Source organism: Oncorhynchus clarkii, chromosome 17 (assembly GCF_045791955.1).
Source record: "Oncorhynchus clarkii lewisi isolate Uvic-CL-2024 chromosome 17, UVic_Ocla_1.0, whole genome shotgun sequence".
Taxonomy (NCBI): Eukaryota; Metazoa; Chordata; class Actinopteri; order Salmoniformes; family Salmonidae; genus Oncorhynchus; species Oncorhynchus clarkii.
In genome coordinates this window covers 36,025,195-36,159,815 of record NC_092163.1, presented here as the reverse complement: position 1 = coordinate 36,159,815, position 134,621 = coordinate 36,025,195, and the positions used below count along the sequence as shown (strand labels likewise).

Below are 134,621 nucleotides of genomic sequence, written 5' to 3'. Positions count from 1 at the left end.
AGGTTTCGTTCAGATGTGACTCTTGGCTTTCAGGACAAAGAGTTCAATCTTGGTTTCAACAGACCAGAGAATCTGGTTTCTCATGGTCTGAGAGTCTTTTGGGGCCTTTTGGCAAAACTTCAAGTGGGCTGTCATGTGCCTTTTACTGAGGAGTGACTTCTGTCTGACCACTACAATAAAGTCCTGATTGGTGGAGTGCTGCAGAGATGGTTGTCCTCATGGAAGGTTCTCCCACCTCCACAGAGGAACTCTGGAACTCTGTCATAGTGACCATCGAGTTCTTGGTCACCTCCCTGACCAAGGCCCTTCTCCCCTGATTGCGCCATTTGGCCAGGCGACCAGGTCTAGGAAGGTTCCAAAATTGTTGGTTCCAAACTACTTCCATTTAAGAATCATGGAGGCCACTGTGTTTTTGGGGACCTTTAATGCTGCAGACATGTTTTGGTACCCTTGCCCAGATCTGTGCCTCGACACAATCCTGTCTCGGGAGCTCTACGTAGAATTCCTTCAACCTCATGGTTTGGTTTTTGCTCTGACATGCACTGTCAACTGTGGGACCTTATATAGACAGGTGTGTGCCTTTCCAAATCATGTCCAATCAATTGAATTTACCACAGTTTGACACCAATCAAGTTGTAGAAACATCTCAAGGATGATCATCGAAACAGGATGTAGCTGAGCTCAAAGCAAAGGGTCTGAATACTTACGTAAATAAGGTATTTCTGATTTTATCTGTAATAAATTTGCAAACATTTCTAAAAACCTTGTTTTGCTTTGTTGTTACGGGGTATTGTGTATAGATTGACGAGGACATTTGTTTACTTAAACCGTTCTAGAATAAGGCTGTAACATAACAAAATGTGGAAAAAGTCAAGGGGTCTGAATACTTTCCGAATGCACTGTACATAACATTCTATTGGTTGCAATAACTTTGTACAATCATTTAAACTGAAAAACTGAGTTTTGAATCTGGTGTTGTTTTGTATATCAGTTCATCAACCTGAAAATAGCTGTATGCTCCCCGTCCAACCTGACAGCTCTTGAGAGGATCTGCAGAAACTCCCCAAATACAGGCATTATGGTGTATTGTGTGTAGATTAATGAGGGGAAAAAACTATTTAATACATTTTTAGAATAAAGCTATAACGTAACAAAATGTCAAGGGGTCTGAATACTTTCCAAATGCACTGTATATGGGGGATACAACCATCCCAGCTTTGCAGATTTTACTACGAAGAGAGAGAGAGATTTGTTTTGGTCGCCATTCAGGAATGGCTGAAGAATTGCAACATTTACCTGGAACTGACTCTGCAAATGGCACTGCTGGGTGACTTGAAAAGCCATAGTCAATCGATCAATATTAAACTAATACTCAGTAAAAATGTTCATCTTTAATTTACAATCTGTAGAACTATGAGAATATAAAGGTTCAGAACTTTTGTGAAACATTGCAGCACAGTAGAAAAAAATATATGGCAATTCAAATTCAAAACTGGATGGTTTTCAGAGATAGATGGGAGGAGTTTAGGGTAGCTGAAATGTTGGGAATAAAAACAAATAAAAAATAACTAATGTAAAATATACTGTGTCGGTAAAATGTATATAGTATTTTTAACAGTGGCGGTTGGTGCTGTTTAAGATTAGGGAGGACGCACATTCTTTTTTTAATGAGCATGGCTTTATTTCTATTACAGCATATTGGATGACTGTCAATCATTTTCCATGTACCATTGATAGGTGTAGGCGTCTACATGATACAAACAATTTCCCTTTACCCATTTCATGAGGTTGCTACAACCTGGCCTATATGAATGAAAGTTTACATTGTAGGTGCACAGGTCGAGAGAAATGTAAGTAATCAAGGTGAAAGAAAGTAACACATGCCTGCATCTAGCTGATCTAGGTTGTAATCATCAGTCCAACAGTTGCTAACAAATTCAAGTATGTTTATCTCAGTTTCTTTCAATTTGCCTCCGTTTAATATATTTCAATAGAATCGGCGGAATGAATACACCACTGACAACACTATCCCAACTCAGGATAAGACCCAGATGTAGACAGTTCGAATAACAGACGTGTATTTTACGGGGCAGACCAACGACAGGTCAAGGGTAAGCAGAGGACGGTAGTCCAGGGCAGAGCGGCAGGCAGGCTCAGGGTCAGGGCAGGCAGAGGTCAGTAATCCAGGGCAGTGTCAAAAGGTACAGAATGGCAGGGTAAGGGGGAAGAATGATAAAAACCGGAATAACTAGAAAACAGGGCTCAAGAAAACAGGAGTATGAAAAACACGCTGGTAGGCTTGATGAGACAAGATGAACTGGCAACAGACAAACATAAAACACAGGTATAAATGCACAGGATATAATGGGGAAGATGGGCGACACCTGGAGGGGGGGTGGAGACAAGCACAAGGACAGGTGAAACAATTGTGACGCACAATTGACAGTTGTGACACACACGAACAGTTCACTTTCAAAGCAGCCACATACAAACAACATGATCACTTTGATTAGTCTAGCTATAATTCCTTCTCACATCTACGCACTCCTTGTTCTTCCCGATCATTGACCGACTGGTTAATGAAATGACCAGACACTTTTCCGCAGAAGCAGGTGCAGTTCTCATGGGAACGTCAGCCCTCAACCCCAAGCAAATTAAATCAAATGTATTTGTCACATACACATGGTTAGCAGATGTTAATGCGAGTGTAGCGAAATGCTTGTGCTTCTAGTTCCGACAATGCAGTAATAACCAACGAGTACTCTAACCTAACAATTCCAAAACGACTACCTTATACACACAAGTGTAAAGGAATAAAGAATATGTACATAAAGATATATGAATGAGTGATGGTACAGAACGGCATAGGCAAGATGCAGTAGATGGTATCGAGTACAGTATATACATATACAGTGCCTTGCGAAAGTATTCGGCCCCCTTGAACTTTGCGACCTTTTGCCACATTTCAGGCTTCAAACATAAAGATATAAAACTGTATTTTTTTGTGAAGAATCAACAACAAGTGGGACACAATCATGAAGTGGAACGACATTTATTGGATATTTCAAACTTTTTTAACAAATCAAAAACTGAAAAATTGGGCGTGCAAAATTATTCAGCCCCCTTAAGTTAATACTTTGTAGCGCCACCTTTTGCTGCGATTACAGCTGTAAGTCGCTTGGGGTATGTCTCTATCAGTTTTGCACATCGAGAGACTGAAATTTTTTCCCATTCCTCCTTGCAAAACAGCTCGAGCTCAGTGAGGTTGGATGGAGAGCATTTGTGAACAGCAGTTTTCAGTTCTTTCCACAGATTCTCGATTGGATTCAGGTCTGGACTTTGACTTGGCCATTCTAACAACTGGATATGTTTATTTTTGAACCATTACATTGTAGATTTTGCTTTATGTTTTGGATCATTGTCTTGTTGGAAGACAAATCTCCGTCCCAGTCTCAGGTCTTTTGCAGACTCCATCAGGTTTTCTTCCAGAATGGTCCTGTATTTGGCTTCATCCATCTTCCCATCAATTTTAACCATCTTCCCTGTCCCTGCTGAAGAAAAGCAGGCCCAAACCATGATGCTGCCACCACCATGTTTGACAGTGGGGATGGTGTGTTCAGCTGTGTTGCTTTTACGCCAAACATAACGTTTTGCATTGTTGCCAAAAAGTTCAATTTTGGTTTCATCTGACCAGAGCACCTTCTTCCACATGTTTGGTGTGTCTCCCAGGTGGCTTGTGGCAAACTTTAAACAACACTTTTTATGGATATCTTTAAGAAATGGCTTTCTTCTTGCCACTCTTCCATAAAGGCCAGATTTGTGCAATATACGACTGATTGTTGTCCTATGGACAGAGTCTCCCACCTCAGCTGTAGATCTCTGCAGTTCATCCAGAGTGATCATGGGCCTCTTGGCTGCATCTCTGATCAGTCTTCTCCTTGTATGAGCTGAAAGTTTAGAGGGACGGCCAGGTCTTGGTAGATTTGCAGTGGTCTGATACTCCTTCCATTTCAATATTATCGCTTGCACAGTGCTCCTTGGGATGTTTAAAGCTTGGGAAATCTTTTTGTATCCAAATCCGGCTTTAAACTTCTTCACAACAGTATCTCGGACCTGCCTGGTGTGTTCCTTGTTCTTCATGATGCTCTCTGCGCTTTTAACGGACCTCTGAGACTATCACAGTGCAGGTGCATTTATACGGAGACTTGATTACACACAGGTGGATTGTATTTATCCTCATTAGTCATTTAGGTCAACATTGGATCATTCAGAGATCCTCACTGAACTTCTGGAGAGAGTTTGCTGCACTGAAAGTAAAGGGGCTGAATAATTTTGCACGCCCAATTTTTCAGTTTTTGATTTGTTAAAAAAGTTTGAAATATCCAATAAATGTCGTTCCACTTCATGATTGTGTCCCACTTGTTGTTGATTCTTCACAAAAAAATACAGTTTTATATCTTTATGTTTGAAGCCTGAAATGTGGCAAAAGGTCGCAAAGTTCAAGAAGGCCGAATACTTTTGCAAGGCACTGTATATACACATATATAGAGTAGAGTACAGTATATACATGTATATACATATAAATATCATTGTCACATTTATTCAAAAAGAAAGCCTTGTGCCCATGGCACAGCACTATGGAATCAGAGGACAATCTGCTGACCGAAGTGCAACAAGTTCTTGGAAAGAAAAACATAACAGGGTGAAACAGTTAGCAGCACACTGGACTTCCGGTCGATGCTTAAAACTTCTTAGGGCTAGGCGTCCCGTCAGCAGGACACCTGTTGAAAACATCCAGTGAAATTGGAGGGTGCGCAATTCAAATAAATAATCGTAATATTAAACATTTACGAACATACAAGTATCTTATATCAGTTAAAAGCTTAAATTATTGTTAATCTAACTGCATTGGCCGATTTTCAATAGGCTTTACAGCAAAAGCATACCATGCAATTGTTTGAGGACGGCGCCCCACATTAACATATTTTCAACCAGCACAGGGTTCATAAAATCACAAGTAGCGATTAAAAAAAATCACTTACTTTTAAAAATGTTCCTCTTTTTGCAATCCCAAGGGTCCCAGCTACAGCATACATGGTCGTTTTGTTAGATAAAGTCGCTCTTTATATCCCAAAAAGTCAGTTTAGTTGGCGCCATCGATTTCAGTAATCCACTTTCAACATGCAGACAAAGGAATCCAAAAAGCTACCGCTAAACTTTGTTAAACAAGTCAAACTACGTTTCTATTTAACCCTCAGGTACCCTAAAATGTAAGCAAACTGTAATATTTCATACGGAAAGAAGTATGTTCAATAGAAAAGTAAAATTAGCAAGTGCGCGTCCTTGTCCTCGCGCACCCACAGACTGATTTCCAACTGTGACTCCTGGTACCAAAACTCAAAATTCTCATAAATAAGCCTGAAACCCTGAATAAAGACTGTTGACATCTAGTGGAAGCCATAGGAATTGCAATCTGGGAGCTGGAATTGCATAGGACCCATAGCTTTCCATTAAAAAATGATTTGGATTTTCGGCTACCATATCAATTGTGTTATATTCTCATGCATTATTTTAAAATGTCTACAAACTTCAAAGTGTTTATCAAATGATACCAATTATATGCATGTCCTGGCTTCTGAGCCTGAGTACCAGCAAGTTTACTTTGGGCATGTCAATCAGGTGGAAATTCTGAAAAAAGGACCCTAGCCCAAAGACTCCTTCGTGGGCATCTATAAACTTTTTCGCATATCTGTCACACTGCCAGTAACCTCTGCGTCATGTGAGCACAGTTTTTCCTGCATGCGGCATGTTAAAACCTACCTGAGAAACAGCCTGCCTGTCCATACACATGATTATTGATGCCCCACAGGGTGAGATCTTGCATGGAGCCCCAGACCGAGGGTGATTGACCATCAAATTGAAGTTCTTCCATTTTCTGATAATTGCGCCAACAATTGTTGCCTTCTCACCAAGCTGCTTGCCTATTGTCCGGTAGCCCATCCCAGCCTTGTGCAGGTCTACAATTTTATCCCTGATGTCCTTACACCCTCTGGTCTTGGCCATTGTGGAGAGGTTGGAGTCTGTTTGATTGAGTGTGTGGACAGGTGTCTTGTATACAGGTAACGAGTTCAAACAGGTGCAGTTAATACAGGTAATGAGTGGAGAACAGGAGGACTTCTTAAAGCTAACAAACTAACAGGTCTGTGAGAGCCGGAATTCTTACAGGTTGTTAGGTGATCAAATACTTATGTCATGCAATAAAATGCAAATTAATTACTTAAAAATCATACAATGTGATTTTCTGGATTTTTGTTTTAGATTCCATCTCTCACAGTTGAAGTGTACCTATGATAAAAAGTACAGACCTCTACATGCTTTGTAAGTAGGAAAACCTGCAAAATTGGTAGTGTATCAAATACTTGTTCTCCCCACTGTATATCTTTTTTTTTCTTGGTCCATTACTGTACACTCTCTAAATAAACAATATCAGTGATGAGATAAGAAAGTGTCAAATTAATTTATATGCTGATGACACTGTCATGTAATGTATCGCTTCAACGGCTGACCAAGAATTATCACTATTGGAGACAGATTTTACGATATGACAAAGGTCTTTTATACAGCTGAAACTTGTTTTAAATGAAAAGAAAACACATTTTATGATTTTTTAAATCAGGTTCAAACAGTTGGATGAAAATAGACTTGCATTTATGAGCTTAGATGGTTCTCGAATTAATCAGGCCTCTGCATATAAATACTTAGGGATATGGTTGGATGGTAAACTCTCTTTTAAAATACATATTGATGAACTTTGTAAACGGCTAAAAATCAAGCTAGGCTTCCTCTATAGAAACAGGACAAATAGAAGACAAATTGAAGACAAATTGTGCAAGCTACTTTTATGTCTGTTATAGATTATGGCGATATTATTTACATGCATGCTACGGCATCAACACTGGATGCTACTTATCATTACGCACTTAGGTTTATTATGGGTGCTAGCTACAGAACTCACCAATGTGTTTTATATCAAAATGTGGGTTGGACTTCGGAGTCCGTGAGACGAGAACAACATGCTCTCGTGTTTGTCTATAAAGCACTTCTGAATAAACTACCTTCTTATTTATCATCACTCATCAATATTAGAATTAGAATTCCTAAAACCAGGTCTGAAGCATGGATTACACTTGAGGCCCATGCGATCTCCACAGATTTGGGTCTGGCTGCCTTTTCCTGTTACGCTCCTTGCTTATGGAATAGCCTGCAGACTAAACTTAAACTTGAGACTCTTGTCCCCCTTGCCCATTTTAAACATTTATTGGAGGATTTTTATTGTTGTATTGCTTGCAACTGTTTCGGGTAAATCAAGTTCTTGTGCTCTTAGGGGAATAATCTGTGTGTAAATGTAACAATCTGCTGCCGTATTTTGTTGTGTTATCTGTGATCGTGACGGGGATAATATATATATATATATATTATCCCCGTCACTACAGGAGGCCTTTTGCCTTTTGGTCATCATTGTAAATAAGAATTTGTTCTTAACTGACTTGCCTAGTCAAATAAAAGGTTAAATAATAAATAAACAAATAAAATAAATTAATAAATAAACAAATGCAAATGCAGCTACTTTGCTGTTATTCTGGCTCCACTTTTTGTCACAAGTTAGCCATAGTTGGCTTGCAAGCAAGCAAAGGATAAGAACGTTGCCAGCCAGTATGCCAATGGAACATTTAGAATGAACACCTCGGTTGTGTCCATAGATACAAAACAGAAATACTTAAAGACTGGTGTTTGGTGGATATGTTGGCAAGGTTTGCCTAACAACACCTGTGCCAATATATCCTCCAAACACCAGCATCTCAGGCATTATCACGTAATTAATACTCATACAATGTTTCCATTAACCCTCAAATTACCAACACATTTTATATACATTGATTAACAACGTGGGTCATTTTGACCCCAAGAAGAAATTATTGGATAAAGCAAGAATCACAGCAAAATATCAAATTATTTCTTATCAAAACATCAACCGGTCAGTCACTCCTACATTTTATTCATTAAAGTATGTCCACACATACATGAAAATGTGTGTGTGTGTGTGTGTGTGTGTGTGTGTGTGTGTTTACGTGCGAGCGCACCCTTTCCATGCATGTGAGCGCGCGTATGCGGGGGTTCTAGGGAAGCGCGGTCACTCCCCAACCATTATGCTGTCGCCTTCAGCAATGTTTGGTGCGCTGCTCTTTGGCAAGAGTAACCTACAGTTCCAAGGAATTTCGGTGACGCGCATGACCACTCCAAATAAGACCTTCGTTGAGTCTGAATAGCGCGGCACAGTGTAATAGACACAGTCATTGAGAATAACCTACATCCAATATCCCCTGCCAGCCAGCATACCCCAGACTCTTGTCCGGCTGTAGATCAACGCGAACATGGCTCAAGGTAAGATTTTAATAACTAGACTATTTATAATGTTATATTGAAAATATTGTATATCAGCGAATCTTATTCTGTAGTGCTTGCATCACCCAATTTACTGCTTATTTGAACGTAACTTTGAACTTGATAGCGACTATGAATGACATGTTTCTGTTTCATAAACAGTATGCTAAAACAACAAATACATTTTTTGCAATATCAACAAAAATGTAGACTACACAGTGGCAGACTTTGTTTGTTTCTGACTCATTCTCAAGTAACATATCCTACTAAAGTAGCGCATGTTATTGTTATTGTTATGTTATTGCTTCCAAAAATAAATTAATCCATGCAGGGCTGAGCCACAACTTGGTTCCTAAATATTTGAAGAATTTAGAGCATTTCCATATTGCCTTATTAGGCTATTGGAGAATAATTGCTTTGTTTGGAAAAAACGCTAAAAACTGAAGAGGCAAAGTGAAATCTGACCCACCCCCCACCATAGACGAATTATGACAGCAAATAGTTTTGCTGGTTGTCATTTGATGACCTAGGATATGCTATAATGGTGTGAAAGTCCAGCAACAAATATTTTCCTATGGCCAATGCTTAAACCATAACTACCAACTTAACATGGTGCATACACAGTAGACAGAGCTATGAGAAGATGTTTTGTGAGTTTGGGTGGGGTACATTTTTTCTCTAATAATGCATTCGGTCATCGCATTTGCTAGTGGCAAACAGGATTTACAAACATGTGGATTCTTTTTAGTAGGGTCCAGAAAAATGTGGCCATTTCATGCTATTGTAAGTCATTTAGGCTTACATGACAGGAGACATTATAATAATATTTTTTTCTACTACCCAAATTACCAAAAACGAGTGTCTCTGACACGGTCAGACAGATCAATAGAAACGACCTTGTCTTGACCTGGCCCAGGGTCAATAAAAAGAAGGGAGATACAGAATGTACAATATTAAGAGGACATGCAGTGCCTTGCGAAAGTATTTGGCCCCCTTGAACTTTGCGACCTTTTGCCACATTTCAGGCTTCAAACATAAAGATATAAAACTGTATTTTTTTGTGAAGAATCAACAACAAGTGGGACACAATCATGAAGTGGAACGACATTTATTGGATATTTCAAACTTTTTTAACAAATCAAAAACTGAAAAATTGGGCGTGCAAAATTATTCAGCCCCCTTAAGTTAATACTTTGTAGCGCCACCTTTTGCTGCGATTACAGCTGTAAGTCGCTTGGGGTATGTCTCTATCAGTTTTGCACATCGAGAGACTGAAATTGTTTCCCATTCCTCCTTGCAAAACAGCTCGAGCTCAGTGAGGTTGGATGGAGAGCATTTGTGAACAGCAGTTTTCAGTTCTTTCCACAGATTCTTGATTGGATTCAGGTCTGGACTTTGACTTGGCCATTCTAACACCTGGATATGTTTATTTTTGAACCATTCCATTGTAGATTTTGCTTTATGTTTTGGATCATTGTCTTGTTGGAAGACAAATCTCCGTCCCAGTCTCAGGTCTTTTGCAGACTCCATCAGGTTTTCTTCCAGAATGGTCCTGTATTTGGCTCCATCCATCTTCCCATCAATTTTAACCATCTTCCCTGTCCCTGCTGAAGAAAAGCAGGCCCAAACCATGATGCTGCCACCACCATGTTTGACAGTGGGGATGGTGTGTTCAGTGTGATGAGCTGTGTTGCTTTTACACCAAACATAACGTTTTGCATTGTTGCCAAAAAGTTCAATTTTGGTTTCATCTGACCAGAGCACCTTCTTCCACATGTTTGGTGTGTCTCCCAGGTGGCTTGTGGCAAACTTTAAACGACACTTTTTATGGATATCTTTAAGAAATGGCTTTCTTCTTGCCACTCTTCCATAAAGGCCAGATTTGTGCAATATACGACTGATTGTTGTCCTATGGACATAGTCTCCCACCTCAGCTGTAGATCTCTGCAGTTAATCCAGAGTGATCATGGGCCTCTTGGCTGCATCTCTGATCAGTCTTCTCCTTGTATGAGCTGAAAGTTTAGAGGGACGGCCAGGTCTTGGTAGATTTGCAGTGGTCTGATACTCCTTCCATTTCAATATTATCGCTTGCACAGTGCTCCTTGGGATGTTTAAAGCTTGGGAAATATTTTTGTATCCAAATCTGGCTTTAAACTTCTTCACAACAGTATCTCGGACCTGCCTGGTGTGTTCCTTGTTCTTCATGATGCTCTCTGCGCTTTTAACGGACCTCTGAGACTATCACAGTGCAGGTGCATTTATACGGAGACTTGATTACACACAGGTGGATTGTATTTATCATCATTAGTCATTTAGGTCAACATTGGATCATTCAGAGATCCTCACTGAACTTCTGGAGAGAGTTTACTGCACTGAAAGTAAAGGGGCTGAATAATTTTGCACGCCCAATTTTTCAGTTTTTGATTTGTTAAAAAAGTTTGAAATATCCAATAAATGTCGTTCCACTTCATGATTGTGTCCCACTTGTTGTTGATTCTTCACAAAAAAATACAGTTTTATATCTTTATGTTTGAAGCCTGAAATGTGGCAAAAGGTCGCAAAGTTCAAGGGGGCCGAATACTTTCGCAAGGCACTGTATATATATATATATATATATATATATATATATACACACACACACTGCTCAAAAAAATAAAGGGAACACTTAAACAACACAATGTAACTCCAAGTCAATCACACTTCTGTGACATCAAACTGTCCACTTAGGAAGCAGCACTGGTTGACAATACATTTCGCAGGCTGTTGTGCAAATGGAATAGACAACAGGTGGAAATTATAGGCAATTAGCAAGACACCCCCAATAAAGGAGTGGTTCTGCAGGTGGTGACCACAGACCACTTCTCAGTTCCTATACTTCCTGGCTGATGTTTTGGTCACTTTTGAATGCTGGCGGTGCTTTCACTCTAGTGGTAGCATGAGACGGAGTCTACAACCCACACAAGTGGCTCAGGTAGTGCAGCTCATCCAGGATGGAACATCAATGCGAGCTGTGGCAAGAAGGTTTGCTGTGTCTGTCAGCGTAGTGTCCAGAGCATGGAGGCGCTACCAGGAGACAGGCCAGTACATCAGGAGACGTGGAGGAGGCCGTAGGAGGGCAACAACCCAGCAGCAGGACCGCTACCTCCGCTTTTGTGCAAGGAGGAGCAGGAGGAGCACTGCCAGAGCCCTGCAAAATGACCTCCAGCTGGCCACAAATGTGAATGTGTCTGCTCAAACGGTCAGAAACAGACTCCATGAGGGTGGTATGAGGGCCCGACGTCCACAGGTGGGGGTTGTGCTTACAGCCCAACACCGTGCAGGACGTTTGGCATTTGCCAGAGAACACCAAGATTGGCAAATTCGCCACTGGCGCCCTGTGCTCTTCACAGATGAAAGCAGGTTCAGACTGAGCACATGTGACAGACGTGACAGAGTCTGGAGACGCCGTGGAGAACATTCTGCTGCCTGCAACATCCTTCAGCATGACCGGTTTGGCGGTGGGTCAGTCATGGTGTGGGGTGGCATTTCTTTGGGGCCGCACAACCCTCCATGTGCTCGCCAGAGGTAGCCTGACTGCCATTAGGTACCGAGATGAGATCCTCAGACCCCTTGTGAGACCATATGCTGGTGCGAGACAATGCTAGACCTCATGTGGCTGGAGTGTGTCAACAGTTCCTGCAAGAGGAAGGCATTGATGCTATGGACTGGCCCGCCGGTGCCCCAGACCTGAATCCAATTGAGCACATCTGGGACATCATGTCTCGCTCCATCCACCAACGCCACGTTGCACCACAGACTGTCCAGGAGTTGGCTGATTCTTTAATCCAGGTCTGGGAGGAGATCCCTCAGGAGACCATCCACCACCTCATCAGGAGCATGCCCAGGCATTGTAGGAAGGTCATACAGGCACGTGGAGGCCACACACACTACTGAGCCTCAGTTTGACTTGTTTTAAGGACATTACATCAAAGTTGGGTCAGCCTGTAGTGTGGTTTTCCACTTTAATTTTGAGTGTGACTCCAAATACAGACCTCCATGGGTTGATAAATTTGATTTCCATTGATCATTTTTGTGTGATTTTGTTGTCAGCACATTCAACTATGTAAAGAAAAAAGTATTTAATAAGAATATTTAATTCATTCAGATCTAGGATGTGTTATTTTAGTGTTCCCTTTATTTTTTTGAGCAGTGTATATATATATATATATATATTGGCTACAATAGGCTACTAAATCAACTTTCCAGTGGCACTGACTTACACAATGATGAAGATAGCATGGATATTCATAGCCTAGGCGTCTCACCATACCGGTGATGGTCTCAAGATAGGCTTGAGCTACTTTGAAAAACAGCGGTGTTCGTCTGAGTTGTTGAGAAAAAAAAAATGTTGCGTCTAGTGTACTGACAGATTAGTCTTCTCTTTTTAGCAGCAGGCGTCTGCTTTCCAAACGTATTGCCCACAATTGTATTTTGAAATTTGTGAAAAGCCTATTAGCTATTTACTGACAGTGTGAAGAGAAATAGAATCCATAAAAATGGAACCCAGAGAATGACAGTGCCCATTCAAGTCCGGACTGGCAGCCATTTTGAGCATACCTATGAGTTTACCAGTCAAATTGTCAGGATGTATGCTGCCCAAATTCAGTCCGTGTTTAGACAGGAGTAATTATATCATTATGGCAAAATTATTTCAATTAATCAGGGGATGCTGCAGCACCTTCAGCACCCCTACTTCCCGTCGCTATGCATATAGATCATCATTTGATTATTATAAATATAAAACCAACATTTCGTTTTTCTGAATTACCATTTCTGATGACAATTATGATGTCTCTCGCACCTTGTCAGTTTTGTTTCGTATAGCAAACATCTGAAGAATGTTACACCCTTGTGTTTCAGGGGGAGTTAATTGTTGCTAAGGGACATTTGGGCTTTTATTTATAGCAAATGACAGCAGCTGGAAATGCAACCAGTAACTGTCCCACACCACATTTTGTCCTTGGAATGAGTTTGACCCATGCCTAAGCCTAATATATTGACATATACACTGAGTGTACAAAACATTAAGAACACATGCTCTTTCAATGACTTCGACTGACCAGGTGACTCCAGGTGAAATCTATGACCCCTTATTGTTAAAGCCACTTTAAATCAGTATAGATGAAATGGAGAACATAAGTTGAAGGAGAATTGTTAAGCCTTGAGACATGCATTGTGTATATTATGTGCCATTTGAACAGGGTATGGTAGTAGGTCCCAGGCCCAAGAGTTTGAGTGTGTCAAGAACTGCAAGCCAGTGCATTTGGAAAGTTCAAGCCTCATTCTAAAATTGATTAAATATTTATTTTCTGTCATCAATCTATACACAATACCCCATAATGACAAAGCAAAAACAGTTTTTCAGATAAAAAAAGAAGGAAATATCAAATTTACAAAAGTATTCAGACCCTTTACTCAGTACTTTGTTGAAGCAACTTTGACAATGATTACAGCCTCAAATCATCTTGGGTATGATGCTACAAGCTTGGCACACCTGTATTTGGGGAGTTTCTCCCATTCTTCTCTGCAGATCCTCTTAAGCTCTGTCAGGTTGGATGGGGAGCGTCGCTGCACAGCTATTTTCAGGTGTCTCCAGAGATGTTTGATTGGGTTAAAGTCCGGGCTCTGGCTGGGCCAGTCAATGACATTCAGAGACTTGTCCCGAAGCCACTCATGTGTTGTCTTGGCTGTGTGCTTAGGGTCGTTGTCCTGTTGGAAGGTGAATCTTCGCCCCAGTCTGTGTTCCAGAGGGCTCTGGAGCAGGATTTCATCAAGGATCTCTGTACTTTGTTCCGTTTATCTTTGCCTCGTTCCTGACTAGTCTCCCAGTCCCTGCCGCTGAACAACACCCCCACATCATCGTGCTTCCTTCACCATGCTTCACTGTAGGGATGGTGCCACGTTTCCTCCAGACGTGCCGCTTGGCATTCAGGCCAAAAAGTTCAATCTTTGTTTCTTCAGACCAGAGAATCTTATTTCTCCCCCGATTGCTTTTCGGCCAGGTGGCCAAGAGTTGGTGGTTCCAAAATTCTTCCAGATTGATAGAGTTCACTGCGTTCTTGGGGATCAAGAGTGATCAATGGAAACAGGATGCACCTGAGCTCAATTTCGAGTCTCATTGCAAAGGGTCTGAATATTTATGTGAGTAAAGTATTTCTGTTTTTATTGCCATGATAGTACAAGGAAACATTGTTAAATGCCTCTAAGCTTAAGCTTCATGCTGCATACTACAGCATTCGCTCATCTTTTGGAGCCATGCGGGGCAGTTTGGTTCAATGTGCTTTAAGTAAACAGCTAGGGAACGGGGAATAAGTGTCACCTGTTTACAATGTGTCTCTCTCTACACATGCACAAAGTGCTCGATTATGTTGACTCCCAGGAGTGCACAGTGCTGCCGGTGTGAGGGGAAAAACGAAATACCACATTTCCAACAGAGAGTGGGCCGGCATTTGTGACACAGTGTTGTGCTTTTACAACTGTCAGAGGAGAGAGAGAGAGAGAGACCTGCTTCATTCATGACTAGGCTGGGTAAGTTGCTTATAATAGCTGAGAGAATGGAAGTCATTTTTCCTGGGATTTACTGTACCCGCCTCTGTAAAAAAAATTCTGACTAGGATCCTTCATAGCCCTGGCCTTATTGGATTTATGCTGGCCCAGTAGTTCTGCTAGGCCTGTAGCACAGGCCTTGACGTGGGGGTGGTCAAGGTTAGTCGACTGGAAGCAAAACAAGGGAGGGTAAGCCAAGAGTGATGGCATGATGGAGATGGCGACCTCATAGTAGTACTGTTGCTTCACTCAATGGGGTTATGTGACAAACCAAATGGGAAGACACATTCCCTACACTCATAGCCTGTACTAATCTTTGTCAATTCATTATTTTAGCAGACTATAATACAGTGATATCATTTATTTACAATTAAAACAGTGGAATAATCCAAAACAATAATAACTACACCATACCTACAGAAACCCTTTCAATTCAAATGGCACATTATCTTTCATACCACAATGCAAGAGTGGCTTAGAAAAATGTATTTTGTTTGACACCAATGATGTAATGCGATTATGACACGCAGCAATAAACTGCAGTTTACCATCACATTGATTTAGCCTTTGCCTGTGTTGTCAAAAAACAACATTTTGGTTCACCACCTCTCATCTGCTATTAATCTCCATAATGCTCCCCAGATAACATTGATAGATCCATTTTATAGGCCTGTTGCCTCTATGTGTCACGTTCTGTCCTTAGTTCCTTTGTTTTGTCTTTTGTTTTAGTAGGGTCAGGGCGTGAGTTGGGTGGGTTGTCTATGCTAGTTTGTCTATGATTTTCTATTTCTGTGTTTGGCCTGGTATGGTTCTCAGAGGCAGCTGTCAATCGTTGTCCCTGATTGAGAACCATATTTAGGTAGCCTGTTTTCCATTGTGTTCTGTGGGTGGTTATTTTCTGGTTAGTGTTGTGGTGCACCTTACAGGACTGTTCGTTGGTTGTTTATTGTTTTGTTTTCAGTGTTCATTAAAATATTTAAAATATGAACACTTACCACGCTGCACCTTGGTCCTCCTCTCTATCTCTAGACGACAAGCGTTACATTATGTATGCAAAAGCACAAGCTCCGATATACTTTATGGCTGAGTAAAATAGGGTTATTATGTTTCCCTTTAGGATGAGCTAATAATGCCCCAGAGTTGGACTGACGACTGGAGTTTGTCTCCTTTAAGTCCCACTTTCCCAGTATGAAAAAGTATGAAAATGTACGCACTCACTACTGTAAGTCGCTCAGGAAAAGAGCGACTGCTAAATGACTAAAATATAAACGTAAACTACAAGGTGTGAAACATGCTGTCGGCAAAATGTAGACGATATACTATCCAGATGGTCTTAAACTCCATAAATGTTAGCGCCCTAACATTCTTCAAGAAGTAGCATCCTAAGGAAAGCAACCTTAAAGAAGATATCTCTGATCGTGTAACATGGTCCATGTAACTTCATCTTCTTAGCCGTTTGTGTGAAAAAGAGGCGTTATGTTGTCCTGTAGGCAATTAGGATGCGACCCAATATAGTGTGTTTAGCTTAACACTTGAAATGTTAAACAGGGGTCAGTGTTAAAACACCAAGCTATAATGCACCATGTAAATAAAAACAAACATACAGAAACACTTGTCAGTCAGTGTTTAAATGGGCGTAACCTTTGGCACCGCACGTTCATTTTCCATCAAGTTTTTTCAATGCCCAAGATTGTTTAACAACACACTGTCTTGTCTTGAGGAAGCAGAGGGACTGTAGTTCTTCCTACTGTATAAACAGGCCATTAGAAGGTGGGATTTTAGTCACAACCGAGGCCGGGGGATAAGGACGAGCACAATATTTGCTTGCGCACTTCGCCTAGTAGGCAGTGACAAAAATAATGTACGCAGTCTCATTTTCTCTCATGTAAAACGTACCTTTAAAAAAAATATTTAAAAAATAATAAAAGTGTTGTTGGGGGAGCCAGGAGCAATTGGAAGAGTCAAGTTGGCTGAAGACATTGAAAGCCTGTATAGACCCTACTGTCCTAAAAGCAAGGGGAGGGTTGACCCACCACTGAGGCGCCAAGATAGCCATTCAATATATGTTATTTGTATAGCGCTTTTTACAAACACATTTGTCAGAAAGTCTTAAACCATACTATAATGAAGGTGGGCCTACAGTATACCCTCAAAAGAACAAACATAGGAACTGTCGAGCAGAATTCTGTTCCCTTGTAACTGGCTGGGTAGATGTTAAGAGGTCAATCCACTCACTATGTCCTCTCTCTTTCTCATCCATCTCCCAGCACTGGAAATTGCCAGATGGGACCTGGAATGTGAGTTCAACAACACCGACCACCGTACGGAGCTCAACGGGGTGGAGCAGCTGATCGTTAGAAGGGGCCAGCCGTTCACCATCAACCTGCACCTCCGCTCGGGGGAATACCAGACTGGCGGCAGTGCACTCGACCTCACCGTGGAGACAGGTAACTGTGTTTTCACTGGGTTGTTAGCTGACATCAATTCAGTGTGAAAGGCACTAGCTCAATGTTGTTTAATTTTGATTAAAAATCATAGGTTAAAACAATACAAAAATAGAGCATAGTCTGTTGTTATGGTGTTACACACTAAGGAGCAGCGCATGCATGAGGTATTTTCAAATGAGCAGATTTAGACTTGATCCCCACTCAACTTTGTTTCCACGTCATTTAAAAAATATTGAATCAACACAGAAAACCAACTTTTAACCTAAATCCAATGTCATGGTGACAGGTTTTGTTGATTTCACGTTGAATTCACATTAATTGACAACTCAACCAAATGTAAATAAAAAAATGTTTGTTGAACTGACGTCTGTGCCCAGTGGGGAGACTGCCATGCCCAATTGACTGTTTTAATTTAATCAAATAAAAATTTAAGCAGGTATTCATTGTGGCTATTTAAAAAAGTCCTTACATATTTTGGAATTAAGTTTCTGTTTAGATTTTGAACAGGGAATTGGAATATTTTTTAACTGGGTCTTTTCTGTCAGGAAATGTCAAAGGTACTATGGAAATGCATAATTGTGTGTTTCTATTGGCACTGGGACCTTGTTTATTTTCTACAATGGCAATTGTGATCTAGAAGACAATAGGGAGGAAGAAAATATGATGGTGAAGTCTAATGTTGTTTTAAGTAAAGGGAAACTGTTTTAGCCTGGTCCAATTGTCAGTGATACCAGTATTGAGCAGAATAGTTAGTTGCCTCCTCTACCATTATTTACCCTCAAGGTTGGGTATGTTACTTTCGAAATATAATCTGTTACAATTACTAGTTAATTGCCCCAACTTTTTCTCAGTAACGTAACTTTTGGATTACCCAAACTCAGTAATGTAATCTGATTAGTTTCCATTACTTTTGGATTACTTTCCCCTTTAGAGGCATTAGAAGACAAAAAGGATCCATAAAACGAATTTGGTGTGTCATCATAGTGGTCTCTGGCCAGACTCGCTCAGATGGAACAAACTTAAACTTGCACCTATTTTCAATGCTGAATTGAATGTCAGAGAAAATAGAAAGTTGTCAATGTATTCTTTTTCACAAACATCAGTTGTGTGTTTCAACGGTTCCTATTCCATCCCTGTCCCTTTCTCTCCTCCATGTCTTCTTCCAGGTCCCCAGCCCAGTGATCAGTATGGCACACGGGCCTCCTTTGGTCTGACTGACCAAATCGACACCTCCCGTTGGAGTGCCGCGGTCACCAGTCCCCCCGGGTACATGGTGTCCCTGTCCATCTGTTCCCCCCCGGACGCGCCTATCGGACGCTGGCGCTTGACCCTGGGTCAGGGGGGCTTGGTGGAGTTTGTGCTGCTATATAACCCTTGGTGCACAGGTGGGTAAACATTCCTTGAGTCATGCTCTCTGCGAGTGTATCCATTCAGTGTAGTGGGGCCTATGTACAGTACAGCGAGGGAATGCCTTAGATGTCTCTATTACATAGACAGAGAACATGATCATTGGAGAGATTCGGGCTTATAGCAGTGGAAGGATCACAACGTGCGGAGAACAGTATGGATGGGTGGTAGTTTGGGAGAGGATATGATGATCATGAATGGCATGAATGGGGATGGATTTTTTGCCCTACTATGTGCTATATCTACAATACATGTTTCACTTAGAAATTGTGTCCCAATTGGCAACAAAGTAAATAAACAGCAGGTAGTCTCATTAATTAGAGACAATTCTACCATGCATGTTTGAGCCAGCAGCATACCATTCTGCATCCCACTGCTGGCGGTGTTCTACATTCTCAATCTGGCCCTCATTCCATCATGGCCACCTAATCATCCCCAGCTTCCAATTGGCTCATACTTTCTTCCCTGTAACTATTTCCCAGGTCGTTGCTGTAAATGAAAATGTGTTCAGTCAAGTTACCTGGTTAAATAAATATTGCAAAAAAGGGCATTTTAAAAAGGTACACTCAGCAAATGGCATTGCCACGAGCAGCACCGCAGATATTGAGATGAGCGAGAATCAAGACTTCGCTCTGACACAGTATCTGCACATGTGCATGGTTAGTTTTATGCAGTTCACAGCCTGGTAACCAGCGCACCAAAACAGAGGAGAACTTTAACGCTCTTAGTTTTTGCGGATGTTGACCCACTATTCTGTTTATTTCTTCATCTACATCTGCGGTGCCATAGACTACTTCCTTATTCAAAGAGCATCTTGCATATCCATTCTCCGCAGCTTTAAAACTTTTATCTACCTTCAATAAACCCTGTGCATGTTGAAATAGTGTTTTCTTACTGCAAGCACATAATGAGGCATCCTTCATTCCATTTACTATTTTGGGAGCTTGTCTTTTTCTATGGAGGACGATACCTTATTACAGTATTATTTGTGTCTCTTGGCAACAGGCGATGTGGTGTACATGGATAGTGAGGAGAAACTGGCGGAGTACGTCTTGGCTCAAGATGGTATCATTTACCGAGGCAGCTGGAAATACCTCATCCCTACACCTTGGAACTTTGGCCAGGTACCAACACCAACACAAGTGGTGTCAGCTCCACTTTGGCCCAAGCTTACCCCCAATAAGGAAAAATAGTCGGTTATCAAAATATGTGCTCTTAACATTCAAAATAGAGATTGTGTTGCCTATATACGTATCAGTGGCCTGACAAGTTTAATAAAGTAAAAAGGTAAAATAGGGTTCAGAGGAACTTGTGATGGGTGGGACATCCTGTCAACTGCTGACTGGAAAAATCAATTTCAGGCTGATCGATTTCCAAATGTAGACACTTCCATTGGTTCAATCAGTGTATGATTGACAGATCATGATAATCCCACTGTGAGATATCGAGACCTAGATTCCGTTGTTGATACAGCTCTGTTTTTAATGGGTGTGTGTCATAGTTGCATACTTCTTTTGCATGTAACTGGTATCCAACTTCACTAAGCATTTGTGCCTGTTATTTTCAGGAGGGAATCAAAGTCAAGAAGCAAACCTCTAATCCTTTGATCATTATTTGACCTTTTGCTCACTCTTGCATGTTTACTTCCATTTAGAAAATATATACAGTAGCAGTCGAAAGTTTGGACACGCCTACTCAATCAAGGGTTTTTCATTATTTTTTTTACTATTTTCTACATTGTAGAATAATAGGGATGACAAACTATAAAATAACACATATGGAATCATGTAGTAACCAAAAAAGTGTTAAACAAAGCAGCCACCCTTTGCCTAGATGACACCTTTGCACACTATTGGCATGCTCTCAACCAGCTTCATGAAGTAGTCACCTGGAATGGATTTCCTGGGCTCTGTTGTATCGGTTTGCATGTTACCGTGTTAGTGTGCACTTGTTTTTACGGGTCTCGTACCTTGTATTTATTAGAGGTTTACACCTCGCTTTTTGTATGGGTTTTGTAACGGTTGTCGTCTGGAGATAGAGAGGACCAAAGCGCAGCGTGGTTAGTGTTCATCTTTTTAATGGAAAACTGAACACTTCAAAAACACAAAACAACAAAGTGACAACCGAAACAGTTCTATCTGGTGCAGACACACAAAGACTGAACATAACCACCCACAAAACACAAAGGAAAACTGGCTACCTAAATATGGTTCTCAATCAGAGACAATGACTAACACCTGCCTCTGATTGAGAACCATAGCAGGCCAAACAAGAAACCCAACCTAGAAACACAAAACATAGAGTACCCACCCAACTCACGTACTGACCAACTAAAACAAAGAAATAACACAAGAACGAAATATAAATAAATAAATAAATATATAGAATATATATAAATAAAAAAATATATATATATAAAAATAAAAATATATATAAAACTAAAAATATATATAAAACTAAAAATATATATAAAAACAAAAATAATAATAATAATATATATATATATATATATATATATATAAAAAAAAAAAAAAAAAAAATGAATATATATTAAAAAAAATATATATATATATATATAAAAAAAAATATATATATATATATATGTATATAGTTGAAGTCGGGAGTTTACATACACCTTAGCCAAATACATTTAAACTCAGTTTTTCATAATTCCTGACATTTAATCCTAGTAAAAATTCCCTGTTTTAGGTCCGTTCACCCCTTTATTTTAAGAATGTGAAATGTCAGATTAATAGTAGAGAGAATGATTTATTTCAGCTTTTATTCATTTCATCACATTCCCAGTGGGTCAGAAGTTTACATACTACTCCATTAGTATTTGGTAGTATTGCCTTTAAATTGTTTAACTTGGGTCAAATGTTTCGGGTAGCCTTCCACAAGCTTCCCACAATAAGTTGGGTCAATTTTGGCCCATTCCTCCTGACAGAGGTGGTGTAACTGAGTCAGGTTTGTAGGCCTCCTTGCTCGCACACACTTTTTCAGTTCTGACCACAAATGTTCTATGGGATTGAGGTCAGGGCTTTGTGATGGCCACTCCAATACCTTGACTTTGTTGTCCTTAAGCCATTTTGCCACAACTTTGGAAGTATGCTTGGGGTCATTGTCCATTTGGAGGACCCATTTGCGACCAAGCTTTAACTTCCTGACTGATGTCTTGAGATGTCGCTTCAATATATTCGCATGTACAGATCTTAAAATTGGACCTACAGTACAGGTATATTGTCATAGCAAAATAATCCTGCAGAAACATAATTTGAACATTTGGTTCATAACGTTGTTTGATTGGTAGTTAGGATATTAGCTGACCAAAAGTAGGCTACATGAAAAGTGCAATACTGTTAACATAACTAACCGCGTGTCAGTATGAATTTGTCATTTTTTGTAAATCACAAAAATAATCTACATTACCTGTTGTGTAGGAAAATTTGAGCAACAAAAGAGTGATCAAATTAAGATGCTACATCTGTAGTCAATCTTTCCTTGTTTGTTTTGTCTGTGTTGTGTAGTTTGAGGATGGGATCCTGGAAGCTTGTCTGAGAATCTTGGAAATGAACCCCAAGTGCCTGCGTAACCCTGGGAAAGACGCTTCAGGGAGGAAGAACCCAATCTATGTGTCCAGAGTTCTCAGTGCCATGGTGAGATCAAATCAAATGGGTTTCCCATCCTGTCATGCACTACATTACACATTACAGTACATACAGCAGTTCAACATAGATGGCAAATGGCACCGCTCAAAATAACAAAGCAAATTTCACGTGAAATGAAGAGCATGACCATTGTTGTCCATGTCCCTCAGGTGAACTGTAATGACGACAAAGGGGTCTTGCTGGGCAGGTGGACCGACGACTATGACGGTGGGGTGAGCCCCCTGTCATGGAAGGGCAGTGTGGAGATCCTGCGGAACTGGGACACAAATGCCTGTCAACCTGTGCGCTTTGGCCAATGCTGGGTGTTTGCAGCAGTGGCCTGTTCAGGTTAGACATGAATGCATAGAAACGCTAACAGCATGTTTACATACTGTATCGTCATGTAGGATAAAAATGTTTCGTTTTGCACAAGACACGTTAAGTAGCACATTCTATGAACTACTTGTTGTACAATGTATTTATAATGCCATATGTTAAATCTGTAGTAGTATAGTTCCTGAGTAGTACTGGCTAACTGTACATTATTTCTCTGCCCTATCAGTTTCACGAGCCCTGGGCATCCCTTGTCGAGTGGTCACCAACTATAATTCAGCCCATGACACCAACAGTAACCTGGTGATAGAGCGCTATGTGGATGAGAACGGACAACTTGTTCAGAAGTCGAGAGACATGATATGGTGAGAACTCAGGACTATCAAATTGACGAGTGACTGAATTTCCACTCAAAAAAATTCAACACAGAGCTAGAGGATGTTGTGCAGTATATAGTCGGAAAATACTGTTTTTCACTGTAAAAAAAATGAATAAATAAAAACACGGTCAAAAGTATGGCAGCACAAGGTGCTAAACATTAACTGAAAAAAAGACATCAAAAGATGTCAATCTTAAAATACAGACATTTACATTAAGAGTCAGAGTGACAAAAACGGTAACAGATATTAACTGCTTTGGCAGGCTAAAATGACAGAAAACAAAAACTAATTTCTGATTAAGATATGTGTTTTAAGATGTAAATGAACTGAAACGTATTGTAGAAATACATTCTAAATAGTATATTTTGGGGGTAAATTATTGTATATTTACAGTTTTCAACGGTTATGCTATATGGGGCGGCACCGTAGCCTAGTGGTTAGAGCATTGGACTAGTAACCGAAAGGTTGCAAGATCAATTCCCAAGGTACCAATCTGTTGTTCTGCCCCTGAACAAGGCAGTTAACCCACTGTTCCTAGGCCGTCATTGAAAATAAGAATTTGTTCTTAACTGACTTGCCTAGTAAAGTAAAATCAAAATAGTCATTTCTGATTTTAAGATGAAAATCATCTTGCCGATTATGTAGAATAGATTAAATTTACTCATGCCTTTTAGCCAACAATCTGGAAATAGTCAAAGCATTCCGGAGGATATATGAGCAAATGTCCTGCTCTTTTGCCAGACAACAATCTGGAAAGGTCTATTATCCTACAAACGGGACATTAAAACTATAATATCTTATGTTTCACTGAGTCGTGGCTGATCGAAACCACGGATAATATAGAGCTGGCTGGGTTTTTTGTCCATCGGCAGGACAGAACAGCTATGTCTGGTAAGAAGTGGGGTGGGGGTGTGTGTCTATTTGTCAATAACAGCTGGTGCGCGATGTCAACACCATAGTGCCCACTAAGCTAAGGACCCTGGGACTAAACACCTCCCTCTGCAACTGGTTCCTGGACTTTTTGACGTGCTGCCCCCAGGTGGTAAGGGTAGGAAACAACACATCTGCCACACTGATCCTCAACACTGGGGCCCCTTAAGGGTGCGTGCTTAGTCCCCTCCTGTACTGCCTGTTCACCCACGACTGCGTGGCCAAGCACGACTCCAACACCATCATTAAGTTTACTGACAACACAACAGTGGTAGACCTGATCACCGACAACGATGAGACAGCCTATAGGGAGGAGGTCAGAGACAACAACCTCTCCCTCAATGTGACAAGACAAAGGAGCTGATTGGGGACTACAGGAAAATGAGGGCCAAATAGGCCCCCATTAACATTGGTGTCCACATCAGGTTCCTTGGTGTACACAACAGCAACAAACTATCATGGTCCAAACACACCAAGAAATGTTCTACAGCTGCACCATCGAGAGCATCCTGACCGGTTGCATCACCGCCTGGTATGGCAACTGCTCGGCATCCGACCGTAAGACGCGACAGAGGGTAGTGCGTACAGCCCTGTACATCACTGGGGCCAAACTTCCTGCCATCCAGGATCTCTATACTAGGCAGTGTCAGAGGAAGGCCCCAAAAATTGTCAAATACTTTTCTCTCTGCTACCGCATGGAAAGCTGTACCGGAGAGCCATGTCTAGGTCCAAAAGGCTCATTAACAGCTTCTACCCCTAAGCAATAAGAGTGCTGAACAATGAATCAAATGGCCACCCGGACTATTTACATTGACAACCCCAAACCCTTTGTTTTTACACTGCTGCTTATGCTGTTTATTATCTATGCATAGTCACTTTACCTCTACCTACATGTACAAATGACCTCAACTAACCTATACCCCTGCACATATAGCCTCGTTAATGTTATTTTATTAAGTTACTTTTTATTTAAAAAATGTACTGTATTTAGTAAATATTTATATTTCTTGAACTGCACTGTTGGTTTGTAAGTAAGCATTTCACAATAAGGTACCTGTTATATTCGGCGCATGTGACAAATACAATTTGGCTGTTGTGTCCTTGTAGGAACTATAAAAAAAGAAAGAAAAATATACACATCCAACTTGTCAGTTGCAGGACAGAAGCAAAAAGGAACATATCAAGCAGAAAGGAATGTCCGCAACTCTGGTGTGCTCCAACTTGGATCGAAAGGTTGTCTTTTTTTGTCCGTCTGATTAATTTACCATGGGAACATACCAGAGTTTTTTCTTTGTAGGAACTACCACTGCTGGGTCGAGAACTGGATGACCAGACCTGACCTTAAACCAGGTTATGATGGCTGGCAGGCCATGGACCCCACACCACAGGAGAAGAGTGAAGGTAAGGCATTGAGAATAACACCAACTATAATAACCCCAACAAATACAGAATAGCCCATAAAAAGGGCCTGACCCCAATTCAAATGTGTATTGATTCCCCTGACACCATTAAAGTTACGTATTGGGATTTGGTGTAGAAACATCTAAATCGCTAATCAACATATTTTACTAGTAGACATAAAGATATGCCTTAAGATAAGACTTAAACACGTGTCATTTTCAGTTCTCTCGCAGATTACATTACTTTTCCACTCACTATCCCTTCCTTTCAGGAGTTTACTGCTGCGGCCCTATCCCACTGAAAGCCATCAAGGAGGGCGAGCTCACCTATAAATATGATGCCCCATTTGTGTTTGCGGAGGTCAACGCTGACGTGCACACCTTTATGAAGCGCAAAGACGGCAGCACAGAGAAAATCATTAGCTCTGTCCAAGTGGGCCTGAAGATCAGTACGAAGAGTGTGGGCAGTGATAGGAGAGAGGACATCACACACCTGTACAAGTACCCTGAGGGTAGGGAGCTTCGCTACAACAAACAATAAGGACCTGCAAAACTTGATAAGCATTTGCAGCGTGGCAATAGGGCCAGGCATGGCTGGCATCCTATTATGTAGGGTGACCAACAGTCAAACAAGTGCTGACCTGAGGTGCATTCAACAAGGGAAATTGTTTTGCGAACGTTAGCTAACGCTAGCTCACATATTCCATTTGTCTTGTGTTAGCTGTGAACGTTCGCCAACATTAGTGAACGGTCTGAGAAGGTCGTGAGCGGCGAATATAAGCGTCTGTTTCGGTCTAAACTGCTACTACAAATAATCAAGTGACCATGTGGGCTTTCTATTACGTGTAGTAGGAATAGCAAAGCCATTTGCTGTTTGAATATTGTCGCTAAAAAGCCACAGTGATACTACAAAAAGTAGCCGTTTGATGTTTCACCAAAACATTTTAGAACGTTAATTGTTCGACTGAAATTGTTACTCCGGCAACATTTTCGCCGCAACAGAAGCCTTGTTGAATTCGCCTCAGGTTGTGAGTGAAAAGGCGGGGATATAATAAGGGGAAGGAGAGGTAGGAAACTGGAAGCTTGGGGGTCGATGATATGATGACACACCACTGCACCACACTGACTGAAAATGGACAAAACTAACAAACACACCACTGTAACATGGCATCAGGACACACTAATGTCACATTACACCACGATATGCCACCCAAGACAGCAGATAGGAAAATCACATATTATGTATCAATATTTGTAATAGTCTGTTCACTATATGTACAATCTGAGAGCGTATGGAGCTATTTGTGGTGAAGGACAATAAGGACTACTCTGGTTTGGAAGCAAGTTCTTATACTTCCCTGAATGTGTCCGGGTTGATCAGAGGCTATACACAGTATGAAAGCATGTGTAACTTTTAGTTTTTCTTGTGCCCCCAGGTTCTGACGAGGAAAGGGAGGCCTTTACAAAAGCCAACCACCAGAACAAACTTCTGCAGCAGCAAACAAATGCTGGCCTGCTTATCGCTATCAAGGTTTCTGCGGAGATGAAGAAGGGCTGCGACTTTGACGTGTTCGCCGTGGTTACGAATAACACACCGAATGGGAAAAAGTGCCGTCTGGTGTTCGGCTCCAGAGCTGTGTCCTACAACGGAATTCTGGGAGAGAACTGTGGGTTCAAAGACCTGCTCAACGTAGAGTTGGCACCTGGAGAAGGTCAGTTGGCTTTGTAGAATGGAGTGATCAGTGTATAAAATGTATGAGTGTGATATACTGTATCTACTTCTGGATTTGATTATCATTTAAACCTAGCTCATTTAGAGTATAAGACTGTGTACTGATGTATCTCTTCATGTTCTTTCACTTTCTAATGCGAACTATGTATCTATGTCAATGAATGCAAAATGTCCAGTGGTTTGCGTCTCTGCCTATGGCAACATGTGAGAAGTTGTGATTTTGTGAGTGTGTCACTTTCTAAGCTAAATGTCTCTCTCCAGAGAAGCGAGTTCCTCTGAGAATGAACTATTCCAAGTATGCCGAGAACCTCACTGAGGACAATTTGATCCGGCTGGGGGCTCTGCTTCTAGACTACGGCACCCAAGAGGCCTACCTTGCTGTGAGGAACGTTGTACTGGAAAATCCTGAGATCAAAGTCAGGGTACGGTCACTACTGTAACACTTAACAAAACAAGAATTAAGCATACAATAAAAATGTGTAAATGCAATCGTTAGCATGAATAGTTTATTAATTAATGCCTGGATACAGCATAACCAGTGGGGTAGTCTGACTTGGGAATCAAAGTTTCAAACATTTGGTCCCAAGCCAAGTAGACTAACCACAGTTCCAAGAAAACAAAGTTGCCTGTGAAAAGAATGGTTCTAGCTGGCATCGCAAGCTTGAGTCGGATTTGTATCGATGGAACGTTTCTCTAGCCGATGAAATGCAACGTCTCAGAGCATTAAGTGATGTCCCTTACGTTGTAGATTCTTGGGGAACCCAAAGAGAACCGTAAGCTGGTGGCTGAGATAACTCTACAGAACCCTCTGCCAGTACCACTGCAGAACTGCTGTTTCACCGTGGAGGGTTCCAACCTCACTGGAGGACAGATCATCACTGAGAAGTAGGACAACCATGGCAGTGTGACATCTACGTTATGTCCAATAAGGACTGATAACAGATCAAGTCCCATGTATACCAAACACTAACAACAGGACATGTGCTTTTGTGTACACAGTACACGTTAGTAGGGGGTCAAAGGGTATAGCCATTTAGTGCAGTTTGTCAGGTATGTCCATAACCATATGTAATTCATACACATATAATCATCTACTCATCTAGTCACCGAGTGGTGTATGGCCATGCTTTGGTAGTTGGAGTCAATGATAAGAGAAATGTCTGTAGAAGACATTAGCGCTTACATGCCAAAAGCAGTGTAACAGCCTTATTAGGGCTAAAGGTGGATACTGAATTGCCAGCCATCTACAAATCAAGCAGACTAAAACTATCCAAGTGTCTTGCCAAGGTCACAATTCATGAAGCTTCTCAAAAAAGTGTTTTGATTTGAAAAGTCACACTTTCACAGCAAAGACTAGGGAGTTGGCTAGGCAAAAAGCAAGCTGTTTCACCAGTTAATTAATGTTTGTCTGGATTTATTCACTATATATAAAATCATTGGGTTTCTGAGAGCATCGCTTTGTCAGAGTTGGATATCCAAGCATTCAGATGGTGGTGATGACAGGGTTTGGTTGACTTGCGATCCATCCCCAGATGTTTGGCTCAATGTGGTGTTACGCAATCGAGACAACTACCTAGAGGCAGAGAATATGAAGGGATTTGATCATAAAGACAGGTTTGAATGAGTTTGAGAAGCTCCGATGACAGATTTACATATCCTATACGGATGTATGAATATGGTTATTTAGCAGATATTTTAATCCAAAGTAACTTCTAGTTCACACATATGGCTGGATGGGAGCATACTGTAGACAGTGAAGCAATACATGCACAGTCCTGGCTGGTCAACTCAGCTAAATTATTACAATCACACTAGCTAAAGACATCCATTGATAGCCAAGGTGTTCATGAAAACAAGATCAATGGTCTCAACAGTTATGCAGAGAATATAGCATGATAGAGTGTTACAGAGTATGTCGATAGAGTAACTTCTAAATGTGTACCTTCCTTAGACTTAACTCCACGGTGGAACCCGGGCAAGATGCCAAGGTCAAAATCTACTTCACGCCCACCCACTCAGGCCAACGGAAACTGGTGGTCGACTTTGACAGCAATAAGCTGTGTCACGTCAAGGGCTACAGGAATGTCATCATCGGCAAATAGAGGACCCACCCTGAGCCTGCACTCCATAAAACCCAGTGAAGACAAAAGACATACAGTTGTTTCACAATCTATGCATATTTCTATACTCCAAGATCTCTTTTATCACCTATAGATAAACAAATTCTCTGTTTGTTAGGATTATACAGTGCCTTCGGAAAGTACTCAGACCCCTTGACATTTTCCAAATTGTTGCGTTACAGCCTTTTTCTCATCAATCTACACACAATACCCCATAAGAACAAAGCGAAAACAGGTTTAGATATTTTTGTCAATGAAAAAATAAAATAAAAAAAAGAAACTTATTTACATAAGTATTCATAACCTTTGCTATGAGACTCTAAATTGAGCTCAGGTGCATCCGGTTTCCATAGAAACATCTCAAGGATGGTCAACACCTTGATTGAAGTCTACCTGTGGAAAATTCAATTGATTGGAGATGATTTGGAAAGGCCCACATCTGTCTATATAACAGTGCATATATGACAGTGCATGTCAGAGCAAAAAGCAAAGCCATGAGGTCGAAGGAATTGTCTGTAGAGCTCCGAAGCAGGATTGCGTCAAGGCACAGATCTGGGGAAGGGTACCAAAACTTTCTGTAGTATTGAACGTACCCAAGAACAGTGGCCTCCATTATTCTTAATTCTTTCTAGAGCTGGCCGACCGGCCAAACTGCACAATCAGTGAAGAAGGGCCTTGGTCAGGGAGGTGACCTAGAACCCGATGGTATCTCTGACAGAGCTCTAGAGTTCCTCTGTGGCGATGAGAGAACTTTCCAGAAGGAAAACCATCTCTGCAGCACTCAACCAATCAGGCCTTTATGGTAGAGTTGCCAGAAGGAAGCAACTGCTCAGTCAAAGGCACCCAAAGTTTGCCAAAAGGCACCTATAGACTTTCAGACCATGAGAAACAAGATTCTCTGGTCTGACGAAACCATTTATTTCAATGGTGGAAAAAGTATCAAAAGTAAAAGTACAAATCATTTCAAATTCCTTATATGAAGCAAACCAGATTGCACCATTTTCTTGTTTTTATTTACTTACGGTAAGCATAGACATAATTTGCAATCATAGCATTTGTGTTTAGTGAGCCGCCAGATCAGAGTCAGCAGGGATGACAAGGGACTTTCTCTCTTGATAATTGTATGAATTCTAACTCTTTGGCCTGAATGCCAAGCGTGGAAAAAACAATTGAATACATTTTAGAATTAGGCTGTAACGTAACAAAATGTGGAAAAAGTCAAGGGGTCTGAATACTTTCAAGTAAAATTCTGAGTATGTGTAAATATACTTGGCAAATAAAGGAGTTTCTGATTATACATTTTTGCATGCAAAGCTTTGAAATATAGGACTTTCGTATTTTTGCATATAAACCTTTCAGCAGTGATTGTACAATGAAGAGCAACATTACCAAATGTGGCTTGCTATCAGTAATCCTTTGGCAAATACTGAGCATTTTGTTAGGGAGGACAAAAGGTTCACTTCCATCTTCTTGACAAAAATGAAATAGTAAGACATTGGCAGAACCTAGAGATTATTGGAAGAAGCCAGAGATACAAATCATTCCACAAAACTGATTCAAGACATGAGAACGCACATTGGCTCCATGTAAAAACTCCCTGTACCTTGAAACTAGTCCAGTCCATAGTAGAATTAATCTTGATGAACACTTAGCACACCATGGAATTATTTATATAACTAGTCCCTTCACATTGAACAATCTACAGGTATACTACCGTTCAAAAGTTTGGGGTCACTTAGAAAATGTCCTTGTTTTCCATGAAAATATACATTAAATTAGTTTCAATATGAATAAGAAATACAGTGAAGACGTTGAGAAGGTTATAAATAATTATTTTTAATTGAAATAATAATTGTGTCCTTCAAACTTTGCTTTCGTCAAAGAATCCTCCATTTGCAGCAATTACAGCCTTGCAGACCTTTGGCATTCTAGTTGTCAATTTGTTGAGGTAATCTGAATAGATTTCACCCCTTGCTTCTTGAAGCACATCCCACAAGTTGGATTGGCTTGATGGACACTTCTTACGGTCAAGCTGCTCCCACAACAGCTCAATAGGGTTGAGATCCGGTGACTGTGCTGGCTACTCCATTATAGACAGAATACCAGCTGACTGCTTCTTCCTTAAATAGTTCTTGCATAGTTTGGAGCTGTGCTTTGGGTCATTGTCCTGTTGGAGGAAATTGGCTCCAATTAAGCGCCATCCACGGGGTATGGCATGGCTATGCAAAATGGAGTGATAGCCTTCCTTCTTCAAGATCCCTTTTACCCTGTACAAATCTCCCACTTTACCACCACCAAAGCACCCCCAGACCATCACATTGCCTCCAGCATGCTTGACAGATGGCGTCAAGCACTCCTCCAGCATTTTTTCATTTCTTCTGCATCTCACGAATGTTCTTTGTGATCCGAACACCTCAAACATAGATTAGTCTGTCCATAACACTTTTTTTTCCTAACCTTCCTCTGTCCAGTGTCTGTGTTATTTTGCCCATCTTAATATTTTATTTTATTGGTCAGTCTAAGATATGGATTTTTCTTTGCAACTCTGCCTAGAAGGCCAGCATCCTGGAGTCGCCTCTTCACTGTTGACATTGAGACTGGTGTTTTGCGGGTACTATTTAATGAAGCTGTCAGTTAAGGACTTGTGAGGCTTCTGTTTCTCAAACTAGACACTAATGTACTTGTCCTCTTGCTCAGTTTTGCACCGGGGCCTCCCACTCCTCTTTCTATTCTGGTTAGAGCCTGTTTGCTCTGTTCTGTGAAGGGAGTAGTACACAGCGTTGTACGAGATTTTCAGTTTCTTGGCAATTTCTCTCATGGAATAGCCTTAATTTCTCAGAATAATAATAGACTGACAAGTTTCAGAAGAAGGTTGTTTGTTTCTGGCCATTTTGATCCTGCAATTGAACCCACAAATGCTGATGCGCCAGATACTCAACTAGTCTAAAGAAGGACAGTTTTCAGCTGTGCTAACATAATTGCAAAAAAGTTTAACGATCAATTAGCCTTTTCAAATGATAAACTTGGATAAGCTAACACAACGTGCCATTGGAACACAGGAGTGCTGGTTGCTGATAATGGGCTTCTGTACGCCTACTGTATGTAGATATTCCATTACAAATCTGTTGTTTCCAGCTATAATAGTCATTTACAACATTAACAATGTCTACATTATTTCTGTTCAATTTGATGTTATTTTAATGGGCAAAAACAATAACATTTCTAAGTGACCACAAACTTTTGAACAGTAGTGTACATCTTATTGTTTTCCACTGAATGATGATGCCATGAAGAATTAGGGTGCCATTCCGCCATACTGCCAATGTGCATTCTGATTAAAAAACAGGCCCCCGGCCTTGGTTCAGTTATTTCAGGGAGGTTTAACCTCATTGAGAAAAGGTAGTAATCCATAATTTGACATACCATGCAAAATGCTAACGTATATCAGATCCAGGGGGAAAATGCAAACAAATGCAATAATTCATTTTGAGCAGGACATCTGGATGTAAGGGTCGGTTCTGGTTAGGATCTGATAGTTGGTTCTTACAAATGGACCTTGTGATATAAATATTATATATTCACCTTATTTGGTGGATATTTGATTTTTATTTACTTAACAAACAGTAAGGTATTTCTGTCCTGCTAATGCTGAGTTTTATGGTGTCAACTCCAGCTTCCTGCAGCTAGTCTGGGTGTCAAGTACATGGGTTTTTACTAGAAATGGCTTGAAGCTGACAACTGATTGATGTCTCGGTGATAAGAAACCAAATATCCACATTCCATTCTATGATTAGTGGTGCATGTGAGACATATGTCTCTGGTCTGATTGAGCCTGCATTCCATAGACAAGATATGGTGTATGTTTAGCTGGGATAGAGAGGAGTAGAACAAAGGCCTCAGTGGTCCTTAGACATCCTGGCCTGAGAAATGAGGCCAGGGTCGGGGGTTAATACAACGCCAGGGGCAGATAAAGACAGGATGAGCCCAAAGTGGCTCATGGTGCGCCCCCAATCTATCTGGGAATGGTGGAGCCAGCCATGGTTGAAGCATTTTAAAGTTTGGTATATAAAGACACAGTATTCTCTGTATGATTCAAGCACTCGGTCCGACAGTCAAGACTCTTGGGCGGACGGTTTCATTATTGCAATAATTAATCAATATTAAATAAAGATGATTATTTGAAGAGATTACTAAGTCTCTCTCAGTACTGAATTTCCACGACAACCTCCATTTCGTTGGGCATAGAAAAGTTAGCCACAGGGACATTCTAAGTCTTTTGCTTGCCCCGTCCCGTGTTTGGGTCAATAAACATTTGTGACTTGCGCTGTCTGCATCTGGGTCTTATCCTGAGTACCAATCCCAAACTGCCCCTTTAAAGCTAGAATCCTTATTTGGTCAAACTGCTACGTCCGTTTGGGATAATGCCACAACTAAGAAGTTACTGCAAATAAAGAACACTGTTTTTTTCCCCCATTGCACACGCAATAAAACAGCATAATATGTACAGATATTTTTTTTACCACACTACCGGACAATCCTCCATTTCATCAACAACAAAAAAATACAAAAAGGTGCTGTGGCACAGTTTCCCCAAATGCGGATTCGATCTTCAAGGTATAGAAGATATTGTACAATTTTACTTCATGTTTTGCTTTTTAAAGGTTTGATTGTTTGAAAACAAGCAACATAAGTGCAAGTATAAGTTGTAAATCAAGTGTGTTAACACAAACAACTTAGTCTGAAAGTAGTTATACCAATGACCTCAGATAACTCTAACCTGCCCTCAGCACATTCACAACATTGCAGCGTTTGTGTCATTTTGGTGCATCTATCACTTAAGGGTTTCCATTCTGGGTGGTGTTTTCATCTAGGCTGGGATTGCTACAGCGTTTCCAGACATGCTTTAGAGCAATGATTCCCAAAATGTGTAGGGGGCACGAGGGGTCGGCAGTGGGGTGCAGGAACTCAGTCCGACTTTAAAATTACTCTTGAGAGTTGTAATAGCAGAATGCACAAGGTGCAATTTTGAAATTGTGTAGTGCATCATCAGTTCCTCTTGTCATGTTAGTAATTGCATACCTTAGAGAGCTATTTATAACTTGTCAGAAATGTCCAGATCAACTAGCCCAGCTAACGTTTTCTTATTTAGGTTTTTTAGTCCAGAGATGTTGTTGTAATATTTTAGTCACTCAAATATCACATGAATAGCTATTAGACATGGCAAAAATTTAGGATTGCAAGACCGAAGAAGCTTTAAACCTGCTGAATTCTCTTCACTAACAAGAGGGGTGTGAACAGTTTGTGTCATGAACAGTGCTTGTGCCCATAGAAATAGACTAAATAGAATAAAATAGAATAAAAACAAGTTTGGGAACCTCTGCTTTAGAGCACCACAGTGAACTAGCTCTGCTGAAATGGAACATGTCTCCCACCATCTGAAGGAACCTGAACTTCCTCATATCTATGTGTAAAATACCTCACACACATAAACAAAGGCAATATGGTTCCCCCTTATCTAAGATACTCTGGCATCAGCATTACCTCAAACCAAAACCTTTTGACTAGGGTTCATGGTGCAACCTGGTTTACATGGTCTGTGAATGTAACATTCACTCCACTGAAAACCACACAAGAGCAGTTATTGAGAAATACATTTTCAAATGGATAAGTAGTCTAAGAAATATGTCTAATGGTTAGAGTTTTTCCTGACCCTATGAGCTTAGCAGGGAAAGCTCAGGACCTGTTCCTGTCAGCAGGGGATAGGCCGGTATAACACTGACCCCTAATGTTTAAACACGGAAGTGTAACTAAGCAGGTTGAAGAGCACCGGTAATTGTAGTTCATCGTTAGCACTGTGTGCGGCAGTAATGCACTGTATCTCAATCTGTATTGATAAGTACGGTGTGAGAACGTCCTATTACTTTGTTGTATCCCCAGACCAACATAGACCAACTCATGAATCATGCATGCGTGCCTTGGTTTGAGGGTTAAATGTACTGTTGCGTAACAATCACATCCTGGAATTGAGAGAACGTTCTAACATCACGTGAATAAAAAAAACTCACGCTGGGGCGAGCGTTAGAGATATTTGGAACTTGCGCATGAAAGGGTTAAACAATGGCTTTTTTTTCTGTCCACTCTTCCGTAAAGCCCGGCTCTGTGGAGTGTACAGCTTAAAGTGGTCCTATGGATAGATACTCTAATCTCCGCTGTGGAGCTTTGCAGCTCCTTCAGGGTTATCTTTGGTCTCTTTATTGCCTCTCTGATTAATGCCCTCCTTGCCTGGTCTGTGAGTTTTGGTGGGCGGCCCTCTCTTGGCAGGTTTGTTGGGGTGCCTTTACACTTCTTAATAATGGATTTAATGGTGTTCAAAGTTTTGGATATTTTTACAACCCAACCCTGATCTGTACTACTCCACAACTTTGTACCAGTCCTGTTTGGATAACTCCTTGGTCTTCATGGCTTGCTTGGTGGTGCCGCCTTGCTTGTTGGTGCCGCCTTGCTTGGTGGTGCCGCCTTTAAATGTACAATAAGAACGAGATGATTACAACATGACATTCATGGTCAGTTCATTATTCAAGCCTTTGTAAGAAGAGACTTATAGGAATCATGTCTGTCACCACCTAAAAATATGGATTTCAACATCATTAGCGTATAAGTTAATAAAGCATTAATATTGGCAAAAATGAAGCATACATCTATATACACTATATTTACAAAGTATGTAAACACCACTTCAAATGAGTGGATTTCAGCCCCACCCATCGCTGACAGGTATATAGAATCGAGCGCACAGCCATGCAATCTCCATAGACAAACAGGCCATTCTACTGCCAAACTGAAGAGATAAGTTACTTTCAACATGGTACCGTCATAGCATACCACCTTTCCAACAAGTTAGTTCATCACATTTCTGCCCTTCTATATCTGCCATTGTCAACTATAAGTGCTGTTATTGTGAAGTGCAAAAGTCTAGGAGCAACAAAGGCTCAGTCGCTAAGTGGTAGGCCACACAAGCTCACAGAACGGGATCGCCGAGTGCTGAAGCATGTAGCACATACAAATCGTCTGTCCTCGGTTGCAACACTCACTACCGAGTTCCAAACTGCTTCTGGAAGCAACGTCAGGACAAGAACTGTTCATCGGGAGCTTCATGAAATGGGTTAACACAGCCGCACACAAGCCTAAGATCATCATGCCAATGTCAAGCATTGGCTGGAGTGGTGTAAAGCTCACCGCCATTGGACTTTGGAGCATTGGAAACACGTTCTCTGGAGTGACGAATCACACTTCACCAACTGGCAGTCCGAAGGACGAATCTGGGTTTGGTGGATGCCAGGAGAATGCTACCTGCCCCAATGCATAGTGCCAACTGTGATGTTGGGAGGAGGAGGAATAATTGCCTGGGGCTGCTTTTCATGGTTCGAGCTAGGTCCCTTAGTTCCAATGAATGGAAATCTTAACGCTAGAGCATGCAATGACATTCTAGATGATTCTGTGCTTCCAACTTTGTGGCAACAGTTTGGGGAAGGCCCTTTCCTGTTTTAGCATGACAATGCCCCCATGCACAAAGCGAGGTCCATACAGAAATGGTTTGTCGAGGTCAGTGTGGCCTGCACAAAGCCCTGACCTCAACCCCATCGAACACCTTTGTGATGAATTGGAACGCCGACTGCAAGCCAGGCCTAATCGCTTACCATCAGTGCCCGACCTCACTAACGCTCTTGTGGATGAATGGAATCAGGTCACTGCAGCAATGTTCCAACATCTAGTGAAAAGACTTCCCAGAAGATTGTAGGCTGTTAGAGCAGCAAAGGGGGACCAACTTAATATTAATGGGCATGATTTTGGAATGAGATGTTCGATGAGCAGGTGTCCATATACTTTTGGTCATGTAGTGTGTTATATAAATATTCATACACATAGCTCATATAAACAAAGACATTCCGTCGTAAGAACACATACACCCAGCCAGAAGACTGACCCCCTCTTCCTTATATAAACACACATCTCATCTCCCTCTAACTGGCCGGTCCCAAGAGCAAAGAACTTTTGCTGTGCACCAATGGGGCCCGCTCTGGCTAGAGCAAGGCCCGCCTCCAACCCTCCGACCAGTCAAGAAGACCGAAACGACAAGACTCCACCTACTTTATTCTATGTATAAAAATGTATGTAACCATTGTATAGGCCTCTTTTTCACCTGGCTCCTTGCCGAGTCATGTGAACTAGGTCCGTGCACGTAAAACTGCGGGACAAGATATCTCTGACTCATTAAAACTGTCTTTCGTTACAACTGAAATCCACTCTGTCCAGCGTCCGTGATTTGGTCTCAACTCTCCAGTATTTGAACACTAACAGAATTGGTAGCAGAGTTTGGTTGTTCTTGAATTCGATCTATTATAAGTTAGTGTGAGAGGACGAGACTGATCACGGCTAAAAAATCAGACGGAAGAGTGACTTCCCCAGCCATTCATCTTGCCTCAGGAAATCTGATCGGAGCGCTCTATATAAAGGTGAGCAGAGCCCGTTATATCGAAATCTGCATATTGTATTATAGTCTAAACCAAATTTTGATCAGAAAGTACTGGGCGTGAGTATGAATCGGTGCCCAAATTTTTTACATAAGAACCTAAGACATTGATTAAAGATATCTTGTTTTGTAAAAAAAAATATATATATATATTCTTATTAATGGGCCTATACTCAGTTATTTTAATAGGAATGTGTGAATTGTGATTGACCAATGTGTTAAATTCCTCCAGGGACCCTATTTGTTCTGAAATCTGCATAGAAAACTGTCCTAATTATATATGTATTGGGTTGTGTATAGAGGTGACGTTAAATAGTGGCTGTGTTTTAACACGTAATGGACACAATTATGGATGTTGGAAATTCAATGAGAATTTCATACGAATGAATGAATTATAGATGAACCGAATCTGCAAGTAAGGTCTTGTGGAGGTGTGGTTATAGATGAACCGAATCTGCAAGTAAGTTCTTGTGGAGGTGTGGTTATAGATGAACCGAATCTGCAAGTAAGGTCTTGTGGAGGTGTGGTTATAGATGAACCGAATCTGCAAGTAAGGTCTTGTGGAGGTGTGGTTATAGTTTAATGATAGATGAACCGAATCTGCAAGTAAAAATTTCCTATTTTGATACGTTCTGTACTATCGAATAAGGTCTTGTGGAGGTGTGGTTATAGTTGAATGATAGATGAACCGGATCTGCAAGTAAAATCTCCTGTTGATACATATAACATCGAATAGGTCTTGTGGAGGTGTGGTTAGATTGAATGAATCTGCATGAAAAATGCCCTATTAAAAAAGCTGTGTATTATTTAATAGGTTTTGTAAGAGGTGTAGTCGAGTAGATACAGGATATGTAAGTTTGGCCTTCCACTAGACAGAGATCGGGAATGATGTGGCTATTGCACATCAAACAATAAACATAAGATGAACCAGAGTTGACATTCCATGATTTGGAGATGGGGGAAATTAAATTGAAAGAAACGTTTGTCGCGGAGTAGGTTGGGATACGTAACTGGGCTATTAGGCACACGTGCTGAAAGACAAAGCCACCTTAGTATCGAATGGCCGTGCAACTTTGACAGCAGCCGGGCTGGAATACTGATTTTCGTTTTTTTTTTCATTCCTGTTGATATTGCCTAAAGTTTAAAATTATTCTGACAATTGCTATAGAATCGCTGGAATTTACTGATATAAGTTCATAAAGGAACTTACTGAATTGTTTCTAGAAAGTATTTAAATAAGTCGCCGAGCTTAGTACAGACTTTGTTTTACAGACGCTAAAAGCTACACACTGATTTTGGGGTTTTTCTATTCTATCCATATTTCCTAAATATATAGAATTATTCTGACAATTGCTATAGAATCGCTCGAATTTACTGATATAAGTTCATAAAGGAATTTACTGAATTGTTTACAGAAAGTATTTAAATAATTCACTGAACAACTCTTAGTTGTCTAGAAATTCTATCTATATTTCCTAAAGAGCTAGAATTACTCTGAAAATTGTTATAGAACCGCATATATTCACTGATATATTGTTCCAAAAGGAAATCGCAGAATCATTTATAGAAAATACCTAAACGAATCGCTGAACAAATTCAAATAAAATACCGGTGAAATACACACGTGGCGGGCGTCACATACTGATAACCCCCTTTGTCTCGACCAGGGACAGGCTAAGCATACAACGATAGAAATAAACACCACATAGTAAGAATTGAATATACCTAAATAACGCATTATACACATTATCAGACGAACTAGATAAAATGTCTGCAGCTACCACGCCCAAACTAAAATTCAATGATTATTTAGATCAGAGTATGATTGATAGAGCGGGAGGTAAAAAACAGTATGGGAAAGTGGAGAAAGTGTGGAAAGGATTACGGATAAGATGGACACAAGCAGGTTATTTTAGCGGAGGACCACCTACAGGGGGGAAACTCCAAGATATGCAGACAGAATTAGAGGACGCAGTAGAGCATGCAAAAGCGAGTGAGGCGGAGAGAAACAACATACACAGGTTCAAAAAAGTAGGTACAAGAGAGAGAGAGAGAGCAGAGGGGGAGCTCAAGATAGGTACATGGGCCATACAGGAGAGTAGGAGGGTGCTGCCCAAAAACACACCAGACATGATGGGCGTGGCTATTGTGGCGTCGGGGGATATTAAAGCTCCGCCTGAGAACTTGCCCACGGCTCCCCCTGTGGCCGTTTCTCCCTCACTATATCCACAATTGACAATGGAGGCAGTTCAGCCCCAGCCATACTCAAAGGGACAAAATCACCGGAGCCCGTCACACAACCCATTCCTACCCAGGGCACCTCCCACAATACAGGCTCCAGTTCTGAGAATAGACCAAGGGGAGTTAAAAGGGGAAATTACCCTGGGGATAACGGCTGGCCATATGGTATGTGAACAGTTCGAAACTGGGATTCCAGGAGCAGGAGACCTCCCCCAGGAACGGAGGCCGCAATGCTCCTCTGTGAACTCTCTCACCTCTGAAACCAGAGGACACTTACAAACAAGATTAGATTCAAACCACTTCTATCAGACGGATAGGGAGGACTGTCATCAGAACATGGATATCGAAAACGAAGAAGAAATTGACATGGTGCTCACCCCAGCTCCGATGGGAGCTCCAAACGTGACTAAGATGCAGGAGCTGCTGAAATCATCAATAGCTCGAGCTAAGGAACTCAGGGAGCTAATAGCTAACCAAGATAACAACAGAGAGGGAGCCTACCGTGTGGAAGGCATAATGAGAGGAACAGTAACCAAAGTTACCGAATCAATGGGGTCCGAAACACTCCGTCGGTCCTCCAGAATTGCTGATAGAAGAGAGCGAGAGCAGGAGATGGCAGGACAGTACCCCCTGCGACCGACACCAGGTGATGCACACACTGTGGAGTACCAGCCCTGGAAAATGACTGATTTAACAACACTGATGGGACAGATGCCTAGCCCACTGATGGAGGAGCTTCAGCGTGGCTACTTCAACTGCAGACACTTACGTCAGGCCTGCAACTCTGCCTAGGAGACATGAAAGCACTTCTAGCAAGAGCCACCGACCACGGAACCATGGAGGCCCTCATGACAGCAGCTGACCTTGGATGGCGGGCCCCAACACTGCCCATAGACCACTTCCGTACCAGATTATGGGAAGTTCTACGGAGAGCATACCCTACAGAAAGAAACCATGCCACCTTATCCTCCTTTACAATCAACCCAGGTGAGCAACCTGCAGCATACCTGGACAGGGCTAAGACCACATGGAGATCGGTCCACGAAGAACCATTCGATCACACTGATACCACACTCAGCATGTGGAAGGAAATGGTGGTCAACGGGTGTCCCGGAGATGTTAAAACCAAACTCAGAGGAACGGTAGGGTTGTTTGCACTTCCTCTGACCCAATTCAACACTCATGTGCACCACCATGTGACCCAGCACAACAAGGAAAGAGGGGGTGCTGAGAGCCAGGTGCAGTCCCTCCAGGTACAACTCCTGAAACTCCAATTGAAGGAAGCACAACAAGGAGAAAAACCTAAGAAACAGATGGTGGCGGAAGAAACGAAGGAGCCGGGAACCAAAACAGACATCTCCCAAATCGTGGCACAGACTGTCTCTCAGATGATCCAACAGCAGGCAGCCCCACCACCCCAATACCCTCCCCCACAGCAGTATATCCTGCAACAACAACACCCAGTATGGGCTCGACGGGGTCCCTACACTGGACAACACAGAGGGGGAAACTACCAGTGTTTTAACTGCGGAATTACCGGTCATTTTGCCAGAGATTGCATGAAACCACTCTCCCCGCAGCAACAGCAATGGAGAGCAAGAGGAAGTGGGGGAAACCCACCTCTGCAACATCAGCAACCAGGACCCACACCCATGCATCAGCAACAGCCAGCATACAACCACCCAGAATCTAGCCACATGCAGCAGGAGCAGCAAGATTACAACCAACCCTCCCACTTCAACACCTGATCACCCAGTAAGAATGATGAGGATGCCACTCCTGCCGATGACCACACTGTCTGAAGCCCAAGAAGTGTACTGGCTAAAATGCCTACCCACAGGGCCTGCCACCCCTCACATCCAGTTTAAGTTCAACCAACTGAAAGCTCAAATCTACACTCTGCACCCATATAAGACTCCCCAAGCTGAGATCCATTGCACACTCAATGCAACAGAAACTGATGACTGCCTCTACACTGCAGACTGGGACGAAGACATGATGCACCTGACCCCACCTATCAGGTGTTGTACCATTGGGTGTGGCCCAGAGGGGGTGGCAGCACCGGTCATCCTACGATCAAGGAACCTCCATGCACCCCTGGCCTGGACGGCTGAAGCATCAACAGCCATAGCACTCCTGAAAACGGATCTATCAGCGGCAGCAGCTCTGACTGCACCTGACTACAAGAACAAGTTCCATTTGGATGTTTCTGGAAGGGAAGGATTCACCTCATCCGTCCTATTCCAGAAACAAGAGGGGGAGAGAAGGGTCTTGATGTACTACTCTTCAAACTTGACCACATTGAGGTAGGACAGTCAACATGCTCCAGATACGTTGCTGCAGTAGCAAAAGCTATTGAAAAAAAACAGCTCACCTCGTGATGTCACCCTTCAATCAGCCATCATCCCTCAACCAGCATCGGCCAAATTAGCTGAAATCATCGGATTGACGCAGGTCCTCATCAGAGGAAAAGGAAAGACTGAATATCTATACAGACTCAGCCCATGCCCATGAAGCAGGCCACACTGATGGACCCAGAACTTTTATGAGAAACACATGGCCCCACACACGAAGGCAAACTAAAGACCCTCCAAAAAGGCCTCGCACATCTGGTGGCACCCTCACATAAAAAATATGACTGACTTATTTTATGACGATGATTTATTTTGTGACGAATGCAATGGTTGTGACAGACACAACCCAAAGAAACCATATCAAACACCAATGGGCTCATACGTAATACCTAATGCATGTTTTCAGGATATTAGTATAGACTACACCGACATGGGCCCCGAAAATTTATCTAAAGGCAAACTCTATCTTCTAGTCATAGTAGATAGGTTCTCCAAATGGGTAGAGGCAATAATAACAAAAGGGGAGGATGCTAGGTCAGTCTTTAAGTGGCTACAAACCAAACTAATACCCAGGTATGGCATCCCAAGACAAATCAAATTTGACAAATGGCTCACATTTAACAAACACCTGAGACAGGTGGAAGAAAGATTTGGCATAACCCACAGATTTGGATCTGTGTACAGGCCCCAATCCCAAAATCTGGTGGAACGTCAAACCAAAAGCTAAGATAGCTTTGGGATAATGACTGGTAGAGTCATGCATGGTCCACCAAGGGAGGGAGGTCATATGCCCGCCCTTGATGTACAACTAATTGTAATGTCTAATTATGTGAAAAAACTGACGGTTCTCTCTGCAGCACTCTCTACCCAGGTTCACAAGGTCCAGGAGGGGGAGCTGCCGGGGGACACGACACTACTGAAGGTAAAGGTTGGTGACGGGGTGAGGGTTACAGTCCACAAGAGAAAGTGGCTGGAACCCAGGTGGACTGGACCGTACGAAGTGAAGGAGGTTACTTCACACTCAGTCCAGGTCAAAGGTAAATCAGGCACACCTTGACACCGCCTTACACATTGCACCCCAGCCCCAATTCCTTCTAGAACACTGACTGAAGTCAGAGCTGATTTGAGCGGCCTAAATTCGATTCCAAATGAAGACACTCCTTCCTCAGGTGATGCGGCATCAAACTCCGCCTCCCCTGAGAAGGGAACCTCGCCCAGTTAGAGGGAAATTTCTCCCTCTCTGGGTGAGGCTGGGGATATCTGGTCCCTTATTTGTGATATTCATACTGATATTTGGAGTAACCCTAGGACTCTCACATGGTTAATTGAACAACTATTTCACCCTGCCACATCACATACACCAACCCCTACACATGTCCCTAACTCCTTTCCTGATATCACTCCCTCCAATCACTCCCGTCCCAAACGTAGCACTACACCTACAGACCCACCATGCAAATCAGACAAGGTTAGGAGCACCACCTTATGTATACCCACGATTGCAACCGCCACCTTTCTGCTATAGTTTTCACGTCTAATAGATGTGAAGAGGGGGATTTGTTATATAAATATTCATACACATAGCTCATATAAACAAAGACATTCCGTCGTAAGAACACATACACCCAGCCAGAAGACTGACCCCCTCTTCCTTATATAAACACACATCTCATCTCCCTCTAACTGGCCGGTCCCAAGAGCAAAGAACTTTTGCTGTGCACCAATGGGGCCCGCTCTGGCTAGAGCAAGGCCCGCCTCCAACCCTCCGACCAGTCAAGAAGACCGAAACGACAAGACTCCACCTACTTTATTCTATGTATAAAAATGTATGTAACCATTGTATAGGCCTCTTTTTCACCTGGCTCCTTGCCGAGTCATGTGAACTAGGTCCGTGCACGTAAAACTGCGGGACAAGATATCTCTGACTCATTAAAACTGTCTTTCGTTACAACTGAAATCCACTCTGTCCAGCGTCCGTGATTTGGTCTCAACTCTCCAGTATTTGAACACTAACAAGTGTAAGTGTACAACAAGCTATTGTAGGCCTACTGTAGCCTTTCCTGGGACTCCAAGAGCTAAAGAGGAATTATTAGGAATAATACTGTGATTAATAGCCTATAGGCCTACCCAATGAATTTGCACAGTAAAATACATATTTTTTTATCAGATATTTATGAAATGACAAGCAGCCTTGGATAAACATATTGCTTGTAAACATAGGAGAACAACTCGTAGGAATAGCCTACAGCAAGGATCATCAACCAGTATTTCTTGATGGTCAGGGGGGCGGAACATAATTACAAATCATTTGTGGACTTCAAATTGACCACAAGAAGTTCTGACACTCCCCCATTTTCCCCGGGTAACAATTATTAATTGAGAGCGTCTGCTAAAAATGTAAATCAATGTATTTAAAAAAATGATCCATATGAGATCTGTATCTAGAGGGAAATACAGTAAGTCCATTCATCTTAAGATAGCTACAGTAGGTGAGACAACCAAATATCACAATCAAATTCCCTTCCATTCTAAACAATGGATAAAGACTGAGTATGCCAAACATTAGGAACAACGTCCTAATATTGAGAAAGCATTCCATAGGGATCCTGGCCCATGTTGACTCCAATGATCATCGCTTTCACCTGGATTCACATGGTCAGTCTGTCATGGATAGAGCAGGTGTTCATAATGTTTTGTATACTCAGTGGATAGCATTTAGAAAAAAATCAATTTTTCAAATAAAAAATATATATAAATAAAAAGTCTGAGAACAGTAATATTTTACACACATGAAGGTACCCATAAGCAATAATTTATGTTGAAAAAACACAAATTAGAAAAATTGGTGGATGTAGCGTTTTGGAAAGAAACACTTATAACACACAATATAATTTATCATTTGATATCTCTTTTTAATCAACTGAGGATTGTGCTGCTGGGAAAAAACAGAGCTGGAAAGAGCAGTGCAGGAAACACCATTCTGGGAAAATACTTTTTATTTAATTGTTTATTTAACCTTTATTTAACCAGGTAAGACGCAATTGAGGTTAAAAAAATATTTTGCAAGGGCAACATGGCAAGAAGGCAAAACAGGGAAATAGCATGTGTGTACATGAAATATTAGAAAGAAAATACAAAACACACACAAAAGACAGTGTCACAAATTACAGATACATTTGAAGATTAGGAACAACTGTGCGCTATCAAAAACTGTTGTCGATCAGAGTCTTAAAAACAAGCAAGGCCACTAACTCCCCTAACTTTAATATATTTTGAAGCATGTTCCAGGATGAAGGGGCATTGTGGGAAAAAGATGGTTTCCCCTTCTCAGTTCTAGCCTTAGGAACAGACAGCAGCAACTGTGAAAAAAGACTGCATTGAGTGACTGATCTGGTCAGTAAGGACAGAGATGCAAAGGGAGTTGTGCTATCAATGCTTTGTATACAAAGGTGTGCCAGTACTTTAGCTTCCTGATGGAGAGAAAGGTCCATTGCACCATGGCAGACAAATCACAGTGATGGGTGAGTGATCTAGCATTTGTGATAAATCTTAAAGCACCATGATACGCTGTGTCCAGAGTTCTTAAAAGGTACTTGCTGAGGCCTGCATAGACTATCACAAGATCCTTTCTGACTGACAGTGAAAAGCAAAATATTTTCCTAAAATAGACACCCAGTTTCAACTTCAGTTTCTTGGTCAATTTATTAATGTGCTGTTTAAAATTCAGCTTTTCATCTAACCAAATGCCAAGATTCTTACAGGAGGTGACCCTATCAATTTGCTGTCCTTTTAGAGGTAAAATCTGCAAGTGACTCCATCTGTCTACTTTCAGAGAAGAGGAAATCATACTTTTAGTTCTCCTTGCATTAAGCACAAGTTTCAATTTGAAAAGTTGCCATTGAACAGCATCAAAAGCCAACTGTAAGTCCTGAAAATACTTCTCAATATTAGATGCGCTAGAATAAACACTTGTGTCATCAGCATACAGATGAAGATTTGCAGAGTCAGTCTCCCTCTGTAATTTACTGTACCATCGTGACCAGAAGTTTTGAGAATGACAGAAATCATTTTCACAAAATCTGCTGCCTCAGTTTGTATGATGGTAATTTGCATATACTCCAGAATGTTATGAAGAGTGATCAGATGAATTGCAATTAATTGCAAAGTCCCTTTTTGCCATGCAAATGAACTGAATCCCATAAAAACATTTCCACTGCATTTCAGTCCTGCCACAAAAGGACCGGCTGACATCATGTCAGTGACTCTCTCGTTAACACAGGTGTGAGTGTTGACGAGGACAAGGCTGGAGATCTGGAAGCTTCAAAAGGAGGGTGGTGCTTGGAATCATTGTTCTTCCTCTGTCAAACATGGTTACCTGCAAGGAAGCACGTGCCGTCATCATTGCTTTGCACAAAAAGTGCTTCACAGGCAAGGATATTGCTGCCAGTAAGATTGCACCTAAAATCAACCATTTATTGGATCATCAAGAACTTCAAGGAGAGCGGTTCAATTGTTTTGAAGAAGGCTTCAGGGTGCCCAAGAAAGTCCAGCAAGCGCCAGGACCGTCTGCACGCACAGTGAGGAAAAGACTTTGAGGATGGCCTGGGGTCAAGAAGGGCAGCAAACTATCCTCTTCTTTCCAGGAAAAACATCAGGGACTGACTGATATTCTGCAAAAGGTACAGGGATTGGACTGCTGAGGACTGGGGTAAAGGTTTTTTCTCTGATGAATCCACTTTCCGATTGTTTGGGGCATCCAGAAAAAAACTTGTCCGGAGAAGACAAGGTGAGCGCTACCATCAGTCGTGTGTCTTGCCAACAGTAAAGCATCCTGAGACCATTCATGTGTGGGTTGCTTGCTTCTCAGCCAAGGGAGTGGGCTCATTCACAAGTTTGCCTAAGAACACAGCCATGAATAAAGATTGGTACCAACACATTCTCCGAGAGCAACTTCTCCCAACCATCCAGGAACAGTTTGGTGATGAACAATGCCTTTTCCAGCATGATGGAGCACCTTGCTATAAGGCAAAAGTGACTAAGTCACTAAGTAGCTTGGGGAACAAAACATCGATATTTTGCGTCCATGGCCAGGAAACTCCCCAGACCTTAATCCCATTGAGAACGTGTGGCCAATCCTCAAGAGGCAGGTGGTCAAATAAAAACCCATAAATTCTGACAAACTCCAAGCATTGATTATGCAAGAATGGGCTGCCATCAGTGTGGCCCAGAAGTTAATTGACAGCATGCCAAGGCAGATTGCAGAGGTCTTGAAAAAGGAGTGTCAACACTGCAAATATTGAATCTTTGCATCAACTTCATGTAATTGTCAATAAAAGCCTTTGACACTTATGAAGTGCTTGTAATTATACTTCAGTATTCCGTAGTAACATCTGACAAAAATATCTAGACACTGAGGCAGCAGACTTTGTGAAACGTAACATTTGTGTTTTTCTCAAAACTTTTGGCCATGGCTGTATACTGTATACAGTGTGAAAAGGATTGGACCTAAAATTGAGCCCTGGGGAACTCCTTTTGTTAGCCTTCAAAACTCAGATTTCATACCCTCCTATGCTACACACTGTTCTGTCAGAAAGGTAATTTCGGAACCAATCCAATACATCAACAATTAAACCAACCAGTTTTAGTCTATACAACAGCAGGGCATTGTCAACAGTGTCGAAAGCCTTCGATAAGTCAATTAAAAGTGAAAGCTGGTTGTAATTAATTGTATTATGCTTGGCTCTAAAACCCGACTGGAATTGAGATAAAACTGAGTAACATATACTATGAAGAAAATCTTTCAACTGCGAGTTCACCAGTTTTCCTAAACTTTTGCCAGTGCAGACTGTTAATCAGATATGGGATGATAGTTATCCAACTGGGACTGATCTCCACCCTTATGTAAAGGCAGCTTTTGATAACTCTGGACACTGCTTTCCAGACATTTGGAATCATATTACTCGCCAATGAAATATTTCATATGTGTGAGATGGGCAGCAATGATTTCTGCACCATTTTATTTAAAAATAAGGGTTCAATTCATGCGGGCAAGCTGCTTTCTTAATATCAACTTCTGAAAGATCAATCTCCTTCACTCTGCGGTCCAACTCATCCCAAACCATTTCAATTGGTTTGAGGCTGGGTGATTGTTGAGGCCAGGTCCTCTGATGAAGCACTGCATCACTCTCCTTCTTGGTCAAATAGCCCTTACACATTCTGGAGGTGTGTTTTGGGTCATTTTCCTGTTTAAAAATAAATGATAGTCCCACTAAGCGCTAACCAGATGGGATGCCGTATCGCTGCAGAATGCTGTGGTAGCCATGCTGGTTAAATGTGCATTGAATTCTAAATAAGTCACAGACAGTGTCACCAGCAAAGCACTCCCATACCATCACACCTCATCCTCAATGCTTCACGGTGGGAACCATCATCCGTTCACCTATTCTGCATCTCACAAAGACACATCGGTTGGAACCAAAAATCTTAAAAAGGACAGATTTCCACCGGTCTAATGTCCATTGCTCGTGTTTCTTGGCCCAAGCAAGTCTCCTCTTATTTTTGGTGTCCTTTAGTAGAGGTTTTCTTTGCAGCAATTCGACATTGAAGGCCTGATTCACACAGTCTCCTCTGAACAGTTGATGTTAAGATATGTCTATTACTTGATCTCTGTGATTTGCAATCTGAGGTGTAGTTATTTGCCGTTTTCTGAGGTTGGTAACTCTAATGAGCTTATCCTCTGCAGCAGGGGTAACTCTGGGTCTTCCTTTCCTGTGGCGGTCATCATGAGAGCCAGTTTCATCATAGCGCTTGATGGTTTTTGACACTGCACTTTAAGAAACTTAATTTATTTTCAGGATTGACTGACCTTAAAGTAATGATGGACTGTCGTTTCGCTTTGAGCTGTTCTTGCCATAATATGGACTTGGTATTTTACCAAATAGTGCTATCTTCTGTATACCACCCCTACATTGTCACAACACAACTGATTGGCTCAAACACATTAAGAAGGAAAGAAATTCCACAAATTAACAAGGCACACCTGTTAATTGAAATGCATTCCAGGTGACAGCCTCATTAGGCTGGTTGAGAGAATGCCAAGAGTATGCAAAGCTGTCAAGGCTTATTGTGGCTACTTTTATATAAAATATATTTAGATTTGTTTAACACTTTTTTGGTTACAACATGATTCCGTATGTGTTATTTCATAGTTTTGATGTCATCACTATTATTCTACAAGTAGGTGTGTCCAAACTTTTGACTGTTACTGCATGTAACATTATTTCATTTTCAATACATTTGCAAAAATGTCTGCTAAAAACATGTGTTCACTTTGTCATTATGGGGTGTCATGTCTAGATGGGTTAGAAAAACAATATTTTCATCTATTTTGAATCCAGGCTGTAACATAATACAAATGTGGAATAAGTTCAGGGGTATGAATACTTTCTGAAGGCACTGTATCAGTGCTTCAAGAAACTCACCTGCTCCAAAAGGACGCATAGAATACAGAACTATTTGTTCAGACTGGCTGATATTTATCACCCCCCCCCCCCAAAAAAACTAAAGGAGTTATCATAATAATAAAGAAGAAACTAAAAGATCACCATCTTGGATAAAGGCAATGGCCAAGAAGGCCGAATCACTCTCCTTAAACGTAATCATAATGGAAACAAAATTGCCTTTTTTAATATGTATGCTCCTTATTCATATGGTCTTACGTTTTTTGATTCTCTGAACAGCCTATTGTTAGAATTAACTAAATTCCATCTGGTTATTGGGACAGACATGAATGCCAATTTTGGACATATGGGACAAATCTAATAAGACCAATGACAATTCACAAGCAAACAAGGCTCTCCAAGGTATACTCTCTGATTACAAGCTCATTTATGCCTGGAGGAGTACGTAATCCAAAGCAAAAAAAGTAACCTTTTACTCAAACAGGCATAAAATATTCTCCCAAATCGATGTTATATTATTATCTACACCTGTATTCGACATATGACCCATATGACCTAATGATCAATCAGCTAATATAGAAATGATTGAATCTGAAACAGGAGAATTACTATCAGAACCCAAATGAATCGGTAAAATATTCTCCCGCTTCTATAAAACAACTGTTCACCACTGATTGTAAATCCACATCAAGCCAGACTAAGTCCTTTCTAAAACAATTAAGAACTCCTCTCCGCCTCGTTGGGAGCCCAAATCTCTTTCCATGAACTCAAAAGGGCATTGGATAGCATGCATAAAAGGCAAATCACCTGGATAGGTCTATCTGAAATGTTGGAATCAATTAGGTCTTCTATTGCTCAAAATGATTTGAACACCATGTCACAAAGGTTAATTTGGGAGAGATGTGAATACAGCACTAATTTCGCTTTTATTTAAGGGGAATTTCACCCTGGCTCTGACATGGCATATAGTCATTACTATATTAACAACATTATATTGTTAACATAAACATCACCATTATCCAAACCACAAGCTAGAACTGGGACATTTTCATTTCACTGGTAGAATCAGGAAGATTTGACTCCCCGTGTATTCGTCTGCTCATAGTGAACCACAAAGTCGGGCAAACATAGACATACTGATACCGCCCGCTAAGTAGAGGCTTGCCCACAAACTTGAATAATGGCGTTATTTACTTCGAACAACCAACATTTTTCTCACTAATGTTTGTCATCATGCCTGTGTGATGTTCTGTGCCTGGCTGTGCTAATTACAAACAAGTGTGAAAATTAGTTACCTTTCACTGTTCTACCTACCAGAGATTCACCAAAATTCTGCTAGTGGCTTGATGCTATCAATGATGATGTGGTGACCAAAGATTATCAGAGGGATTATCAGGCTGAACTGATGGGGACAGCTGAGAAGTGATTATTATCCATTATCTTCACAACAAAACAGTCGATTCTCAATTAGAGGTAACCTAGATGGCTTGCTAGCCTAGTTGGACTACTGTAGCTGGGCAAGTTATCTAGCTAGCTAATACAGTCCTGTATTAATGCAAAAATGCCCACAGTCATCAAGCTATTAAATGTGTTTAAGTGATTAATAAGACTGCACCTTTAGCCAATACCCTAACAAATGAACAACTCTTGAAAAAAATACAAAGACTTTTGGTTGTCTTTATTAAGACATCCTCTATATCAACTTTCAGCCAGACCGACCAGCCAGCCCGAGCCCCACCAGTCTATCCTGGCCTGCTGAGGAGTGACGGACTCCATCCTAGCTGGAGGTGTGCTCTCATCTTATCTATCAACATAAACAGGGCTCTAACTCCTCTAGCTCCACAATGAGATAGGGTGCAGGCCAGGCAGCAGACTGTTAGCCAGCCTGCCAGTTTAGTGGATTCTGCCACTAGCACAGTCAGTGTAGTCATTGAAACTGTGTCAGTGCCTCGATCTAGGTTGAGCAAAACTAAATATGGGGGTTATGGCTTTAGCAATCTCACTGGAATAAAGACCTCCTCCGATCCTGTCATTGTTGAAAGAGATTCAGATACAGTGCCTTGCGAAAGTATTCGGCCCCCTTGAACTTTGCGACCTTTTGCCACATTTCAGGCTTCAAACATAAAGATATAAAACTGTATTTTTTGTGAAGAATCAACAACAAGTGGGACACAATCATGAAGTGGAACGACATTTATTGGATATTTCAAACTTTTTTAACAAATCAAAAACTGAAAAATTGGGCGTGCAAAATTATTCAGCCCCTTTACTTTCAGTGCAGCAAACTCTCTCCAGAAGTTCAGTGAGGATCTCTGAATGATCCAATGTTGACCTAAATGATTAATGATGATAAATACAATCCACCTGTGTGTAATCAAGTCTCCGTATAAATGCACCTGCACTGTGATAGTCTAAGAGGTCCGTTAAAAGCGCAGAGAGCATCATGAAGAACAAGGAACACACCAGGCAGGTCCGAGATACTGTTGTGAAGAAGTTTAAAGCCGGATTTGGATACAAAAATATTTCCCAAGCTTTAAACATCCCAAGGAGCACTGTGCAAGCGATAATATTGAAATGGAAGGAGTATCAGACCACTGCAAATCTACCAAGACCTGGCCGTCCCTCTAAACTTTCAGCTCATACAAGGAGAAGATAGGGCTTCATAATGTTAGATCCCTCACTTCCAAGGCAGTCATAGTCAATTAACTAATCACTGATCATAATCTTGATGTGATTGGCCTGACTGAAAGATCGCTTAAGCCTGATGAATTTACTGTGTTAAATGAGGACTTTCCTCCTGGTTACACTAGTGACCATATCCCCTGCGCATCCCGCAAAGGCGGAGGTGTTGCTAACATTTACAACAGCAAATTTCAATATACCCCCCTAAAAAGGACTGCGCTTTCATCTTTTGAGCTTCTAGCCTACTCAATCACTTTTTATAGCTACTGTTTACAGGCCTCCTGGGCTGAATACAGTGTTCTTCACTGAGTTCCCTGAATTCCTATCGGACCTTGGCAGATAATGGCAGATAATATTCACATTTTTTATGACTTTAATATTCATATGGAAAAGTCCACAGACCCACTCCAAAAGGCCTTCAGAGTCATCATTGACTCATAGGGTTTTGTCCAACATGTCTCTGGACCTACTCATTGGCACAGTCATTCCCTGGATATAGTTTTGTCACATCGATTAAATATTGTGGATCTAAATGTTTTTCCTCATAATCCTGGACTATCGGACCACCATTTGAATGCATTTGCAATCGGAACAAATAATCTGCTCACACCCCAACCAAGGATCATTTTAAGCCATGTTATAAATTCTCGGACAACCCAAAGATTCCTTGATTCCCTTCCAGACTCCTTCCACCTACCGAAGAACGTCGGAGTACAAAAATCGGTTAACCACCTAACTGAGGATCTACATTTAACCTTGCGTAATACCCTAGATGCAGTTACACCCCTAAAAACAAACAAAAATTGCCACATGAAATTTGCTCCCTGCTATATAAAAACTACACAGTTCCTGAAGCAAGCATCCATAAAACTGGAATGGAAATGGCGTTACACCAAACTGGAAGTCTTCCGAGTAGCTTGGAAAGACGATCTAGGTGCAGTATTGAAGAGCCCACTTTGCTGCTCGGTCATCCTATTTCTTCAACCTAATTGAGGAGAATAAGAAGAATCCAAAATGTATCTTTGATACTGTCGCAAAGCTAACTAAAAAGCAGCATTCAACAAGAGAGGATGGCTTTCACTTCAGCAGTGATGAATTAACTTCTTTGATGAAAAGATCATGATCATTAGAAAACAAAATTACTGACTCCTCTTTGAATCTGCGTACTTCTCCAAAGCTCAGTTGTCTGCACTGAGTCTGCACAGAACTGCCAGGACCTAGGATCAATGGAGACGCTAAAGTTTGTAATTATGTATCTCTTGACACATTCATGAACATGTCATGGCCTCTAAACCCTCAAGCTGCATACTGGACCCTATTCCAACTACTACTGTGTTTGGCCCTCCTATGTTGAACATAATAAATTGCTCCCTATCCACCAGTACCAAACTCACTAAAAGTGGCAGTAACAAAGCCAAATAATGTATGCTGAAATGCTTCAGTCTGTTTTTAGACACCATGATAGCACTGAGACTGCACTCGTGAAGGTGGTAAATTACCTTTTAATGGAATCAGACCAAGGCTCTGCATCTGTCCTCGTGCTCCTAGACCTCAATGTTGCTTTTGAGACCATCATCACCACATTTTTTTGTAAAGATGAGAAACCCTACTTGGTCTACAAAGTTTTTGCCTATCTGTCAGATAGATATCAGTTCGTCTTTGTGGATAGTTTGTCCTCTAACAAATCAATTGTAAGTTGCGGCATTCCTCAAGGTTCCATTCTAGGATCACTACTGTTTTCACAATATATTCTACCTCTTGGTGACGTCATTCAGAAACACAATGTCAACTTTCACTGCTATGCGGACGACACACAGCTGTACATTTTGATGAAACTGGGTGTTGCAAACCTCTTCAAGGTTAGGAGCGTTTGTCACAAATTAAATGGTAAACTGTCACCAAATCACCCAAGAATGAGAGTTCTTTCGAACAGGACAGTACCTGTGTGTTTGTTTCTCCGTCCTGGTCCACCCAGGCCGTAGGCGAGGTCAATGATGGCAGGGTTCGGTACACGAATCGGGTTCTCGGTAGGTCCAGGTCCAAACGCCAACAGGTAAGTCCAAAACAATCCAGCTCATACACGGTAAATCCAGCCAATCTCTATTGTCTCTTTCTCTATTGTTCATAGATCCTTCCAGCACTCTCTCTCTCTCTTCCTGGTTTTTCTTGACCCTTTATCTGTGGGTCGGCTGCACCTTCTGAGGGTTCCCCTTGCTTCTGGGACTTGTAGTTTTGGCGTCGGACATTTTGTGATCTGTAGTTCTGACAGGGGTGGCCATTTTAGTGATCGGGCAGAGCCCATTTATTAGTTCTGCTCTCACATATCTGCCATTTATCACTCGACCCCCTTCTTTGCCACACTGGGCAAAGCCTTAAATTTGCCTGTTTTACTTTTGAACTCGGACAAAACAGAGATGATAGTTCTAGGTCCCAAGAAACAAAGAGATCTGCTGTTGGATCAAACAATTAATATTGATGGTTGTACAGTCATCTCAAATTAATCTGTGACGGACCTTGACTTTAATCTGGACCCTGATCTGTCTTCTGACAAACATATTAATACAATTTCACTGAGAGCTTTTTTCCATCTTCGTAACAGTTCAAATATCATAAATGTTTTGTCCAAAATTGATGCAGGAAAACGAATCCTTGCTTTTGTCACTTCTAGATTAAACTAATGCAATGCTCTACTCTCCGACTACCCGGATAAAACACTAAATAAACTTCAGTCAGTGCTAAACACAGCTGCTAGAATCTTGACTAGAACCAAAACATTTGATCATATTACTCCAATGCCAGCCTCTCTACACTGGCTTCCTGTTAAGGCTAGGGCTGATTTCAAGATAGCACTGCTATCCTACAAAGCATTACATGGGCTTGCTCCTACCTATCTCTGCAATTTGGACATATGCTATGGTCACACGACACAGGCCTCCTTATTGTGCCTATAATTTCTAAGCAAGGCTTTTGGAATGGTCTGCCTATCCATTTGAGAGACACAGACTCTACCTCGACCTTTAAAGACTCATCTCTTCAGTAGGTCCTATGACTGAGTGTAGTCTGGCCCAGGGGTGTGAAGGTGGGCGGCAAGGTGGGCGGAAGGTGGGTGGCAAGGTGAGGTGTGAAGGTGAGCGGCAAGGCATTGGAAAACCGAACCTCTCTTGCTGTCGCTGCCTGACCAGCTCCCCTCTCTCCACTTGGATTCTCTTCCTCCGACCCAATTACAGGGACTGAGTTACTGGCTTGCTAGTGCTCTTCCATGTCGTTCTTAGGAGGCGTGCATTATTGAGTGGGTTGAGTCACAGACATGATTTTCCTGTTTGGTTTTGCGCCCCCTCAGGCTTGTGCTGTGGAGATTTTTGTGCGCTATTCTCAGCCTTCTCTCAGGGTAATAAGTTGGTGGTCTGTTGATATCATATCAAATCAAATGTTTTTTGTCAGATGCGCCGAATACAACAGGGCCTTACAGTGAAATACCCTTAACCAACGATGCAGTTTTAAGAAAATACCTAAAAGCATTTCATGGCTACAGACGTAAGTGGTTGGTAGTCATTTACACAGGTTATCTTAGTGTTCTTGGGCACAGGGACTATGGTGGTCTGCTTGAAACATGTTGGTATTACAGACTCAGACAGGGAGAGGTTGAAAATGTCAGTGAAGATACTTGCCAGTTGGTCAGCGCATGCTCGGAGAACACGTCCTGGTAATCCATCTGGCCCAGCGGCCTTGTGAGTGTTGACCTGTTTACAGGTCTTACTCGCATCGTCTGCAGAGAGCGTGATCACACAGTCATCCGGAACAGTTGATGCTCTCATGCATGTTTCAGTGTTACTTGCCTCGAAGTGAGCATATAAGTTATTTAGCTCGTCTAGTAGGCTTGTGTCACTGGGCAGCTCTCGGCTGTGCTTCCCTTTGTAGTCTGTAATAGTTTGCAAGCCCTGCCACATCCAACGATTATTTGACCCTGCTGGTCATCTATGAACGTTTGAACATCTTGAAGAACAATCTGGGCTTAATGGCCATGTACTCTTATAATCTCCACCCGGCACAGCCAGAGGAGGACTGGCCACCACGCAGAGCCTGGTTCCTCTCTAGGTTTCTTCCTAGGTTCCCACCTTTCTATGGAGTTGTTCCTTGACACTGTGCTTCTACAGCTGCATTGCTTGCTGTTTGGGGTTTTAGGCTGGGTTTCTGTATAGCACTTTGTGACATCTGCTGATGTAAAAAGGGCTTTAGAAATAAATGTGATTGATAGTCAATAACTAAATTCTCTCCCAACCCAATTCCTTTCCCAGTTCACACCTTTTTTTCATTTCCAAGGGAAAGGTTTGGAAACCAAAAACAAAACAAAAACAACACATACACCTCAAATATACACCACCGTTCAAAAGTTTGGGGTCACTTAGAAATGTCCTTGTTTTGAAAGAATAACACATTTTTTGTCCATTAAAATAACATCAAATTGATCAGAAATACAGTGTAGACATTGTTAATTTTGTAAATTACTATTGTAGCTGGAAACGGCACATTTTTTATGGAATTTCTACATAGGCGTACAAAGGCCCATTATCAGCAACCGTCACTCCTGTGTTCCAATGGCACGTTGTGTTAGATAATCCAAGACCATCATTTTAAAAGGCTAATTAATCATTAGAAAACCCTTTTGTAATTATGTTAGCACATCTGAAAACTGTTGGTCTGATTAAAGAAGCAATAAAACTGGCCTTCTTTAGACTAGTTGAGTATCTGGAGCATCAACATTTGTGGGTTGAATTACAGGCTAAAAATGTCCAGAAACAAAGCAATTTCTTCTCAAACTCGTCAGTCTATTCTTGTTCTGATAAATGAAGGCTATTCCATGAGTGAAATTGCCAAGAAACTGAATATCTCTTACAGAGCTGTGTAATACTCTCTTCACATGATTGCGCAAAGTGGCTATAACCGGAATAGAAAGAGGAGTGGAGGCCCCGGTGCACAACTGAGCATGAAGATAAGTACATTAGTGTCTAGTTTGAGAAATAGACACCTCTGGCAGCTTCATTAAATAGTACCCACAAAACACCAGTCTCAATGTCAACAGTGAAGAGGCAACTCCGGGATGCTGGCCTTCTAGGCAGAGTTCCTCTGTCCAGTTTCTGTGTTCTTTTGCCCATCTTAATATTTTATATTTATTGGCCAGTCCGAGATATGGCTTTTTCTTTGCAACTCAGCCTAGAAGGCCAGCATCCCGGAGTTGCCTCTTCACTGTTGACCTTGAGACTGGAGTTTGTGGGTACTATTTAATGAACTGCCAGTTGAGGACTTGGTTTCACAGTTCCTTCAGATAACAGTCTCTTGTATCAACACTAGGCTACCCTGGGGTGGCAGGGTAGCCTAGTGGTTAGAGCGTTGGACTAGTAACCAGAAGGTTACAAACCCCCAAGCTGACAAGGTACAAATCTGTCGTTCTGCCCCTGAACAGGCAGGTAACCCACTGTTCCTAGGCCGCCATTGAAAATAAGAATTTGTTCTTAACTGACTTGCCTAGTTAAGTAAAGATTTAAAAAAACAACATTTCCAAGCAAACAAAAACAGGGAGAAGGGAGAATCTGTAGACATGCTGATAAAATAACATACTCTTTGCCAGAATGCAGCCAGCCTTTACAAGACCATAACATTTGCAAATACAGTATGTCCCCTGTTGTGTTTCAAACACCTCCTGCACAGGAATGACATTTCTGAGTGCATATAATTCAGTTTCACTGGCAAATAGTACGTTCTATGGATGGTCTTAATTTATGCAGTAATTTATGTCTGAGATTATATGGACATGACGAGGCATTCAAACATACAGTATCTGTATTCATTCATCATCATCAATAGCTTCTTCCAGGTCTTCATCACATTTTTGTTTTACATGTTTTGTGTCATCAGGAAAAGCATCTATCAACCCTTGTTACAGTTTTGAATCAACTTTGGAGGTTTGTCAGACTGCCTTAAAATCTGATCCTCCTAAAATGAGATGTGACAAAGAATTACCTTGGTGTACTTTTATACAATATATTATACAAGAATAGAATCAATGATTCCATAATTAAAATTACCATTATTCCCAGATCACATACTGTAGCTATAAATTTAGCTATAGACTGGTCTTCCCTGGCTGTCTGATCCTGCTGCGACCCCTGTCACCATCTGGTCCTGCTAAGACATGATGAGCATAGTGTTGTGTACTGACTGCATTGCAGGACCTGTGGTTTCTGACAGAGATCAGTGCGGTGTGCATTTTTCATGCTGACGGTGGTCAGTAAGACGATTTTGGGGATGACAACATTTTTGTTGTCCCACAGATTATTTGGAGACAGTCCTCTTTCTGCTTTGTATGCGTTAGCTTACCTGTTGAATTAAAAGCACATCTTTTTCCACATTATTCACACACTCAGATTTCGCTGCTTCAACTTCAGTAGCCTACCTCTCCTGGTTGAGCGCGAGAGTAGGCTAAACTCTCCTGGTTGAGCGCGAGAGTAGGCTAACCTCTCCTGGTTGAGCGAGAGTAGGCTAACCTCTCCTGGTTGAGCACGAGAGTAGGCTACCTCTCCTGGTTGAGCGCGAGAGTAGGCTAACCTACATGGGCAAATAATCACGTGGCAGTTAAAATAAACTGCTATTAATGTTCATTTGAAAGACTCTGATATGATGTTTTATTTAGATTCAAAGTATATGTACCCTGGTTTAATGTTCATTGTTCATTGTTCATTTGTTTATTTTTACATGGCAGATTCTTTGTCCATAGTGGGTGGAGGATAAAGCCCTCTTCACATTGTTTAAGATATAATTTAAATATTATTTAGAAATTATTAGTAAGTGTAAAAACTAAAAAGCAATACAACACTTTTGATCAAATAATAAATGTATCTCGATATGTAATACTGTTAGGTTTTTGTACTCTTGTTTGTATATTTCTGTTTTTGTTATGTTAAATAATAATAATAATAATAAAAAATAGCAGTCAAGCACTCAAGCTAACTTGATAGCAACTTCCAGACACAAATGAGAGAACAGCTCTGTTACGTCCCCCAGTTTCTGTGTTGTGGGTTGTGTTTATGTATGTGTGTATTTCAGGAAATGTCTTCATGGATTCCCCCAAGCAGCTGATTGGTTGGCCCCATTGCAGATTGGCGCTCTGATCCCACCCTCTCGTTAGGGGATACAGCTGTCGGCAATTACAAACTCCTTCTGCAGCTGGATAAAAAGCCAGTGTCACTTTGTGGAAGAGAGAGCTTCTTGGATGTCCTGAGTTGGTTGTTGCTCAGAGACAGTTTTGGTGAAGGTATGTGTGTGCCAATAGGACTCAGTGTTTTTGATTGTTCACTTTCAACTTGTATTCTGTTTCATTTGTTCCAAGGGGGGAAGGGGAAGGCACCTTGGGAGTGCTTAGGCAAGAGGCCTGGGGGCATATATATATATATATACCTGTAGTATGTACTCTGTCAATGCACACTAACTTTGACTTTCTTTACTTTTGCTCTGTCCAGCCCCTTTCCCCCACATTACCGTGTTAAGGAAATAAATTCCCAGTAAATTATAATATTCTCTGCCTCTGTCATCCTTACTCGCACCTGCAATCACATACCTCTTTCACTCCATGGGGAGTTGAGTGTTGCAATCCCTCCAAGAGGCGTGTGTATCAAGCTCACTGAACATTACTCGCCCTAACAGAGCTGGTTAGGTCGTTACGTTATCCAGAGCAACTGTGCTGTACGATTGTCCATTTGTAAATTCAGAGCGTTTTGCTCTCGGAGCGCACACTGGATACTCTGGCCGACGAGTAGGGTTGATCCAATTCTTCTGACCTCAGTCAAGCACCCAAGCTAACATTGGCTAGCTACTTCCAGAGCTGGTTAGACAGTTTTCATGTTATCCTGAGGGTTGATGACTAACTGCGCTGCTGGCAACAATTGCATTATGCTTTTTTTTTGTCGACTTTTACTGACACCGTCCATATTCAACTGGTGTTGAGGGTTAGTAAATTCATCAGTTATTCTGCGCTCTGGTACACTCAGACAAGTGCTCTGAAACGGAGGTAGACTGAATTTATGAACCCAAATGTGTTCAGGTACATTAACTGACGAAAGTTTGCCAAGTGAATTTACTTTTGAAATGAGACAAATCAAAGGCTCCAAAACATTTCCATACAAATAACAGCTGTTAGATAGCGATTTGAGGTGGCTATTATGACTGACATAGAGGCTAAAACTGACCTTGGTTACCTTGCCAGCTACATCAGCCAACTAAACAGTAGCCAGTTTCTGCTCTGCATTTACAAACTCGGTGAAAGAGCTCCACACACACACACACTGAACTATGCTCAACTCTCCCGTGCTGGTCCAGCCAGCCTTCCAGAAGCTTTGCCTTCACACAGCCTGCGGTGTCTGTGCTGCCCTAAATCGAACTTGCTGAACACTCCAAACAGCCTACCCGACTGCTCAAAGGCATCCGCATGGTCCTAAAGCTCACAGTTGCCGCTTTTTGTATAACATTGCAATGATAGAACTGGGGGGGGGGGACATGACCCCTCCGTCCCTAGTGAAAGTTGCAGCCCTGGATAAAACTGTTAAAATATTAAGGTTTCAAGAAAGGAGTGTATATATTTGGCCTGGCAAAACCGTTTAATCTGCTGACTGAGTGTAAGCTGATCTCTTTTACTCTGCTGCTCTCGGCTTGTCTCGAAATGATGAGTCCTCACTGTCCAAGACAGAGTAAAAATATCTGACACAGAGATAAGACCAAGACACTCAATATGTGGTCTCGAGACCGATACAACACTGGATTGAGGTGCCATTTCTCTTCAGTCTCCCATACAGTCTTATCCAGCTGGCCGCTCACCGCAGACCGGACAAGCCCATCGCCATAAGCAAAACGAGTCTCAGTGTAACGGCTGTCTTCCTCCGACGAGGAGGAGCAGTAAGGATCGGAGGACCAATGCGCAGCGTGGTACGTGTTCATGCTCTTTATTAAAACAAGCGAACACTGAAACAAAACAATAAACAACACGTGAAATAACTAACCAAAACAGTTCCTTGTGAAACACACAGGAGTGACTCCTCTTGCACTGAGATGCAGTGCCTTAGACCGCTGTGCCACTCAGGAGCAATGTAGTCCCTTGAGAAACCCAACTACCTATTACAAAATCCTGTGATGTATTTCTTACTTTTGTTTTTATTTTGAGTGGCAGCCCATGGGTACATGTTATATAAACCTAATATATGAATTGTTATGAATATTGTACCTGTAACACCCCCCCCCCCCCCCAAATTGTATTCATTTATTTTGTCACAATTTTTTTTTTAGGTCTGACAGAGTTTCGGGCAGATGCAGGCAGAGGTTCAGGTAGAGATACAGGGGCAGCAGGTAGAGTTGCTGGTGGGGCAGCAGGATTGGAATTGGTACATTTAGAGGCGGTGGTAGACAAGCATTTCGCTACACTCGCATTAACATCTGCTAACCATGTGTATGTGACAAATACAATTTGATTTGATTTGATTAGACCTGGGAGCTGAAAGGTATACACTACAGGTGGTTGGTTTAGTGATCCCAGACAGAAACAAAGAATCCATATGTATGGGGGCAAAATGGGAAAGATAAGATGGCTGGGGACAGAGAAAAGGTTGCAATTTTGGGAGGGACATCAGTTAAACTAAGAGGGGTAGATTAAATAGGGAATGGTGCATCAGGTAGAGTAGCAGGTCGGACAGAAGCTGGTTTACAGGCTGGAGTAGTTGGGGAAGCCACAGAAGGGACATTAGGAGGAGTGAGACAAAGGAGAAAAAGTTGCAAGAACATTTGATTAAATGAATCATCCAAATGAATCTGCAAAGCACAAAATGCAGAAATTACTGATGGATATAGTCGATTGGTATGTTCTCTAGTTGCACTGTGATTGGCTCAGTGTTCTGTCACAACAATTGTCACATCTGCTCCGGCATGCGGATCTTTACGCACACCTGCGTCTCAGCATCAACAGTCACACCTGGACTTCATTACTCCCTTGATTGCGAACCGCTGTTATCAGTTTTGTATATCATTCCATGTTCAATGTTATTAAACTCACTGATTAATCTGGATCAAAACGCACTGCTGTGGCAGGGTTACTCTTTAGTTTTTGCAGAGGTATATTCTACCTCTTCCAGGCTGAGAGTGATTCAGCAAAGGAACAGCTGAGTTCTGCAGAGAAACAACAGCGCTCTGTGGGGAAGGAGTTTGTGGCTTGAGTGTCAAAGCCTGTTATTGATGTTATGCTGGATGGACTTCTGTAACAGAAAGGGATTATTGCCAATGATGTGAAAGCAGTGAAGGGAATTTGTGTGAGGGAAGAGAAGGCACGTGACGTCATTGACATGGTGCTGAAGAAAGGAGCTGCTTCGTGTTTGAGCATGAAGTCCTTTCTAAACAAACTGGGTCCCACTTGATATAGGTCATGTGTGTGTGTTTGTTAAACATTAACCCTCTTCGAACTGTAAAGGCCTTAAAATCACACATTGCATTTAATGTATCACTGTGAAATGGAGAACAGGTAGGAAGGAGTCAGGTGATTAGATAGTGTTACATGGACTTCTATCATCTGTTCAAGAGAAGTGCATCAGTAATTGTAATTCATTTTTAGCCCTATAGGTAGCAGCAGCGCACTGTATCCCAATCTGCTATGAACAAACAGACAATGAGAAATAGTTAAATTAACCCTAGTTTGTGGCTTGTAACCCTTCTATTAAACCTAGTTTATAACCCCACGTAGTATAATTCCATGGTTGTATGTATTGTATGTTAAAACCAACTTGACTAAGTTAAAATATGAATTGTTGTCCCTACTATCTATTACCATTGGAGAATCTTTGAAAAAAGATTAATAAAATGTGTAACAGTAATTGCCTGTCTTCTATTCTATGGTGTTCACAAATTTTTACTTGAATAGATTACTTTATACACCTTGTTACCTTTTCACTATTGAAAGGAAAAAGATAGGACAAACCGTCGAGTGAGGAACACAAGGCTCTCTGCACTGAACACTACTGGTGAGTTCATGGCTTAAGTAGATTGTTATCTGTAGTTGGTACCTTCCCCGTATCTACACTGATTGAAGTGGATTTAACAAGTGACATCAATAAGGTTGGAGTCAAGAGCTGCCTACGGTACTGGGTTTTCCCTGTGTGTATCACGAGTGGTCCACCACCCAAAGGACATCCAGCCAACTTGACACAACTGTGGGAAGCATTGGAGTCAACATGGACCAGCATCCCTGTGGAACACTTTCGACACCTTGCAGAGTCCATGCAAGGGGGGGGGGGGGGGGGGGGGGGGTGTATATTGATACTGTAGATGCTTCAAAAAGTATTTTCTGGTAGATTCCTGATCACAGCAAAGCAGATGTAAAAGAACAGAAGCATCCATTGCCCTGTCGTGCATTCTATACCGCCATTGAGATACAACTGTTTCATCAACTATCGTGTTGAAATGTTTTGATTTTTGGGATACAATTTTTCTCTGACAGGAGATCACGCAGACATCATAGCCCTGTAAGTGAACAATAAAAAAAAAATCATTCCAAAGACCAAGGTTTTTTTCTCTCCATCAAATCAATGTATTTAACAGAATAGCTATCAAACAGCATCACTTAGATTGAAGAACAAATACAGTCAAGAAGAGGATGAGAAGATAAAAAAAGATTAAAAAAACACAACTTATCATTTTAACTCCATTGACGAAATAATTGCACAAAAAAAGACCCAGCGCTAGTTGAGACAAAAAAGCTATAATTAACATACTCTCAGGGCAGGTTTCCCAGACAGATTTAGCGTAGTTCTGGACTAACAATCATTCTCAATGGAGAATTTCCATTAAAACTGCATTTTAGTCCAGGACTAGGTTTAATCTGGTGCTGGGAAACTGGCCCATAGTGTGCAATGATTAATTTGGTTAATTAGCACTTAATACATTGTGTTGTGCTGATAGGAAAAGTGTGTGTGTACAGTGTGGAGATAATATACAATTTATTCAATGTTATGAAGGCATACATGTTTAGGTTTACGTTGGATATTCTAGAAGTGGTTTAGAAAGTTACACATTTCGATCAAGATTTTTTTTTTTTACAAAACATCAAAGCAAAATGTAAGTACAAACCAAAGAACAACCTTCAAAGTCCTTTCACAGAGCTTGATCGATTAAAGTGTTATTTACATGTAAATACTGTAGCTTTTTTTTGAATATGTTTCCATTAATTAAAGACCATTAAGAAACAAGGTATTTCAAAGTGTATGTCACGAGAGCAAAATGTATCTTTCGATGAACAACGGGGTCTAAATACTCCTGAATCACTTCCTCTAATTGTCTCCTTTAATTCATAACTTCAGATACAGAAATACCTGGGTTGGTAGCTACTAAACTGAACAAATTGTAAACATAACATGTAAAGTTTTGGCCCCATTTTTCTTGAGCTGAAATAAAAGAACCCAGAAATGATTCATGCTGTATGCAAAAAAAAAAGTGTCTCTCTATCTCAAATTATGTGCACAAATTTGTTTACATGTTAGTGAGCATTTATTCTTTGCCAAGAGCAGGAATCCATCCACCTGACAGGTGTGGCATATCAAGAAGCTAATTAAACAGCATGATCATTACACATGTGCTAGAGACAATAAAAGGCCACTCTAAAATGTACAGTTTTGTCATACTACACAATGCCACAGATATCTCAAGTTGGCATGGTGAGTGCAGGAATATCCAACAAAGATGTTTCCAGAGAATGTAATGTTAATTTCTCTACCATAAGCCATAACATTTTAGAGAATTTAGCAGTACATCCAACTGGCCACAAAACCACAGCCCAAGTGTAACCATGCCAGCTCAGGACCTCCACAACTGGCTTCTTCACCTGCGGGATCGTAAGAAAGCCCTTTTGTGGGGAAAAACTAATTCTGATTGTCTGGGCCAGGCTTCCCACTGGGTGGACCTGGCTCCCAAGCTTGTGGACCTATGCCCCCCCAGGCCCACCCATGGCTGCGCCCCTGGCCAGTCATGTGAAATCCATAGATAAGGACTAATGAATTTATTTAAATTGACTGGTTTCCTTCTATGAACTGTAACTCAATAAAATCTTTGAAATTGTTCCATGTTGCGTTTATATTTTTGTTCAGTATTTTAATTGTTTTATTTATTTAACCTTTTATCTAGGCAAGTCGGTTAAGAACAAATTCTTATTTACAATGACAGTCTACCCCAGCCAAACCCTAACCTGGATGATGCAGGAATCCAATTGTGCATCGCCCTACGGGACTCCCAATCACAGCCATTTGTGATACAGCCTAGAATCGAACCAGGGTCTGTAGTTACATCTCTATCACTGAGAAGCAGTGCCTTAGACTGCTGCGCCACTCAAGAGCCCTGGGGTATATATTGCTTTGTCCTTTCCATTAATTTCAGATCAGTGCTTATTAAGGAAAGGAGACAAAGGAAGGAAGATACTTCATACTATTGAGATACAGGCCTTCCCCGCATCCTTTCCACCCAACGACCTCATCTTCACCCATCACAACTCCAGAGTCAGAAATCATGGACAAAGCATTTAACAAAGGCAATGAGAAATAACATTACATTTAAGAACCAAGACAACACGATCATGCCCTCTAGTGGTCTGTGACAACCCGAATTCAAACAAACATAAACAAATCTCAGATTAACAAACAACCAAACAAATCGATTCATAAATTTAACATAAATTAAGCAGTTTTTGTCCAGGCCTCTGCTGGTGTAAAAATAATCATCCTTCTTAAGATAATCGGGAACATGCACTCCTGTTATTCCTATCTGGACACAGAACCAGACTCTAGAGCACACAGCTCTCAGTGCAGTCCGTGGTGCTGTCATCGGCCGATCGCCTCTTCAGTTCCCGGTCCTCTGTTTGGTGGGGGTGCACCTGGCTCCCCTGTCCCTTGTGTCGGGGCTCCTGGGGCTGGGTGTCTGCTGACCCGTGACCCAGCCATTTCTCTGCTTCCACCTGGAGGTAGGCCCGGACGCGGTGGTGCTGCGCAACGCTGCCGCTGAAGTCGATGACACGGCACTCGTATGTGCCCTCGTCTGACTGCTTGACGCTGGAGAGGCGGAGCTTGTGGGAGATGTTGCTCCCAGCCACTTTCACCACCTGTGGCAGGAGATCATGTATTTGTGAGTCACATAAATATGAATCATATTCCTGGGTTTCAACAGAAATAATTAGGTTCATAATGAGTTAATCATGTTTAGTTAAGAGTCCATTTAGTTTACAGTGCAGTACTGAAGACTGTACATGTGTCTCCTCACACTTATTTTGGTGGCATCCTTAGACATCTCCTCCATTGGCACCACCTATAAGGAATTTGTTAAAATAAGTCAGGCATATGGCTGAAATAACATTCGCAAGAGACATACATTATCAATTGAGATATAATCAAATATGACTTCACATGTTTTTCTATGATTGTGTTTTGCTTTTAGTGTATTGATGTGAATATTGATGTGTATATTGATGTTTATTGATGTGCAGAGAGTATATTGACAAATCTGTCGTTCTGCCCCTGAACAAGGCAGTTAACCCACTGTTCCTAGGCCGTCATTGAAAATAAGAATGTGTTCTTAACTGACTTTCCTAGTTAAATAAAGGTAAAAAAAACTAAACAAATTGATGTGTTTGATGTACATACAGGTCTCAACTGTGAAAGAGACCTTGGTCTCAGCATGACTCCCTGTTAAACTGTTAAAATAAATGTAAATAAATATATTATATATATATATATACATACACACACACACACACACACACACACACACACACACACATACATACATACATACATACATACATACATATATATATATATATATATATATATATATATATATATATATAGTATATTGTATATATACATATATATACCGTATATGTCGACATACTTTTAAATATGATACACGCCAGATAATCAACAAATGAAAATGTGTTAGACTCCACCACTTGAACCAGTGGAATGTGATACTGCGTACATATATTTGCTTTCGCACATCTGCAATTCAAAACCTTTAGCACTGTGCTCAGATAAACTAGTTTCTATCCACACTGGGTAGTCTAATATATGTTTTGCTGTTGTTATGTCTGCTAGCTATTTTGTGGTGTCAATTGAACAGGCTATCTGGGAAAGTTGGGGAGGGGAAGGTATTCTTTTTTTTAATAATATTTTATTTGTCTATTTAAAAAAAAACTCCAGATACAAACGTATACATACAAACAACAACTTACAGACGCACACAAACAATGGGTACATCTAATTTCCCCAGACCTGCATGCTCACACCCCCATCCCTAGCGCCTGCATTGTTGTTTGCCACTTGGCCTTACACTGTACCCATTCGTCTATCTCGGACGCCAATGCTAATTTCAATATTTCAATAATAAATCATTTCATTTTTCCATTGTGTTAATGATGGCGGATTGATTGATTTCCAAGTTTTAATGTACGTTTTTTCAAGATCAGTGGGTACGTCTTGAAATATGCAGACAGACAGATTCAAATAAGTTTACATTGTAACAGTTCTGACAGCCAACTTTCTTGCTCCGCCCATAACTTTTGGTCTTCATAGCATTCCCAGAAAGCATGGATTATTTAATCATAATTGGTTTTACACTTAAAACGTGACTCTGTTGTTGTGGCTGTAGAATATGTGAATTTTGTCACTTGTACAATAAATTCTAAACATTTGTTTATACTAGATTAAGAGTACTTTTTTCGTTAACTGTAATTTCAGTAGTTATACTCCAAATTCCCCCCCCATCTTGTGCCAACATCAGTTATTTTTAAGTCTTGGTTCCAATAGTTTATATTTTCTTCTAAGAGATTGTCTGTTGGATATGCTCTCTACAAGGTTTTGTACAGTATATATTCCGTATCATATGAACATCCTTTTTTGACTCAAATAAGATTCCCTCAAGATTGTTTTGGTGTCCAAAGGATTTCAAATCGACATTTTGTGATATGTAACCTTTAAGTTGCGTGCATTAGAAACTATATACATTGGTCAGTCCAAAGTGTATTTTTATTCTGTCATGGAGCTAAATAGATTTCCTGTTACCAAGTCATTTATGGTTTCTATGCCTTTAGTTTTCCATTTGGACCAATTTATTCTGAAAACCTATCCAAGGATTGTTCCATAAGGTTGTATCTTTAGGGAGTGATGTTGGTTCTTGTAGAATATGTTTAATTTTCTTCCATATTATTATAGTGTTCTTAACTATGAAGTTGTTAATGTTCTTAGGGACATAGGTATGCATTATGCATCGAACAGAGATTAGGAAAATCTATTCCTTCCTTAGTGCCAATTATAGTGTCTAGCATCACAGCAGGGGGTTTGAGTTTCCATAAGTTATAGTAGTCAACCTCCACCCACAGTGCTAGTAAAATGCTAATCAGCAATTATCTATTATTTCCAATGCCAAGGGCTGTGGGTAATGTATTTCCTCTGCGTGCTGTATTATAGATTATAGAATGTGGATTCAGTCGATTCAGTTCTGTCAACAGTAATGAACATGATCTCTTTGAATGGTAATAGTGTGTTAACAAAGTCCATGTGGGCTTAATGAATGCTTTTTTTTATACATTTTTTAAATGTATTTTATTTAACATTTATTTTATCAGGGAGTCATACTGAGACCAAGGTTTCCTTTACCGATGAGCCATGATAAATTACTTAACAAATACACATAACAAAATATAAATACAAAATACATGCAAAAAATGCAAGAAAAACACAGTCATAGAAACCAAACACATTCACCAGTAATAAGGTCCTCAATCAGCTTTCTGAATTTCCTTAGAGGCAGCAGCACATTCAAAAAAAAGTGTTCCAATAATAAGATGCAAGAAGATTGACCTAACTCAATAGAGGTCAAAGGGATTTCCAGAATTAGCCATCCCTGAGACAGGATGTGGTAACTCGTATGTCTAAAGTTTAGTAAATGATGTTAGGTACAGTGGGACTTTTTGTAAAATAACTTTAGGAATGAAAACCTAGCAATGTATCAACCGATATGACATCAAAGAGGACCAACCAACTTGCTGGTAGAGAATACAGTGAAGAGTCCTAAAAATGTCACCCGTAATAAAGCGGAATGTGCCCTGATAAACTGCATCCTGTGGCGTTAATGACGTGGCTGCTGTGTTCATATAGATGATGTCGCCATAGTGTAGGACCGATAGGAACATCGACGGAATAATCTGCTTTGTACTATTGAGCGAGAGGCTTATTCTCAACTTCTTCACCAACTCATCAACATGCTTTTTAAAAGACAGCTTTTCATCTACCCAGATGCCCAGATATTTGTAAGCACAGTGTCACATATACACCCTCTCTGGGCTCTAGGTAATCAGGCTGCTGATTATCCCGCACCATCGTCTTGCTCACCTGCACCTCATGTTACTCACCTGGACTCCATAACCTACTTGATTATCTTCCCTATACAGTGGGGCAAAAAAGTATTTAGTCAGCCACCAATTGTGCAAGTTCTCCCACTTAACGATGAGAGAGGCCTGTAATTTTCATCATAGGTACACTTCAACTATGACAGACAAAATGAGAAAAAAAATCCAGAAAATCACATTGTAGGATTTTTAATGAATTTATTTGCAAATTATGGTGGAAAATAAGTATTTGGTCAATAACAAAAGTTTCTCAATACTTTGTTATATACCCTTTGTTGGCAATGACAGAGGTCAAACGTTTTCTGTAAGTCTTCACAAGGTTTTCACACACTGTTGCTGGTATTTTGGCCCATTCCTCCATGCAGATCTCCTCTAGAGCAGTGATGTTTTGGGGCTGTTGCTGGGCAACACAGACTTTCAACAAGATCTGGAGACTGGCTAGGCCACTCCAGGACCTTGAAATGCTTCTTACGAAGCCACTCCTTCGTTGCCCGGGCGGTGTGTTTGGGATCATTGTCATGCTGAAAGAACCAGCGACGTTTCATCTTCAATGCCCTTGCTGATGGAAGGAGGTTTTCACTCAAAATCTCACGATACATGGCCCCATTCATTCTTTCCTTTACACGGATCAGTCGTCCTGGTCCCTTTGCAGAAAAACAGCCCCAAAGCATGATGTTTCCACCTCCATGCTTCACAGTAGGTATGGTGTTCTTTGGATGCAACTCAGCATTCTTTGTCCTCCAAACACGACGAGATGAGTTTTTACCCAAAAGTTCTATTTTGGTTTCATCTGACCATATGACATTCTCCCAATCTTCTTCTGGATCATCCAAATGCTCTCTAGCAAACTTCAGACGGGCCTGGACATGTACTGGCTTAAGCAGGGGGACACGTCTGGCACTGAGATTATCAGTGGTCTTGTATGTCTTCCATTTCCTAATAATTGCTCCCACAGTTGATTTCTTCAAACCAAGCTGCTTACCTATTGCAGATTCAGTCTTCCCAGCCTGGTGCAGGTCTACAATTTTGTTTCTGGTGTCCTTTGACAGCTCTTTGGTCTTGGTCATAGTGGAGTTTGGAGTGTGACTGTTTGAGGTTGTGGACAGGTGTCTTTTATACTGATAACAACTTCAAACAGGTGCTATTAATACAGGTAACGAGTGGAGGACAGAGGAGCCTCTTAAAGAAGAAGTTACAGGTCTGTGAGAGCCAGAAATCTTGCTTGTTTGTAGGTGACCAAATACTTATTTTCCACCATAATTTGCAAATAAATTCATTAAAAATCCTACAATGTGATTTTCTGGATTTCTTTTTCTCATTTTGTCTGTCATAGTTGAAGTGTACCTATGATGAAAATGACATGCCTCTCTCATCTTTTTAAGTGGGAGAACTTGCACAATTGGTGGATGACTAAATACTTTTTTTGCCCCACTGTATCTGTCACTCCCCTTGGTTCTTTCCTCAGGTGCTATTGACTCTGTTTTCATGTCGGTGCGTTTGAGGTTTGTGTTTACTTTATTTATTAAAACACTCACTCTCTGAACTTGCTTCCCGACTCTCAGCACACTTGTTACAGAATAACACCTCACCAAAGGGAAGCAACAGGCAGTGTTGATTAATTTTAAAAATTGTGTCAGAGTAATAATGAACGGTCCAGGAACTGCTACAGGCTCTCATCCCTCAACCAGATCGCCAGGCTTCCCTGCCTCAGCCGGCTCATTGGGCTTTCATGCCTCCGCCATATTGCCAGGCTCCCCTGGTTCCACCAGCTCGTCAGGTTCTCATGCCTCAGCCGGATCGCCAGGCTCCCCTGCCTCAACCGATCGGTCAGGTTCCCGCGGCCCAGCTGACTCGACAGGTTTCCATGCCTCACCTGGCGTGACAGGTTCTCGCGCATCAGTAAGGGTGACCAGTCCGCTCCTGATCCCCGGGTTCGTCCCCTTTGACGGCGTCCTGCAGCTGGAGCCGTGCGTCAGTGAGGGGCTACTGTCATGTATACTCCCTCTCCGGCCTCTAGGTCCTCAGGCTGCGGATTATCCCACACACCTGTCACCATCGTCCCGCGCACTTGCACCCCATGACACTCACCTCATGACACTCACCTCATTTTATTTATTAAAACACTCACTCCCTGAACTTGCTTCCCGACTCTCAGTGCACTCGTTACACACAGACGCAATCAATATGGACATCATCCAAAGTACGTATGCTTAAATCGTCAGACTTATTTTTACACACTCTAGAGAACAACATAGACTTAGTTTTACCTGCATTCAGTACTAATTTCAGGTCAATAAAGTTATTCTGTAATACAATGAAGGTGGACTGTAGTTCAGATAGAGCCTGGTCATCCGTGGGGGAAATAGTACACAAGACAGCATCATCGGCATATTACAATTTTGTACATAAGTCGATATTGTTAATGCAAAAAATACAGGACCCAGAATCGAACCCTGCAGGACACCTTTTGTAATGTGAGGAAACCTGATTTAACACCACAAGATATACAGTGAATTCGGAAAGTATTCAGACCCCTTGCCCTTTTTCCACATTTTCTTACCTTACAGCCTTATTTTAAAATGGATTAAATGTTCCTCGTCAATCTACACACAATTCCCCAAAATGACAAAGCGAAAACAGGTTTTTAGAAATGTTACATTTTATTTACATAAGTATTCAGACACTTTGCTGTTTCCATTGATCATCCTTTAGATGTTTTTACAACTTGATTGGAGTCCACTTGTGGTAAATTCAATTGATTGGACATGATTTGGAAAGGCAGACACCTGTCTATATAAGGTCCCACAGTTTGACAGTGCATGTTAGAGCAAAAACCAAGCCATGTGGTCGAAGGAATTTTCTTTAGAACTCCGAGAGGATTGTGTTGAGGCACAGATCTGGGGAAGGGTACCAAAAATGTTCTGCAGCATTAAAGGTCCCCAAGAACACTGTGGCCTCCATCATTCTTAAATGGAAGAAGTTTGTTACCACCAAGACTCTTCCTAGAGCTGGCCGACCAGCCAAACTGAGCAATCGGGGGAGAAGGGCCTTCGTCAGGGAGATGACCAAGAACCCAATGGTCCAGAGTTCCTCTGTGGAGAGGGGAGAACCTTCTAGAAGTACAACCATCTCTGCAGCACTCCATCCATCAGGCCTTTACGGTAGAGTGGTCAGACGGAAGCCATTCCTCAATAAAAAGGCACATGACAGCCCTCTTGGAGTTTTCCAAAAGGCTGCTAAAGAACTCTGACCATGAGAAACAAGATTCTCTGGTCTGATGAAACCAAGATTGAACGCTTTGGCTCGAATGCCAAGTGTCACATCTGGAGGAAACCTGGCACCATCCCTACAGTGAAGCATGGTGGGATGTTTTTCAGCGGCAGGGACTAGGAGACTAGTCAGGATTGAAGGAAAAATAAAGGGAGCAATGTACAGAGAGATCCTTGATGAAAACCTGCTCCAGAGCGCTCAGGACCTCAGACTGGGGCATATGTTCACCTTCCAACAGGACAATGACCCTAAGCACACAGCCAAGACTAAGCAGGAGTGGCTTCGGGACAATGAATGTACTTGATTGGCCCAGCCAGAACCCGGAGTTGAACCTGATCGAACATTTCTGAAGAGACCTGAAAATAGTTGTGCAGCGACGCTCCCCACTCAACTTGACAGAGCTTGAGAGGATCTGCAGAGAAGAATGGGAGAAGCTTCCCAAATACTGGTCTGCCAAGTTTGTTGCGTTATACCCAAGATTACTCAAGGCTGTAATCACTGGGCCAGAACTCCAACTTGAACCTGATCGAACATTTCTGAAGAGACCTGAAAATAGCTGTGCAGTGACACTCCCCATCCAACCTGACAGAGCTTGAGAGGATCTGCAGAGAAGAATTGGAGAAACTTCCCAAATACAGGTGTGCTAAGTTTGTAGCGTTATACCCAAGAATGCTCAAGGCTGTAATCGCTACCAAAGGTGCTTCAACAAAGTCCTGTGTAAAGGGTCTGAAAATGTACAGTATGTAAATAATGATTTTTCAGTTCATTTTTTGAAAATAAATTTGCAAAAATGTTTTTGCTGTTTTTGTCTTGTCATTATGGGGTACTGTGTGTAGATTGGTGAGGGGGAAAAAACTATTTTAGCAATTCTTGAATAAGGCTGTAACGCACCAAATTTGTTTAATTCAAGGGGTCTAAATATTTTCAGAATGTACTGTACATTGAGTTTTATATCTATAGTATTTTTTAACTAGTTACATGCAGTCTGGTCTAGGCCAATTTGAGGAAAGCCTCTGAATTAGCAGTGAGAGATCAACAGTATCGAAATCCATTGACATGTCAATGAAGAGGGCAGCACAATGTTGCTTTTTATTCATACAGTTAACAACATCATTTATAACTGTGGATGTAGCAGAGATAGTTCTATGACCTGGTCTAAAACCCGACTGCTGTACATTTAGAATACATTTTAAAAGGTAATAAATATTTTAGCTGAGAATTCATCAAATATTGATGATAATGATAATCAGATACAGGGCTACTCTTTTATGAAACAAGAAAATAACTCAAGTAAATATTGTATTGACACTAGGAGGTTGGGAAAATGTTATACACACACCGACACATGTATCTCAAGTAGTGATTCGGGGCTCCATTTGTAACCTTTCAATAGACAAACCAGGGTTGACAGTTACTAATATTTAGTGAGTGGAACTACATTGTTTAATTGTGCTCACCAAGTCCTGAGCTAACACAACCACTGCTACTCTATGTCAAACAGAATCACAGAACAGTAACTCGGATCGTTGACTCACGTGTCACTCAAACACCCAACGGCCAAAAACAATCTCCCCTTAAAAGGCAAGTCCCGCCCTCCGACCGTAACATTCCTCTCAGCGGCTCACCTGATTGGAGGTCCAGGCGGGTTTCTCTGGCCAGTCTCTGTGGTTCTTCATGTACCACCACTGGATCTCCAGGGAATAGGAGGGCCCCGCCCCCCGGAATGAACAGGCCATCTCCACATCCTGACCGCTATGCGTTGTGGTGTCATGAGGGACCTCCGTGAAGAGAGCTTAATGGAGAAAGAGTGAAGAGACTGAGCATGTATGCACCCGAAAAGTGACCAGAAAAAGTGACCAACCAGGAGTGGCACTGGAAATAAAAGTGATACATTTGTGACTTTAAATCACGAAAGGGTCAAAAAAAAGTCCCTGTCAGTGAAACTTTAGCAAAATAATTGCTAAAGAACAGTAACACTAAAAAATAGTGTTTCTTATTGGACATCTTCAGCTAGTCCCTCCCTGTTTCAGTCGGTTGTTTTCCATTTGGCACCTAATGAATACCACCCAGCTTTGCTGTGGGCTTTTTTGTTTTCGTGATCCTTCAGAGGGCTAAAGTAGCCTGGGACATCTCTCAAACAAAGACATCACTCCCTCATATCCCCTATCTATCCCCACACATCCAGCTATTAGACCATCGCTAAATCCTGTTAACTGCTCCCTTAAAACACATAGCTAATTCATGGACTAATCATCCTTTATAACTTCACCACCACAAAGGCTTCCTCCACCAAGTGCTTTAGTCTTATAGACAAGTCTTTGAATGATAAGGTAGCCACTGGTATTCTCTTTAAGCGATGTGTTGTTGTTTAACATGCACCATCTGCTATGAGGATAAAACTTCAGCAAGGATGAAGATAGTTAAGTTGAAGGGTTAAGTTTGGGGATTTTGGAAGGGATGTTCTTGTATACTGTAGGGAGATGTGAGTAGGAGAGATGTTTTGTGTGTCTTAGTAAATTCTTAAATACATTACAGATGTATCAGACAAATGCAATTTGACTGGCTCATCTAATTGCATTTTGAGTCATGCTTTTTAAGGATGTTGTCCTTTAGGTAATGAGAAGCATGCGTACACAATGTATCATAATAAATAACTACTTCAATAGATATGAATAGTACGATTGTGAAAATGTGTGTCTTATCTAAGTGATTTACCCCTGAAAAGATGTACCCCTATGGAAAATAATTAAAAGGGTTGTAGGCATTTCTGCGTCCATTACATTTCGCAATTCTTCCTGACTGCCTATTGTTTTCCCATCTCTCCTGCAGCGACCCCTTATGTATAGAACATAAAGAAACATTAAGGAAACACTACACCTGTCATAGATCAGCCTTTGTGTTGTGTTGTGATTAAATATTGTCCCAACATCCTTGCACGACAAATGCTTAGAGAACACAATACACATTATGACCGTATCATGCCTCTATTAAATCAAGGTATATTCCAGGGGTCTCCAAATCCCATTCATGGTGTGCAGGCATTTGCTTCAGCCTAGCATGAACACCCCTGTTTCAAATAATCAACTAATCGTGATCTTGAATCTGGACCATGCTAAGTTAAATCAGGTGTGGTAGTGCTGGGCTGGAACGAAAGCCTGCATCCCCAGTAGCTTTTCAGGACAATGACAACTGGTTCATTACATTCACATCAATCATTTTGATCTATCTTCATTTGATCTATCATCACACTAATGATGGTGGTTAATAATGTGTGGTGAAACTAGATGTATGTTCAGTACATTCAGTTCCTGCTCTACACAGCGTAGCAGCCTGAGGTCATGTGTGATTGTACACTCATCACACCCCATTGAGTCTCACATTTTTTACTAAAAAGATATCTCGCTCTTGCTCACTCTCTCTCCATATTGATTTTATATGACTATGTACTTACAGTGGTGAGTTATTTTGGGAGTAAGTGCATTGTCCTGAACAAGTGGGTTACTCCTATTTGTTTATTTTATATTCTTGCACAAATATTGTTTCTCAATAAACAGATCATGCAGAGTAGTTCCAAGACAATTCAAATTTGCACAGGATACAAAATATAGCTAAAAGTATGCATAAAAGATGGAGTGAAAACCTCATGGTTAAAATGTATTAGAAATGATTATACATCTGTCCATTTACCAAGGGATATTCAACTATTACCTCTTCTTGGTGAGGGCAAATGGTAAATATGTTAAAAGGTACATAAACACTGCTGTACTTCAGCATCCAAATGCTTTAACCTTGAGAGGAAAGGCTGTGTTCTGAATTCCCTGCGTCTAGAAAAATAAAATAGGCAAGTTTGAGGACACATCATCACTATACGGGGTCCTTCTCATAAACACCTGAGTGGTATACCACGAAGCAAGCTACATCTACTCAGGGCGGACTACAGCAAAATGCTGCTAAATGAGCGGAAAAGTGAGAATTTGAGCAGGATGGAGGACTAGAAGAAAAATAATGACCACGATGACTAACGCAAAATTAAGATGAGCAAAAAAAGATGCCGGAAAATCGGAAGTAGATCTCCAAAAAGGAAACCTACATCTTCGGTTTATACACCTCCTGCTTTTCATGAATAATAAAATAAAACTGAGCTTGAGTACCTTCTACTTCTGATAGTAGCAGTGGAGGAGGAGCTATAGGGGGACAGGCTCACTGTAATGGCTGGATTGGAATAAATGTAATATGTAATATCAAACTAATCAATCACATGAAAACTACTTATGACTCCGTTCCATTTATTCCATTCTAGCCATTACAATGAGCCTGTCCTCCTATAGCGCCTCCCAACAGCCTCCTCTGGATGGTAGTGATCATAGAGTGAGTGAGATGGAGATTGGGAAAGCTGTAGAGAGTAAGGGTGAGTCGAAGAGCGGAGAAATAGCGGAGGGTCTGGAAGGTGCAGCTGCTGCTGTGCCTGAGAATGGTGGGAAGGAAGAAAGTTGGGAAATGAAAACTTGCGACCTGGAGTACGGTTCAAAGGAAAAGTTGACCATGAAAAGGGGACCCGTACGAGGTATTGTGGTGGGTAGAGAGTAGGCTAGGGGAGGTGCTGTCTGTCAAAGTAGTGTATTTATTATGATAGGATACATCTATCTTCCAGAGAGACCGAGTATTTCACTAGACTGGGGGCACGAGAGGTAACATGCTTTAGTCTATGAAATAAAGCTCCTCTGGAATCTACGTAATCCCCAAAAGTAATTATTTACCATGAGAGGGCCATAAACAATAACTAGCAGTGCTGCATATTCCAAGAAAGGTTCAAATCTCACCTTTCAGGTACAAATTGGGGTGTAGTCACTTTTGAGGACACAAGCTCAAGTACACAGTACAAATATGATTCAAATATGAAAATACAAAATATTTTATATGATGCATTTCCTATTCAACAAAATGGTATGAATAAGGCTTGAAATTGCTTATATTCTTTATAAATATAGTATAGTATAATCTAATGATACAACTAATGATAAGATTTCACCTTCCTTATAATTGTAAAATACATATGTGTATGTTTAGTGTAACAGAACATTTGCATATTTTCTAAATGGTCTCTCTTGATCAAAATGCCTGCCCCCAATCGCTGTGAATCGCACAGGGCTTTATCTTGGCTTCCTGAACTCGTTAGGCACTCACCTTTTTTGTTTAAAATGTACAAATTATTTTAGATGAATGGTTATAAATGTGCTACAGTGGTGAAACCACTCTCTCCTGCTGCACTACAATATATGGATTGCAGGCATATGCTTTGTCAGTGTCTGTGATGTAGGGTTTAGACAGGAGTTGATGGACTGTCAGAAGAGCCAATGAAATGCTAAGAGTGACATTCCAGCGTCAAGTGGTTTCAGATTTCACATCCTATGTCACACAGAAAATATACAACTTTGTCCTCGGGGTGGCAGGGTAGCCTAGTGGTTAGAGTGTTGGACTAGTAACCAGAAGGATGCAAGTTCAAATCCCCGTGCTGACAAGGTACAAATCTGTAATTCTGCCCCTGAACAGGCAGTTCCTAGGCCGTCATTGAAAATAAGAATGTGTTCTTAACTGACTTGCCTAGTTAAATAAAGGTAAAAATAAAGACCAGGGCTATAGCTCAATGTAAGCCATTTCGATCTATGGTGTCCACAGCTTGATTTATAAAAGGTCCAAATGTAGGCACTCAAATCATCATAAAAGCATAATCTATTCTATACCTGACTGTAATTGATAGCACACAACAAACCATCTAACATGTGATTTCGCATTAGAGACCAAATAGTCTTATAGGTCTATGTAAATCCATGTGCATTTAACATGCAACTCACATAGACCTAAACATAGTAAACCATAGGCCGGTAATTAATAGACTATGAGGCTGGAACATAATGCCCTATAACAGTAATAATCCCAATAGGCTTGGCAACATCTTACTGGCTCAGCGACCAGGAGATAATAGGCTAGGCTCAGCGACCAGTAGATAGTAGGCTAGGCTCAGCGACCAGGAGATAGTAGGCTAGGCTCAGCGACCAGGAGATAGTAGGCTAGGCTCAGCGACCAGGAGATAGTAGGCTAGGCTCAGGGACTAGGAGACAATAGGCTAGGCTAGGCTCAGGGACCAGGAGACAATAGGCTAGGCTAGGCTCAGGGACCAGAAGACAGTAGGCTAGTTTCAGGGACCAGGAGATGGTAGGCTATGCTTGGCTCAGGAGATAGTAGGCCAGGCTCAGGGACCAGGAGATAATAGGCTAGGCTCGGGGACCAGGAGGTAGTAGGTTAGGCTAGGCTCAGGGACCAGGAGGTAGTAGTTTAGGCTAGGCTCAGGGACTAGGATATAATAGGCTAGGCTCAGGGACCAGGAGGTAGTAGGCTAGGCTAGGCTCAGGGACCTGGAGATAGTAGGCTAGGCTCAGGGACCAGGAGGTAGTAGGCTAGGCTAGGCTCAGGGACCTGGAGATAGTAGCCTAGGCTCAGGGACCTGGAGATAGTAGGCTAGGCTCAGGGACCTGGAGATAATAGGCTAGGCTCAGGGACCAGGAGATAGTAGGCTAGGCTCAGGGACCAGGAGGTAGTAGGCTAGGCTCAGGGACCAGGAGATAGTAGGCTAGGCTCAGGGACCAGGAGGTAGTAGGTTAGGCTAGGCTCAGGGACCAGGAGATAGTGACAAGGCGGCCACAAATGTAACCATTTAACACTAGGAGAGCAGAGAGCGTCATATTGACTCAAAACACATGCACTTTTTTATTACCCTGTCATTTTTAAAGTTATGTCCCACTCGTCCTTGACTTTTGCTAAATAAGTCTAACAAACTATCGTTGTTAGAATCTTAATAACACAAACAGAATTTGTGTTCTAAGCAGTTTTAATTAAGAGGACATATCAATGTTTCCCCCCTGCCTGTCAGGCATCTGCAGCTAATGACGGCCAATTGAAACAAAATCTAAACATCAAAACTAATTTCACACTTATAATAATAGAGTTAGCCTAAAGACAAACATTAAATTGACTATAGTCCAATGGGTGAGAAAATTATCAATTGTTAGATTGTATATGAATAATCTGATAAACAGCACAGTTTGGAATTGACAACAGAGGCAGGGAAATTAAATGGAGTGCCAAAAAGTGACTTTAGCTAATTCTCTTACAGTGTCACAAGCAGGTAAGACGTTTTGATGTCTATATAGTATCAGAAAGAGCAGATTCTGCAGTTTCCAAATCACCTATGCTTGCCAAACAACTGACAAATGAGCTATATTTCAAAATATAACTTTTGGGGGCAGAATTACTGCTATTACATCCGCTCCCCACATGCACTCCTACACTCAAAGCACAGTAATATATTTAAACTCAAAATATGACATTCTGTTCTTTTGAAATGCATTTTTAATTCATAAATGAATTCCTTAAAAACGTCTTGATACTACCCATCCCGGATCCAGGAGCGTAATCACCGCCTGAAATGAATTAGCATAACGCAGCGGACATAAATATCCCTAGAAAATCTTCCTATTCATGAAAATCACAAATGAAATATATTGAGACACAGCTTAGCCTTTTGTTAATCACTCTGTCATCTCAGATTTTCAAAACATGATTTACAGCCAACGCTAGACAAGAATTTGTGTAAGTTTATCATAGCCTAGCATAGCATTATGCCCTGCTAGCAGCAGGCAACATTTTCACGAAAATGCAATCAAATTAAATAATTTACCTTTGAAGAACTTCGAATGTTTTCACTCACGAGACTCCCAGTTAGATAGCAAATGTTCCCTTTTTCCAAAAATATTATTTTTGTAGGTGAAATAGCTCCGTTTGTTCTTCACGTTTGGCTGAGAAATCGACCGGAAAATGCGGTCACTACAACGCCAAACTTTTTTCCATGAACAGTGTGAAGGCATGCACTCTCCTTTTTTAAAAGTGGTTTATTGGAACATCCAAATTAAAGTGTGGCATACCCAAGATAGCAACAGTGCTTGGCAGTCTACTGACAACAGCATACACCAGACAGTTGTTTGCTCATATTATCTAACTTAAAAGAAGATAAACACAAGCACAAAAAAATAGGTGAAGGATGGTGGTTGACAGAGAGAAAATGAACAAAAAGGATCATAGCGAAGTTATTTATTTTTTAACAATGAACTACAGCTTTGGTTTGTGATCACTTTCATATAGGCATACAGCTTGAGAAGAGCCATGAAAGCCGTGAGTGAGCAGACAGTGAAGTCTAATTTTGACAAACTGCCTTTGCTGCCCTCAGTCTTCTGTATCCATAGCCTAACAGATGGAACCCTAAAGTAAAGCAAAGTCATCTCAAGGACAGCGATATGCAGGGAGTCCTGTATGAGGCTTAGATTTGGGATTCCACACCACAGTAGGATGGTCTTTGACATTTCCACGTCAAAAAAATCCCCACGAGCACTAACGTGAAGTTCATAGGAGCACATAAAATGAAAGATAAGATTCTATATTTTTGAGAAATTAAGGCATATACATTATTCAACCATTTTCCATCCTAAAAATGTGGAATAGGCAAAGACTTTGAATCTGGTATCAGATGAAAAAGCAGTCATAGAAAACATAAAAAGTCTTAAAAGCTATTGACAATACATGAAAACACATTCATGTTGAATTAAAGACCCTGCCAAATAATATCAACGTTTATATTTAGCTTTGCAAAAATAATTTGCCTTCTGTTAAATTTAAGAAATAATTGTCATTCTGTTCCAAAAAACCCACCTATCTTTAAGATATTTTCTTATTTCTCTCCTTCATGAGGAGGGAAGATAATTAATTACATTTCGCAGAAGTAACTGTGGTTGCAGGATTACAAGATTATGTTATATTTATGCAACAAATGGTTGTTTCGATAAATCTCACCAGATTGGGTCTGCTGAATGATCGGGATCATTTCCTGATCCTATGACTCTGCCATGAGGTTGACAGTGTGATAAGGGGAGTCTAGGGCTAATTGGAAAAATGGTTTCAACAGAATGTGATGTGTGTTGTGATGTGACATGTGTTTTAGAGATTTGCGTTAAGAATATTGGATTGTAGTAATACTTTGTCATACAGTAGATCATTTGTTTGGATTTACGGAATCAAAGATGCATTGAACTGAATTATTGTTCTGCTCTGTCCTTTCTTAAGGTTATGGTGGAGATGGGATCTGAATGCACGGGAGGGGTAATTTTACCAAATGGTGTGGACCTCAAAACATCCTCTAACCAGGTGAAGAAATGGTGTTCACTACAGCCCTGTCCTGCACCACCTCTACTGAGTGAACTGAGTCCGAACCGAGCAATCGGTGTACAGCATCCAGTTGAAGTTATCAACTACCTTTTCTCTCATGCCTTTTCTCACAGGAATACAACAGAAGTCCACATGGAGTGAGCATGGGGAGAGATCCGTTCCAAAACTTCTCTCATATTGCTTGTATACTGGTTGGCAAATGGACAAGACATAGTAGGAGTTGTGGTGGGGTTCAAGTGAGACATTGAAATTGGGACATTGTCATGGGCCATCCACTTTGAACTGTAAAGCTATCTGCAGAAGAAAAATTAAGAAATGCCACAAGATTGAGGGCCGGGAAAAGGAGGGGGTTGGTCACCTGTGCCCGTAACTGATTTAGACTTGTCTAAAATTGTTATTTTGGGGTATCAGGTTGATTGAGGAGGTTTATACACTGCAAAATGTATAGTGACTTAGGCTAGGAATGCATTGAGATACTGATCTGCAATTATAACCCTGATGAGAAACTTAATACTAGAATTATGAGATTAATCTTTTGTATAGTAATATAAATGTACATTCTATCAGTGTGTTAAGTTGAGGGTTTTCATTTTGGGTGATAGAACCAATGTGAATCACTGAGCAATGTCATTCTAAACTTTGTTAGAATAATTATTTGGGTTTTAATTATGATTTGGAAGCTGAATGATTCTTTAAACTGCCTAATTGATTTGAGAAATTTTTGGTATGTTAATCGGAGCAATTAATGTATTATGGATTGATTGTTTTGATTGTTGTTATGATGATTGTGACATAGGTAAAGAAGTTGTTGTGTATTGAAAATGTTGACCAATGACTATTCTCAGCATGCCTTGAGAATGGAGAGGTGAACTCTGGTCCTGAGAGTAAATTTGATCCTAATCTATTGGATTTATATCCATTGCCAAATTGTAATTTGTGATAATGATAATACTCAGGAACTATAGCAGGTTTATGCTAATAGAACATAGAGTCCATAGGCGATGCCTTATACATGGTGGAATCATGATACTTGTCCTAGGGCATGTTCATTAGGCACTAACCGGAATAAATGTTTTTTTTAAAACCTTATAATTCTGCTTTTAAGTTGAGAGAATTCTCAAAATGGGGGAATGTGGTAGCTGGATTACAATATAATGTTATGTTTATGCACCAAATGGTTGTTTTATTTATTAGAGTAAGGTTCTGAGTTAACTGAGAGGAGTCTTTATGGAGCTTGGTGGCTTGGTGATAAAAAACCTACAGCTGGCTTTCCATAGATCAGATGTGGTGAGAGCCACCAAGATAGAGATAGCCTGGAGGAACAGAACAAAGGCCTCATTATTATCCTGGCAGATGACCACAGGAGGAACCCAAAGTGGCTTATGTTGCCCCCAATCTATATGGGAGTGGTTGAACCAGCTAAAACTGAGCAATCTTAGTAACAGGTATATAAGGAACAGCATGGTCTGTAAAGGGTAGGCAAGACTGCCGGGTCGACGGTTTCATTATTGCAATAATTAATTGATATTGAAAAATATATATTTTTTGAAGAAATTACAGTCTCTCTCAAATAAATATAATATTCCACCACATAACAAGATAGATCTAATTAGTTATAGTGTTTATACTGATATAAATTTGGTTTAAGTGATTAAAACGCGTCATTCTGTTACCAAATCTGTAACAGAATGACCAAAAAAATCAGAATGACTTCTGTTAAGGACCCTGGCACTAAAAACCTCTCTTTGCAACTGGATCCTGGACTTTCTGACCAGCACGCTTATCCTCAACATGGGGACATGGGTGCATGCTCAGGCCCGTCCTGTACTCCCTGTTCACTCAACACTGCACAACTCCAACACCATCATTAAGTTTGCCGATGACACAACACCGACAATGATGAGACAGCCTATGGTCAGAGACCTCAACAACCTCTCCCTCAACGTGATCAAGGAGATGATTGTGGACTACAGGAAGAGGAGGACTGAGCACACCCCCATTCTCATTGATGGGGCTGTAGTGGAGCAGGTTGAAAGCTTCAAGGTCCTTGGTGTCCACATCACCAGCAAACTATCATGGTCCACACACACCAAGACAGTCGTGAAAAGGGCACGACAAAGCCTATTCCCCCTTAGGAGACTGAAAAGATTACAGCTGCACCATTGAGAGCATCTTGACTGGTTGCATCACTACCTGTTATGGCAACTGCTCGGCCCCCGACCGCAAGGCAATACAGAGGGTAGTGCGTACGGCTCAATAGAGTACATCACTAGGTCCAAGCTTCCTGCCATCCAGGACCACTATACCAGGTGGTATCAGAGGAAGGCCCTAAAAATTGTCAAAGACTCCAGCCACCCTAAGTCAGAGACTGTTCTCTCTGCTACCGTACGGCAAGCGGTACCGGAGAGCCAAGTCTAGGTCCAAAAGGCTTCTTAATTAACATGTTCCACCCCCAAGCCATAAGACCCCTGAACAGCTAATCAAAGGCTATTTGCATTGCCCCCCTGTTTTACACTGCTACTCTCTGTTTATTATCTTTTTATAGTCACTTTAACCTCTACCTACATGTACATATTACCTTGACTAACCGGTGCCCCCACATTTACCCTGTACAGGTACACCCTGTATATAGTCTCTCTATTGTTATTTTACCGCTGCTCTATTTTTTACTTTCTATTTGTAAGTAAGCATTTCACTATAAGGTAGGGTCTTATATGTAGGGTAGGGTCTAGTATGCAGGGTAGGGTCTAGTATGTAAAAGCTGAGAAGCATAATTGATTTGAATGGGAGGTAATCTCGATTGAGATTGGCTCTAAAATTCAAACTATTTTCTTTTTAAAAACTCTTGTCTATGAGGAGAGAAAGTGGGGGAGGAAATTCTAAGATATAAACTTTCCTTCAGGGCTATTCTATTCCACTTGGGAAACTTGAAAATGTTAGAAAACTCAAGCAATCTTTTTATTTAGTCTTGTCAATGGTGCGATTGTGGAGAATGTCACTCTGTGGCATTGTTTTTTTCAGTAATTGTTTTTTGGTGCGATTGTGGAGAATGTCACTCTGTGGCATTGCCTTTTTCATAATAAAAAAAAAATCCTGTTGTACTCAGCGCATGTGACAAATCAAATATGATTTTATATGATTTAACTGAATTGGCTACAATGGGAATTCATTGTAGTCACAACCCACAGTTGGGTCACCTGCTACTGGCATACTGTTATGTTCAGCCCATAACTGTTTTCTTTCTCTTTCTGTTGCGTGGTGGTCAAAGCAAAAGTGTGAAAACAGTCTGGACTGCCCTCCCTCTCTCTCTCCCTGTCTCTCTCTTTTCAGTTAATGTCACCTCTTCCCGCTCTTACCTACCCATGAGCCCCCTCTATTTCCATTTACTGGAACCAGCCCTCTCACCCACTAAGCACAGACTGACACCGGACGTCTATGGGCGTTGAAAAGTAGTCCAAATCTGAACCAATCACATATGTCTTTTTCACACGTTTCGACAGCACAGTAAAGTACAGTACAGTAAAGAAAAGTAGATTATAGGTCAGTACAATACATTACAGTACTGTACAGTAGTGCACACTAGAGTAGAGTGAACTATACTCTACTGTGCTGTACTGCGATGTCCAAACTTGAAAATAGATGTCTATGATTGGAGCAGATTTGGTCAAGTCCATACAAACCAAATTTGTTACCATGGAATTGCCTTCTTATAGCTTTGAGGTAGACCCTGTTCTTTCAAATCCATCCAACCCAAAAGAGACTTACTAAAAATACTAATTCTGCAAACTCAAGCATTTTCTCTCAAATTCCCCTCCCTCTCTCTCGATTGTTATCTTTCACTCTCTCATATGTGTGTATCAGAGGAGGCTGCGGAGGGGAGGACGGCTCATAATAATGGATGAAATGGAGGGAATGCAATGGAATCAAACCATGTGTTTGACGTATTTGATACCATTCCACTTATTCTGCTCCAGTCATTACCACGAGCCAGTCCTCCCCAATTAAGGTGCCACCAACCTCCTGTGGTGTGTATCCTTTTATTTTTTGTTCCTTCTTTCTCTCCCTCACCTACATTTTCACACTCACACTGAGTTGCTTTCATCCTCTAAAACAAACCCTCAGCCTTCTCCCTCTTGGTTCCCCTCTACTGAGAGCTGTTGCCTCTCCTCTTGTTCTCTCACTCCTTCCTCCCACTCTATACCCCCTGCACCTCTGTTCTCTCTCTACTTCTCACTCACTCCCTCTCTATAACCCCCCCCCCCCCATCTCTCTCTTTTCTCTCTCTCTCGCTGAGTGTGCAGTCCCTGTTCCTCCTCTCCTGTCTGATACACAGTGATGCTCTCAGTGGCACACTAGTGCTTATGTGTCTCCTTACGTGTGTCTGTGTGTGGGTGTGTGTGAGTGAGTGCAGAGTGGAAAGGACGTCTCTAGGTAGGAATTCCATCCATGATATCCTTCTATACTCCAGGAAAGGAAGGATGCATGCAGCCTTGGCCCTACCAATTTACAGAGAATTAGAACCATTTCAAAGATCAAAGATGAAAACAAGAATTGTATCCCCCCGTGTATAGGAAATTGACAAAAAATAACACGGAAGAGTGATTCTCTATGCATTGACTGCATGCAAGGAAACAGTGAATTATTTTGCAAAATCAGCAACATGGTAACGTTCTTAATTAGAGTTGTTGATTTTCATAACCATGCAGTGGTAGAGGGTTGTTGATGTGATGTTATTGTAATTAATCAAATGAGTGTTTACAGTAACAAGGCACACCTGTGAAATGAAATGCATTCCAGGTGACTACCTCATGAAGCTGGTTGAGAGAATGCCAAGAGTGTGCAAAGCTGTCATCAAGGCAAAGGGTGGCTACTTTGAAGAATCTCAAGTATTACATTTGTTTAACACTTGTTTTGGTTACTACATGATTCCGTACGTGTTATTTCATAGTTTTTATGTCTACAATGTAGAAAATAGTAAAAATAAAGAAAAACCCTTGAATGAGTAAGTGTGTCCAAACTTTTGACTGGTACTATATGCGTTTCTTAATCTTGTTTGTGCTTGCTCATGCCTGTTTTAGAAATGTGAAAATAACTGGTTTCATATCAGTAATGCTTCAGGCTTAAAAATACAGAGCACGATTCACTACATGGCAAAAAAAGTAATGTGGACACCTGCTAGTCGAACATCTCATTCTAAAATCATGGGCATTAATATGGAGTTGGTCCTCCCTTTACTGCTGTAACAGCCTCCACTCTTCTAGGGAAGGCTTTCCACTAGATGTTGGAACATTGCTGCAGGGCCTTGCTTCCTTCCATTCAGCCACAAGAGCATTCGTGAGGTTGGGCACTGATGTTGGGCGATTAGGCATGGCTTGCAGTCAATGTTCCAATTCATCCCAAAGGTGTTAGATAGGGTTGAGGACAGGGCACTGTGCAAGCCACACCGATCTAGACAAAACATTTCTGTATGAAACTTGTGTTGTGCACAGGGGCATTGTGCTGAAACAGAAAGGACCTTTCCAAACTATTGCCACAAAGTTGGAAGCACAGAATCGTCTAGAATGTCATTGTATACAGGAACTAAGGGGCCTAGCCAGAGCCATGAAAACAGCCCCAAACCATTATTCCTCCTCCACCAAACTTTACATTTGGCTCTATGCATTGGGGTAGATAGCATTCTCCTGGCATCCGTCAAACCCAGATTTGTCCGTTGGACTGCCAGAGAAAGCATTTTCACTGCTCCAGAGTCCAATGGCGACGAGCTTCATACCACTCCTGCCGATGCTTGGCATTGCGCATGGTGATCTTAGGCTGCTTAGCCATGGAAACCCATTTCATGAAGCTCCCGACGAACAGTTCTTGTGCTGACATTGCTCCCAGTGCAGTTTGGAACTCGGTAGTGAGTGTTGCAACCGAGGACAGATGATTTTTACACACTATGCGCTTCAGCACTTGGCGGTACTGTTCTGTGAGCATGTGTGTGTCCTACCACTTCATGGCTGAGCTGTTGTTGCTCCTTGTTTCCACTTCACAAAAATAGCACTTACAGATGACCGGGGCAGCTCTAGCAGGGCAGAAATTTGACCAACTGACTTTTGGGAAAGGTGGCCACCTATGACGGTGCCATGTTGAAAGTCCCTTAGCTCTTCTGTAATGCCATTCTACTGCCAATGTTTGTCTATGGAGATTGCATGGCTGTGTGTTAGATTTTAAAATAGCCGAATCCAATCATTTGAAGGGCTGTCGATAAAGAGTATCTAGCTAAAAAGACAGACAGTCAGACATACAGACACATGGCGATGATAAGACAAACAGACTGATGGAAAGATAGATAGATATAGCGCAATGGTTATGAACAAACATGGGTCAAAGTATTTGTTTCCTTTCAGTGACTATACAGTGGCAAGAAAAAGTATGTGAACCCTTTGGAATTACCTGGATTTCAGCATTAATTGGTCATCAAATTTGATCTGATCTTCATCTAAGTCACAACAATAGACAAACATAGTGTGCTTAAGCTAATAACACCATTTTTTTGTATTTTTCATATCTATATTGAATACATAATTTAAATATTCACAGTGTAGGTTGGAAAAAGTATGTGAACCCCTATGTTAATGGTCTTCTCCAAAAGATAATTGGAGTGAGGAGTCTGCTAACCTGGAGTCCAATCAATGAGACAAGATTGGAGATGTTGGTTAGAGCTGCCTTGCCCTATAAAAAAAACACTCACAAAATTTGAGTTTGCTATTCACAAGAAGCATTACCTGATGTGAACCATGTCTCGAAGAAAAGAGATCTCAGAAGATCTAAGACAAAGAATTGTTGACCTGCATAAAGCTGGAAAGGGTTACAAAAATATCTAAAAGCCTTGATGTTCATCAGTTCACGGTAAGACAAATTGTCTATAAATGGAGAAAGTTCAGCACTGTTGCTATTCTCCCTAGGAGTGGCCGTCCTGCAAAGATGACCGCAAGAGCACAGTGCAGAATGCTCAATGAGGTTAAGAAGTTTTGGGAATTGTTTTGGGACACTGTAATGTCCATGGAGAACAAGAGCACCTCCTCCCAGCTGCCCACTGCACTGAGGCTAGGTAACACGGTCACCACTGATAAATCCATGATAATTGAACATTTCAATAAGCATTTCTCTATGGCTGGACATGCCTTCCTCCTGGCTACTCCAACTCCGGACAACAGCTCCGCCGCCCCCGCAGCTACTCGCCCGAGCCTCCCCAGCTTCTCCTTCACCCAAATCCAGATAGCAGATGTTCTGAAAGAGCTGCAAAACCTGGACCCGTACAATCAGCTGGGCTAGACAATCTGGACCCTCTCTTTCTAAAACTATCCGCTGCCATTGTTGCAACCCCTCTACATCCTTTGTAAGTAGGACAACCTGCAAAATCGGCAGTGTATCAAATACTTGTTCTCCCCACTGTATATATACTGTATGTACACATGTCAAATACTAATTCCCAGCCTCCCGAGTGGCGCAGTGCTTGAGGCATCATTACAGACTCAGGTTCGATCGCAGGCTGTGTTGCAGCTGGCCGCGACTGGGAGACCCATGAGGCAGTGCACAATTGGCCTAGCGTCGTCCGGGTTAGGGGATGGTTTGGCCTGCTGGGATGTCCTTGTCCCATCATGCTCTAGCGACTCCTTGTGGAGGGCTGGGCGCATGCACGCTGATTTCAGTCACCAGTTGTACGGTGTTTCCTCTGACACATTGGTGCGGCTGGCTTCCGGGTTAAGTGAGCAGTGTGTCATGAAGCAGTGCGGCATGGCAGGGTCATGTTTCGGGGGGTGCATGGCTCTCGACCTTCCCCTCTCCTGAGTCCGTATAGGAGTTGCAGTGATAGGACAAGACTGTAAGTAACAATTGGATATCACGAAATTGGGGTGAAAAAGGGGTAAAAAGATAACAATAAATATAATTATTCCCAATACACCTTTGGGTGGTGGACCATTCTTGATACACATAGAAAACTGTTGAGCGTGGAAAAACCCAGCAGGACCATGACTTATAAAATGCAACACTTTTTGTCACTGTTTCTCCTGTTGTCCTGTTTGTGATATTTATTCTACTAATGTGCAGGAAACCAGGGGGTCACGACTTCCGCCGAAGTTGGTGCCTCTCCTTGTTCAGGCGGCGTTCGGCGGTCGACGTCACCGGATTTCTAGCCTCCACCAATCTACATTTCTTTTTCCATTTGTTTTGTCTGTATTGTACACACCTGGTTCCCATTACGTTTGAATTATTTCCCTATTTAACCCTCTGGAGCCATCATGGTTTTGTGCGTGTTTATTGTTGTCAGTTGTTTCGTTTATGTGATTCTGGATTTTCGTTCTCCTTGCTGGAAGATTATTTTTGAGTAAAGTTACTATTATTACTCATCTCTGTGTCCTGCGCCTGACTCCGCCTTACCCACATCACCTAGACTCTGACACAGGGCCCAGTTTTTTATTGTTAATTCATCAGATTTCGGCAATCGGATAGGATTAAATGTTGGATTTGGGTTTTTCAAAACTGACATTTTTATTCTGATCCTCTGAAAAGGAATAAGGATTTGGTAGTCCAATCTGACCTTTAAACAGGATTATTTTTTTTGTTTGTTTTTCAAAACTCAAAAGTAGTTATGATAATTCAGATTTCTAGCATCAAAACTATCTTGGAAGGGGGATTCAGGGGGATTTGAAAGGTGAAAGGCGCCACAACCAAGAAATGCCAATGTAACTAAGGTGAGATTTAAAAAACGTTATTACATCTGAAAACCAAAGGTTCATTATGTTAAATTGACCCTAGTATAGGTATGTGGTCAGTTGTTATATTGAGACATGTAAAATACATGCATCTACTTATAAGTGATATGAAAGCTGTACCATTTTTTTTATCTTACTTTAATTTATGTAGTTAACTTTTTGTTTCCCCATGACAGTGTGGAAGTAGTACCACAACCTGTCCATTAGATGGCATGGTGTAGGCCTGTTCAAAGCACTGAAAATCCTGATTCTGTGATCTTGATATTGTTGTATGTGGGTCAGAATTATCCTCTCCGATTATTTTCTGAACTTCATGATGCAATAAAAGGCTTTAAACTCCAGGGCTGGATGGCATACTAGTTGAGGTATATCAAACCTTATTTGATGTACTCAGAGGGTCTGTTATTAGCACGTTTTAACCATTCCTATGAAAATGGTAGACCGTCAGACACTCAGCAAGAAGGTCCGATTTCACTATTACTGAAACAGGACCCAGGTGGTAAATAAAGATCCAGTCCATTTAAAGAAACAGGAGGCCCCATACACTTCCGTGTTGTGATGCAAAAATGATAGCAAAATGCATAGAGCACAGAATAAAAAAGGTATTGACAGATATTATTAAGCCTAATCTGACAGGTGTTTTACATTGATGATACATTAGAGATAATATAAGACAAGTACTGGAAACAATAGAATACTATGACAAATCTGGGAAACCAGGCCTGGTATCCATAGCGGACTTTAAAAAGGCTTTTGATAATGTACGTTTGGAATTTATATAGAAATGCCTGGACTTTTTTCATTTTGGAGAATCTCTTATACAATGGGTTAAAATTATGTATAGTAACCCCAGATGTACAAATAAAATGATGTCTACTTCTCAGAAAGTATTAAACTGAGGAGTAAAACAAGGTTGTCCACCATAGGCATATCTATTTATGGCTATCAAAATGGTAGCTATTAATATCAGATCCAACAATAATATCAAGGTGCTATAAATCCAGGGCTTAAAAACATGTTGTTTTTTTATATTTGGATTTTATTTGGATTGCTGCACAGCCACACAGAATTTCTCTAACCGCTCTGGATTACAATCTGTATTTATATTCTGAAAGGAAGAAATTATCTCACTCTAATACATTTTCATAGAAAGTTGGCAAAAAGAGATAAGATCTTGATACTATGGAAAGGGAAATACCTGTTTATTTGAGGAAAAATCCCCCTGATTAACTCTTTAGTCATATCCCAGTATACTTATTTGCTCATGGCGCTGCCTACACCTAATGACTTGTTTTTTTAATTATATGAGCAAAAAATATTCCACTTTATTTGGAACAACAAGCCAGATAAAATTTAACAGGCCTATTTATATATTAAATATGAATTTGGAGGGCAGAAAGGAGTAAATATTTTAACATTGGACCTCTCACTAAAGGATTCAGTCATACAAAAGCTATACTTCAATCCAAAACCAGTTGTAGCAGATTAGTAAGAATGTCTCACCCCATGTTCAAGAATGGTATTTTTCTCTTTAATCAGATTACAACCTCTCCCTTTCGGTTGTCTGAAAATAAAATAATCTCCAAAATATTGCTATTTTTAAAACAAGCCATAGAAAGCTGGTTTCAATTTCAGTTTAATCCAGCAGAAAATACAGAACAAATATTACAACAAATATTATATTTAAACTTGTGAAAGTATTCACCCCCTTGGCATTTTTCCTATTTTGTTGCCTTACAACCTGGAATTAAAATAGATTTTGGGGGTTTTGTATCATTTGATTTACACAACATGCCTACCACTTTAAAGATGCAAAATATTTTTTATTGTGAAACAAACAAGAAATAAGACAAAAATTGAAAACTTTAGTGTGCATAACTATTCACCCACCCAAAGTCAATACTTTGTAAAGCCTACTTTTGCAGCAATTACAGCTGCAAGTCTCTTGTGGTCTCTATAAATTTGGCATCTCTTGGATTTTTGCCCATTCTTCAAGGCAAAACTGCTCCAGCTCCTTCAAGATGGATGGGTTCTGCTGGTGTACAGCAATCTTCAAGTCATATCACAGATTCTCAATTGGATTGAGGTCTGGGCATTGAATAGGTCTAGGTCTGGGCATTGAAACAGTTTTCCCTCAAGAATTTCCCTGTATTTAGCGCTATCCATCATTCCTTCAATTCTGACCAGTTTCCCAGTCCCTGCCGATTAAAAACATTCCCACAGCATGATTCTGCCACCACCATGCTTCACTGTGGGGATGGTGTTCTTGGGGTGATGCAAGGTGTTGGGTTTGCGCCAGATATAGCGTTTTCCTTGATGGCCAAAATGCTCAATTTTAGTCTCATCTGACCAGAGTACCTTCTTCCATATGTTTGGGGAGTCTCCCACATGCCTTTTGGCGAACACCAAACATGCTTTTTTATTTATTTTTATTTAAGCAATGGCTTTTTTTCTGGCCACTCTTCCGTAAAGCCAAGCTTTGTGGAGTGTGTGGCTTAAAGTGGTCCTATGGACAGATACTCCAATCTTTGGTCTCTTTGTTGCCTCTCTGATTAATGCCCTCCTTGCCTGGTCCGTGAGTTTTGGTGGGCGGCCCCCTCTTAGCAGGTTTGTTGTGGTGCCATATTCTTTCCATGTTTTAATAATGGATTTAATTGTGCTCAGTGGGATGTTCAAAGTTTCTGATATTTTTTATAACCCAACCCTGATCTGTACTTCTCCACAACTTAGTTCCTGACCTGTTTGGAGAGCTCCTTGGTCTTCATGGTGCTGCTTGCTTGGTGGTGCCCCTTGCTTTGTGGTGTTGCAGACTCTGGGGCCTTTCAGAACAGGTGTATATATACTGAGATCATGTGACAGATAGATTGTGACATGTGACACTTAGATTGCACACAGGTGGACATTATTTCATACACTTTGTGACTTCTGAAGGTAATTGGTTTTACTAGATCTTATTTAGGAGCTTCCTGGCAAAGGGGGTGAATACATATGCACGCACCACTTCCGTTTTTTTTATTTTGTAGAATTATTTGAAAGAAGTACTTTTTTTGACTTCACTTCACCAATTTGGACTTTTTTGTGTATGCCCATTACATGAAATCCAAATAAAACTATATTTAAATTTCAGGTTGTAATGCAACAAAATAGGAAAAATGCCAAGGGGGATGAATATTTTTGCAAGGTATGGTATACTAATTGAAAATTACAACCAACTGATTGCAGCATTACCGCAAAACCGGAAGAGACAAGTGGAAGGAGGAGAAGGTAAGGAACTTGTCTGTCAGTCCTACATTAAAGACCAAAATTGTTTAAAGAAAATAGTGATAAATTAAATGTAGCCTGTTTTTGGTCACAGGTTCAGGAATGGTTGAAGAATTTAAAAATTTACCTGGAGCTAACTTTGCAAGTAGCACTGCTGGGTGACTTGAAAAGCCATAGTCAATCCATCCATAATATAATAATACTCTTAGCAAACATGTTTATCTTTAATTTACAATCTGTAGAATCTATAAAGGTTCAGAAACGTTGTGAAACATCACAGCACAGTTGAAAAATATATGGAAATTAGAAATCAAAACTGGATGGTTTGAGAGATAGGGTTGAGGCTAGCTGAATAATTTAAAAAAGATGACAAATGTAAAATATACTGTCTCCATAAAATTGATATAGGTTTTAACTTCCAGTTTACACATGCTAAGTATTGTTGTCAATTAGTTCACTCCAATTAGTGGAGGGGTGGTAGGGATAGGGGAAAATACTAAAGAAGCAACATATATTTAATTAAAACAAATATATATACATACAGTGCCTTGCGAAAGTATCCGGCCCCCTTGAACTTTGCGACCTATTGACACATTTCAGGCTACAAACATAAAGATATAAAACTGTATTTTTTTGTGAAGAATCAACAACAAGTGGGACACAATCATGAAGTGGAACGACATTTATTGGATATTTCAAACTTTTTTAAGAAATCAAAAACTGAAAAATTGGGCGTGCAAAATTACTACTTGCTTGCTTGCTTACTGTTGCTTAAATAAATCCTCATGATGTACCTGCATCATGATGCCATCTATTTTGTGAAGTGCACCAGTCCCTCCTGCAGCAAAGCACCACCACAACATGATGCTGCCACCCCTGTGCTTCACGGTTGGGATGGTGTTCTTCAGCTTGCAAGCCTCCCCCTTTTTCCTCCAGACATAACGATGGTAATTATGGCCAAACAGTTCTATTTTTGTTTCATCAGACCAGAGGACATTTCTCCAAAAAGTATGATATTTGGGGCCTCTCGGGTGGCGCAGTGGTTAAGGGCGCTGTACTGCAGCACCAGCTGTGCCATCAGAGTCCCTGGGTTAGCGCCCAGGCTCTGTCGTAACCGGCCGCGACCGGGAGGTCCGTGGGGCGACGTACAATTGGCCTAGCGTCGTCCGGGTTAGGGAGAGCTTGGTCGGTAGGGATGTCCTTGTCTCATCACGCACCAGCGACTCCTGTGGCGGGCCGGGCGCAGTGCGCGCTAACCAAGGTTGCCAGGTGAACGGTGTAGCCTCCGACACATTGGTGCGGCTGGCTTCCGGGTTGGATGCGCGCTGTGTTAAGAAGCAGTGCGGCTGGTTGGGTTGTGTATCGGAGGACGCATGACTTTCAACCTTCGTCTCTCCCGAGCCCGTACGGGAGTTGTAGCGATGAGACAAGATAGTAGCTACAACAATTGGATACCACGAAATTGGGGAGAAAAAGGGGTAATAATTAAAAAAAATATATGATATGTGTCCCCATGTGCAGTCGCAAATCGTAGTCTGGCATTTTTATGGCGGTTTTGGAGCAGTGGCTTCTACCTTGCTGAGTGGCCTTTCAGATTATTTATTTATTTATTTATTTAATTTTTATTTTATTTCACCTTTATTTAACCAGGTAGGCAAGTTGAGAACAAGTTCTCATTTACAATTGTGACCTGGCCAAGATAAAGCAAAGCAGTTCGACACATACAACGACACAGAGTTACACATGGAGTAAAACAAACATACAGTCAATAATACAGTATAAACAAGTCTATATACGATGTGAGCAAATGAGGTGAGATAAGGGAGGTAAAGGCAAAAAAGGTCATGGTGGCAAAGTAAATACAATATAGCAAGTAAAACACTGGAATGGTAGATTTGCAATGGGAGAATGTGCAAAGTAGAAATAAAAATAATGGGGTGCAAAGGAGCAAAATAAATTAATTAATTAAATACAGTAGGGAAAGAGGTAGTTGTTTGGGCTAAATTATAGGTGGACTATGTACTATGTATTCTAGATTTAACTTTGGATTGGAGATGTTTGATATGGGTCTGGAAGGAGAGTTTACAGTCTAACCAGGCACCTAAGTATTTGTAGTTGTCCACGTATTCTAAGTCAGAGCCGTCCAGAGTAGTAATGTTGGACAGGCGGGTAGGTACAGGTAGCGATCGGTTGAAGAGCATGCATTTAGTTTTACTTGTATTTAAGAGCAATTGGGAGGCCACGGAAGGAGAGTTGTATGGCATTGAAGCTTGCCTGGAGGGTTGTTAACACAGTGTCCAAAGAAGGGCCAGAAGTATACAGAATGGTGTCGTCTGCGTAGAGGTGGATCAGAGACTCACCAGCAGCAAGAGCGACCTCATTGATGTATACAGAGAAGAGAGTCGGTCCAAGAATTGAACCCTGTGGCACCCCCATAGAGACTGCCAAAGGTCCGGACAGCAGACCCTCCGATTTGACACACTGAACTCTATCAGAGAAGTAGTTGGTGAACCAGGCGAGGCAATCATTTAAGAAACCAAGGCTGTCGAGTCTGCCGATGAGGATGTGGTGATTGACAGAGTCGAAAGCCTTGGCCAGATCAATGAATACGGCTGCACAGTAATGTTTCTTATCGATGGCGGTTAAGATATCATTTAGGACCTTGAGCGTGGCTGAGGTGCACCCATGACCAGCTCTGAAACCAGATTGCATAGCAGAGAAGGTATGGTGAGATTCGAAATGGTCGGTAATCTGTTTGTTGACTTGGCTTTCGAAGACCTTAGAAAGGCATGGTAGGATAGATATAGGTCTGTAGCAGTTTGGGTCAAGAGTGTCACCCCCTTTGAAGAGGGGGATGACCGCAGCTGCTTTCCAATCTTTGGGAATCTCAGACGACACGAAAGAGAGGTTGAACAGGCTAGTAATAGGGGTGGCAACAATTTTGGCAGATAATTTTAGAAAGAAAGGGTCCAGATTGTCTAGCCCGGCTGATTTGTAGGGGTCCAGATTTTGCAGCTCATTCAGAACATCAGCTGAGCAGATTTGGGAGAAGGAGAAATGGGGAAGGCTTGGGCGAGTTGTTGTGGGGGTTGCAGTGCTGTTGATCGGGGTAGGAGTAGCCAGGTGGAAAGCATGGCCAGCCGTAGAAAAATGCTTATTGAAATTCTCAATTATGGTGGATTTATCAATGGTGACAGTGTTTCCTATCTTCAGTGCAGTGGGCAGCTGGGAGGAGGTGTTCTTATTCTCCATGGACTTTACAGTGTCCCAGAACTTGTTTGAGTTAGTGTTGCAGGAAGCAAATTTCTGCTTGAAAAAGCTAGCCTTGGCTTTTCTAACTGCCTGTGTATAATGGTTTCTAGCTTCCCTGAACAGCTGTTATGTCGATATAGGACTCGTTTTACTGTGGATATAGATACTTTTGTACCTGTTTCCTACAGAATCTTCACAAGGTCCTTTGCTGTTGTTCTGGGATTGATTTGCACTTTTCGCACCAAAGTACGTTCATCTCTAGGAGACAGAATGTGTATGAGCGGTATGATGCCTGCGTGGTCCCATGGTGTTTATACTTGCATACTATTGTACAGATGAACGTGGTACCTTCAAGCGTTTGGAAATTTCTCCCAAAGATGAACCAGACTTGTGGAGATCTATAATTTTTTTCCCCTCTGGTCTTAGCTGATTTCTTTTGATTTTCCCATGATGTCAAGCAAAGAGGCACTGAGTTTGAAGGTAGGCCTTGAAATACATCCACAGGTACACATCCAATTGACTCAAATGATGTCAAGTAGCCTATCAGAAGCTTTTAAAGCCAGGCCATAATTTTCTGGAATTTTCCAAGCTGTTTATAGGCACAGTCAACTTAGTGTACGTAAACTTCTGACCCACTGGAATTGTGATACAGTGAATTATAAGTGAAATAATCTGTCTCTAAACAATTGTTGGAAAAATTACTTGTGTCATGCACAAAGTAGATGTCCTAACCGACTTGCCAAAACTATAGTTTGTTAACAAGACATTTGTGGAGTGGTTGAAAAACAAGTTTTAATGACTCCGACCTAAGTGGATGTAAACTTCCACCTTCAACTGTATATATGGGGCATTGTAAATGATGCAGACAATTACATTCATAGAAGCCACAATCTGTCTGCAATATTAAAGCTGCTCTACCCCCCTAATAAAAAAATCCTAGAGGAGAACGTGATTCAGGCCTGGTTACAGTTTTGACTTAAATCGCCATGAAAATCTATGGAAGACTTGAAAATGTCTGTCTAGCAATGATCAACAACCAACTTCACAGAGCTTGATAAAACTTGAATGTGCAAATATTGTACAATCCAGGTGTACAACGCTCTATGAGACTTACCCAGAAAGACTCAAAGCTGTAATCACAGCCATGTAATGACACAAGGGTGAGAATACTTATGTAAATGAGATATTGCTGTATTTCATTTTCTATAAATTAGTAAAAATGTATGAAAACATGTTTTCACTTTGTCATTATGGGGTATTATAAAACTAGTTGTTTTGACCCTGGATTCTGATTGGACAAGCAGCATTTCAAGCCGCCCTGTATTTGCTGGCACAGGCACACTATGTCTGCTAACAATTCCATCTGAAAATTATCCCCATGCCTTCATAAGAAGATAATGTTCATGCTGCTGTCCGAATCATCTCTTGTATTTATCTCAACTCGCACATTATTTCCCCTTGCTTCCAGCCTAGCATTTAGTTTGGTACAGTGGGAGTTAATATAAAGTTAATATAAGCCCAAAAACAATATTTAACTTTTGAATTTTGATCTCTGTACTAAACACAGAGAGTGTCCAGACAAGAGAAGACAACTTTTTCCGAGCTAGATGAAATCAAACAACAACGTCGTTAGAAATCACTCAACAACGTCATTATCATGGACAAATCCAAGTAAATGCCAATAGAAAAAAAAATAGAACAAATGAAATGCAGCTTGTGTACTGTCATTCCAGGTTCAATGTTTGACATGAATGGGTTAGCTGAAAAGTTGGCTAGCTAGCTAGCAAGTAACAAGAACATTATCCAGCCTACATAGCAACCATTTTGTTTGCATAGCAACTACACACAAATAATGAATGACTGGGTCGTTCCTGTCTGTAGCAACATGACCAAAATAACGAACAACCAGATTTTTGTATGTTTTTCTTCTGGTAGAATAATTACATTTTATGAATGTATTTATTAAAATAAAGTTGTATTTAAAATATGTAATTAATTGGTATTAATATGTTATTAATATGTTGGTGACACAGTAAAGCAATAAGGCACATGAGGCAGTGCTGTATCATGAATACAGTCATAGGTAAATGGGTTGACCGACCCCCCGCTATCACGTCTGGCCGAACAATGCCATTTACCTGTGACTATATTCATCATACTGTAGAGCACGGCCTCTTGTTTCTTTATCACTTAATTGTGTGTAGATGTGTGAGAGAAAAAAATCTGTTTAATCCATTTTGAATTCAGGCTGCAACACAACAAAATGTAGAATAAGTCAAGGAGTATGAATCCTTTCTGAAGGCACTGTATATATTTTTTTCAATCAACAAAGCGCTGCCTATACACTCACACATAAATACATACAATACACCCACAAACTCACTCACTCACACACATCTCCATCCACCCACTCACATCAACACTTCATGCTGAGCACACACTTCTATTTACAACACATCATCACCACCAGCAAATAATGTTTGGAAAAGGGCTCTGCATCTCTCTCTCTCTCTCTCTCTCTCTCTTTCTCTCTCTCTCTGTCTCCCTGCCTTATTGATCTGACAGATGTCAAATTGCCTTCCACCTCAGTATGCAGGCGCCTTCTTCCAGCGAAGTATAAAACATGACTTGTTGACAAACAGGCCATATCCCAGGGTGCTTTGTGCCAACGTCAGGTCCTGACAGGCCTGCTCAGCAAACATCCAGCACGTTCGTGACTTAAATCACATTAGTGTGGTGGGAAATCAATCCTCTAACCTTGGCTGGATGATAAGTCAACATGTTGCATACCTCCAGTCCGCTTCGCCGGCCTCTCGCCACTGAGAACGACAGCGGGAATCAAATGGCAACGTTTGGATTTCAATACTGACACCTTTGTGGTATTTCGTACTACCACAAAAATCCTTCCAAGAGAGGGGAGCAGTTTCTAAATGGAAACACTCTCGTTCAGTCAACTTGAATAATGTTATGTACAGTCAGCCTTGCTAGCCAGCAATTTTAAATTTGCTACTGTGCAGTTTCAAGCAGAAAACTCATAAAGGCAATGGTGTCATAATCCTCCCCCGGCAGTTGCAGACGATGCTCGTTTGAAGATGCAACACGTGCATTTTTAAACGCCCTACGCACACGTGGCATTTTCCCTGTATGACTTGGAGTACTATGATAGAAATGTGGCCCTAACACACAGACACTGCCGGCAGCTGTCGCCTGAAGCCTCATTAAAAATGAAAAGGGGATAAATAATTAAATAAAGCGGAAAGTGCTTTAAGTAAATAAATATCTAAACCAATTCATGTAACATAGCTCAATCTCGAGAGACGCCACTCTAAAAAATTCGCTCCCTCCTCACGGGAGTCCAACATGAAATTAGACAGATAAATCCATTGAGAAAGTACCAGCGTGAGGTCGATCTGGCAATCTCTTTTTATTTCTCTCTCTCTCTCTCCCTTCCCTCTCTCTCTTTCCGTCTTTCAGTCTTTCTAAAGGGAGTTGGATGAGTTTGGCCAAATCACAGTACTCTAATTACCATGGGTTAGAGCCATATGCGTTTCGTCTGGAACCGAGAACTAGATGCCTGATCAGGCGAAAAGACGGACAACAGTGACAGAAAAAAAAACATTGTGTTGTCAAAGTCATGTGTTGTCATCGCTCATTCTCTCATTCCATTCAACACTTTCCATCCATCCTGCTTCCTTTCCTGCACTTGTTTTTCGTCAGGCCTAAATATTAATCCTAAATGGTAATCCGTAGTCAACAAAGAGTAAGGGTTGCAGTCACTGGACGTTCTGATCGCTTCGACCATTGTGTGTAGTTACTGTGCTTGTAAATTTGTAACTGAACTGTCATATCATGGAAATGTACTATCAAATAGATGCTAGCTTGTAGAGTAATTTGTTGAAAATAACATATTACACAGTCGTCAGTCTTATACATGCAGAAAGTAATTTAAAGAGCACCATCGTCCCACATATACACATACTGAGAGGTTTTGAGTGATACATGGCGTAAGGTATGTCATGTAACTGCACTGTCATGACATTACTTTCATTAAATCTGATGACTGTTATTATTTAATCCACTAACTATGTTTAATTTTTACCCGATTAAATTAATTATGTAACAATGCACTCATTAGGAATTTGGGGCACCATGGAAGAGGTTGTTTAACCTCTCTAGGCTAGGGGGCAGTATTTTCACGTCCGGATGAAAAGCGTGCCCAAAGTAAAGGACCTGCTACTCAGGCCCAGATGCTAGGATATGCATATTATTAGTAGATTTGGACAGAAAACACTCTGAAGTTTCTAAAACTGTTTGAATGATGTCTGTGAGTATAACAACTTATTTGGCAGGATAAACCCCTAGGACAAACCATCCAAGAATTGCATGTGTAATTACATGAAAGTTTAATATTTATAGTATGGCGCTCTGCTAATTCACCGGATGTTGTCAAATCGACTTAATGATTGTCCTGTTGGAAGATGAACCTTAGCCCCAGTCTGAGGTCCTGAGCGCTCTGGAGCAGATGTTCATCAAGGATCTCTCTGTACTTTGCTCCATTCATTTTTCCCTCGATCCTGAGTATTCTTCCAGTCCCTGCCGCTGAAAAACATCCCTACAGCATGATGCCGCTGTTGTCAGTTTTCTTCTAGACGTGACGGTTGGCATTCAGGCCAAATAATCTTGTTTCTCTAGGTCGGATAGCCCTTTAGGTACCTTTTGGCAAACTCCAAGTGGGGTGTCATGTGCCAATTAGCCTAAATGCCTGATTGGTGGAGCGCTGCAGAGATGGTTGTCCTTCTGGAAGGTTCTCTCATCTCGATAGAGGATCTCTGGAGCTCTGTCAGAGTGACCATTGGGTTCTTTATCACTTCCCTGACCAAGGCCCTTCTCGCCCAATTACTCAGTTTGGCCGGACGGGCAGCTTTAGGAAGAGTCTTGGTGGTTCCAAACTTCTTCCATTTAAGAATGATGAAGACAACTGTGTTCTTAGGGACAATGCTGCAGAAATGTTTTGGTACCCTTCCCAGGATCTGTGCCTCAACACAATCCTGTTTCGGAGCTCTGCGGGCAATTCGGTTGACCTCATGGCTTGGTTTTTACTCTGCCATGCACTGTCAACTGTGGGACCTTATATAGATAGGTGTGTGCCTTTCCAAATTATGTCCAATCGATTGAATTTACAACAGGTGGACTCCAATCAAGTTGTAGAAATGTCTCAAGGATGATAAATGGAAACAGGATGCACCTGAGCTCAGGGTCTGAATACTTATGTAAATAAGGTATTTGTTTTATTTATTTTTTTATACAATTGCTAAAATTTCTAAAAAACAGTTTTTGCTTTGTCATTATGGGGCATTGTGTGCAGATTGATGAGAAAAACATGAATTTAATACATTTTTGCATAAGGCTGTAACGTAACAAAATGTGGAAAAAGTTGTCTGATACTTTCCAAATGCACTGTATATATACAGTACCAGTAAAAAGTTTGGACACACCTCATTCCAGCGTTTTTCTTTATTTTTACCATTTTCTACATTGTAGAATAATAGGGAAGACATCAAAACTATGAAATAACACATATGGAATCATGTAATGTAGTAACTGTAAGGAAGACGCTGTGAGTAGAGAAGCAGGTGCAGGTGAAACGTTTAATAAAACAACAAACGAGACAACATAACAGTAGCGTCTTTGCATAAACACAGGATCAATACTGACTGGGGAAGGAACCTAAGGGAGTGCCAGATATAGGGGAGGTAATAAGTGAGGTAATGGAGTCCATGTGTGCCTCATGATGACGTGCAGGTGCGCATAATGATTGACGCCAGGTGCATGTAATGATGGATCCCAGGACTGGTGGTTAGTATACCGGCAACGTCGAACGCCAGAGGGGATGAGCGGGAGTAGACGTGACAGTAGCCAAAAAAGTGTTAAACATGAACTCCTTTTTACATTTCAGATTCTTCAAAGTACCCACCTTTTGCCTTGATGACAGCTTTGCACACTTTTGGCATTCTCTCAACCAGTTCAATTAACAAGTGTGCCTTGTTAAAAGTTATTTTGTGGAATTTCTTTCCTTCTTAATGCGTTTGAGCCAATCAGTTGTGTTTTCTTTGAGTGCAGTCGCAAATAACATCAAGCGCTATGATGAAACTGTCTCTCATGAGAACCGCCACAGGAAAGAAAGACAGAGTTCATACGTTCATAAGTTCATAAGAGTTACCAGCCTCAGAAATTGCATCCCAAATAAATGCTTCACAGAGTTCAAGTAACAAACATATCTCAACATCAACTGTTCAGAGGAGACTTCATGGTTGAATTGCTGCAAAAAAAAACGACTAATGAAGGACACCAATAAGAAGAAGAGACTTGCTTGGGACAAGAAACACGAGCAATGGACATTAGACCGGTGTAAATCTGTCCTTTGGACTGATGAGTCCAAATGTGATATTTATGGTTCCAGCCACTGTGTCTTTGTGAGAAGCAGAGTAGGTGAACGGATGATCGTCGCATGTGTGGTTCCCTCCGTGAAGCATGGAGGAGGAGATCTGATGGTGTGTGCTTTTCTGGTGACACTGTCAGTGATTTATTAGGAATTCAAGGCACACTTAACCAGCATGGCTACCACAGGATTCTGCAGCGATACCCCATTGCATCTGGTTTGCAATTAGTGGGACGATCATTTTATTTTCAACAGAACAATGGCTATTTGACCAAGAAGGAGAGTGATGCATGACCTGGCTTCCACAATCACCCGACCTCAACCCAATTGAGATGATTTGGGATGAGTTGGACCGCAGAGTGAAGGAAAAGCTGCCAACAAGTGCTCAGCATATGTGGGAAGTCCTTTAAGACTGTTGGAAAATTATTCCAGGTGAAGCTGTTTGAGAGAATGCCAAGAGTGTGCAAAGCCGTCATCAAGGCAAAGGGTGGCTACTTTGAAGTATCTAAAATATAAAATATATTATGTTTAACACTTTTTTGGTTCCTATATGATTCCATGTGTGTTATTTAATAGTTTTGATGTTTTCACCATTATTCTACATTGTAGAAAATAGTAAAATAAAGAAAAACCCTTGAATGAGTAGGTGTATCCAACCTTTTGACTGGTACTGCATATATACAGTGCATACAGCTGTGGGGCTTACAAGTCAGAATTTCTTATAGCCTGATTTTCAAGCTATTAATGTGCATCATTTTTAGATGTAACTACAGAACACCCGCCATTGCATATCCACACACTCAGCTGTATGGCTTACAAGAGTTGAATTTCATATACTTTTCAAGACATCAATGTAGCAGTAGAACAAACATATCACAATAATCTGATTTGATATCTGAATATATACTGAACAAAAATATAAACGCAACATGAAACAATTTTAATGATTTTACTTAGTTACAGTTCATATAAGGAAATAAATCAGTTGAAATAAATGAATTAAGCCCTAATCTATGGATTTCACATGACTGGGCAGGGGCGCAGCCATGTGTGGGCCTGGGAGGGCATAAACCCACCCACTTAGGAACCAGGCCCAGCCAATCAGAATGAGTTTTTTCCCACAAAAGGGCTTCATCGCAGACAGAAATACTCCTCAGTTTCATCAGCTGTCCAGGTTCGCTAGTCTCAGACAAACCTGCAGGTGAAGAAGCCGGATGTGGAGGTCCTGGGCTGGCTTGGTTACAGAGAGTCTGTGGTTGTGAGGCTGGTTGTACTCCCAAATTCTCTAAAACAACATTGGAGTTGGCTTATGGTAGAGAAAGTGCATGCTCCCTCAAAACTTGAGACATCTGTGGCATTGTGTTGTGTGACAAAAATGCATATTTTAAAGTGGCCTTATGTTGTCTCCAGCACAAGGCGCACTTGTGTAATAAGGTTGAATACTTTTCCGGTATTTTACGAATGTTCCATGTCCCAAAAACAAAAGCGTCATTCAAAAGCATTATAAAGCATATAAATAGGCCGAGGTCTGGATTTGAATAAAGCTTTGATCGAAAATGCAAGCCTGATGCTACCTGAGCATGATGAGACATACATTAAATACGTTGGACCTTTAACAAGCCCAAGCCCAAAAAGCGTAAATGATTGTGTCGTTATCCAATAGGATAGGCTATATGATATAGGCTAGTGCACAATACACACGACAAGCTTACATTTTAGCATATAAGCTTAGTAGGGAAAAAAAAAAAAGTGGGAAGCATGCCAGCAAAGCCACTACACAACACAACACTAAACAAAACATGAATTGCACTATAACTGTGACAGACGGTGCCCACAAACTGTTAGGGCCTATATAAAGCTGTCCCAACAACAGTCTCAACTAGAGGTCGACAGATTATGATTTTTCAGCGCTGATACCGATATCGATTATTGGAGGACCAAAAAAAGCCGATACCGATTAATCTGCAGATTTTTATTTTATTTATTTGTAATAATGACAATTACAACAATACTGAATGAACACTTATTTAAACTTAATATAATGAAACATGTTCAATTTGATTTAAATAATGCAAAAACAAAGTGTTGGAGAAGAAAGTAAAAGTGCAATATGTGCTATGTAAGAAAGCTAACGTTTCAGTTCCTTGCTCAGAGCATGAGAACATATGAAAGCTGGTGGTTCCTTTTAACATGAGTCTTCAATATTCCCAGGTAAGAAGTTTTAGTTTGTAGTTATTATAGGAATGGGTAGTTATTATAGGTTGTAGTTATTATTGGATGTTCTTATAGGCACTTTAGTATTGCCAGTGTAACAGTATAGCTTCTGTCCCTCTCCTCGCTCCTCCCTGGGCTCGAACCAGCAACACAACGACAACAGCCACCATCGAAGCAGCGTTACCCATGCAGAGCAAGGGGAACAACTACTAGAAGGCTCAGAGCGAGTGACGTTTGAAACGCTATTAGCGCGCGCTAACTAGCTAGCCATTTCACTTCGGTTACACCAGCCTCATCTCGGGAGTTGATAGGCTTGAAGTCATAAACAGTGCAATGCTTGACGCACAAGGAAGAGCTGCTGGCAAATTGGCCGAAAGTGCTGTTTGAATGAGTGAGATACTTGTATGCTTGTATGCTCAGTCAGATTATATGCAACGAAGGACACGCTAGATAATATCTAGTAATATCATCAACCATGTGTAGTTAACTATTGATTATGATTGATTGTTTTTTATAAGATAAGTTTAATGCTTGCTAGCAACTTACCTTGGCTTACTGCATTCGCGTAACAGGCAGTCTCCTTATGGAGTGCAACGAGAGAGAGGCAGGTCGTTATTGCGTTGGACTAGTTAATTGTAAGGTTGCAAGACTGGGTCCCCGGGATGACAAGGTGAAAAAATGTCATTCTGCCCCTGAACGAGGCAGTTAACCCACCGTTTCTGGGCCGCCATTGGAAATAATGTGTTCTTAACTGACTTGCCTAGTTAAATAAAGGTATAAAAAAAAAGATTAAAAAAAGGCAATATTTCCGATTGTTATGAAAACTTGAAATCGGCCCTAATTAATCAGCCATTCCGATTAAATCGGTCTACCTCTAGTCCCAACATCTTACCACTGCTACACCTGGTTATCAGCGGAGCCCTGTCTGGCAGCGAAACATTTCATTCACCCTCATTTACTGAATAAAAAAAACACAGCTGATATGGCTGACTTGCTTTAACAAATGTGGTTTCTAATGACAATTGAGATGTACAAACTATAGCATAATGGGACGACATGTGCATAAGAGGCAATTCGTAATTTCGACTAAGACAACGAGCAAGCTAGGACAGACTAGTAGTAATGTTAGTCAATATAACTATTTGTTTAGCACTTTTGAAATGTACAGCGACAGAATTCAGAACATGGGCCGTTCTTTCAGTGCTCTCCCTGTGCACCAAGTTAGAACCGTAGAATAAATAAAGGGGGCATATTAGAAGACAATGAAAGCTCTTACACTATTCAATCATTGCATTTCTCAAAAAAACAGGTTATAGGCTACGGTAGAACAGTAGGCAAAATTAAAGAGAGGTAAATAGACCAAATTATTAGGCTAATTTGTGAAATTGTGAAAGTGTGATGTTGTGAAAGTGTGATGTTGACATGATCAGTCCAATATAAGCTACTGTACATATAGCGTGATTTGACGTAATTTTATCCGTGGCCAATGACCTTGAGCCTTCTTGGATGGGCACTTCTATCGCAGCAGCCGAAGGGCTAAAATTTTCAATGTCTCCTCTTACACTTGGCAGTGACCTAAAGTCCCCATGAGTGACAGAACACTGAGACAATCACGGTGCAGCGCTCCATATATTCTGCTGGCTTGCCCCACCATCACAAAAAGCTCTGAGCTAGGCTGAAACACCTGCCTTTTGGAGCTGTCTTACTCAAGAAAATATATATTTATTATTTTTTACATCGTTTGGAAACTGATAAGTAACATGTATTAATGCCAAAATAACATGCAAAACAGACAAGCCCCCAAAAATAAATGCTAAAAATGTGGGGCTCAAAACAGGTGCTTATGCTTATGGGTCTTTAACATAGAGGAAAAAAGAGCTTGCGTCCCTCTTGGAATAGTCTATTAATATAAGAAATACAAAAAAATTATGTCCAGCAAGCTATTCTAGTTCAAGAGCTAAGGAGTGTGTTTAAGGAGAAGCCAGTGGAGCAGAGGTGCGTGTGTATTGCGCAAGAGACAGTGGCTATACGTTAGAAGCTTATTATGCATAACCCATCATTAATTAGCTAAATATAAGGCTAATACTACATTGCATTTATTACCTGAAAGAGGTAGACTTGGACATCTATATTTAGTGCCATATATCAATCTAGAACAGGATTATCTATTTTGGATCCAATTTGAATGGAGTTGATGGAGAGAAAGGCTGCTTAAGTGATTGGCTGTTTAAAAACTCTCAAAACTCTCAAAAACTCAAAAAACAAATCATTACAATTAAAAACCCCCGAAAGTCAGATGGAGATGGGTAAATTAGATGCGCATTCAAGCTTTATATCACTGTAGCATAGGCTATGCTGTAACAAATGTAGGCCTACCTGTCACAAGAAAAAACACTACCATGATGAGATGATAGGTCTACATGCATTGTGAACTGTGCTCCAGACTGAGATGGGCTGTATGTCCCCACCTTGAGCGTTGATGATTCATCATGCAGAGGCCGTAGAGAAGCCAGATTTAGACATTGCATATAATGTAATAGTTCTATTTCACGCCATGCTGTTAATATAAATAATTTATTATAATTGACCGGTTTCTCACAGTTATTTATCCCGGGAAAAGGGTGTGATTGTGGGCGGTAAATCCCAGTAATCGGGTTCCTACCATTTAACCCTCCTGTGTAATGATCATGCTGTTTAATCAGCTTCTTGATATGCTGCACCTGTCAGGTGGATGGATTATCTTGACAAAGCAGAAATGCTCACTAACAGGGAGGTTAACAAATTTGTGCACAACGTTTGAGAGGAATAAGCTTTGTGTGTGTATGGAACATTTCATGGATCTTTAATTTCAGCTCATGAAACATGGGACCAACACTTTACACATTGTGTTTCGATTTCTGTTCGGTATCCAATGTAGGCTACAGCCGAACACACATCAGAATATATGGGCCTCCTACTTGTGATAACATGAAGTGCATATTCAGATTAACTTCACAGAACAGGTATGTAAAGGAAAAAGATGTTCCTACCTTAGTTTTCAAAAATCTCCCTCAACACAGACATTTCCTTGTGCGTCTTCTCCCTATTTCTTGTTTTGCTCCTGGTCTCTGTGACATCTGTGTCCTTTAGAAATCCATGATCTCACATAGGGAACTGGCTTGAATTTGATCAGGGGTGGGATAACAAGGTTCAGAAAGAGAAGTCCTGATATGGTGGAGGAATGCAGAGGGGCGCAGGATGAGGTGCAAATCAGATTCATATGATAAAATCCTCACTCGCATTCTACATTGGTGCTGACTGCCACCAACAGCTCTTTAGGTCCATCTAGAATGGCACCTTTATCGTTACCATGAGTGTACCTGTAGTACCTGTACTGCCTGTAGGCCTGTATGACCCTAAGTGGACTGTCAATGCCAAACCGCTGGCAGAGTGATTCTATCTCTGTTTCTCTGTACAGTGCTCCTGCGTCCTCTGGCCAGTATTGCGCGTAAAGCATCTTCAGCTCCTTGATGAACTGTCTGTATCCTGTATGGTCCACCGCCCGTCCTTCTTGAGATAACATTCTAGCCTCCATGTTCCTCACCAAGCCCTTGTAAAAATCCCTCTGATTAAGGACTCTGTCGCTGGGTCTTCCACCATTCAGTTTGACTCCTTGGAAAGAGTTCTCAATCCCTCTCTGGATGAGTCGTGTGTGTCGGCCTGGCTGCTCTGCCATTGCAATGCTTCCCTGATGACTGCCCTGTGTGCAGTAATAATTGTGCAATCTCTCTTTTGGAGCTCGAGTGACAATTCAGATAGTTCTTGAAGTGCATCAAACTTAAAGCCTAGATTGTTAACAAACGCATGCGACGCTATTTGCATGGCAAGACCACTTAAACTCGGCGGGCATCCTCAGCTGCTGTGGTGAAATGCTTGTGAAGAGCTGGGTAATTTTTCCACACAGACTCTACAACTCAAAAACTGGATGCTACCCATCAAAGATCCTGCCGTTTTTGCACAGCTGAATGTCTAAACTCTCTGTGCACTCTCTTAGCTCCAATCGTTTTATGTTGGATACGCTATGAACCGTATATAGCTTGTCCATAAGTATTTTAAAATAATTGATTGCTCTCATCTCTTTTACCACATTACCTACTGCGAGCTCAAGCCTGTGTGCCGAGCAGTGCCAAACGGTTCTATTAGGGAAGAGGGCCTGAAGCCTTGTTACTACCTCGCTCTTGCATCGCAGCATGACAGACGCACAATCACACGTAATTCCAATGAGGGTTTTTTCAGTAAACTTCACACCCTCTAACGTAGATAACAGATTACGGACAATTCCACCAGCAGATACAGTTGAAGTCGGAAGATTACATACACCTTAGCCAACTACTTTTAAACTCAGTTTTTCACAATTCCTGACATGTAATCCGAGTAAAAAATTCCCTGTCTTAAATAGGTTAGGATAACCACATTATTTTAAGAATGTGAAATGTCAGAATAATAGTAGAGAGAATGATTTACTTCAGCTTTTATTTATTTCATCACATTCCCAGTGGGTCAGCAGTTACCATACACTCAATTCGTATTTGATAGCATTGCCTTTAAATTGTTTAACTTGGGTCAAACGTTTCGAGTAGACTTCCACAAGCTTCCCACAATAAGTTGGGTGAATTTTGGCCAATTCCTCCTGACAGAGCTGGTGTAACTGAGGTTTGTAGGCCTCCTTGCTCGCACACACTTTTTCAGTTCTGCCCACAAATTGTCTATGGGATTGAGGTCAGGGCTTTGTGATGGCCACTCCAATACCTTGACTTTGTTGTCCTTAAGCCATTTTGCCACAACTTTGGAAGTATGCTTGGGGTCATTGTACATTTGGAAGACCCATTTGTGAAGCTTTAACTGAAGTCTTGAGATGTTGCTTCAATATATCCACATCATTTTCCTGCCTCATGATGCAATCTATTTTGTGAATTGCACCAGTCCCTACTGCAGCAAAGCACCCCCACAACATGATACTGCCACCCCCGTGCTTCATGGTTGGGATGGTGTTCTTCGGCTTGTAAGCCTCCCCCTTTTTCCTCCCAACATATCGATGGTCATTATGGTCAAAACAGTTCTATTTTTGTTTCATCAGACCAGAGGACATTTCTCCAAAAAGTACGAACTTTGTCCCCATGTGCAGTTGCAAACCGTAGTCTGGCCGTTTTATGGTGGTTTTGGTGCAGTGGCTTCTTCCTTGCTGAGCGGCCTTTCAGGTTATGTCGATATAGGACTTGTTTTACTGTGGATATAGATACTTTTGTTTCTGTTACCTTCAACATCTTCACAAGGTCCATTCCTGTTGTTTGGGGATTGATTTGCACTTTTCACACCAAAATACGTTCATGTCTAGGAGATAGAAGACGTCTACTTCCTGATGGGTATGACGTCTGCGTGGTCCCATGTGTTTATACTTGCGAACTCTTGTTTGTACAGATGACTGTGGTGCGTTTGGAAATTGCTGAGGTCTTGGCTGATTTCTTTTGATTTTCCCATGATGTCAAGCAAAGAGGCACTGAGTTTAAAGATAGGCCTTGAAATACATCCACAGGTACACCTCCAATTGACGTCAAATAGCCTATCAGAAGCTTCTAAAGCCATGACATAATTTTCTGGAATTTTCCAAGCTGTTTAAAGGCACAGTCAACTTAGTGTATGTAAACTTCTGACCCATTCCTCTCATCCGCCATTGGCAGTTCTCTGGCTCGTTTCAGGTTCGATTCACCATCTTTTTCAGGATTTCTGGACTTGAAAATCTTCATTAAAGTTGATTGCCTTTGCTTATCCATTTTTTATTTGTCTTTTCCATGATTAAAATTCAGTAGGGAGACTACTAGCCTATGCTCTCTGACATGATTATGTAGGGACCTCTTCACTAGCTGACCACCACTGCCAAGACCTGCTTCAAAATCAGTTACTTACCTTGCCGGCCCACCCCATAACCTATATGTACAAATAAGAGAGCAGGTCTGAAATCAGTGTGGAAGGATAGGATGATTGCACAGAAGGAATGCTTTTACATTATGGTTTTTCAGGGAGGCGGGAGAAATAACCAGGATGCAACTTGATTTAACTCTGATCGCTTAAAAAAAAATGTTTACAATGCAAACAGTGAACAAATTGTATAAATAATGCCGTGAGAGGTACCGTAGCTGGTCAAAGAGGTGCCTGAATGAACAAGTTCAAATCTGAGAGGTGCCGGATCTCTGTTCTGGCAGGATATGGCTCAAATTAAGCGTTGCTGGCACCTACTACCATACTCAGTTCAAAGGCACCTTTGTGTTACCCATTCACCCTCTGAATGGCACAAATACACAATCCTTGTCTCAATTGTCTCAAGGCTTAAACATCCTTTTTTATCCTGTCTCATTCCCTCCATCTACACTGATTGAAGAAGATTTAACAAGTGATTTAATCAATAAGGGATCATAGATTTCACCTGGTCAGTCTGTCATGGAAAGAGAAGTGTATATTATTATAATTCTGTATTAGTATTGGTAGATTTGGTCCAGGCTCATTTGTATCCAGCCCCAAATAAGTGCATTCGTCTGGGGTTTCATGGCCACTGCTCATCCGACGTGTACAGGTCTGTAGGTTTAACACTTGTGCAGCTAGGCGGAACATTGCATGGCATCGGAAGGGAAGGTGAAGAAGTCAGGTCTAACAACACCTGGCTCCTTTGACACGTGTGTCTGGGTATGCCCCGGTCCTGCCAATCTCACAGCATCAGGTCTCGGGAAGGATTCACAGAGAAAAGATGAGGGAAACGGGGGGAGGGAGGTGCAATGTCAAATCAAATAAAAATGTATTAGTCACATGATGTGAATACAACAGGTGTAGACCTTACAGTGAACATGCTTGCTTACGAGCCCCTAACCGACAGTGCAGTTACAAAAAATATGGATAAGAATAAGAGATAAAAGTAACAAGTAATTAAGAGCAACAGTAAAAAATAACTATACATACAGGCGTGTGCCGGTACAGAGGCAATGTGCGGGGGCACCAATTAGTTTAGGTGGTATGTACATCTAGGTAGAGTTAATTGAAGTGACTATGCATAGATGACAACAGAGAGTGGCAGTGGTGTGGGGGGCAGGCAGGCAATGTCGATTGTGTGTCCATGTGTGCCTGGAAGTGCAAAAATGAACACAGTACAAGACATAAGCTCTACCCTAGTAGGTAAAATGCGACATGGGACGTCATAATTGTTCACGACGACACCAAAACGTCTAGCAAAGATGGCACATCATTGTCTGGTAAGATATCCAGGTAACAACCATCAGAACAAAAATACCAGATGATCCGGATCAACACAACACCAGATGTATTTCTCCTGGCATGAAAAAAACCAAACATCTGTAGGCCTATACAACCTGACCATGACCTCACAAAATATGTTATTGTAGTTTAAATCCGTTTGCCCTAGGACACTCTTTTGTTGAATATTCTGCGCTGTGAGGGCATTGTCCAATTTGGCACCATTTGAAACCCCACCCAACAGAACGTTATTGCACTCTGATTGTTTCACCATGTAATCATTGTTCACACTAAATTTACCGTCTGGGCGTACTGTATAAATTAATTACGCACAAAAAGTCTTTGAAATCCTCCTACACACTCTGCTTGGTGTCCATTTAATGAGTCTCATCTGCCCAGGCAGTTTGCATTGGCTTTCAATTGAATGTGGCTCTGGCTGTGAGAGAGGGGCCAACAGATTGGACATTTACACTGTCACAGCAGAGGGTCATGACAGAGACCTGGTGAGTGAGTGGAGCGGAATGACAGGTATGACATGGATGAAGTGATGCACAGTGGTGTGTTTTGGAGGAGGAGGACACCGGGGAAAGGAGAGCTCCACTTTGTAGCAAAGATTGAACCTTGGAGGGTCAATCCACAAGATTTCTACACAAAAGTAGTTCTCTAAGACTCTATGACTGTATGATAGATTGGTCTGGGAATTTGTTTGTGTGTTAGAATTATACTGTTTTTAGGAAATCTCATGTTTCCTGTCAAATGTTTACTGTTAGTCTGACGCCAAAAAGAAGTCTATGTCATCAACATCACATTTTGTAACATTCAGTCTCAGGAAGTTGGAAATACTTCAAATATAAATGTGTTGCATTTCAATATGAGGGTCATCCGAGAGTCTTGTCGGGCCAATACACGGATTCTGAAATAGGCACATGCTACCATGCTATCAATTGAATGTGGTGTAATAACAATTAGGCTCCTGGGGACTTTGGGGCTAGACATGGCACTGAATTTATGGCAAGGAATATCAAAAGAAATGCTCTGAGCCTTTGATCTGATGAGAGGAGTCTTCGGCAATCAAGATCACAGGCAGTGTAACATTTCGATAAATAGGTCCACAGAACGTGACACTTAGCAGGGAGCCTGGGGGATTGGGCTTTGTGCAAGCCTGCAAGGCCTTATCTATTATTGGCTGCAGAAATCCTGGATATCCCCCATGTGAGGTTCAAGACTCAAAGGGTTTACTGTGCAAAACTGGTGAATTACTCACTCAAACAGGTGTATTGAAGACTCCATATTCGCAATTCTGAACTTTCATCGGTGGTAAAAACTGGTTCCATGAGATGGAATTCTTCACGTTTGACTCTCTGATACCTGTGGTATTTACTGTAGGTACATGAACCATAGCATCCAAGTTGTGAATAACTCCTGAACAGCAAACTCTAAGTTCAACCAATAGGCAATGGAAAGGATATAGAGACAGACATAACAGACATAACCTTAATGCTGATCACATTAGTAGAAGTGTAGACATTCTGCACTGCACTAACCATTACAGGTGAACCAGAAAAACCCTCCACGAGGCAGTGTGTTGAGATGAAGATATGAAGTCCAATGTGTTGTGGGGAATTAACATTGGGTCAAACTAATGTTAGCCTAAATTAAATGAGTAAACCCAACAGTAGCTGGTTTAAGAAAGTACAGTCTTTCCATGGGGCGGGACATTTTGATCTGATTCGTTTTGTTTACGCTACCTTTCTCTCTCCGACCCCTTTTCCAAATCATGGAAAAAGGGTCATGATATAATAGGTGTCATGGTATAATATTTGATATAGGTAGATCTACAGTTAAAATATACATATTTAATAATCGCTCCAATTACCAGATCTGCATATTGAGATGTATTATTATTTTACCATACTTGTCCTTCAGTGTCAAGGGCGATTCCAAATGAGGATTATGTGTTCTTCAGGGGTGTTGTGATGTGTAAAGCGGATACCCGTTATTGCCAGTTCTTCAAATTAGTATTTTTAATGCTAGAATATAACAAGGATGGCATGTGGAAATATGTTCTCTGCCTAATAGGCAACGTGTGAGTAATGGACATTTAAAAACTGCTCTTGTTGTTTTCAATTTCTTTCTCTCATTTCACTGACATTCGGATCTAATGAACTTGAAACAAACTGGGCTGATCTGCCTTTCCTCTATTGTGATTGTCTGAATGTGAATAATGGCTCTATTCAATCAGATCCGCTTCAGCCGACATCCACATAGCGGTTGTTTGACGGTGACGGAGTTGGAACTGCGTCAGAGCTGTCAAATCCACAAGCGGCTCCTGGCATTATACCTAAAGCGGACAATGCCCGTGGCTGAACGGTGTCACATTTAAGAGAAATCCCATGCAGCCCACTTTCTTGTTCTGAACTTTTGGCTTTGTGAGGAATGATGGCAAAAGCAGTTCCAACTTGAAAATAAAAGAGAGCCGCACACTCTAGGAGCTCAGATGCAAAAATGTAATTACCAACCTTTCGACAGCCAAGCTGTCTTCATCAGCAGTTCCAACTCCAGCAACACATCTGCTATGCTGCTGTCTGCTATGACTGGTTAAGGCTTGATCTGATGGAATCTAGGCCTAAGTGAGCCTATAATGTTGTTTCTGAACCTTTCTTCCATTTTCATTGGCAAGGGAATCTAATGAACTGAACAAAGTGGTCTGATATACCTTGTGTTGTGATTGAAGACTGCCAACTTACAAAGTGAGAAAATAATGCTGTATATGAATATCTGCACATTCTTGTTTTTGCTGTTCGTTTGACTTATTGATGGTGACAGTGGTGAGGATGATAATTGTATTGTCGTTGACGTTATTATTATAATTACAACTATTATTACTCTTATTATAGCTATTAATATGACCGTGTTTATGATTAATGCCAATATGAGTAATAGTATTATTACTTATTGGTGAAGATAACAAGGGAATAAAAGGTAGGAACTTGGTGGTGATAGGTATTTATCACGTTTCAGGTAAGATCCAAATGCAGACTGTGCTGAACAATGTTTATTACAGCAACAGGGGCAGGCAAATGACAGGTCAAGGCAGGCAGGGGTTGGTATATCAGAGTAGTGGGGCAAAAGTACAGGCCGACAGGCAGTTTCAGGGTCAGGTCAGGCAGAGGTAGGTTATCCAGAGTAGGGGCATAGGTACAGGATGGCAGGCAGGCTCAGGGTCAGGCAAGGGACAAAACCAGGAGGGTGAGAAAAAGAGACGAGGGAAAAGCAGGATCTGAGACAAAACGCTGGTTGCCTTGACAAACAAGACGAACTGGCAATAGATGAACAGAGAACACAGGTATAAATACACAGGGGATAATGGGGAAGATGGGTGACACCTGGAGGGGGGTGGAGACAATCACCAAAACAGGTGAAACAGATCAGGGTGTGACAGTATTGATGATGGTTGTCGTTGTCAGTACTGGTATTGACAATACTGTGGAGGAGGATTTAAAAATATTTTTTGTGCGTAATTAACTTATACAATACGCCCAGATGGTAAATTTAGTGTGAACAATGATTACATGGTGAAACAATCAGAGTACATTGATGTTCTGTTGGGTGGGATTTGAAATGTTGTCAAATTGGACTGCCGTCACAGTGCGGAATATTCAACAAAACAGTGTCCTAGGGCAATTTTAATGGCGTCAATAACATATTGTGAGGTCATGGTCAGGTTGTATAGGCCTACAGATAGTTTTTTTTCATGCTTTTTTAGCGACCAGGAGAAATACATCTGGTGTTGTGTTGATCCGGATCATCCGGTGTTGTCACACCCTGACACAGATAATGATGTGCCATCTTTGCTAGACGTCTTGGTGTCATCGTGTACAAAATATACATATTTTCCTTGTGATAAGCTGATGCCTCTAGAATTAGGGAACCAATTTACAACCAGACAATTATGACGTCCAATGTCACATTTTCCCTACTAGAGTAGATCTTATGTCTTGTACTGTGTTCATTATTGCTCTTCCAGGTACACATGGACACATACTCAACATTGCCCCCCCTTCCTCGTATTTTCTCTGTGCAACCTTCCGAGACCTGAAGCTGTGAGATTGGCAGGACCGGGGCAGACCCAGACACACGTGTCAAAAGAGCCAGGTGTTGTTAGACCTGACTTCTTCACCTTCCCTTCCGATGCCATGCAATGTTCCGCCTAGCTGCACAGGTGTTAGACCTACAGACCTGTACACGTCGGATGAGCAGTGGCCATGCAGGGCCACGAAACCCGGGACAAATGCACTTATCTGGGGCTGTATACAAATGAGCCTGGGCTAAATAAAACAAACGCTCTATGGAACACTGCATCGGCTGCTGTGTTCTATAATATAATATAAAATGCCATCTAGCAGATGCTTTTATCCAACACAACTTACAGTCAGGTATGCATACATTTTACATATGGGTGGCCCCATCGGGAATCAAACCCTCAACCCTTGGCATTTGCAAGTGGGGTACGCTACCTACTGAGCCACACATAACTGCCGGTGCGCCACAGCTCCTGGGTACCAGGTCAATATATCAACCCATCAGTGTCTGGCCTGATAAATCAAATCAAAGTGTATTGGTCATGTACACAGATTTGCAGATGTTATCGCAGGTGCAGCGGAATGCTTGTGTTTCTAGCTCCAACAGTACAGTAATAATACAAACCAAAACAAAACAATATGCACGTTATCCAAAAAGTAAAAAATAAAGAAATGAAGAAATATCAGAACAAACAATGTCAGAGTATATATATATATATATATCACCGATCCTCCACCAAATGTCACACTTGGTGCGAGACACTGTGGCTTGTAGGCCTCTCCAGGTCTCGCACCCACTGTGAAAGTTGGTGGAGGATCGGTGATGATCTAGGGGTGCTTCAGCAAGGCTGGAATCGGGCAGATTTGTCTTTGTGAAGGACGCATGAATCAAGCCACGTACAAGGTTGTCCTGGAAGAAAACTTTTTCCAGCTGGACAATGCTCCATGCCACACAGCCAGGTCAATCAAGGTGTTGATGGATGAGCACCTGATCAAGAACCTGTCATGACCAGCCAAATCTAAACCTGAACCCCACTGAAAACCTCTGGAATGTGATCAAGAGAAAGATGGATGGTCACAAGCCATCAAACAAAGCTGAGATTGTGCTGTTTGAAATGAATATGAACTTTGCATTATTTGAGGTCTGAACACTCTGCATCTTTGTTGTTATTTTGACCAGTTGTCATTTTCTGCAAATAAATGCTCTAAATGACAATATTTTTATTTGGAATTTGGGAGAAATGTTGTCAGTAGTTTATAGAATAAAACAACATTTTTAATTTGACCCAAACACATACCTATAAATAGTAAAACCAGAGAAACTGATAATTTTGCACTGGTCTCTTAATATTTTCCAGAGCTTTATATATACAGTATATATATATATATATATATATATATATATATATATATATATATATATATATATATATATATATACAGTACAAGTCAAAAGTTTGGACACACCTACTCATTCAAGGGTATTTCTTTATTTTTACTCTTTTATACATTGCAAAAATAATAGTGAAGACATCAACACTATGAAATAACACTTAACCCAAAAAGTGTTAAACAAATCAAAATATATTTTATATTTGAGATTCTTCAAAGTAGCCACCCTTTGCCTTGATGACAGCTTTGCACGCTCTCAACCAGCTACGATGTAGAATGTAAAAAATAGTAAAAGTAAAGGAACACCCTTGTGTCCAAACTTTTGACTGGTACTGTAAATATATATATATATGAGAGAGAGAGAGAGAGAGAGAGAGAGACCCTTTGACTTCTTCCACATTTTGTTGTGTTAAAGCCTGAATTTAAACTGTATGAAATCGAGATTTTTTGTCACAGGCCTATACACAATACACCATAATAGCGTTTAACATAATTGTTTTATGACTACCACATCTCTGTACCCCACACAATTATCTGTAAGGTCCCTCAGTCAAGCAGTGCATTTCAAACACAGATTCAACCACAAAGACCAGGGAGGTTTTCCAATGCCTCGCAAAGGAGGGCACATTTTGGTAGATGGGTAAAAATGTAAAAAAAACAGACATTGAATATCCCTTTGAGCATGGTGAAGTTATTAAAAGTCGATTGAGGCACCGGTTTTGAAAAAAAAAATTCTGGTATATCTAAATGGGTCCTAAAATTCAAAATCAAATAGCGAAATGATCCATAAGTATGACCATCTTAAAACAATTCCATAATATGAATATATGTATTATTTTTTAAAGTAGACATTGAATATCCCTTTGAGCAGTGGTGAAGTTATTAATGACTTCTAGAGTCAATTGACGCACCGGTGCGTCAATCTAAGTAACATAATTTTAAAAATCCACTTCAAAATCTATCCGTTTAAGCTAGAGATATCTGTCTAATAATCCACCGGATCTTCCTGTCGCGGCCTTCCGCATCTGCGGTGGAAGGTGGCCGAGCTACAGCGGAGTTTGTGAGACCATGAGATATCCTGAAAACTGGTCTTATCACAAAAACGTCTACAGCCTCCTTACGGTTTGGCGTAAAATCGATTATGACCACTCTATGGAAAGGGGAGACTCTCACGAGTGTCACGGGACTTGTCCGTAGGTAACTGGTACCGGCTTTAAAAATGTAATGTAAGTATAGAGGTAGTTTTGTGTCTACGCCAAAAAGATATGTGTAAAAAAAATAAGCTTTCTTATAAACTCAGCAAAAAAATAAACATCCCTTTTTCAGGACCCTTTCTTTCAAAGATAATTCGTAAAAATCCAAATAACTTCACAGAGCTTCATCGTTCTGTGCGTGATTTCATCCAAGACAGGAATGTCAGTGTTCTGCCATGGCCAGCGAAAAGCCCGGATCTCAATCCCATTGAGCAGGTCTGTGACCTTTTGGATCGGAGGGTGAGGGCTAGGGCCATTCCCCCCCAGAAATGTCTGGGAACTTGCAGGTACCTTGGTGGAATAGTGAGGTAACATCTCACAGCAAGAAGTGTCAAATCTGGTGTAGTCCATGAGGAGGAGATGCACTGCAGTACTTAATGCAGCTGGTGGCCACACCAGATACTGACTGTAACTTATGATTTCTGTTAGTAACATGTCTGTGGAACTTTTTTAAGTCTCAGTTGTTGAATCTTGTTGTGTTCATACAAATATTTACACGTGAATTTTGCTGAAAATAAATGCAGTTGACAGTGAGAGGATGTTTCTTTTTTATGTCCTAGATATAGGACCGACACTTATGATTTATTTTTGGACTGTCTTTTTTGCCATTTATGAATGTATTATTGAAAATGTTTCTATGGGCTATAGTAGTAAAGGTTAAATTCAACATTTTATCAAATAATTGTTTAATATTTTTTGGGGATACCTAAAGGGGTCTTAAAATTCAAAATCAAATAGCTAAAGGATCCATGGTATGGCCATCTTAAAACAATTCCATGTCAGCTTAGAATCCCCCAAAGATACAGGAGTCCTTCCTAATCGGAGAGGAAGGAATGCGCTTAGGGATTTCACCATGAGGTCAACGATGACATTAAAACAGTTACAGAGATAGGAGAAAACTGAGGATGGATCAACAACATGGTAGTTTCTTCACAATACTAATACTAATCTAAATGACAGAGTAAAAAGTAGGAAGCCTGCACAGCATATTAGTATTCCAAAACATGCATTCTGTTTGCATTAAGGCAAAAAAATGAGACAAAGAAATGTACTTTATGTCCTGAATACAAAGATCTGTGTTTGGGGGCAAATCCAACACAACACATCGCTGAGTGCCACGAGCATGGTGGTAGTTGCATCATGTTATGGGTATACTTGTCATTCGCAAGGACTGGGGAGTTCTTTAGCATGAAAATAAATGGAATAGAGCTTTGCACTGGCAACATCCTCATCTTAGAGGAAAATCTGTTTCAGTCTGCTTTCCCACAGACACTGGGAGAAAAATCCACCTTTCAGTAAGACAATAACCTAAAACACAAGGCTAAATATACACTGGAGTTGCTGAACAGACAATACTGAATGTTTGTAAGTGGCTTAGTTACAGTTCTGGAAATATATGGCAAGACTTGAAAATGGCTAGCAATGATCCGAAACCAAATTGACAGAGCTTATAGAATTTTTTCAAGAATAATGTGCAACTATTGTGCAAGACAGGTGTGCAAAACTCTTAGAGATTTACCCAGAAAGACTCTCAGCTGTAATCGCTGCTAAAGGTGGTTCTACCATGTATTGACTCAGGGGTAAAAAAAAGAGTGCAATGCTTTCAGAAAGTATTCATACCCCTTGACTTATTCCACATGTTATTGTGTTACAGCCTGAATTACAAATAGATTAAATATATTTTTTTATCTCAACCATCTACACACAATAACACATAATGACAAAGTGAAAACATGCTTACATTTTTTTTGTGCAAATTTACTGAAAATAAAATACAGAAATATCTAATTTACATACTGTAAGTATTCACACCCCTGAGTAAACACATGTTAGAATCACCTTTGATAGCGACGACAGCTGTGAGTCGTTCTGGGTGCGTTTCTAAGAGCTTTGCACACGTGGATTGAACAATATTTGCACATAACTCTAAAAAATGTATTCAAGCTGTTTTACACACCATTATACATACAGTTCATTCAGAAAATATTCAGACCCCTTGACTTTTTCCACATTTTGTTACATTATAGCCTTATTCTAAAAATGTATTAAATAGTTTTTTCCCTCATCAATCTACACACAACACCAAGTAATGTTAAAGCAAAAAGATGTTCTGAATGTTTTGCTAATTTATAAAATAAGAAAAACAGAAATATCACATTTACATACTGTAAGCATTCAGAGCCTTTAATCAGTACTTAGTTGAGGCACCTTTGGCAGCAATTACAGCATTGAGTCTTCTGGAGTATGACGCTACAAACTTGGCACACCTGTATCTGTACTTTGCTCCATTCATCTTTCCCTCGATCCTGACGAGTCTCCCAGTCCCTGCCACTGAAAAACATCCCCACAGCATGATGCTGCCACCACCATGCTTCACCGTAGGGATGGTGCCAGGTTTCCTCCAGATGTGAAGCTTGGCATTCAGGCCAAACAGTTCAATCTTGGATTCATCAGACCAGAGAATTTTGTTTCTCATGGTCTCAGAGACTTTTACATGCCCTTCGGAAAAGTCCAAGTGGGCTGTAATGTGTCTTTTACTGAGGAGTGGCTGCAGAGACCTGCCCTTCTGGAAGGTTCTCCCATCTCCACAGAGGAACTCTAGAGCTCTGTCAGAGTGACCATCAATATCTTGGTTACTTGGTTTTCTCTCAGTGTCTGTTGGGGGAATGGAAGCAGGATGCACCTTAGCTCAATTTCAAGTCTCATAAAAAAGGGTTGAAATACTTATGTAAATAAGGTATTTATGTTTAAAAAATGGTATACATTTGCAAAAAATTCTAAAAAACAGTTTTTGCTTTGTCATTATGGGGTATTGTGTGTAGATTGCTGATTTTCTTTTTTAATCCATTTTAGAATAAGTCTGTATCATAACAAAATGTGAAAAAAGTTAAGGGGACTTAATACTTTCCGAAGGCTCTTTATACAGTATAGTTGGAGAACCTTGTTATGGACAGTATGGACATCATATGAATATACAGTGGGGCAAAAAAGTATTTAGTCAGCCACCAATTGTGCAAGTTCTCCCACTTAAAAAGATGAGAGAGGCCTGTAATTTTCATCAAAGGTACACTTCAACTATGACAGACAAAATGAGAAAAAAAATCCAGAAAGTCACATTGTAGGATTTTTTATGAATTTATTTGCAAATTATAGTGGAAAATAAGTATTTGGTCACCTACAAACAAGCAAGATTTCTGGCTCTCACAGACCTGTAACTTCTTCTTTAAGAGGCTCCTCTGTCCTCCACTCGTTACCTGTATTAATAGCACCTGTTTGAAGTTGTTATCAGTATAAAAGACACCTGTCCACAACCTCAAACAGTCACACTCCAAACTCCACTATGGCCAAGACCAAAGAGCTGTCAAAGGACACCAGAAACAAAATTGTAGACCTGCACCAGGTTGGGAAGACTGAATCTGCAATAGGTAAGCAGCTTGGTTTGAATAAATCAACTGTGGGAGCAATTATTAGGAAATGGAAGACATACAAGACCACTGATAATCTCCCTCGATCTGGGGCTCCACGCAAGATCTCACCCTGTGGGGTCAAAATGATCACAAGAACGGTGAGCAAAAATCCCAGAACCACACGGGGGGACCTAGTGAATGACCTGCAGAGAGCTGGGACCAAAGTAACAAATCCTACCATCAGCAACACACTACGCCGCCAAGGACTCATATCCTGCAGTGCCAGACGTGTCCCTCTGCTTAAGCCAGTACATGTCCAGGCCCGTCTGAAGTTTGCTAGAGGGATGATCCAGAAGAAGATTGAGAGAATGTCATATGGTCAGATGAAACCAAAATATACCTTTTTGGTAAAAACTCAACTCGTTGTGTTTGGAGGACAAAGAATGCTGAGTTTCATCCAAAGAACACCATACCTACTGTGAAGCATGGGGGTGGAAAAATCATGCTTTGGGGCTGTTTTTCTGCAAAGAGACCAGGACGACTGATCCATGTAAAGGAAAGAATGAATGGGGCCATGTATCGTGAGATTTTGAGTGAAAACCTCCTTCCATCAGCAAGGACATTGAAGATGAAACGTGGCTGGGTCTTTCAGCATGACAATGATCCCAAACACACCACCCGGGCAACGACGGAGTCACTTCGTAAGAAGCATTTCAAGATCCTGGAGTGGCCTAGCCAGTCTCCAGATCTCAACCCCATAGAAAATCTTTGGAGGGAGTTGAAAGTCTGTGTTGCCCAGCAACAGCCCCAAAACATCACTGCTCTAGAGGAGATCTGCATGGAGGAATGGGCCAAAATACCAGCAACAGTGTGTGAAAACCTTGTGAAGACTTACAGAAAACGTTTGACCTCTGTCATTGCCAACAAATGGTATATAACAAAGTATTGAGATAAACTTTTGTTATTGACCAAATACTTATTTTCCACCATAATTTGCAAATAAATTCATAAAAAATCCTACAATGTGATTTTCTGGATTTTTTTCTCATTTTGTCTGTCATAGTTGAAGTGTACCTATGATGAAAATTACAGGCCTCTCTCTGATCACGCGTGCACACGTGGGAGCGACCTGTGTTCCATTGCAATTCTAAAAACAAAGGAATTCTCCAGTTGGAACATTATTGAAGATTTATGTTAAAAACATCCTAAAGATTGATTCTATACTTCGTTTGACATGTTTCTATGAACTGTAATATGACTTTTTGTACTTTTCTTCTGAACTTTTGCCTGGATTTGTTTACCGAACGTGCTAACAAAAGGAGGTATTTGGACATAAATTATGGACTTTATCGAACAAAACAAACATTTATTGTGGATCTGGGATTCCTGGGAGTGCATTCTGATGAAGATCATCAAAGGTAAGTGAATATTTATAACTCTATTTCTGACTTTTACTGACTCCACAACATGGCGGGTATCTGCATAGCTCGTTTTTGTGTCTGAGCGCCTTACTCAGATTATTGCATGGTTTGCTTTTTCCGTAAAGCTTTTATGAAATCTGACACAGCGATTGCATTAAGGAGAAGTATATCTATAATTCTGTGCATAATAGTTGTATCTTTTATCAAAGTTTATATTGAGTATTTCTGTAAATTGATGTGGCTCTCTGAAAATTCTCCAGATGTTTTCGAGGCACAACATTACTGGCCATAAAGCGCCAATGTAAACTGAGATTTTTGGATATAAATATGAACTTTATCGAACAAAACATACATGTATTGTGTAACATGAAGTGCTATGAGTGCCATCTGATGAAGATCATCAAAGGATAGTGATTAATTTTATCTCTATTTCTACTTTTTGTGACTCTGGAAAATGGCTGTGTGTGTTATTGTGACTAGGCTCTGACCTAGCATAATCATATGGTGTGCTTACGCTGTAAAACCTTTTTGAAATCGGACACGATGGGTAGATTAACAAGAAGTTGTTCTTTAATTTGGTGCATTGCACATGTGAATGTATGAAAGTTACATATTTCAAAAAAACATTTTTGAATTTCGTGCTCTGCCTTTTCAGCGGAATGTTGTCGAGGGTTTCCGCTAGCAGAACCCCTAGCCGTAAGAATTAACAGGCTGATGACCTAGAGATAGAAGCTGTTAATCAGTCTCTTGGTCCCAGATTTGATGCACCTGTACTGTGTCCTCCTTCTAAATGGAAGCGGGGTGAACAGGCCATGGCTTGTGTGGCTGATGTCCTTGATGAACTTCTTGGCCTTCCTGTGACACCAGGTGTCCTGGAGGGCAGGCAGTGTGCCCCCGATAATGCTTTGGTCTGACCTCACCACCCTTTGGAGAACACTACGGTTGTGGACGGTGCATTTGCCATACCAGGTGGTATTGGTATTTGGTGTTTATTAGGATCCCCATTAGCCGCTGCAAAAGCATCAGCTACTCTTCCTGGGATCCACATGAAACATGACATAATACATAGTACAGAACATTATTAGTCAAGGACTGAAATACATACATCTAAAATGTCACACAGAGCCTACACACAGACATATACCCAATATCTAGGTCTAATACATACAGTTGCGACCCGTCATTCAGGGCAGGTGGGCCCCACCTGTTTTGAGCATCACACTTTTATGTTATAAATAAATACATATTTAAATATATATATATATTTTTAATTGGGGGGCTTGTCTGTTTTGCTTGATATTTTGGCATTAATACATGTCACATATCAGCTTGCAAACAATGTAAAAAAAAATCATTATGAGTTAATAAAGCTGTATACAAACATGGTCTTTGTGTACATGTACTGGTAATCCGTCTGGCCCAGCGGCTTTGTGAATGTTGACCTGTTTAAAGGTTTTGTTCACATCGGCTACCGAGAGCGTTAGCCGATGTCATGGCTCTATTTAATACGTTGCGTTTCCCAGCCTCTGTTCTGGACCTGACGACTGTGAAGAGGCCTCTGGTTGCATGTCTTGTGTGGTACCGAAGAGTGTCTAAACTGTGTGCCAACTGCTTGAACAGACAGTTTGGTACCTTCAACACAACAGTACATTGCACCAACAGTAATGCAGACAATCTCTCCTCAACTTTCAGCCAGGAGAGACTGACATGCATGTTACGGACACTATCCCTCTGTTTACATCTAAGTGCAACACGTGCTGCTTTGTTCTGGACCAACTGCAATTGTCCTTCTTAGCTGCACATGACCACAAAGCTGGGCAGTGGCCCAGGTGCGACAAAACTAGGTTTCAGGGCAGGGTACTGCTCAGCCTGTCTGATCAACTGAGATGTCACGAAGGCAGAGCAACACCCTATCATGGACAGACCTCTACCCGTTTTAGCAACCATTGAGTCTATATGTTTTGACCAATGAGTCTAAAATGTTTTGACCATGACAGCTTGCTATCTAGGGTTACACCCACCAGTTTAGTCTCCTCAACTTGCTCAATAGCCAATAGGTACAGTGATAGAGCCCGGAAGGATGCTCTCAATGGTGCATCTGTAGCCTCCTGAGGTTGAAGAGGTGCTGTTGCAGCTTTTTCACCACACTGTCTGTGTGAAAGGACCATTTCAGGTTGTCAGTGATGTGCACGCAGAGCAACTTGAAGCTTTTGACCCTCTTCACTGCGGCCCCGTCGTTGTGGATGGGGGCATGCCCTCTCTGCTGTCTCCTGTAGTCCACGATCAGCTAATTTGTTTAGTTGACGTTGAGGTACGATGCAGCTCTCATTTCGGTTGAGAAGCCAGTCACCTCCAAGAGTGAAACAAAAGGCTATTTTTTTCCAGGTCACCAAAGAGAGAACAGCTAAATGAAGATAGTAGGATCTGAGTTATAGCTACGCTACAGTAGCCTATTTTGAAATGATGAGCTTTCCCCTTTTATGAAATTCCCACCCTGAGCCATTCTCTTTTGTGGCTGGTTACACGTAAGACCGGGGAGAGAACATTGCAGTTAAACCCCATTTTAATTAACTCCCTCTGGGAGTGATGCGTGTAATCGATTTTTCTACCCATCCAAGATTGTCAATTCATCCAGCGCCAGTATACGCTACACTCATTCATATTGATTTGGCTAAAGCTGACGCGCTAAGGACAGAGAGAGAGAGAGCGAGAGAGAGAGCTCCTGGGACAGAATAGGGAGACACAATGATAAAGTGTTTATCGCAGACGATCAAATTAAATTGTATAGCAGCCTGCAGTTAGAGCCAAAATACTGTAGAAACATCTTTGTGACAGGGAATATGGCAGTTATGCAGTGCCACACCAATTAGTAAGCTTCTACTGAGCTACATTTTATCTGAGTATGTACAAGCACGCTCATTGCTGGTAAGGTATTGCTGTTAAAATAATGCATCAACATATCATTGCTGTTCTTGTCCATTTGTGTTCTGCATTTTGTCATGTTCTATGTTTTGTGTCAACCCCAGGAAAAATAGCTGATGCTTCTTCAACAGCTAATGGGGATCTGAAAGAAAATCTGAAAAAAAATCATGAAATCATTCAAAAAAAGTCCAGAAATCTTAATAAGATAAATTGGTTTATTCACGTTTCCTCCCAACCTAACTCCAGGGTCTCAGGGTGGTGGCTCATTAACATTTTGAAAACTCATTTTTGTAGATAACATGATTGATTGATTAATACAGATTTTAAACTATTGCTTTGTCTGTCCAATCCATTACCAATGTCTCACATAGGACCTTAGAATAGGGAACGATTACACACATCCATTGTCTCTGAGCAGGTGCTGGCTACTAAAAAAAATCAATTAGAAAGTGAAATGAGACTCTTCACACTGCGCTCCTTCCTATGTGAGGTATTTTTATTCCCATAGTAACTTCCTAAGTAAGTCATATATTTACCCTCAACATACCGTGACTAGTGCCCTCACACCTGCCATATACGGGTCTGAATCACCTGCCACCTATCTACTCCTTCCCTCCAAAAATCCTCCCCTTAAAATCCCACCTCTGCCAACAATGCACCCCCCTGCCACCCTTGATTTCACAGCACCAAACGAAGCAAAAGTTGAAAAAGAAAATATATCCTCCGACAAAACTTAAAATGACATGGATGATTTATAGCTTTGGGACATGAACATTGATTTCCCTCTTGTCTGTGTTGTTCTGTCAGTAAATTAGCCCAAGATGCACCGCTACCTAACTGGAAATACCATATACGAAATCCAACAGCAATAGCTCAAAACAGTTGCTCCAAATATAGCATTGTCAGATATCAAGTTTGAACTGCCCCTCACAAAAATGGTCTTTGAGGTCATACAATTGTATTGCACAGTTGGATTAATGTAACAGTTGTTCCGGGTTGACATGAACTCATTCCCATTTTCAATACTCAAACGTGCCATATAAAGGAATGTTGCGTTCATTAATATCACACATGTTTAATGTATTATAATAACAAAGCAATCTTCACAGATACAGGCTACACAGTCCAGGGAAGTCTTAAGAGTCAAATTGATTAAAAATGCTATTCTGTCATAAAGATGTTAATGATTGAAGGATTTATTTTATTTACGTGTCATACACCTAGCTACCGGTGCCCGGCACACATGGGCTTACAATACACTATTAATGTGTGTCCCAGATAACTTTATACGCTAAACAATAGTCGCAACTATCATCACCATCTTGACATCAGTCAACCCCACCCAATCAGAATAGTCGCGTGTGCATGGCACAATCTATCAGTTGTATTAAATATGCAACATAATGAATTGCTACATAATTACCGACGGAATTAAACCTACCATTTCCAGATATATGATTGTCCACCTCGGTTCGCACAGTCGGTTTGTAAGCGGCGTTAAATTGAATATAGAGTCCCATATAATGTAAAATCCATATTATCACTCCAAATGCTCCCATTGCTTTTGTTCTTGTTTCAAGTCGTGGACGAAAAACTCACATTAGGCGGAGCACGCTCACTAAATAGTATCCAAATCCTTCCTGGATGACAGCACCCTCGGAGATTAGATACAAAATAGCACCGGACAAAAATTGCGCTACGAGGCGCAAGGTGTACCCTATTCGCCTGCGGGATATTATCAGCACTGGTTCCCTGTATTTCTGCAAGCAAGCACCTCCAGTAGAGGCGGACGGAGAAATACATGGGGACAAGTGCAGTGGCTTGCAGAGAAAGTCAATTAGGCGGAGGGATCTAGAAAAATTATAGGCCTACTGTTATTAACTTTTATAACAAGTTACATTCGGGGATCTGAGGTTTTAACATCCTTTATTCTGAATAGTCATTATAAAAAAAATCTATGTTCAATAGTCAAAGCTCCTGTACTGTTATTCTTACTTCTTTACAAATATGTTTTTACTTGCTATATAGGCAACTCAAAAAGGTGTGTATGTGTAATGTGTATTTTTCTGGGCATAGGCAACGTTTACAATTGCAGTTGGCCTGTATTGCATTCTATATGCCTAGCATGGCATAGCAATCTATCTGTTCATCAGTTTATTCAAGACAGACCACGACATTCAAATCTCCCCAAATCATAGAAAAAAAAGCAGCTCAAAATCATTCCACTATAATATAATTGTTATATTTGGTATATTTGATCAAATGTGATATTGGGTTAGGCATATGATTCTCAGCCTACTGCAAACAGATTGATTCCATAGAAATGCTACTTTATGCGAGACTGTCCTTTTCCAAACCACTAGAGGAATACATCAACCAACCTGCTGTCATCACATCTAACACATGGCGTTACAGCAGTATTAACCTAGGACTCAGCGCTACTGCAGCTGTTAGCCTAGCCGTACATTTCCTCCTATGGGGCTCGTATTGGCATGCAGTGAGCTCACAGGCTCTTAATTAAGGGACACGTGTGGTTGAACACATAGTGTAGTTGAACACCTACACAGGGCATTAATTTTAAAAAGCATGTGAGCCTCGTTCGTCATACTGAATGAGCTACGTTTGGCAACACTAGCTTCTTTAATAAGGGTTCTGCCCACATATAGATGTAGCTTGGTTCGATCTGCGTTGTGTACTGGTAATTAGGACACAACTGCAGGTCTGCCGGTTGGATTCTTTTTATTTGCCCTGCACACGAAGAGACAACACACAATATTTTAGCCCTTGGCGCAGTCACAGCTTACAGGCAGCTGCGCAAGCACATGGACACTCACTCAAACACTGTCCCAAGTACTCACAAGTTACAATAGGTACCCTAGTTAGTAGAGACAAATCAATCCTTTCTCTTGTAGAAAAGGCAAGTTTTTTGCTGCTTACTGTACTGTACAGCTGCTCAAGCAAACATAATTCCTACAGTCATGAGGTCTCACCAAACCACAAGCTAACAAAGACCTTCTGATTCTCTGGTTACAGTTACACACAACACAAGACTGAGCTTCAAGTGTACTTACAATTGCAATTCATTGAATGTCCCAACTCTCACAGAAACAACAGTGGCTTGGTTAACATAGTCTCCTCACAGTGGCCTACCCTCTTCATTCCCTCTCTCACAACCTGTGCTATCTGTGAAAGCTTTACAGCACATTGCAAAGATAGATTTTCCTTGATTTTTGTCCAGTTTCATTATACTAATTACTTGAGGAATTAACTTTTCTTAAAAGCATTTCAATTGTCAACAGGGTTGTATTCAGTAGGCAGACACAAAAACAGAAAATGTGCTGTCTAGACTAGTTGACATACTTACCAAGGCTTGGATACAATAACACATGTATTGATAATGTATCTCGAGGAATCAGCGTTCTTTTGTTAACAATTCAGCAAACTAAACATACCAACCTGCTAGTAGGCCTTAACAAGACATTAAACATATTAGCTCTATAGCTGTAGCTCTATACGTTTCTAAGAAGTACAGTACCAGTCAAAGTTTGGACACACCAAACACACATACTGTACTTTTTTACTGTTTTCTACATTGTAGAATAATAGTAAAGACATCCATGAAATAAGACATATGGAATCATGTAGTAACCAAAAAAAGTGTTATACAAATCTAAATATATTTTATATTTGAGATTCTTCAAATAGAGCCACTCTTTGCCTTGATGACAGCTTTGCTCACACTTGGCATTCTCTCAACCAGCTTCCTGAGGAATGCTTTTCCAACAGTCTTGAAGGAGTTCCCACATATGCTGAGCACTTGTTGGCTGCTTTTCCTTCACTCTGTGGTCCAACTCATCCCAAACAATCTCAATTGGGTTGAGGTTGGGTGATTGTGGAAGCCAGGTCATCTGATACAGCACTCCATCACGCTCCTTCTTGGTCAAATAGCCCTTACACAACCTGGAGGTGCGTTGGGTCATTGTCATGTTGAAAAACAAATGATAGTTTCACTAAGCGCAAACCAGATTGGATGGCGTATCACTGTAGAACGCAGTGGTAGCCATGCTGGATAAGTGTGCATTGAATTCACTGACAGTGTCACCAGCAAAGCACCCTCACACCATCACACCTCCTCCTCCATGCTTCACGGTGGGACCCATACATGTGGAGATCATCCGTTCACCTACTATGTGTCTCACAAAGACAATGTGGTTGGAACCAAAAATATCAAATTTGGACTCATCAGACCAAAGGACAGGATCATTGATCTAATGTCCATTGCTCGTGTTTCTTGGCCCAAGCAAATCTCTTCTTATTATTGGTGTACTTTAGTAGCATTTCTTTGCCGCAATTCAACCATGAAGGCCTGAATCACTGAGTCTGTTACTTGACCTCTGTGAAGCATTTATTTGGGCTGCAATTTCTGAAGCTGGTAACTCTAATGAACGCATCCTCTGCAGCAGAGGTAACTCTGAGCCAGTTTCATCATAGCGCTTGATGGTTTTTGCGACTGCACTTGAAGAAACTTTCAAAGTTCTTGACATTTTCCGCATTGACTGACCTTCATGTCTTAAAGTAATGATGGACTGTTGTTTCTCTTTGCTTATTTGAGCTGTTCTTGCCATAATATGGACTTGGTCTTTTACCAAATAGGGCTATCTTCTGTATACCACCCCTACCTTGTCGCAACACAATTTATTAGCTCATACGCATTAAGAAGGAAATAATTCCACAAATTAACTTTTAACAAAGAACACTTGTTAATTGAAATGCATTCCAGGTGACTACCTCATGAAGCTGGTTGAGATAATGCCAAGAGTTTGCAAAGCTCTCATCAAGGCAAAGGGTGGCACTAAGGAGGACTATTTATCCTGTTGACAAAACTCCATCTGTGGTACAATGTTCAATGTGGGGGACAAACAGCTAGGAACATTGAAAATTATGCAGTTATGAGTCTGTAGTATTATTTGCAGATTAAGATTATTCATAATTTTTCCAGTCTAATTTCATTGGTTGAACTTCCGATTTTATATGAGGTTGAACTTCAGAGAGCAATATGAAACTATTCTTGTCAATGAGAATGAAGTGGTTTAATTTATACTGAGTGTACAAAACATTAGGAACCTTCCTAATATTGCGTTGCAGACCCCTTTGCCTTCAGAACAGCCTCAATTCATCAGGGCATGAACTCTACAAGGTGTCTACAGGTGTTCCACAGGGATGCTGGCCCATGTTGACTCCAATGCATACCACAGTTGTGTCAAGTTGGCTGGATGTCGTTTGGGTGGTGGACCATTCTTGATACACACAGGAAACTGTTGAGCGTGAAAAACCCAACAGTGTTACAGTTCTTGACACACACAAACCGGTGCGCCTGGCACCTTCTACCATACCACATTCAAAGGCACTTAAAAATGTTGTCTTGTCCATTAACCCTCTGAATGGCACAAGTACATCATCCATGTCTTAATTGTCTCAAGACTTACAAATCCTTCTTTAAACTGTCTCCTCCCCTTCATCTACACTTATTGAAGTGGATTTAACAAGAGACATCAACAAGGGATCATAGCTTTCACCTGGATTCACCTGGTCATTCTATGTCATGGAAAGAGAAGGTGTTCCTAATGTTTTGTATACTCAGTGTATATTCTATATTTAGCTTTATCTGAGTACATGATATACATTTTTCAGTTTGAATATCATCTATTTGAGCATTTAATGAACATACAGTAGTACTCTGTTATATCAACCCTGGAAATGTTTGTTTCTCTCAAGAAGACATACAGTAGGATTTGAATATTCCCTTTGAAACGTCAGAAATTCTGTCAAGGCCTTGAAAAGCAGTTAACCTTTAGGGTCTTGCAGAAACTCTCTCATTTTGACTTTTTGTCAGGTCCGTGTCTTTTTTTCTTCTCTCCAGGAGCTCCACTTCTCTCAGCTCTCTCCCTGGAAGTGTCATGTCCAGGCTGCAGCCGGGGGAGCTGTGGGGGAAGTGAAACTGATGTATGCAGACGTGAGGCACTGAGAAGGACACAACACCTGCCTGGCAGCCCTGAGCTCCACACCTCCCGGCACTAAATGCTTTAGACAGCCCATCCAGAGATGTGGAAGGTATGTGCGCGTGTGTGTGTGTAGAACTGGAAGAATGTCAAAGCTGTGGCTTTTGCATGGTCTTTAAACTCAGAATGTATTGAGTTTCTGACACATTACTTACTATAGGTTGACTTTTTAACTG

At 41.0% G+C, this 134,621-nt stretch overlaps 2 protein-coding genes across 2 annotated transcripts; one reads left to right on the top strand and one right to left on the bottom strand.

The window, feature by feature from the left end:
• Window positions 1–8,193: 8,193 nt before the first annotated feature.
• LOC139370751 (protein-glutamine gamma-glutamyltransferase 2-like) lies at window positions 8,194–32,557 on the top strand. Its single transcript, XM_071110439.1, has 13 exons — window positions 8,194–8,442; window positions 17,295–17,474; window positions 18,641–18,859; window positions 19,887–20,005; window positions 22,409–22,537; window positions 22,699–22,876; window positions 23,091–23,226; window positions 25,469–25,572; window positions 25,844–26,083; window positions 27,008–27,283; window positions 27,565–27,725; window positions 28,052–28,188; window positions 29,255–32,557. Exons 1-13 carry the CDS (start codon window positions 8,433–8,435, stop codon window positions 29,403–29,405), a joined length of 2,040 nt encoding a protein of 679 aa, XP_070966540.1. The 5' UTR covers window positions 8,194–8,432; the 3' UTR covers window positions 29,406–32,557.
• A 33,988-nt stretch (window positions 32,558–66,545) lies between these two features.
• Window positions 66,546–129,965, bottom strand: LOC139369720 (V-set and transmembrane domain-containing protein 2-like protein). The gene is made up of 4 exons (XM_071108979.1): window positions 129,828–129,965; window positions 75,059–75,225; window positions 67,019–67,063; window positions 66,546–66,860 (listed from the first exon to the last, which is right to left on the bottom strand). The coding sequence occupies exons 1-4, from the start codon at window positions 129,943–129,945 to the stop codon at window positions 66,546–66,548; spliced, it is 645 nt and encodes a 214-aa protein (XP_070965080.1). The 5' UTR covers window positions 129,946–129,965.
• Window positions 129,966–134,621: the final 4,656 nt, after the last annotated feature.

Excerpts from the sequence above, each read along its gene's own strand:
- LOC139370751 (XM_071110439.1), top strand. Across the intron at positions 22,877-23,090 it reads TGCAGCAGTGGCCTGTTCAG|TTTCACGAGCCCTGGGCATC; the intron begins GTTAGACATGAA and ends CTGCCCTATCAG. Across the intron at positions 23,227-25,468 it reads AAGTCGAGAGACATGATATG|GAACTACCACTGCTGGGTCG; the intron begins GTGAGAACTCAG and ends TTTTCTTTGTAG.
- LOC139369720 (XM_071108979.1), bottom strand. The coding sequence starts at position 129,945 with ATGGGAGCATTTGGAGTGATAATATGGATTTTACATTATATGGGACTC. Across the intron at positions 67,064-75,058 it reads CCGCCTGGACCTCCAATCAG|GTGGTGCCAATGGAGGAGAT; the intron begins GTGAGCCGCTGA and ends AATTCCTTATAG. Across the intron at positions 66,861-67,018 it reads AGGATGCCACCAAAATAAGT|GTGGTGAAAGTGGCTGGGAG; the intron begins GTGAGGAGACAC and ends CTCCTGCCACAG.